General features: G+C 32.4%; 3 protein-coding genes across 4 annotated transcripts in view; 1 reads left to right on the forward strand and 2 right to left on the reverse strand.

The window, feature by feature from the left end:
• Nucleotides 1-6,061: 6,061 nt before the first annotated feature.
• LOC114327173 (uncharacterized protein MAL13P1.304) lies at nucleotides 6,062-106,711 on the reverse strand. Of its 2 annotated transcripts, none has more exons than XM_028275706.2 (7): nucleotides 106,504-106,711; nucleotides 56,897-57,073; nucleotides 30,234-30,484; nucleotides 19,518-20,154; nucleotides 15,745-17,948; nucleotides 12,992-13,712; nucleotides 6,062-6,663 (listed from the first exon to the last, which is right to left on the reverse strand). In XM_028275706.2, the coding sequence occupies exons 1-7, from the start codon at nucleotides 106,547-106,549 to the stop codon at nucleotides 6,161-6,163; spliced, it is 4,539 nt and encodes a 1,512-aa protein (XP_028131507.1). In that variant the 5' UTR covers nucleotides 106,550-106,711; the 3' UTR covers nucleotides 6,062-6,160. The 2 variants fall into 2 exon arrangements, with proteins under 2 accessions (XP_028131507.1, XP_028131508.1); XM_028275707.2 differs by lacking the exon at nucleotides 106,504-106,711 and adding an exon at nucleotides 67,018-67,176.
• Nucleotides 106,712-130,952: 24,241 nt separating this feature from the next.
• On the forward strand, nucleotides 130,953-131,295 carry LOC114327165 (hypertrehalosaemic prohormone-like). Its single transcript, XM_028275688.2, has one exon. It carries the CDS (start codon nucleotides 131,019-131,021, stop codon nucleotides 131,220-131,222), a length of 204 nt encoding a protein of 67 aa, XP_028131489.1. The 5' UTR covers nucleotides 130,953-131,018; the 3' UTR covers nucleotides 131,223-131,295.
• A 1,181-nt stretch (nucleotides 131,296-132,476) lies between these two features.
• The window catches only part of LOC114327175 (transcriptional adapter 1), an 11,629-nt gene continuing 1,955 nt past the window's right edge, over nucleotides 132,477-142,150 (reverse strand). The window contains exon 3 of the mRNA XM_028275708.2: nucleotides 132,477-132,944. Coding sequence (XP_028131509.1) covers nucleotides 132,549-132,944 — 396 coding nt within the window. The 3' untranslated portion in view covers nucleotides 132,477-132,548. The remainder of the gene's footprint in view (nucleotides 132,945-142,150) is intronic.

Here is a 142,150-nt window from a genome sequence, read left to right on the forward strand (position 1 = left end):
ATTATACTAGGTATAATGATAAATGAGGTGTCAAATTAAAGCTTATAATCCAAGGATAGTACTAAAGGTAAGAAATTAGACCTAGGTTGTCTGTCCGCCTGTCCGTCCGACCGCGAATATAACTCCTCCGTTACTATACCAGGTAGAATGACAAATGAGGTGTCAAATGAAAGCTTATAATACAAGGATCGTACTAAAGGTGAGAAATTTGACATAGGCTGTCTGTCCGTCCGACCGCGAATATAACTCCTTCGTCACTATACCAGGTAGAATGACAAATGAGGTGTCAAATGAAAGCTTATAATACAAGGATGGTACTAAAGGTGAGAAATTTGACATAGGCTGTCTGTCCGCCTGTCCGTCCAACCACGAATATAACTCATCCGTCAATATAGCAGGTAGAATGACAAATGAGGTGTCAAATGAAAGCTTATAATACAAGGATGGTACTAAAGATGAGAAGTTTGACATAGGCTGTCTGTCCGTCCGACCGCGAGTATAACTCATCCGTCACTATACCAGGTAGAATGACAAATGAGGTGTCAACTGAAAGTTTATAATCCAAGGATATTAGTAAAGGTGAGAAATTAGACCTAGGTTGTCTGTCCGTCTGTCTGTCTGTCCGCGAATATAACTCCTCCGTCACTATACCAGGTCGGACGGACAGGCGGACAGACAGCCTATATCAAACTTCTCATCTTTAGTACCATCCTTAGATTATAAGCTTTCATTTGACACCTCATTTGTCATTCTACCTGGTACAGTGACGAAGGAATCATATACGCGGTCGGACAGACAGCCTAGGTTAAATTTCTGACCTTTAGTACCATCCTTGGATAAGTTTCCATTTGACACCTCATTTGTCATTCTACCTGGTATAATGACGAAGGAGTTGAGTTTGCAAACAGACAGACAAGACGGACAGACGGACGTGGACAATTCAATGTTTTCACATTTTTTCAAAATTGGTGAAAACAACAACATATTAAACTTTACTTAATTGGTGTTTCAAAACTACTTACTTTTAACACATTAGGTACACAATATTACAAGGTTTCTAGCAAGTTAAACGTCACAATGATTTAAAATAATCAAGTAAAAACCTATATATACATAACATATTAGAACATACCTAAAATACACAAAAATTATACATTTCACACACAAATATAATATCACAAAAAATTGTAACGTGAAGGCCGCGTCCCACCATCAAATAATTTGATCAAACTGGTTTGAGCAAACTGAAAGTGACAGTTAGTGACGTCACATCCTGAGTGTTCATTGTGGATAATAATGAAAAATTTTAATTTTAAATAAAGTACAAACAAGTTAGACAACTCAATACAAAAAATTTGATCAAACTAGACTGATAGTGAGAGCACAGATTTTTAAAATTTCAAAAAACTGCAATTGTGACGTCACTTTGACGTACTTCCGGAGTTTGCTCAAACTGTTTGATCAAATTATTTGATGGTGAGACGCGGCCTTTATAGTATGAAAAAATAGAGCAACGGCAAATACGGCAACGGTGTTACATGTGACGGTCGGCCCGGGTCGGATTCAATGCCAATATCTACACAGACATATATTAGGGTGCTTTAAAATCCAAGATGTCCCAATGTTTTATATCGTAGAAGGCTGTATGACTATTTTTAAGTAAGATATGGTTTTTCAAAATTTTATACCTTTAATGATTTTTGATATATTTTACGATTATTTTTAAATTTCTCATTATAAATTTTTTATTGTGTATTTAGGTATATACATTGTGCAATAAAAAGAAAAGCTTATTTTCTTTACTTTAAAATAGTGTATTGCAATTACCTCTAGGTCTATTTTTAAACAAGATATGCTTTTTCAAAGTTTGACATATACACATGCAATAGATCCTACTAAGTTGGAACCATATGGAAAACTTTTTTTTTTAACTTTATGAAAAAAATTATTCTTTATAAAATGCTTTGCATAGTCTAAAACCTAAGATGTAATCATCAGATATAAAATTTTATCAATAGTGTACGAGGTATGATAAAAAATATGAATTTCGCTCAAGAGTAAAGTACCTTTATATTTCACAATATCGAAAAGTGTTATTAAGAAAAGTTATTTGGAATTAAAAATTATGTTAGAATATGCATTTATATTCTTCTAATTGAAAAAAATAAAAAAATTTAAAATTTTTCTCAAATTACGGATACCCTTGGATATCCTACGGATATCTTTTTTAAAAATAGTCCTAGAGGTGATTGCAATACACCATTTTAAAGTAAAGAAAATAAGCTTTTTTATTTCAGAATGTATATACCTAAATGTACAAGAAAAAAATTCATATTGAGAAATTTAAACACTAAATAAAAAAAAATATCAAAAATGATTAAAAGTATAAAATCTTTAAAAAGCATAACTTGTTTAAAAATGGTCGTACGGCGTTATATACATTAGTAGACCATTTTAAAGGTAATTGACTTCTCTTTCTACTAAATGTACCATTGCATATACCTAGAAAGGCACAGAAAAAAGTTACAGGACAATGTTTGCGAAATAATGGGGAAAATGGCTCAAAAATTCTGTGAGCGGCAAACTTTGAAAAATCCCATTTCGGAAAATATAAATCCTAGAGGTTTCTACCAAACGTCATTTTAAAGAGGAAGGATGGAAGTTATTTTTCGCTGAAGCAATGCCTATACCTATATCCCTGTGGAAAAAAATTATGGGGCAAAAAACAAAATTGTGCTCTTTCATGTTTTTTTCTTACTTTTCTTTTGAATGTATTTTTGTAAAAAAAATACTTTTGACTTTAAAATATGATATTTCGATAGTAAATTTATCCTGGAACAATTTTCCTGTAGAAGTGTTTGTACCAAAGGTAAATGGAACTCACCTTAATTCACACTGTGCCTAGGGACTAATTCACCCCTTTCTCAAAAACGCACCCATTTAAATGGTAGCACTTCGCGGTTTTTTCAAATATAGAGGTCCATTGACCATATGAGACAATAAAATCCCGTTAACGTTGTAGTTCCTTTTAGCTCTCTTATTTTGAACATAATCAATAGCCTATTTCTACATATTTCTATTTGTTTTCTATTCTGTCTGACGTCCTTCCACGTTTTCCATGCCTCCCTTGCTTTTGAATTGCTCCCATTTTTTGGCAAAGTTGGTTTTTTCTGCTCTTTATTTTTTTTGTTTTATTAGTTGGCCTTCTATACTCTGTTTTGTCTTCTTGATCTGCTGTGGCCAGCCACTTTTGGTAAGGTTTTTCTTTTATTTGGTTTTTTAACATTGCTGTCCACCAATATAGTTTTTTTGTTTTTATAATTAATCTGTTGATTTTCCCTTTCAATGGTTTTTTCTGCTGTTACTTGTATTAGGGTTTCATATCTTTCTTCATTTGATATTTCTTGTATATCTTTCGTTTTTGATGTTAGTCTTAATTTATAAAGAAAATAGATCGATTTGTGGTTTAGTTTATCTCTAGAGTAGGGGAGAGTTGGACAAAACCGGGTACCACTCCAAAAACCGTCTGTATCTTTTGCTATGTGAGAGTAGCAAATGTTTGCTGCAGATTGAGATATTCTCAAATGACTTAAGTTTGATATGCCAATGTCAATTTTTAAAAATATTCTTAGATTTTTAATTTTTTTTATTTTTATGAAAATATTGCAAAATACCCGGTTTGTCCAACTGGTATGATAAAACCGGGTAGTAACTTAATTACCATGTAAAAAGACTAATGGGCAGAAAATAAAATATTTATTAAAAGTATGTGAACAAAAATCGGAAATCTGTGAACAGAAGTCACAAATAAAAACTTCATCTACATCATCATAGGCACTACAGGCGTCATAAGCCCATTTGGTGCAAGACTCACATTTTATCCAGCCTTCCTTCGCATTATAATTTGAAAATAGTTAATTGTAATATAAACACGCATCGTCATTATTATCTTCTTCCTCCAAACTCTCCAAAATGTTGTTTTTGATGCAGCCTTTTTTACCACGTTTTTTCTTTTTTTTGTCCAGTTCATTTAGTTTTAATTTTTTTACGACTGGAGATTTTTTTTATTTTTCCTACTAGCTTTCTTACTAGCTTCTTCAACAGAAGAAGCCACATGTTGTAGTTAATTAAAAGCAAAAAACCCACTGCAGAAACTGGAAGTAACAACAGGTCTGATAAAATCGGGTACCCGGTTTTGTCGATTTTCGGACTACCCGGTTTTGTCAAACTCGTAAACAAGACATTAAGTGTTATTTAAATTTTTAAGTTATGAAATAATATTCAAAATTTTTGGCCAAATTAAAGGTAATATACTAGGTTACATGTATTAAATTTTGAAATGGCCATTAGTTATTCATTAGAGGAGAAAACAGCTAGAAACTTACCTTAAAAATCGAGTTTCCTGCATCAAAAAACAGGTGAGGTCTTACTGCTCCGGCACAGATTACTCAAATGAGGTAGAAATGAATACACACGACTGTTGGTGGTAAAGGGACACTAATTTTAACATTGTCTAATAGATAGCAGCAGACAGTTAAAAGAATTAAGGGGTACCCGGTTTTATCAACCTACCCGGTTTTGTCCAACTCTCCCCTACCTTTCTGATTTTATGTTTTCACCCTCATTATATTTTCGTTTTATTAGACTATGGTGATCGTTATTTCTTTCTTATGTATATTCTTGGTCTCACCAAATGGTGGTTAGATCTCACCAAATGATGGTCTTCTTTCATAAACAAAGGAACACACAAACAATTTAGTGCAGTCACTGAAGGTTTTCACCTCCGATTTCGTTGAACCTTCATCGATTTTCATGAAAATTGGTGAATAATTAGAGGATACCTCAAGGAACAAAGGTGACATGATGCCAACGTGCGCTTTTACCCTGGGGGTGGATGCCAACCCTTCTCGGGGGTAAAAATTATTTTATTAAAAATAATAACATATGTCGATAGAGGGACAAATTATAAGCAAAATTTGTTATATAAAGTTATTAAAATAAGTCAACAGTTTTTGAGTTATTAAAGACCAAAAATTTTATCTTTTTTGTAAAAAAATGCATGTTTTAAATCGGTTTTTCACGTATAAATCAAAAACTGTAAGCTTTTTCAAAAAAGTTATTATTACGGAAATTAAAGGTAATAAAAAATTGAATACATCCCTTAAATAAAGAGCTAAACTAATGTTAGTTCAAAGTGAGTTATTGGCAATTGAATGTGTATTTTTTTCGACGAGTACTCAAATCTAAGTATTCAAGCTTAAATAACGGGAAAACGATGCAATGTATAAAATATTCCTTCTAAACATTTGTCAAAGTACTTCGGAATACCTATCAAATGAGGTTCAGAACAAGGTAATAGCTTCAAAGTTAAGCAAGTTATAATGAAAATACAAGAACCGTTTCGATTTTTTTAGGAAAAAGTGAAAAATAAAACATACGCCATTTCCACAAAAATTAAAATTTATAGTAATCATCACAATAACTTCTTTATGTTAGCATAAGTAATGCTTTCGATAATTTTGACCGGTTTAGAATGCATATTTTTGAAAAAAAGGTACAATTTAAAAAAATCATACTTTTTAAAATTATTGTAATTCTCATATTCTTTTGATAATAACTCCAAAAATGCTCAATATACGTAAAAAATTATATTTAACCAAATTTTAGTTTTTTCTGTGCCAAATATTATACCGGTTTTACTATTTCTATAGGGTAAAAAATAACCGAAATAGAAACGTTTAAATCTTAAATTTTGCTGTGGGAACCATGCAACCGGGGCCATTTAACCTTCTATGTTTAAAAAAGTAAGGGGTCTAAAAGATTAGGTTTAACGTTCTTAAATAGCACTTGGAAATAACTTTCAAAAAGTACTTACCAATTTTTAAGCAAATCGATGGAGGTTCAACGAAATCGGAGGTAATAGCTCATATCCACCTTCAGTGACTCCACTAATTATGTTTCCAGCAAAAGCTGTTAGGAAGCAGCGATGAAAAGAAACTACACATTCCACATTTTTTATTATAACTTTATTTTCAGCACATAAAAAATAGTAAGTACCTAATATTTTTATTGCTTTAAAAATATAAAGCAAATTTATTTATCTATTAACCAATAAACCTTAAGTCTAAAATAAATAATGTTATATATTTACTTAACTATCCTAATAATATATATCAAATATCGATTTTAAGCTTTTTCGTCTTCTTCGTTTAACATGTTTGAAGAGATCGTACTGAATGTCGTCCTCAGCTTTCTCGCTCATGTCATACTTACTGGGGTTTCTGGTGAGGGTAGCCAAAGCTTCTACAAGAGCAGACCGATTGGGTGTTCCTTTGAAGCTATGGTTGTGTCCAAACACGTCATCATATAAGTTGTGCACCGAAAACTTATCGGACACCTTAGGAAGGTTCAAACTGCCAGTTCGATATCTGACTGTTGGACTTATATTTTCGAGATGGCTGCTGGTGCTTGGTAGTTTGACTTTTACGGTTTGAGATTGCTTCTCCAAGTTTTTAAAGTACTTGATGGTTTGCTTAAAGTGACCGATGCTTGATTTGTCGGACTCTTCGGTTTGCTTTGTAGTAGTACGGATATGAAAACTTTTTGCTTTTCGAATTTGAGTTGACTTGGGTAACTTCTTTTCTTGCGTAGGTAATTGTACAACTGAAACAGTGCCATTATTTTAATAATCAGATATACTAAAATTATAACTAATTTTACATAAACAAAAGCTAACATCTTTCTAATAATTGATATTTAGATTTTCAGATCCCACACTGCTCAAACATTTTCCCTTCCAGACCCTGAAAATCTAAATGAATACTTTGTTAATGCGAGTAAAAATATTACATCAACTATTTTGCCACAACAAGATCCCATTTCATATCTCCCTAATTCAAGAAAGGTCTCGAATTCATTCTTTATAAAACCAGTCGTTAAATCTGAACTAATCCAAACAATTAATAGTATCAAAAGCAAATCTTCCTGTAGTACTGATGGTCTATCGATCAAAATTTTTTCTAATCTTCCAGAAAATGTGTTAGAAGTCCTCATCTCACTAATTAATGATTCTTTTGAGAAAGGTAAATTTCCAGAGTGCCTGAAGACAGCCATCATTATTCCTCTTCATAAGGGTGGTGAAATATCTAATATCTGCAATTATAGACCTATTGCACTACTACCGGTACTCTCCAAAATTATTGAGAGACTCATAAAAGCCCGACTTATGTCCTTTCTAGTTGAAAACAACATTTGATCACAAAATCAGTTCGGCTTTTTAAATAATAAATGCACCACTGATGCCATGTTTTCTGTACTACATGAGGTTTATCAAGCAATGAACAATAATCTTTACACTGCCACCTTTTTTTGTGACTATGCCAAAGCTTTTGATTGTGTAAATCACAACATTTTGATAAAAAAATTAAATTTCTACGGAATTCGAGGCATTTCTTTAGATTGGTTCCAATCTTACTTGGAATATAGGAAACAACTGGTTAGAGCAAATGATAAAGACTCTAGTCTCAAAAACATTGTATGTGGGGTACCTCAAAGTTCAGTATTGGGTCCTCTACTTTTCCTTATCTTTATTAATGACATCACTAATTTAAAAATGGAAACATCTTTCTTTTTGCTGATGATACCAGTATCACTTGGAGCAACTCAAATATTGCAACTCTTCATGCTACTATAACTTCTGATCTACTTACAATAAAAACCTGGTCTGACTCAAATTTACTCTCGTTTAACGTAGATAAAACAGTAGCATTGTCTTATAAAGGAGCTCTTCAACCCTTACCTCTTAATAACAGCCAGATCAGTACCGTTGATTCTGTAAAATTTCTTGGCATTTTTTTAGACAGCAACCTTAAATGGTCCCTCCATATCGATTTGTTACGGAAGAAACTCTCTTCAGCCTGCTATGCTATAAGATCTGTTTCGAATGAACTCAATTTAGCATCTTCCAAAATAACATATTTTTCTTTGTTCGAGTCACATCTTCGTTATGCTCTTCCTTTTTGGGGTTCTGGTACAGCTGCCCAATTCGATGTTATTTTCAAATTACAAAAAAAGAGCTATAAGATATCTGTTTGGCCTCAGAAGAACAACACACTGCAGAAGTTACTTCAAAGATCACGGAATTTTAACCCTTCCATCTTTGTATATTTTAGAAACTGTTTGCTTAATTCGTAAACATCTACATGTCTTTCCACCAAGACCTAATCATCACTACTTCACGAGAAATTCTACGTTTGACGTCTATTTGCCGACCCCGTCCTCGGAGTTAGTAAAGAAATCGATATTATATTCCGCAAAAAAAAATGTACAACAATCTCCCCCTACAACTAAAATCTGCACCATCTTTTCCCAAATTCCGTAAACTGACAAAAGCCTACCTGTCTGAAAGACCATATTATTCAGTAGAAGATTATTTTAGTCAATAACTAAGAAATTACAGTACCCTTTGCACAAGTAGTATTTTTATTATTTTTTTATCTATATTTGGGTGTCATATGCAGCAGCTTAACTTTTTAACTTTTAAACCTTTTTTATTAATTATTAGGTAGACTATGGATTTGCAATTTATTTAAATTTTTGCAATTGATTATTTCTGTTTTAACCTCGATTTGTTTATTTATTTTATTTAACTTATTGACGATTTATGTAATTTTAGTAAATTGGATTGTTACTGTTTTGTTTTTTTTACTATTTATAAGCTTTGTCGATAAAATTGTAAAATTTTTCATGGCAATAAAGCATATTTCTATTCTATTCTTTCGGAATCCAGATTGGGAGATTGCAATTAAAGAAGAAGTAGGCAAACTAAAGATTATGTTACTAATCGCTATAACGTTATTGGAGGACAAACCACTTAAAGAAGATAATGAGTAGAAACAGGTAAAAAAGTTGACAATGAAAGAGGAAATATAAAACTAAAATTGTTAAAGACCTAGAAATCTTACCGAATAACGAGAAGAGAAAGTTTAACAGAAAGAGAAGAGACAATTTAACAGAAAGGCCAAAAAAGAAGGCATATTAGCTAACAAGAAGAATATCTTTAATGAAGAATCTAAGTCAGAATGAAGTCAATCACTAACTTTTCAGAAACTAATTAGTCCATGTGGTGAGACCGCTACCGTCTGGAAAGATTTCTGATTCGATTTCTTTGTGGATTCCTATTCAAAAATATCCCCTTTAAACAAATATGAAGGGTGCCGGGCGAAATTTTTGGGCAAAAATTGTTTAAATAATTTTTATAAACAAATACAGAAGATCACGTTTTTTTGCTCTAAAATATATATTTTTAGGCTTTTGGGGTCATTCTAAACAAGAAAGGTATCTTGTAATTTTTCTCAAAAATTGATAGTTTTCGAATTATAAGCGATTTAAAATCTGAAAAATGAGAAAATACGCATTTTCGAGGCTTAAAAACTCATATTTATTTAAATAGTATTTTTGAGGTGGCCATATACTTAAATTCAAGTTTAAACATTCCGCTTCAAGATTCTGAAGAGTGGTTGCGTCTAACCTTAATTTAAATCGTTGTTTTTTAATTGTTAAATATGCATGTCCATCCCATTTTTTTGCCGGTGCGGAGCGCTCTATTTAAAAAATCTCCTATTTTCCTCAGAAAAATATTTTTTCTAGATTCTTTGGGATATTCTAAATAAAAAAAGTTTCTTGACATTTTTCTTAAAAGTTAATAGTTTAAAGTTATAAGCGATTTAAAAACCGAAAATACGTTTTTTGTCATTATTCAGATTTTAAATCGTTTATAACTTTAAAACTGTTAACTTTTGAGAAAAATGTCAAGAAACTTATTTTATTTAGAATATCCCAAATAATCTAGAAAAAATATTTTTCGGGGGAAAATAGGAGATTTTTGAAATAGAGCACGCCGCACCGGCAAAAAAATCGGATAAACATGCATATTTAACAATTAAAAAACAACGGTATAAATTAAAGTTAGGCGCGATTACTCTTCGGAATCTTGAAGCTGAATGTTAAACCTTCAAATTAAGTATCTGGAAACCTCAAAAATACTAATTTAAATATGAGTTTTTAAGCCCTCGAAAATGCGTATTTTCGCATTTTCAGATTTTAAATCGCTTATAACTCGAAAACTATCAATTTTTGAGAAAAATTACAAGATACCTTTCTTGTTTAGAATGACCCAAAAAATCTAAAAATATATATTTTAGAGCAAGAAAATGTGATCTTTTGTATTTGTTTAAAAAAATTGTTTAAACAATTTCTGCCCAAAAATTTCGCCCGGCACCCTTCAGATTTGTTTAAAGGGGACATTTTTGAATAGGAATCCACAAAGAAACCGAATCAGAAATTTTTTCAGACGGGAGTGGTCTGACCACATGGACTAAATGCATGCAAGCAAAAATGATATAAGCCTATGCTTATGGCGGCGTCTATGAACTAACTTCTAAACCACATTCGTCAAATAATATATGAAAAGAAAAAATTTGTAAAAATAGTCTAACCCACGTTTTTATTAGGCATATGTGGGTTAGACGCTTGTTTCAAATGTTTGTAAGCGGATTTTTCATTGTTTTAAAAATATGCGGCAGGCGGCAGGTTGTTATTTATGCTCTTGTTGTAATATTTTAAAGCAAAAATCACAAAGTTGGTAATTGTTCTTACTTCAGGTACTATTATTTTTATTACTCAAGATACTTATAAACTTATTTTGACTTAAAATTGAAGAAATGGTTTCAGTTAGTCTATTGCAACAATCATAACAAATCACAACACAGATAGAAATATGGATGTTATTAATTGGCTAAAAACACCTGTAATAAATACCTATCACAAAGGAAAGTCCCACAGTTTTATGAAAAAACATGTGAGAGATGAACAATTTTCGGAGGTAAATATTGCAAAATGAGGTATAGGTCGAAAACATGTTTAAAGAATGTGGAGTTGCCTCTAGTTGTGGCTAAATGGCAAACCACTGCGTCTACTGAAAAAATAAAGGACCTTAAAGATTTGGGTAAGTTAATTCCCAATGATGCCATGACTTTTTATGAATTTTTGAACAACATCGACTATGAAGATTTTGAAGGAATTGGGTTAAGAGGAAACAGTAGCGATCAACAGGTAGCGAAAACGCGTTCCAAGATTGCGGCTGTAATTTTGAATATTTTTTCGAGATATTTGGCACACGTATTCGTAACATAATAAAGAATGGCGGTACAGAGCCCAATTTGAAAAATATTTTAATATGTGGAAATTACTCTGTAATTAAATACAATATTAAAAAAAGAGTCTGTACCGCCATTAAGAAGCACAAAAAATACACTTTCTTCAAATAAACTTTTTTATCCGATGCCTAAATTTTGTGTTATTTTGGAACTATTAAAAATTTTTATTTCATTAGTAGTTCCAAAATGACACAAAATCTAGGCATCAGATAAAAAAGTTTATTTGAAGAAAGTGTATTTTTTGTTCTTCTTAATGGCGGTACAGGCTCGTTTTTTAAATATTGTATTTAATTACAGAGTAATTTCCACATATTAATATATTTTTCAAATTGGGCTCTGTACCGCCATTCTTTATTATATTACGAATACGCGTGCCAAACATCTCTAAAAAATATTCTAAAATACAGCGGCAATCTTGGAACGCGTTTTTGCTACCTGTTGATCGCTACTGTATCACCTTAAATCCAGATTTCGAGTTTGATCAAGATCAAATTGACTAGGATCTTAATTAGTAACGTTTATTTACTATTAGTAATGAAGTCAAATTAGCAGTTTTTTCTTTCTAATTATGATTTTTAAGGGATAGTCGGTTATTCCAAAATGACAAACTTATATTTTTAAAATTTAGCAAAAACCGTCTAAGCCACATTAAGTTATTTTTGCAATAAAATGTTATTATTTATTATAATTTTGTACGTTTTTCAAGGTAGCCTGTAATTATTGAAATATAAAAATATTATTGAAATATGAAAATGTGACAATAAAGCCTTATCAATTATTTTTTTAAGTAGGTAAATACATTATGCTCATTTACTCTGAACTATAGATATGTGGCTTAAACTATTATTGCAGAACACCATCCATATGATCAAATTTCTTTTTCGCCCCAACCCACAACATTTATAATCAACCCATTATATTACAGTGGAAGTATGGTACGAAGTGAAATGACCAAAGAGTAAAATCCGTCTGGTCAGTGGCCACTACACAAAAAGGCGATTATTTGATAATTATAGAGGAATGGATCTTTGGAACTCAATTTTCTGTAAGATACTGTCTAATATTATTTACTTACATACATCTTGGTACATCCTTTACAGAAATTTTGATTGAATATCAAAGTGGATATAGACCTGGACGGTTAAAAATATACGTATATTTGCATTGAGACAGATCCTTAAAAAATGGTGAATTTTGAAAAAGGCAGCGTATGGTAGCGTCATGCGATATGTTAAATTGATAAAATTGGTAGACGATGTCAAAAAACACATGTTATAACAAAATGTATATCAAAATAAAAATCCAAAATAGCCTTGATCTACGAATTCTTCCTTGAACCAAGAGGAACCTATGTAAGTACCAAGTTTCAAGATTGTAGGATAATGCAAAATGGAGAGTGAGTTTGACCAACTTCAAGTAATAGTAGAAGGATGGATAGAAATAAAGAGAAGTAGGAAGAAATCAGATGATCCTTTAAGCTGTAACAATAGGGCTTCTCATCGATTGCCATTTGTTTCGAGCTTCTGTCATATTTTGCATAATTTGTGTATAATATTAATATACACGGATTATACGACATATGACAGAAGCTCGAAACAAATGACTGTGAATGAAAAGCCCTATAAACTAACGTTGGAATTTTATTCTTACACATTGGTTCCACGTTGGGCGCCAATGTGTAACAATAAGACTCCAACGTCCTTCAGGATAAACAGAAATTTGCCATATTGATCGACAACCTCAATCGAGAAGGCACTTAGGAGATAGATACTCACCACTATTATATCTCTTGATTTTTTCTGATATTGGTGAAAATGTAACAGTTTCTTTTACTTTCTCCTGAGAAACATCTTTTAAATCTGGTTTATATACCATTTTCTTCATTTGTTTAATTTTTTCTTTATTAGTCTTTTCGTGTACGTAAGCTTGTTTTAATAACATCTTCTTCCTTTCTTCTATCGATAAGACAGTACATTTATTTAAGGAGTCATCAACGGATTGGTATTTTTTGTTATGTTGGTGAGCAAGACTTTCAGTCATAGATAAAATATCATCGGCTGACTTTCCCAACATATTTCCACTAGAAGTAACGTTTTCTTTAAAAGTCTCTTTCACGCTAATACTTTCATCTGGTTTTTTCCATATCAGCTTGCTCCTTTCCAGCTCACTAAAAGTTTTTTTCATTTTATTTGGAGACAACGATTTATTACTGATAGAACTGGAGCTTCGCGAAGAAACATTTTCCCAAAAGAACTTTTTGTCTTTGACTGAGCTCATGGGAGACCATTCTGATTCTATGGATAGATTTGGCATGCTGACTGTACTGCATAAGGACCAATCTTCGTTGGGCGAGACGACGGAATCATTCAGGGCATTTAGGAAAGTGAGATCCTCAATTTTGAATTTTTTAATACTGGATCCTAAACTACTTTCGTTTTCCGAAAATGAGGAATTCTTCGAGTTGGACTCACTTCCCAAGGAAGACTGGGCAAAAATCTGAAAAATAAGAAAGTTTACATGTTTCTGGTTTTTTATGAAAAACGTATATAAATTGTATTATCATTATCAAGGAGCATTAAAAGTACACTTTTGTAGGCCGTTAAAGTCGTCTCTTGTATACTAATCGTACTGTAGCCAGTTGTCTTATTCTATGCACATCTTTATCGATTCCTTGATACTCATTCTAGGTATAAAAACGATTGTAAAAAAAGAGATAATAGTACATGCTACTCTTAAGCTTTCTTTTCGTCCTTCTTAGATAATAATACTGCTTATATATTGGGTAATACTCCACCTTGGTCAATGGTAACTCCTATTAGCAATTTGTTCAATTACTCGTCATTTCTTATAGCCAACTGTATATTTCTAAGAATTATACAGGTCTTCTTGTTAACTCTCGCTGCGTTTCCCGACGCCTTGATTGTGCCTAATATAACACGCAAAGCCTGGTTTAGTTGGGCATCAACACGTTTGGTGTGTGGGCTGTTGAGCCATACCGGTGCACAGTACCCCGTAACGGTATACACGAGTCCCCAGCTCTGTCGACCTAAGGCCGATGTCAGATTATGCGTTTTGACCGGATGCGTTTCTGCCGCATCCGGTCAAAACGCATAGTGTGACAGATCGGTCCGGTTGCGTTGAAAACGGATGTGTTTTGAGACATCGTTACGCGCTTACTAACTGCACCAGGCTAAACCCATAGTGTGACAGGTCGGTCCGGTTGCGTTGGAAACGGATGGGTCTCCACCGCATCCGGTCAAAACGTATAATCTGACATCGGCCTTAGTGTACTCGCTGAGGAACCCCATGTGGTACCACAAAACTTTTGTAGAATATTATTTCGTGTTCTAAGTTTTGCAGTCGTCTTTGTAAGATCAGTAAGATATTCTTTAAAGCTTAGCGTTCTATCGAGTGTCACACCTAGATATTTTGGGTATTTAGTTTGGTTAAGGATATGTTGTATCACTGCTGCTATCTCCCAGATGAGCTTTTTCTTGGGTTTTTCTTTCTCTCTTCATTCAGCTTCAGTACCAAGCCTGCAATGAAAACAGAAGTTCCGGAGACAAACGGTCCCTTTCAGATTTTGGATTTTTTTTTTGTATTTTGGCAATGTATATAGGAGCTTCAGCACCAATTCTTTCGGCATAATTTCATTTCTTCAATAAACGATGAATACGACCTACCGGAAACTGTAAACCAGCACAATTTAAAGGGGTACTTGTCGACAGGAAAAGATTGCACCGCCATATTTTTGATAGGAGATGACCTAAGCCTGCAGAGAAATCGGTTTAAAAATAAAAATCTCCAAAACAAAATACATGACAAACCTCGTGCCTAGTAACAATTTAAAAATTCAGAAGGACGAAATATAATAGTAGTTGTTGATAAATAGGTATATAGAATAACTTGAAGACGAAATTAGAATAGGTAAAGACAACCAAACAGGTGAAGTTTCAAGAAGAATAGCACATGGATGATCATCATATGGAGCTCTTAAAAACGTTTTTAAAGATAGCAACATACCGATTAATCTGAAAGTATTTGATCAGTGGTTCTGTCAGTAATGACGCCTGCGTCTGATGCAGAAACCCTGTCCGATTGTCAAAAAAAAAAACAATGCTTCAAAACTAAGAATAGTGCAAAGAAAAATGTAGCGTTCAATAATAGGAGTAACAATAAAAGACAAGACCACAAACGAGGACCTACGAAACAGAATCAGAGTTACAGAAGCTGTAGAGCTACAATATGCCGCAGAAAGAGCTTGTAGATTGAAATAGAGATGGGCTGGCCACGTGGTAAGGATAGAAGGTGGACACGCAAATTAATAGAGTGGAGACCAAGAACAGATAAAGTAAACAGAAGAAGATCACCTAAAAGATTGAAAGTTGATCTTCGAAAGACGAAAGATAACGAAAATTGGATCAGTGTGTTACACAAGACCATGCACTCTAAATACAAACATGTCCTGCAGTGGACTTAGAAAGGGCTGATGATGATGTTTAATAAGTTAGTAGGCTATGATCCTTACCTTTCTTCTTTCCGCCACAGTCTTCGGAAATCCTTCTACTTCAGGCACAATATGGTCGAGGCATATCGGGGAAGTATCTTTGGTAACAATTTTGAAATTATTGGGGACAGAGTTTGTTTCTAAATACATTTGAATTCGTTGCTTGATCGAATTATTATTCATTTCATATTTATCACAACTTTCGATACAGTCGTTCGGAGATTTATTTTTAATCGAATTATCACAGCTTTCTTTTTTATCTAGCTCTTCTCTGGTGTTAGTTTTTTGGGTAACCTTGTTAGATTCATTTAAGATGTTCTTGAAATATTTATCATCCAACCTGTACATACAGTTTTTAGTCGGCGGGTCTATAAACCTTTCAGGAATCTTAATTTTATTTACATTAACGTTTTCCATATAGCGAGGCTGACACACATAGCTAGTACAATTATTATGATCTAATTGCTTTTTATCAATTGCAGCCACTTGCTGCTTATTGACAAATATTGGCTTAGACTCGTTATTATTTGCTTTAAACTTTGCAAATTGTTTATTTAAAACATAATCATTTGCGTGGTTAGCTAACGGTGTTACATTATTAGATTTGTTTTTATCAGGTATTTCGATATCCGAATAAGTTTCTTTAATGGTAGACGAAGTTTTACCAAAAAACTTTTGAATTCTGCTAGCCAGCTCATTTTCCTGATTTTGTTGGTTTTCTTCGTGTGGTGTTACATTATTAGAAGATACTTCTATATCCGAATAAGTGTCTTTATCTGCGTTAGACGAATTTTTACCAAAAAATGTTTGAATTCTGCTAGCTAGTTCACTTTCCTGAATTTTTTCGTTTTCTTCGTGTGGTATTACATTATTAGAAGGTATTTCTGTATCCGAATAAGATTCTGTATCTATGTTAGACGAAGTTTTACCAAAAAACTTTTGAATCCTGCTAGCCAGCTCGTTTTCCTGATTTCTTCCTTTTTCTTCATACTCCTTAGGTTTTGACACTTTGTTTGCCCCGTACATAACAGTATTTTTTATTTTTGTTTCTTCAACTTGAGATTCAAAAATATTATTTGTAACATTCAACTTGTCAAATTTATTGCTCATTGATTTATTGGGTAACTTAGTTTCTCTACTTTTATCACTGTTACTTTTTTCTTTAGGAATATATTTATTTTCAAATGAATGTTTTAACTGCAATACTCTATTTTGTGCTTTAAAATGACTACTAGCAAATACTATATTACTTTGGTAGTTGCTTTTAGTTTTCTCATCATTTTCTTTGGTTTCATTATTTGTTAGAACGTCTTTATCTAAATTATTTGTTTCATCAACTATTAAATTAGGTTTGTCGTTTATTTGTTTGTCTATTATCTTCCCCTTTTCTTTAAAAATATGATTAGTGACCGGGGAAATATTATTATATGTGTTCTTAGTATATGCATTATTTTGTATCAGTGTGTCCTTAGTTTCATCTATCTTTTCATTATTTTTTGCTAGTAGTTCCTTATTTACATTATGCTTTAATTCAATTAAATCTTTAATATGATTGTTATTCCTTATATTCCCGTTTTGGTTAATAATGTTAGTATACGTGTTTTTAACTTTTACACCACTTTCAATGTTATTGTCTGTATCAGTTTTATTTTCGTTCATATCACGACGACCTGTATTTCTTTCTAGTGAATTGTTAAAGCATGTTTGATCTTCTTTTAAATATATTTCATTAAGGATGAACGTACTAAAACTATCCGCAATATTGTTATTTTCCTCGGTTAATTTACTTGGTGTTATCTCTACTGGGTCAACATTCTTTTGAGTGGAATTTTTAAGGTTGGGTTCCATATCTACAGGTAATATTACAGGCTCATTAACTAACACATCCGATTTATTTTCGTTAATGTTAGTAATTGGTGTTTCCGTTTCACATTTATTATAATTTCCTTTGCCACTACTTTCAAATATATTAGAACCGCCGCTAATAGGGTCACAGATTTCGGTGCCATTGAGAGAATCGGTGTCTTTTGTGGTGACTTCAAGTTTACGTTCACAGTTGTTGTTTTTGTCGTCTATTAAACCTTCGAAAATTGTTCCATGCTTTGTTATTTCATCTACGACTTCTTTGAAGTTAAATGAAGATTTGTGGATCAGTTGCTTTTCCTCGAAAATTTCTTCTTGAATTGCTTGACTTATCGTTGACGACATTTTTTCTTCAGATGAATCTACAACAAAAATACCCAATAAGTAATACCATAAGATTAGAATCTTACAAAAATTTCTTTATTGGAATCATATGAAAAACAGAAATTTACTTATGAATGAACTTACAATTATAAGTACTGAATTATGAATGTTTAAGAATACTTTATAATCATCTTACATATGGATAATGGAACATCATCAAGGCTGTTTAAAATTTGCCGAATTACCAAAAGAATGAAAATAATATATCAAGTCAACTATCCACAAAAAGGGCCATCACTGTGAAAATTACAGAGAATTGTGGTAATTAGCCGAATAAGTAGGCTGTATGAGAAACTTATTAAGAAGAAAATAGAATATGACTGTAGATTACGAAGCAGAGGAGCAAGCTGGCTTTAGAGCTGGGTCCACAGAAGACCACTTGTACTCTATTACGCTTGCGAAAAAACACCCGTCAATAAAGAAGTTCACCTGGTGTACATAGACTTACAGAAGCAAATGACGGTGTGACCCTCAGCAAACTATGGTCAACTCTATAGCAAACCAATATTAAACATGGTCAAAGCAGTCCAAAGGCTGTATATTGGAACGACTGCAACAATTAAAACTGGAATACTTATCCGAGGGATTTAAGGTAACGAAAGAACTGAAGCAGGGTTGCTGTAATTCGCCTATCCTTTTTAAAAGTTATCTGGAACAAGCACTCAAGCTGTGGAAAAGAAAATGTAAAGGCATGGGAATCCCTCTCAATGACAAGCTGTACACTTTATGTTTAGCTGATGACCAAATTCTGATTGCTTATGATCATGACGATTTGAGTTACATGATGCGGAAGCTAATAGAAGAATATAATAGATGGGGTCTCGCAGTAAAGATAACTGAATTCATGTGTATTGGAAGGAGAAAGTAGTCCATTACATTAGATGGGGTAGAAATTAAACATTGTGATGAATACAAGAATAAGTACAAGTACCTGGGCATAAAGATAACTCAAGATGGCACACTCGATCCTGCTATAAAAGACAGAAACATACAGGTTAGAAAAGCCATATCCATGATGAACGGCATTCTGTGGGATCAAAAAATATCTGAAGCGAACAAACACCTCACATACATTACCATACTTAAAAGTGTAATCAGAAATTGCAGTGAAGTTTGGCAAACGAAATAAAAAACATAAAAAATGTTACTAGGAACAGATATGGATTTCTAGAGAAGAGCAGCAGGCCAGACAAATAAAGAAGACATCGAATACCAAATGAGAGAATACGAGGAATGATGGGAGTCACCATACAATAATTGATGACATAAAAACAAAATAACTAGTATGGTACGGCCATGTACAGAAAATGCCACATGACGGGATTCCTAAACAGATTTTGACGTAGACACCACAAGGGAGAAAGTAAAAGAGGAAAGCCGAGAAGAAGCTGGAGGGAGGGGATTGAAAAAGAATTAGAGGAAAGAGAAATCCCTCCAGGTCTATGGTTAAACAGAGAAGAATGGCGGTTAGGAGTCGGAAGGCGTCGGAGAACGATGTAAACCGATAGTTGTAGTAGTACATATAATGTTAAAAGAGCGGTACTTACCTATAACTTTTCTGACAGTTCTTGAATGCCGCAACGACTTTAAAGTTACTTCACTTTCATTCTTTTCGTTGACAAAAATGTGGACATTAAAAGGACACCCTTTGATTAGTTCACCACCAGCAATCATGTTGATCTCGTACATTCCATAGTTCTTCGGAATATAGCAAACTTTAATCCTGTCGTTTTCTAAAGTAGCTTCGACGTCTATTTCTTCGCTAGGTACTTTCTTTTGGCTTCTTGAAAAGTTCCATTGGAAAGATTGGAGATTTTCGATAAGTTTAATAGAAGACCTACGCCGTGATTTAATTTTTCTTGTAAATTTGCGCTTTCTGTTGATCAGTTTTGGAGAAATAGCTTCTCCGAATGATCCGAAAGGACCTCTTATTTGGATTATGATGTTGCTTTCGTTGTCGTCGTCACAGTTCTCGTCTAAATATACGTAGAATTCGGCCATTTTGTACTGTTCTCCGGAAAAAACTCCCATTCCTCTTACTATGTATCGTTCGGTAATCTTTTTCTCTTTTTCGTTATTTTCTGCGATTTTATTCATTGATATTTGAATTTCGGATAGGTACTTGATAAACTTTCTTTCCAGTTGAGAACTAAGAGCCTTCTGTAAGTCTTCGTTTGAAAAAATCTGTAATTTTAAAAAAATATTTAATATGAAAAAAAAGTTACGAAATTAAATAAATATCATAATATACAGGGTGTCCCGAAAAGATTGGTCATAAATTATACCACACATTCTGGGGTCAAAAATAGTTTGAATGAACCTAACTTACCTTAATGTTGTTCTGAAGCTATTTTCTTGTGGCATTTTTACAATTTTAACTATTTATAATGGGAAATAAGCCACAATATTATTAAAACATGATTTTTATTAACGTTTCGACGCCCAAATCGGGTGCCGTTGTCAAAATACAAAATACTACTAACATAAACAAAAATGTTGTTGCTTAGTAAAAAAAATTCTTCTAATAATTTATTTAATTTGACTCATTTATATCGGCAATTCAGATACATAATATGATACATTTTAAAGTAGAAGACTTTAAAATGTATAAAAAATAAAAACAAAACGTTAATAAAAATCATTTTTTAATAATACTGTGGCTTATTTCCCATTATAAATAGTTAAAATTCTAACTTACCTTAGTACAAATGTGCCCATAAAAAAGTTACAGCCCTTTGAAGTTACAAAATGAAAATCGAATTTTTTCAATATATCGAAAACTATTAAAGATTTTTTAATGAAAATCGACATGTATCATTATTATGGCAGTAACATCTTAAAACAAAATTATAGTGAAGTTTGTCCACCCCATAAAAATTTTATGGGGGTTTTGTACCCTTAATTCCCCCCATACTTTTGCATACGTTCCAATTAATTATTGTGGTACCATTAGTTAAACACAACGTTTTTAAAACTTTTTTGCCTCTTAGTATTTTTTCGATAAGCCAGTTTTTATCGAGATGCGGCTTCTTTTTTAATATATTTACATAAAAAATTTATGGGGGTTTTGTTCCTTTAAACCCTCCAAATATTTGTGTACGTTCCAATTAAACTATTATTGTGGTACCATTAGTTAAACACAGTGTTTTTAGAACTTTTTTGCTTCTTAGTTTTTTTTGACAAGTCACCGTTTATCGAGATGTGGCTTCTTTTTCAAAATATACCTAAAAATCTAAATTATAAATACATTTTCAGATTATTAACAGGTCTCTATAATCGTACTTAACCATATACTAAATATGTGGTGGATTCGACAAATATTCAAAATATGTCGATAAACACTGACTTAACAAAAAAGTACTAAGAGGCAAAAAGTTTTAGAAACATTGTGTTTAACTAATGGTGCCACAATAATAATTTAATTGGAACGTACACAAAAGTTTGGGGGGTTTAAGGGAACAAAACCCCCATAAAATTTTTATGGGGTGCACAAATTTCACTTTAATTTTTTATCAAGAATGCCACATGTCCATTTTCAATAAAAAATCTCTAAGAGTTTTTGATATATGAAAAAAAATCGATTTTCATTTTGTAACTTCAAAGGGTTGTAACTTTTTTTGTGTGCACTATTGTATATAGGTAAGTGAGGTTCATTCCACATATTTTTGACCCCAGAATATGTGGTATAATTTATGACCAATCTTTTCGGGACACCCTGTATACATAATATATGGTAGTGGAGCCCAAGCGGGGATTTTTGCAGTTACTCGAGCGCGTCAAATTATGACATTGGGAGAAACCCTGTAAATGTACCCCTACCATAATATTGGATCTTAATACAGGGGAGTTCGTTAAGGGGGGTCCGAAAAAAAATCTATCCTTAGAAAAACTCGAAATCGTCAGATTATGATAATGTAAGTTAAGAATTATACATGCAGATCAGTGTATACTACATATTGTACATATGTATTTCAAAAATCTGACGGTTTGAGCGGGGCGTAAGGAAATGGGTGAGTCACAAAGTTTCACAAGAACAAAGCGAATATTTCGAGAAATAAACGTCAGATCAAAAACCTAAAAATTATGTGTTCAATATTTTTTAAAAATATATTGAATTATACCAAACACCACCCCCCACGGAGAGGGGGGGGTAAATTTAAAATTTTAAATTCCAACCCCGCGATATTTCGCGAAATAAACAGCAGATCGAAAAAATGCAAAATACACGTATTCAATATTTTTAGGTGTGGTGGGGGGTTACTTTAAAATATTAAATAGGAGCTCCCATTTTTATTGCAGATCTGGATTTCTTACGGTAAAAATAAGTAATTTTTGTCCGAGACATTTTTTCGAATTATGGATAGATGGCGCTATAATCGGAAAAAAACGATTGTTGGAAATGGAAAATTAAATTACTTAAATTACTTTCCTCCCCTACTAATAGGCTTGTTCAACTGAAACACATTTTTGGTAAGGTTAGCATTGGAAAAAATACTTAATTGTAATTACTTAATTGACATTCTGCAGTATTATGTTTATAAGTATCACAATGATCAGTTCCCATAATGCCTATTTGACTTCGATTTTAAGTATGGTAAAATCGGGTTTGTTGTTAATCATCTATATAATCAACGTGCGGCAAAAAAAATTTGGCCCATAAAGAATCCTTGATCATAGGTTTACAATAACTAGAGTTTATATCAACGCAAACTTGTATAATTAAAGTTTGAACCAAATCCATTAAGCAATAAGACGAAAACTTTCAAGGAAGCTCCCACGTGTTATCATTCTTATGCACAACAATCTCGTTCTCTCCAAAGTAGTGGAAGAAAATCTACAACTAAATAAATCAAGGATATTACAGCATCCACCCTATAGTTTGGATTTATCACCTTGTGATTTTTATCACAAGAATTTTTTAAGCAAGGTATACATCGGTTGGTGAAAGAATGGTATGTGTGCCTTAATTGTAGTGGTAATTATTTGTAGATATATTTTCCAGTAAGTTTTTTCTTGAGCAAAGATGTGTTTCAATTGAACAATCCTCATATAATATGAAATCAACACCTATAACATGAAATTTCGATTTTGAGTTTTGGTAAAAAATATGAGGCATTTGAAACATGCATAAAAACCGCTGAATTTAGACTTTCAGATTGCGAATAATCTCACGTCACGAAAAATGATTCCTTCCACGAATTGAATGGAAATTGAATTTGTAGCTGATGGTGTAATTTTGAAAAACGTACTTGTACTCAAATGTTTCATAATTGTTGCAAAAATTTAAAATCCAAATTTCAGGTTATAAATTTTGAAAATTAGGTTCTAAAAATGGAAATTCCATAACTAATTTCATGAGAATTGGAAAAAATGGCAAAATCGTGCAACGTTTATTTATTTAACTGCTTTACAGAAAGTGGCTTCATTTGCAGAAAAGTGTAAAAATTTCATACGAAAACTGCACTCTTCACTTTTAAAACGCATTTTGATTTTTGTCGATAGGACACTCTCATCAAAAGCTATCGAAATGACATTTACCCCAGGCTGTGGGTGAAAAAACGCGATATAATTCAGGAATTTTTGAAACCTATCAGGTGTTGTAAAGGACGATGCCAGGAATAACTTCTACTAAAATGTAACCAAAAATATTGTGCGCTTTTTTTTTAATTGCGATTTTCATTTGTTAAATTTGCAATTTTTATTAATTTTTAATTTTGTAGCTTAGGATATTGATTTTAGAGAAAAACTTTTTAATAGAAAGTTGTAGTAAATTAAAAAACCTACAAATTGAGGTACGATAAGTTTAATTTGGTTCATTGGTTATTGCAAAACAGCCTGCGAAAAGTCCAAAATGGCCGTTTTTTACAATTGCATTATTTATTGTACAAATAATTTTTTTTTTATTTTTTAAAGCTTTAAATGAAGATCTTTCGGTTCCAAACATAAAAAAATTTTTAAAGCCAGATTAACGAATTTGTTGCTTAGATATTATAAATTGTTTATCCCAGGAGGTCAAATGTCGAAGGCTATAACTTTTTGAAAAAAAATCGTAGAAAGTTAGTGAAACATCCAATCTCCTTTGAAAGAGTTATGTTTTCATATTCCGATGTAAATAAATGCGTAAAACAATTGTAAACCTCTAATTTTTGGATTTGAAAATAAGGGGGCAAATTTCGTTATAAACATTTCGAGCTAAGGCGGCCCTGTATATCCTATGAGTTTCTAACTTACAGATTATTGTTGCTAAAGACGAAAGGAAGATTTATAAAAAAATTAAAATTTTCTACAACCAACTGAAGCCGAGATAATTGTTTTTTTTTCTTAAATCATAGTGCCTTTATTTATAATAATTAAGAATTTATTTTATAGTCATTGACTAAGGAAAGACATGTTATCTTAAAATAAAAATTATTATAAAATAGAATTACATTTATATATTAAAAATTATTTTTTATATCGGTGCTTTTGCAAGCGGCCGAATTTTGCAAATCGCCCGGCTCGCTTCAAATCCGCGCGCTCGGAAAATTTTTACGTAACTTGTATTCAATTTTGACAGAAAACAATTTAATAATATTACCATTATGATATACAGTATATTTACCACTGTATTTGTTTTTCTTGATAAACTTTTATATGTGAAATCCAAAAAGAATAGTCACTACAAGAAGAAAAAGTTTTATATTGTATATTATAGTAAGAAGTAACATTATTATTATTATATTTATATTTCATATATATGTATCATTTTTGTAATATTATTTCTTCAGAAATAAAATTTCACATATAAAAGTTTATCAAGAAAAACAAATACAGTGGTAAATAGACTGTATATTATAATGGTAATATTATTAAATTGTTTTCTCTCCAAATTTAATACAAGCAACGTAAAAATTTTCCGACCGCGCGGATTTGAAGCGAGCCGGGCGATTTGCAAAAATTCGGCCGCTCGCAAATGCACCGATTTTAAAAATAATTTTTAATAATTAAATGTAATTATATTTATAATAATTTTTATTTTAAGATAATATAAGTCTTTCTTTAGTCAATGACTGTAAAATAATTTCTTAATTGTTATAAATAAAGGCACTACGACTTAAGAAAAAAAAAACAATTATCTCGGTTTCAGTTGGTTGTAGAAAATTTTTATTTTTTATAAATCTTCGATTTGTCTTCAGCAATAATAATCTGTAAGTTAGAAACTCATAGGATGAACAGGGCCGCTTCAGCTCTAAATGTTTATAACGAAATATGCCCCCTTATTTCCAAACCCAAAAATTATCTCGGCTTCAGTTGGTCGTAGAAATTTTTAATTTTTTTATAAATCTTTGTTTCATCTTTAGCAACAATAATCTGTAAGTTAAAAACTCATAGGATGTACAGGGCCGCTTCAGCTCTAAATGTTTATAACGAAATTTATCCCCTTATTTTCAAACCCAAAAATTAGAGGTTTAAAAATGTTTTACGCATTTATTTACATCAGAATATGAAACTATAACTCTTTAGAAGGAGATTAGATGTTTCACCAACTCTCTACGATTTTTTTTCAAAAAGTTATAGCTTTCGACATTTGACCTCTTGGGTTAAACAATTTATAATATCTAAGCAACAAATTCGTTAATCTGGCTTTACAATTTTTTTGTATGTTTGGAATTGAAAGATCTTTATTTTAAAGCTTTAAAAAATAAAAAAAATATTTGTACAATAAATAATGCAATTGTAAAAAACGGTCATTTTGGACCTTTCGCAGGCTGTTTTGCAATAACCAATTAACCAAATTAAACTTACCGTACCTCAATTTGTAGGTTTTTTAATTTACTACAACTTTCTATTAAAAAGTTTTTCTCTAAAATCAATATCCTAAGCTGCAAAATTAAAAATCAATAAAAATTGCAAATTTAACAAATGAAAATCGCAATTAAAAAAAAAGCGCACAATATTTTTGGTTACATTTTAGTAGAAGTTATTCCTGGCATCGTCCTTTACAACACCTGATAGGTTTCAAAAATTATATCACGTTTTTTCACCCACAGCCTGGGGTAATTCAACATCAGTGGTGGCTTCAAGGGTTGATTTTGAGATTTTTGGTAAATCGATATCTTCCGTTCTAACCACCTACGAGGGGGGTAGGAGTAGCAAACTTTTTGCATCATTTTTGGGATCCCAAAATAGACATGCTGACGACTTGCGACCACCGGCGCCCATACAAAAACTTTCAGGGGGGGGGGCAGACGTGAAAATGTTGCACATTATATTTTGTATACTTTAGATAACCATATATAGTTTAAAGCACCCGAAAAGCTAGGGGGAGCCACGCCCCCCCGGGCGCCCATGACTGCGACTGCACTATCGTACATTTTATTTATTATTAAATTGGGACCTTTACCTTTTGTCTGTTAGTTAAATATGACGTGGCTATGTATTTCGGTTTCATTTTATGGTCAAAAGTTACATTATTATAAAATATTTGGCAATATGAAAAAAATCAAACAAGATAGAACTTTTTGTAATTTCATTAAGAAATGTTTAACAAACAACATATCAGACAGTTCTACTCGAGAAGTGGGTGTTTCATTTTTTATTAAACAAATGAACTACGAAATTAGATGTTTTTTTAATAACTCCGAAAATATAAATTTTAGAAACAAAACTGATTTGACCATTGAAAAATTCAGAAAATTCTACAAAAAACCTTATATAAAGAATTTTCTAAAATTAAATCTGTATCTTCTATAATTTTTTAATTATAACGCTAAATTCACCCTTCTCACAAACATTGGCGCACTGTAAACTAGCGTATGGCAAAGTGAACGGTGTAGTTATTTTAATGTAATTCTTTAACTAATGGATCAAATCAAATTTTAGAAATTGAACATGAGAGAAGAATAATTAAGCTATCTTATGGTTATAATAAAAAGCTATCTTATGGTTATAATCATAAAAAAATTGAGCCTTACATGAATTTTGTTTAAAATGATTTAAAAATGTGTAAAAAACTAATACAATTTTTCTTATAAACTCTCAATTTTGCACAACAAAAAAATTTCATTCAAAAAAAATCTCAAAAATTTAATTCAAATGATATGACGTCTCAAAAAATGTAATTTTTGAAATCTTCGTAGTTTTATAGAACTACCACCACTTTAAGACGGTATTACTCAAGTTTGAACAGATCTATTACAGTTGTATAAGTGATTTTTAAAGCTCAGGATGTAATCTTTAAAATGCACTAAAATATTTTACTTTACGAATGAAATAAACTATTTCTTTTTATCTCACAATAAAACACTGAAAAACGTTTGTTTTTCTATACTTCCACAAAATTTATTACAACTATGTTATTACTACAGCTGTTTCGGCAAAGTGCCTTTCTCAAGTGATATATTTTACAATGTGTTTGCCTTTTTAAGTCTTTAACTGAAGAGGTTGAGGAGTGGGGAGCTGTTTGTCTCGAGTTGGTCATTCAGAATTATATCTGTATTTTTCAATTTATTAATTTCCATTGATTCTAAAAGTGATAGCTTAAGGCCTTTATTTTGAATATGTAGAATTTGAAACTCTTCATTGAAAGAATGATTATGATCTAGAAGGTGAAGTGCGTATCGAATCCATCAATTACTTCTTTTTAAGAAAATTAAGAAAGATAACAAAAATGTAATACAAAAACCGAAAATTACCAGCTAAAAAAATGTTTATACAAAGTGATCAAAACTTTTTTCTGTAAAACTTACCTAAAATACATTTAATAATAAGCTTCGACAACAATAAATGTTCAGCAAAAATTTTTTTAGCTCTTGTACAGTATGTCTGCGTAACTTGGAACCTATTGATAACTTTTTTTATCAGTTTTACGAAAAAAACTTATTCTTTATAAAATACTATGCATCGTATATAATCTAAGATGCAATCATCAAATATCAAATTTAATTAATGTTATACGAGGTATGTCAAAAAATATGAATTTCACTCAAGAGTAAAGTACCTTTACATTTCGCAATATCGAAAATTGTTATTAAGAAAAGTTGTTTGAAATTAAAAAATTTGTTTTAGTGTTCAATTACATCCTTCTAATTAAAATATTGTGAATATAATAAAGGTACTTACCTCGTATAAAATTAAAAAAGTTTGATATCTGATGGCTGTATCTTAGATTTTAGACCAAGGAGAGCATTTTATGAAGAATAACTTTTTTTTGTAAAAGTGATAATAAAATAGTTATCATAATTGTAATAAAATGATGATGAGTATCCGTAATTTGAGAAAAAATTGAATTTTTTTTTGAGTGGAATGATGTAATTGTGTATTTAGACATAGTTTCTAATTTTAAACAACTTTTAATAACAGCATTTTTTGATATTCTGGAATATAAAGGTACTTTACTCTTTAACAAAATTCATATTTTTGACATAACTCGTATACAATTGATAAAATTTGATATCTTATGGTTGAGTTTTAGATTTTTGACTATACAGATTATTTTATTAAGAGTAACTATTTTTCGTAAAATTGATAATAAAAAAGTTTTCCATGTGGTTCCTAGCTAGGCAGACACACTGTATGAGAGCTTCTGTATAAGAATTTTCAAATTGCAGTGCCATATTCGGATGTAGCATAATCAAAAACAAAATAGAAACATATTTGATCAAAGTAAAATGATGAATTTGACGAGATTTCTAAAATTATTTATACAAAACAATTGTTATTGTTTAAACAATTAATAAACAATTAGCGGCCAAATCTGCGAGTAGAACTTTTTACTTTAACATGTATATAAACTAACAAAAAAGAGTTTTAGAAAAATATAAGCTTGTTTGAATTTTTACGAAACAATGCATGTTTTCGTTCTAATTGCACTCCCCTACAAAGCTAGACGAAAAAATAAACAGCTTCCTGTCTAATAAAGTTAGAGATAATTTTTGATTAATTTTATCAAATCAACTTTGTTATTCGAAGGTATGCATCAAAACATTAAAAAATATATTGTTGAAAATGAGAAGCTGATTTCATGTACCTACCTAATTATACCGCAAAACACTTCAACAAGAGTAGAATATTAACAAAGAGAATTCATTTAATATGTTTATAAATTACAAATTCGAATTTTTTTTGTCTAAAGTAAATAACCTGGAAGGACTACATAACAACAAATAATTGACAATAATTATTACCACGTATGAACAAACTTTAAGACAGAAGAAAGCTAAAAAACATAAAAAAAGAAACAATAAAAAAATATAAATTAATTTGGTCAACGGCAAAACAATATGGTTCTGCACATAATTGTAGTAAAAATCCACAGGAAATAAAAAAGTTTACTTGAAATGTATGCCACTAAACACAAAAAGCATATGATAATTTAGTCCAGACTCTAGTTGCCAGAGATTTGATCTCAAAAACCATACCAACAAGCTGAATTTTGCTGAGAATGTCTAATTCTCCGTATTTTGGGGCGGGGGTGGGGAGGGGGAGAAACGAATAATGCTTTTTTACCAGGAATCTGTACGCCGAATAAAAAGAGGTCAAAGAAGAAATTCCATTCAATACCTTCTTTGTGGAAGCATTTCTGGTATGTGAGATCATTTCTAAGATCACTGAAATAGTAGAATTCATGAAAATTGATGACTGAATTGTAGATGACATCAGGATAAAATAACTACCTACTTATGTGGTACTGCCATGTACAGAGGATAACAGAAGATATACTGCCAAAACAGGTGTTAAATTGTGTACCTCCGGGAAGCAGAAAACGTAGAGAACCAAGAAGAAACTGGAGATAAGGCGTCGACAGGGAAAGTAGGGAAAGACAACTTAAATGAGGATCCTGGGAGGAATAGCGATAGATGGCGACTGTGTATCGAAAAACTTCGTAGAGCCTTGTAAATGGATTTATATACACATTAGTAAATTCTAATTTTAAATTTTAAACCTACGTATTACATTTTTAATAGAACTCGTTGCGACATAATGTTTCACTAAAAATAAATAAACAAGTAAACAACAGGTTCCAATAGTTTTTAACAATGAAATTATGTTTACGATTATATTAGATAAGATGATATTTTAGAGTTTAGTTACAGGAATATAGACAATAATTGAACATAAAATTCACTTACAAGTAATGGTAAGTACCAAACTTAAACCACTTTAAAAATAAATATTTTTAAAGTTAAATAATTTATTCAGGCTCAGATTTGATATCTCCTTGTTTATTTAAAACAAGCAAGTGGTTCTATGCTTATTCATTATAAAAAATTATAGTTACTTACCGGTATGACTCCAAAATACTTATACGCCATGGCTTGTGCATGCACTGGTGGTTTCTTCCAATGTCTATGAGGATTTGGACATGCTCCTGGGATAGATGCGTTAATCAAAGTACACAGCAAGGATCCGTCTCGCCATAAGTCTTCTATACCACCAGATAAAGTTTTTGTATAATGCGAAGACCAAGTCGGGGGAAGTCTGCCACTGGCCCATTTTAGAAGTGCTTCCTTTTTTATAAAGCGTGGACAAAGAACTGGAAAAAATATTAAAAATTTTCAATGTTGTGATCATAGATAATGCGCCAATCGCTAAAATGAAAATTCTATACGTTTTCATAATCTTTCCAGGTCCTTACAGATAACAAAAAATAATTTGGTTTATCATTTATTTTAAATGTAATATGTAGTTATTTACTAACACTTTTATCTTACTGTTGCACATCCCTAAAGCATAGGAATTTTGTAGATTTACTTAAAGTTTTTTTTACCGGAGCAAATGGCTTCAGATGTAACCGGTCAACAATCGGCAATTTTGTAGACTTAGCCTTTAATACGTGTTGGAGATACATGATACATCATCAAAAAAATGCACGCACCCAATATTCAAGGACACTGCTTAGCCTATATATAAAATTTCTTAAAATTCTTTTCTTTCCAAGTAAAGCACCGTTTATTCAGATTTTTATACTGGAGAAAACGGTAGTTGCTCTAAACAACATATTAAATAAATTACCCAAACCTCTTAAAGCTCGCCTGTATTCAGACGATTTAGCGGTGTATATTAAAGGAGCACAAAAGGACTTTATGGGCAAAATATTACAGACACTGAATCAGTTCTTTATCTTCACAACAGCGTCATTCCCTCCTTTGAAAACTTCTTGAAATTCCTCGGTATGTGGTTGGATTAAAAGCTTCTCTGGAAAAAAGCTTATACAACACTTTGGTGCTAACATGCAACAAAAGGCTCAATTTGCTTAAAACCCCATCAAATCCCTTCTGGGAGTCTGACTTCTCTACAATGAATAATCAGATCCAAAATCGATTACGGTTCAATTTTTTATGCTTCCGTAACCATAATTACCCTAAAACCGCTAGATTCAATTCACAATGCCACACATCCCGAAGCTTTTCACACGTCAACCATAGAAAGCTTATACAGGATGATTGATTAGTAGGGTAAAGCTCAATAGCTCCGCTATAGTAATAGATAGCAATAAAAGTTAATAACAAAAATTTTAGCCACCTTTGAGCTTCACATTACAAAATTAGTTAGAATGTTACGATATCACAGTGGCAGACCAAACTTATGTTTTTTTTAAAATGGAACACCCTATATTTTATTTTACATTCGAAATCCTGTTAACTTCTCCATCACAAAAATATAAAGGTTTGTTATGTTATACAGGGGATTTACAAAGTTATAACCAATTTTATATGAAAATCATAACAAGTTCAACTCCCTGTATAAATAAAAATAAGCAAAACAACAATGGTTTATTAATGCCATATTTTTTAACGTATTGTCAAAATTTTCAAGAATGGTCGATATTGCTAATTTTCTTTATATCAAATACAGGGTGAGTCAAAACGCAAGTACATTATTTTCTCAGTAATTTTAAATGGAACACCCTGTATTTTATATCACTATTGAAAAGTACCATTACCGTACTTTAATTTTTAGATAACATTCCCTATGTCTAAATTTATTAGTTTTCGAGATATTTTCATTTTTCAATGGACCAGTAGCGTGGCCACCCAAATCACCAGAATTTAATAAACTGGACTGATTTTTTTGGGGTTACGTTAATAATGAAGTTTATAAAATACCTCCAACAACAAGGGATGAGATGAAAAATAGAATACAAAGTGTATTTCGATGTGTTAATTTACAAATGCTCCGTAGAGTAAGTAGCTCATTCAATGATCGTTTTTAGGCGTACATAAATGTGTTAGGAAATTTTGAACACCTTATGTAATTCAATATTAAAAATATTTTATTAAAAGTAGCTTCTAATTTTTTCAAACATGTTTTTTGCAAAATGTATTACTGATAAATCATGTTTCGTTCTTTATTTGTTACATTGTTACATTTACATACAAACGTAGTGTTTAATTGTCTTCACAAAATATTGTATTTTGTGTTTGTGTGTTTTTTTGTAAAATTTATTACTAATTTTCTTTGTTTATTTGTTGCATTTACATAAAAAAAAAGTTTTTAATTGTTTCAAAAATGTTGCATGTAGTGGTTGTGTTTTTGTTTGTAAAATGTATTACTAATAAATTATTTTTATTTCTTTATTTGCTACAGTATTACATTGATTACCGGATTGATAATCGGTAATCTTCAATTGCCAATTCAGTCATGGCTGACTCAGTAAAGAAAATTAGCAATATCAATAATTCTTAAAAATTTTGACAATAAATAAAAAAATATGGCATTAATAAACCATTGCTGTTGTGCTTATTTTTATTTATACAGGGAGTTAAACTTGTTACGATTTTCATACAAAATTGGTTATAACTTTGTAAATACCCTGTATAACATTACAAACCTTTATATTTTTGTGATGGAGAAGTTAACAGGATTTCGAATATAAAATAAAATATATGGTGTTCCATTTAAAAAAACATAAGTTAGGTCTGCCACTGTGTTATCGAACACCCTGTAACATTCTAACTAATTTTGTAATATGAAGCTCAAAGGTGGCTAAAATTTTTGTTATTAACTTTTATTGCTATATATTACTATAGCGGAGCTATTGAGCTTTACCCTACTAATCAATCACCCTGTATTTCAAAAACTCTATGGTTAATAGATATCCTAAACTAAAGCACCTCTTTAATAAAATTCTCAAAAATACACCATCACCTTTGCTATCTACCTCGCCCTCAAACATGCAAACTCAAATATTTCAAAACCTCTGTTTCTTACCGACTCGCTCAGCTCTAATCTTGCAATGCAGTATCTGTATAGCAAACATCCTTTAGAAAAGCTAATAAAAACAACTACAAATTGCCCATGAGAACAATATGACTCATAAATTTATAAGGATCCCAACGCATATCGGAATTATCTGTAATGAAGAAGCAGACAGAAGTGCTCGTGATGCAGCAACAAGTGCAGAATCTGATTTAGTGTGAGAGAGTGTATTTAAAGATCTCAAAAACGTTTTTAAAGCAAAAAGTTATTCAAACGGATCTACCGCGCTTATACGTGTAAGACACACTAAGATCATACACTCATACCTACTTTCAGGCAGTGAACGCTCCTTGTGAGATCTATGTGATACACCTGTTACTACCCCAGTGCCGGATTTACCACTAGGCAGACTAGGCCGCGGCCTAGGGCCTCAAGCAAAAGGGGGCCGCAGCGTTTTGTAAAAAAAAAAACGTTTCTGTTAAAAAAATTGAATTTTTTATTCTCCAAAATTAATTAATAATTAACTCTACTGTAAATCGAGAATCGAGTACCTACATTACTTTTGTATATGAACAATACAATCTAATTAAAATAACCAACGTTCATATTAAAAATAAATATTAACGATTGCCAGCGTATAGGCCAGGGGTGGGCAAACTTTTTGTAGTAAGGGCCACAAAAAGTTTTTTTTCTATTACTGAGGGCCGCAAAAGTTACCTACAGTAAAATTTTCAAATGTTATACTTTTTTTTACTATTAATTCTAATTTTGTTTAAATGACGTTCGCAATTATTTAGGCATGCTATCTCCCCCCTCTCAAAATATCTATTTTTCTTTCACATTGCTATTAGTTACTTATAAATTTGAAAGGAAATTCCGTGCTTATATAGATGCAAATGTAAACGCCATACAGTGTGTCACATTTAAAATGAAGACACTCCTATATTTCGGCTATCAAAGTAAATACAGATTTTAAATGTTGATGGTTTTTTACATTTTTTAAGATAGTCAACTGAAATTTAAATTTTAAACGCGGCCCACAGCGAATCCACAAACATGGTGAATTTTCGATATTTTGCTTCGCGTCAGAGATGTCGGAAAAAGTTAATTGGAAAAGTTGTTCCAAATATTATTATAACCGCACATACCCAATTTCATGACCAAATTCGCACTTTTAGTTTTTTCAGTACCTATTTGTACTCCAGATCCTAACAGTTAAGGTAGGCTGGCCCGAGATGTATCTCGGGACAGCCAATTGTAGGTTTTAGGATCCTAACTACAAAAATGCTGACAAAACTAAAAGGAATTTTATCATGGAATTTGGTATGTGGGGTTATAATAATATTTGGAACAGCTTTTCCAAATAACTATTTTTCATATCTCTAACGCTAAGCAAAATATCGAATATTTACCCTGTTTGTGGATTCGCAGTAGGCCGCATTTAAAATTTAAATTTCAGTTGATTATCTTAAAAATTGTGAAACATCAATCTGTATGACTGCAAAATTTCAAATCTGTATTTATTTTGATAGCTGAAATATAGTGATGTCTTCATTTTAAATGCGACACACTGTATACATAAAAATAAACAACGATATAGCTTTGAAAAAATCTTAGCTCCCCTTCGTTGTTTTTGCGGTCATTCCAGTGACAAATTTTTTAATAATATTTCAAAACTTTGTATCGGAAACCCAAATAATTGACCGCGTAAGATTGAAAATTTGGGGAACAATCATTCTTTAAATGAAAATAATTCACTTTTTCCGAGGGCCACAAAAAATGTACAAAGGGCCACATGCGGCCCGCGGGCCGCACTTTGCCCACCCCTGGTATAGGCGACTACAGATTGCAGTGACCCGGAAAAAGAAGTTTGACAAAATAGATGATTTTGACAAAAATGCCATTGGTTTGACAAAAATGCCACTGGTTCATAATTTTTTTATAAGCAACGAAATTCCCACCGTTGATAAGGTTTTAAAGAAGGTGAACGATGACCCTGATTTGCCAAATTTTTCGAAAACCACGTTTTATAGAAGTTATAGGGAGCCGCTCGGGGTAACTTGGCCTAGGCACAGTATAAAGAGCGGCCTAGGGCCGCAAGTACCCTAAATCCGGTACTGCTGTTACCATCATCTATCTGTTAATTGACTGTCCCAAAGAACCAAAGAGAAGGTTTAATAAATAATCTACCAAATACTCTACCAGCTCCAGGGGCGGCCCGTCGGGGTAGGCAAGGTAGGCGCGGCCTACCCTCTTCAAATGTAGTACAATAATATAAATTATTAATATAAATTACTTATTTCAAAATTGTAATTTATAAATTTTGACACAATACCTACAATAAAATAGCAAAAATTATCCAAATTATTTGTAAAAATATCCAAAAAATTTTCTCCGTAGTTATAATTATTGTACGCTCCTTGTAGTATCAGTAGTACTGTATAAGATTCTATATTCTTCCTGGGTCAGGCACTTGAAAACGTAGCCTGAAATAGAACGACGCCAACACCGAATTGACGTGCGATCTCTCTCTGTTTACGCGAGCAGACCTGCTGCAGGTCTCGCGTATTCTACGATTTTGAAAGGGCGCATAGGCACAGAGTCTTATAGCCGGACCTCCAAAATTTTATCAGTTGCTTCTCTTGTGTCTTGTGAAACTGTTTTAAATAATTTTGTTTTTTGATTTTGGCTGTTATTAGTAGGTTAAGTATTGAATAAAACTAGGTAGGACAAATTAAATTGGTTTATGAAAACTGAATAATAAACAGGTAAATTTGAGATCGGTCTATTGAAGGGCATTTTAATTTTATATTAATTTAGTAATAATTCACTAACGACAAATAAATCTGTGAATAGTTATTTGTCAGTCGTCCATTATATTTTATATATATAGATAGAAGTGTTATTAGAATTTATAGATAATTAAAAATTTAAAGCGAGGTTAATTGTTAACTTATCAATTTATTCGAAGAGTAAATTATTATTTGATACAAAAATAAAATAAGTAATATTTGACGTTGTTGAAACGTAGGTGTGTTAGTTTTATTGGTGGAAAAACTTTAGTCATCGAATATGAATATTTTAAACGATGTAATATGCAGTTTGATCGAGACGCCTTATTCAAGGCGCCAAAATCAAGAAAGGTCAGAAATTATTTCAATGGGCCGGCCTTTACCAAATTTAACAATTTTATCCACAGATAAGACAAAAGACAATCGACCATTTTCGAGATCGTTTAAAACAATATGGTATGAAAATCATAAATGGCTAAGCGGAAGTTATTTTAAAAATTCACTTTTCTGTTGGCCTTGTCTGTTGCTCTCAAATTTGAAGCAAAATGTTTGGGTGAGTCAGGGATATTCAGATTTGAAAAATTTATCAGCTAGTGTAAAAAAACATGAATCTTCGAAAGAACATTTACAGTCCTGTCGCCAGGGGGGGTACAACGGCCTCGTTAATTCAGATGGACTTACCCAAATTTTTTTTATGTATTTTGACCCGTAGAACACGAATTTTTTGGGTAACAGTTGATCCGGATGTCGATAAGATTGTTATAGACCAAGAACTTGAGGAATCAAATAACAGCGATTTTTGGCAAAACAAAACAATATTTTGTATTTTTTGGGTCATTTTAAGCAAAAAATATTTCTACAAGTTTTTTTAGTAGGATGCACAGTTTTCGAGATAAACGCGGTTGAACTTTCAAAAAATCGAAAAACTGCAATTTTTAAACCCGAATAACTTTTGATTAAAAAATAAAATAGCAATTCTGCTTAGCGCCTTTGAAAGTTCAAGTCAAATTATGTCGGTTTTGATTATTTGCATTGCTAAAAATTTATTGTGTTATTGCTAAACAAAGCTACAAACAACTAGTGCGTGAGTGATGTTTCTATGATTTCTCATTTAAAATCGAACGAGTAGGTAGAATAGGTACTAGTGCAATCAAGACTATTTCTACGTTACATGCGTTAAAACGCATGTAAAAGCACGGGAAACCCTACGTGTTTATAGCTTTGTTAAACAATAAAAAAATAAATTTTTACCAATGCAAATAATCAAAACCGATATAATTTGACTTAAACTTTCAAATGCGGTAAGCAGACTTGCTATTTTATTTTTTAATCAAAAGTTATTCGGGTTCAAAAATTGCAATTTTTCGATTTTTTTAAAGTTCAACCGCGTTTATCTCGAAAACTGTGCATCCTACGAAAAAACTTGTAGAAATATTTTTTACTTAAAATGGCCCAAAAAATACAAAATATTGTTTTGTTTTGCCAAAAATCGCTGTTATTTGATTCCTCAAGTTCTTGGTCTATAACAATCTTATCGACATCCGGATCAACTGTTACCCAAAAAATTCGTGTTCTACGGGTCAAAATACATAAAAAAAACTTGAGTAAGTCCATCTGAATTAACGAGGCCGTTGTACCCCCCCTGGCGACAGGACTATTAAACAATTGCTTAGGTTTAAAACGGTTAGAAAAAAATAAACAAATTATTGACAGTGCTTTAGCTGGACAAATTTCTCTATCTAATAAGATATATAATGAAGAAGTTGAAAAAGATTGAAGAAGTTGAAGAAATTGATGTTACAATTCTGTTAGTAAAACAAGAACCTGCATTTCGCGGTCGTGATGAGAGCCATAATTCTTCAAACATGGGTAATTTTAAAGACATTTTTAATTTAGTAGTTAAACGCGATCAGGAAATCCAGGATCATGTTAAAAAATAGAAGGTGTGTTCACGGGTTTGTCAAAACTAATACAAAATGATTTAATAGATTGCCTTGCCGATTACGTAAAAAATGAAATTTCAACAGAAATTAATGAAAGTTAATTTTTTTCTATAATAGCGGGCGATACTACTGATATAACCGAAAAATCACAGTGTACTTTAACAATCCGCTTTGTTAAAAAAGTTGGTCAGGTAACAGAAAGATTTTTAGGGTTTTTTGATGTTAGCGAGAATAGATCTGCAGACGCTCTATATAGTTTAATGTCAAACGTGCTTGAGCCATATGATTACAAAAATTAAGTAAATTGCTCAATTTTACGATGGTGCAAGTGTAATGGCTGGCTCTTTAAACGGATTACAATCAAAAATTAAAGTAGATACTCCAAAAGCAATTTTTACACATTGTTGCGCTCATAGATTACATTTAGTATTGCAAGACGGCTCAAAATGTATTACAAATTGTAGGATATTTTTTGTCGCCTACCCGAAGTATATGTGTAGCCTACCCGCATACTGAAGTCGCGAGCCTCCACTGGACCAGCTCTATTAGGAGAAAAATGTCTAGTAAAAAACTTATTATAAATAGTTATTGTTATTACCTAAGATCAATCAATATTATTTGCAAATCTAAACTTATTGTTAAGGTTTGATGTGGCAACTTTGCTTTATTAAAAAAAGTTAATTTTGATTGATTTATCATTGATTGGTCTACAGAATTTCAATACCAAGATTATAAATAATATATAATACCGCATAATAAGTCAGATAATCAGATATCAGATTGTAGGAAAGAAATCAATGAAGGATACAACATTAATGCGGAAAGAAAACATCTTCGAGCCAATTATAAGAAGTGCATAGCTTTCTACAAACTTATTTAGTACTTACATAATATCTATTAATCATATTAATTAAAAGAATACGTGAAACAGAACATCCCAACAAAAAGAAATGCTTACGTTATAGTCCCGGAGGTGGCGTCAAATTTGTCGGGAGCATTTTGGCATGGCTGTTTTTTTATTTATATAGTCAGTTGTTCCAAATCTTATTAACAAATGAAGTGTGATCTGTCCCAAAATCGGTTGACCGATCATCATCAGTGTTTCCTAAAATGTGTATAACCTGATAAAATGATGTAAAGTATTTCAAATTTTGACTATGATTTTAAAAAGTTATAGTTTGTACTCACTTGAATCAAACATGCTAACCACAAAAGTAAAAATATTAGGGTAAAAACCCTTTAAAATTAATCGGTCATAAGAACATATAAAAATGATGTGACTTTACACATGGATGTATAAAATATCCAATGTTTCACGGTCGAGGTACCATTAAGCTAAATTTGACTTGTTCACATCATGGCTGTGTAGGAGCCAGTGATAGCGGAAATCCTGAATGGTGACATGACAGAAATGACAGTTCTACAGGAAGTTAAAATTTCCCTGATGGTTTTGTGATATTTATTGTAAAGTTTATTAAATTTACAATAATTTAAAAAAATTTAACAAACTTTACAATAAATATCACAAAACCATCAGGGAAATTTTAACTTCCTGTGGAACTGTCATTTTTGTCATGTCACCATTCAGGATTTCCGCTATCAAAGTCACTTGCTTCTACACAGCCATGATGTGAACAAGTCAAATTTAGCTCAATGGTACCTCGAGCGTGAAACATTGGATATTTTATACGTCTATGTGTAAAGTCACATCATTTTTATATGTTCCTATGACGGATTAATTTTAAAGGGATTTTACCCTAATATTTTTACTTTGGTGGTTAGCATGTTTGATTCAAGTGAGTACAACCTATAACTTTTTAAAATCATAGTCAAAATTTTAAATACTTCGCATCATTTTATCAGGTTATACACATTTTAGGAAACACTGATGATGATCGGTCAACCGATTGAAAACTAGTTCTGTTTGTTTTATGATGTAGCCCTACATAGGGATTTTAACAAATATACCTTTTATAATGGATTTCATGGTTTTTTGTAATAAATGGTATACAGCCAACTACAGGAAATTTTTTCCTCGTGGATTTTTTTTTATTATAAAAACAATTATTTTTCAAATCAAAATGTCAATTTTAAAAACAAAAAGGATTTCCGACGACGGGAATCGAACCCGACCTGCACGCTTGGGTGAAAGCCAGGTAATCAGTAGACCATAATATGGATGTAAGGTACGGAGATAAATATTTGACATATAAGTTGTAGGGTTTTTTCCATCTACTTTCATATTATTTTTTCTTGCCTAAAAGTCGGAGTCGCGCCAGCTGACAGACATTTTCGTTATCAAACAAGTACTACCTACCAAAATAAATTCATAGAATCCGTGCCAAAAGCACCGTAAACATTTGACACTACCTCCCAGACTATTAAGGTAGATTTGTAAAAAGTAGAACAATTAATTTTACTAGAAAACTGCTGCTACTGGAAATTCATCATTATTGCAAAATAATTAAATGAAAGAGTGCATATCAAGGTCAGATGCTATTTTTACGTTTTTAATTTTGTTAAAAAAGTGATTAATGCAAAACATGGGAGAATGTTTTTACTTGCGGCAGGTAGGTATATTGAGTTTTCGTGTTCTCCTTATAATTATTATTCATCAAGATTTTTTTTTTATACGTATAAACAGTGTTTTTAGATATTACAAACAGTTTTGGATGACAATACTCCAGGGAAATAAGGCAAAAATATACCATGTTCGGGACACTTGAGCAGCCAGGTTGCAAATGGGTTTTTTGGGTACTATATACCTAATATATTATACATACAAAAATGCCCGTCACAGTTCGGACGAGAAATTTAGTTATTAACAAATAAGTGTCAAAAATGGCAGTTTTTTTGTTTAAATCGCTACGGGTAAAAATAGGGTAACTAAATATCTTATTTATATCCTTATTCTCGTAGTAGCTGAGCCAAGGTTTAAAATGGCAGTTTTTTAATTTCGGTTCGATCATTTGTTGCTTCAGAAATTGCAAAATAAAACTAAAATTTCGAAAATAAAAAAATTGCTATAACTTTTGTGAAAATGACCTTAAGACTTTCATATTGCACGAAAAGTTGAGACAAACAGTTTATATAATGCACAAAAATTTTTAAGACGATTCGTTAATTAGTTTAAATTTTATTCAATTTGTTTATCTAAATGAGCTTTTTTTTCGCAATATTATTGTTCAGAAAATAGTAATGTAATAGCAATTCTGTGAAAACCACATGAAAGAAGAAAAGTCATGATTTCAAAGTATTTAAAAAAAATATTAAAAAGTCATTTTTATCATTCCGAAAACATTTTACTAAAGTAGGGTCATTTTTAGTTCATAAACAATTTGAATAACTTTGTTAATATTGACTGTAGATTAAAACTACTTTGGGATTTGAAAAGCTGGTATTTTTATACGAATTCTCAAAAAACACTTTTTGCCTAGGTTAATTACAGTCAAAGTTAGCCACTTTTTTTTATTTAATTGACAGCTACGTTGTTTATAACAATTAGGCAACCCAACTAGCGCCATTTCGAAGATGAAGGTATATAGTTTATGTGTAAGAGTTTGAGTAAACTTTAAACTTCAACAGAGTTGTTAATAAAGCTTTAAAAATAACGTTCTAACGAAATCGATTTGTGGTCGGTGGAAATGAATTATTAAAATCCGTGCACTCAAAAAATGAAACTGATTCTTCAAACATATGCTGCGATTAATATCTCCAGAGCTTGTTGATGGATTTTGATCATAATTTTTTTAAATTGTATGTACTCGTATTCGTGTAGAGTACGTTATGTACGTAAATCCCCACCTAACATTTCAAAATGTTAGAGGGAGTTCCCCTTATCACTCAGGGATATGAAAAATAGATTACAACCGATTCTAAGACCTACCGAATATACATATATAATTTCATAATTTCATAAAAATCGGTCAAGCGGTCTCGGAGAAGTATGACAACTAACACTGTGACAGGAGAATTTTATAGATGTAAATATATAGATGGGTATTAACAAATAGGGGTTGGCGGTGAAAAAGTGTAAATTAAGGGTTGTATGTATTTTTTATTCCTACATCATATAAAATTAAGATAGACAATTTTGTCCAAAAAAATAAAAAAAATGTCAGGGGGGCAACCCCCCTTATAACTTATGGGTATTAAAAATAGATTAAAACCTATTCTCAGTTCCATAGGATACACTTGTAAAATTTCATAAAAATCGGCCAAGCCGTTTTGGAGTAGTATGGTAACTAACACTGTTACAGGAGAATTTTATGTATATTGAAGTAACTGTGAATTAAATAATAAAAGAGGCTAACTTTGACCGTAATAAACATAGGCGAAAAGTTTTTTTTGAAAATTTGGGTAAAAATACCAGTTTTTGAAATTCCAAGGTAAATTTACTCTACAGTCAATATTAACAAAGCTATTCAAATTGTTTTCAAGCCAAAAATGACTCTACTTTAGTAAAATGTTTTCGTAGTGACAAAAATTACTTTTTAATGATTTTCTTCAATAATTTGAAAACAAGACTATTGTTCTTTCATGTGGTTTTCACAGAATTTCTATATAATTATTATTTTCTGAACAATAACATTACAAAAAAAAAGCTCTTTGGGATAAACAAATTGAATAAAATTTAAACTAATTGACGAATCGTCTTATAATTTTTTGTACAGTATATGGACTCTTTGACTCAACTTTTTGTGAAATATAAAAGTCTTAAGGTCACTTTCGCGAAAGTTATAGCAAATTTTTTATTTTCGAAATTTTAGTTTTATTTTGCAATTTTCGAAGCAACAAATGATCGGATCAAAATTAAAAAACTGCCGTTTTAAACATTGGCTCATATACTAAAAGAAGAATACTATAAATAAGATATTTAATTATCCTATTTTTACCTGTAGCGATTTAAATGAAAAAACTGCCATTTTTGACCCTTATTTGTTAATAACTAAAATTCTCGTCCGAACTGTGACGGGCATTTTTGTATGTATAATGTATTAGGTATATAGTACCCAAAAAACCCATTTGCAACCTGGCTGCTCAAGTGTCCCGACAAAAACCTTATTTCCCTGGAGTACAAGTTATTCTTCTTAAAATGCCCTTTCCTCCATGGAGGTTGGATATTACAATTATTGCAAATTCTTCTCTGTCTTCATCTGTTCTTATCTACTGTTCAAAATTTAGCCCTGTTCATTGTCGGATGTCGGATGTTTCTTAGCCACGATAGTCTTTTCCTTCCTAGTCATCTCTTTCCCTCGATCTTTCCTTTCACTATTAGTTGAGCATATTGGTACTTATTACTTCTCAGTATGTAGCCTAGGTATGATGGTTTTCATTCAGCGTGTCGAAAAGTTCTCGTTTTTAATTTTATATTCTTATTAATATCCAGATTTAGCCATACGGCTCACACTCCGTCTAAGGGGAAAATTGACTCATCCCAGATACCTACGGTATCAAAAGGGTTGAGCTCTGGTGGGACTCTTTCCCTGTTATCGAGCCCTAGGTGACTTGGTATGCAGATGTATCTCCCAAAAGTTTTCGTACACTTCTGGCCGTCGCGTCGCGAGTAGTACAGCTTTCTGCATGGTCTTATAAAGATGGCTTGATACTTTCGAGAAGGGTTTCGGAATGACTCCAGTAGTAGACATAATTATCGGTATTGTCTGGGTACTTTGCATTCTCCAATGTCTCCGTATTTGAATTTCCAGATCTCTGTACTTGGCGGTCTCTTCAGTAAATTTACTACGTAGATTATTGTTGTTAGGTATGGCCACATCAATTAGTGTTGTTTGTCTTGTTAATTTATTAACTAGTACGAGATCTGGTCTATTATGTGCCACTGTTTGGTCTGTGAGCACAGTGCGGTCCCAGTATAGCTTGTAGTTGCCATCTTCAAGCATACTCTCAGGGACGTATTGATAATATGGGAGATGGTCCGTTTGGAGAAGTCCCAGTTTGATAGCTATCTCTTGATGAATGATCTTTCCAACTGAGTCATGCCGTTCCTTGTATTCAGTTGCAGCAAATGCCTGGCAGCCCCCTGTAATATGTTGGATGGTTTCTTGGGCTTGACATCCATATCGGCATCTGTCGTTTTGAACCTGAGGGTCTTTGACGATATATTTCAGGTAATTTCTGGTTGGTATAACCTGATCCTGAATGGCCAGTAATGAACCCTCCGTTTCAGGGAACATATTTCCTGATGTCAACCAATAGTTCGACGCTGTATTGTCGACATAGTCTTGGCTGACCTCATTGGGATGTCGCCCGTGCAGAGGTTTACCCATCCAGGTGCGCATTTTTTTACCTTTGGTGAGGTGGTTTATGCGCATTTCTGGTTCCCTCAGTTTGATCGGTGTTGTGTCATCTACTGCGCAAATAGCGCGGTGTAGAGTAGATGTCTCAGCCTGCATCTGAAAATAAGTTCTTAAATTACTTTTAGGGTGGTGTTTTTGTGCTTTCGTGAGGTGTGTTCGTACTTTTCGCTGAAGATTTTCTATATCCGTTTTTGTCCACTTAACAATACCAAATGAATAGCTAAGCGCGGAACAAGCGTAGGTGTTTAGTGCCTTAAACAAATTTTTACTGTTAAGCTGTGAACGAAGCAGCTGTTTTACCCTTCGTATAAACTCAGTAGTTATCTCAGTTTTCATTTGCTTATGGTCAATTTTCCGCGCCTGCTTTACTCCAAGATATTTGTACATATCGTTTTCGCCCATGGCCTCGATGTTCTGGCCATTTTGCATATCGAATCCACCGGGCTGTACCTTTCCTCTGACTATATTCAAAACACGGCACTTGTCTAGGCCGAACTGTATACTAATATCATTAGAGAATGTTTCTACAGTTTTTAGCATCTGTTCTAGGTGTTCTCGAGTGGAAACCATTAATTTCAAATCATCCATATACAACAGATGATTGAGCTTCGCTACCACAGTATTATTGTTTTTAATGCTAAAACCTGAGTCAGTGGAGTTTAATAGCTGGGAAATGGGGTTCAAAGTTAAACCGAACCACAATGGACTCAACGAGTCTCCTTGAAACAGGCCCCGGTTGATTGCGATATTTTACGTTTCGATATTGTTTTCACCAGGTATTTGGAAGTGAATTTTAGTCTTCCAATCTGTCATTAGATACCTTAAAAGGTCACTATGCTATCATCGACTTTGTATATTCTCAATATATCTATAAGACATTCATGCGGTACTTAATCAAAGGCCTTTTTGTAGTCAATAAAGGCAGTAAAGAGGTTCCTTTTTTTGGTGAATGCCTGGTTAGAAATGACTCGAGTCGATGATAAGTTATTCTTTGCAACCCATGGAACCCTTAGTGCATCCTTTCTGTTCAGGCTCTATGATATTGTTTAGAGCACAGTGTTGGTAGATACGCCAGGTTATACATGATGTGACCAACCTATACAAAGTTGGAAGACAAGTAATTGGGCGGTGGTACTTGGCTGGATCTTGGGTGTACTTTTGATCCTTTGGTATTAAATAAGTGGTTACCTGAGTTAGAAATGATGGTATTGTTGATAAGCACTCATGAATACTCCAAAACTTTTTAAGCCAGAAGTTCTGAACTCCATCTGGTCCAGGAGATTTCCACTTTTGAAGCTCTTTGATGATATTTGAGACCTCTTCAGTCGTGAATGGTTCGTAGTTAGAAGTAACGTAGTGGTGACAGTTGTGCGTCGTATCTTCTATCCAGCCAGCATTGTTGTTAAAAGCAGCTGGTGTGGAAAGTTGATTTCCCCAAAACTCATGAATTTCTTCTTGGTTTTATTAATATTTTATATTATTATTGTTATCAAAACATTAATATTCTATGCAACACTTCTTCGTTGAGGTATCCGATGTCCATGAAATTTTGAGGATTCTCTGGTAGATCCACAATCCACATTTCAAAGGCCTCCAATTTATTTACGGTTAATGCTTTACGGGTCCACGTCTCAACTGCATAGAGAAGAGTCGACCAGACGGTGGCATTTTGATAAACGCAGTCGAATTTCGAGGATCACACAGCACGTAAACGTCTTTTGACGTTTTCGAAGAATTTTCTGGTCTGTTCTATTCTTAATCTTATTTCTAGATCAGGATTTAGGCGGCTATCGATCCAACATCCCAGGCACTTAACTCTATCGACCTGTTCTAAAATGTGCTCGTTTATTGTGCAAGGTTGAGAGACATTTTGTTTTTTTTTTCGGTTTGACAGCACTTTGGTTTTCTTAATGTTTATTTTCATACCAAATTGCTCACAGACCGAGTTGGTCCGGTTGAGTTGATTTATACAAAGGACCCCTCACAAACCTTATGGAAAATAGGTCCCAGTGGATTTCGTTCATACTTTGGGAAAATACTCTTTAAAGCATCCTGATATAAAGTTCTCATGGGCACAACTCAATCGTATGAAGGATTTTCAAGATATAGAGGTCCAAACTCGGAAAATTATAAGATTTACGGGGTAATCCAATTCCGTGAGATACTGGTTATTTGGCAACATGTAGAAGTTTGGATCAAGGAAAAGAACTATTAGTCTAGGATTTTTTCCTGGCTATCCAATGGCAACCTTTACTTTGACCTTGACCTTCAACGGACGTCATCTTCTAGAGTTTCGAGGGTTTTAGGCATTAAATTGATATAAACAGATTACTCATGGGTTTTTGGGATCGCAAAACACGAATATGCCATCAGAATTGCCCTCCGGATGACGTAGTGGCCAGGGCCACTGCAAGGGACGTCATCTTCTAGAGTTTCGATGGTTTTCGGCATTTAATTGATGCAAATGAATTACTGGAGGGTTTTTTGAGGTTGCTAAACACGAATATGCCACCAGAACCGACTCTCGGAGCACCTGGTTTCCAAGGTCAATGAAAGGGGCTCCTGGAGTTTCGAAAGTCTTTGGTACTACATTGATGCAAACGGATTAATTATAGGTTTCTGGGGTTACTGAACACGAATACGTGATCACATTGTGCCTACGGCACAATGTGATTCGTGGGTCGGATCTGATAGTGTATGCATGTTCAGCAACCTCAAAAACCTAAGAGTAATCCATTTGATTCCTCCGAAACTCCAGAAGACATCCTGTCTTAGGCACCAGGTGCTCCTGTGTCTGTGCTGATCACGTATTCGTGTTCAGCAACCCCAGAAACCTATAATTAATTCGTTTGCATCAATGTAGTACCAAAGACCCTCGAAACTCCAGGAGCCCCTTTCATTGACCTTGGAAACCAGGTGCTCCGGGAGTCGGTTCTGGTGGCATATTCGTGTTTAGCAACCTCAAAAAACCCTCCAGTAATTCATTTGCATCAATTAAATGCCGAAAACCATTAAAACTCTAGAAGATGACGTCCCTTGCAGTGGCCCTGGCCACTACGTCATCCGGAGGGCAATTCTGATGGCATATTCGTGTTTTCCGATCCCAAAAACCCATGAGTAATCTGTTTATATCAATTTAATGCCTAAAACCCTCGAAACTCTAGAAGATGACGTCCGTTGAAGGTCAAGGTCAAAGTAAAGGTTGCCATTGGATAGCCAGGAAAAAATCCTAGACTAATGGTTCTTTTCCTTGATCCAAACTTTTACATGTTTCCAAATAACCAGTAACTCACGGAATTGGATTACCCCGTAAATCTTATAATTTTCCGAGTTTGGACCTCTATATCTTGAAAATCCTTCATACGATTGAGTTGTGCCCATGAGAACTTTATATCAGGATGCTTCAAAGAGTATTTTCCCAAAGTATGAACGAAATCCACTGGGACCTATTTTCCATAAGGTTTGTGCGGGGTCCTTTGTATAAATCAACTCAACCGGACCAACTCGGTCTGTGAGCAATTTGGTATGAAAATAAACATTAAGAAAAGCAAAGTGCTGTCAAACCGAAAAAAAAAAAAACAAAATGTCTCTCAACCTTGCACAATAAACGAGCACATTTTAGAACAGGTCGATAGATTTAAGTGCCTGGGATGTTGGAGCGATAGCCGCCTAAATCCTGATCTAGAAATAAGATTAAGAATAGAACAGACCAGAAAATTCTTCGAAAACGTCAAAAGACGTTTACGTGCTGTGTGATCCTCGAAATTCGACTGCGTTTATCAAAATGCCACCGTCTGGTCGACTCTTCTCTATGCAGTTGAGACGTGGACCCGTAAAGCATTAACCGTAAATAAATTGGAGGCCTTTGAAATGTGGATTGTGGATCTACCAGAGAATCCTCAAAATTTCATGGACATCGGATACCTCAACGAAGAAGTGTTGCATAGAATATTAATGTTTTGATAACAATAATAATATAAAATATTAATAAAACCAAGAAGAAATTCATGAGTTTTGGGGAAATCTACTTTCCACACCAGCTGCTTTTAACAACAATGCTGGCTGGATAGAAGATACGACGCACAACTGTCACCACTACGTTACTTCTAACTACGAACCATTCACGACTGAAGAGGTCTCAAATATCATCAAAGAGCTTCAAAAGTGGAAATCTCCTGGACCAGATGGAGTTCAGAACTTCTGGCTTAAAAAGTTTTGGAGTATTCATGAGTGCTTATCAACAATACCATCATTTCTAACTCAGGTAACCACTTATTTAATACCAAAGGATCAAAATTACACCCAAGATCCAGCCAAGTACCACCGCCCAATTACTTGTCTTCCAATTTTGTATAGGTTGGTCACATCATGTATAACCTGGCGTATCTACCAACACTGTGCTCTAAACAATATCATAGAGCCTGAACAGAAAGGATGCACTAAGGGTTCCATGGGTTGCAAAGAATAACTTATCATCGACTCGAGTCGTTTCTAACCAGGCATTCACCAAAAAAAGGAACCTCTTTACTGCCTTTATTGACTACAAAAAGGCCTTTGATTAAGTACCGCATGAATGTCTTATAGATATATTGAGAATATACAAAGTCGATGATAGCATACTGACCTTTTAAGGTATCTAATGACAGATTGGAAGACTAAAATTCACTTCCAAATACCTGGTGAAAACAATATCGAAACGTAAAATATCGCAATCAACCGGGGCCTGTTTCAAGGAGACTCGTTGAGTCCATTGTGGTTCGGTTTAGCTTTGAACCCCCTTTCCCAACTATTAAACTCCACTGACTCAGGTTTTAGCATTAAAAACAATAATACTGTGGTAGCGAAGCTCAATCATCTGTTGTATATGGATGATTTGAAATTAATGGTTTCCACTCGAGAACACCTAGAACAGATGCTAAAAACTGTAGAAACATTCTCTAATGATATTAGTATACAGTTCGGCCTAGACAAGTGCCGTGTTTTGAATATAGTCAGAGGAAAGGTACAGCCCGGTGGATTCGATATGCAAAATGGCCAGAACATCGAGGCCATGGGCGAAAACGATATGTACAAATATCTTGGAGTAAAGCAGGCGCGGAAAATTGACCATAAGCAAATGAAAACTGAGATAACTACTGAGTTTATACGAAGGGTAAAACAGCTGCTTCGTTCACAGCTTAACAGTAAAAATTTGTTTAAGGCACTAAACACCTACGCTTGTTCCGCGCTTAGCTATTCATTTGGTATTGTTAAGTGGACAAAAACGGATCTAGAAAATCTTCAGCGAAAAGTACGAACACACCTCACGAAAGCACAAAAACACCACCCTAAAAGTGCAGTAGAACGAACGACATTACCGCGGTATTTAGGAGGAAGAGGATTTATGGATATAGGTAAGCAATTAGACAAACAAATTGCTAATTTAAGAACTTATTTTCAGATGCAGGCTGAGACATCTACTCTGCACCGCGCTATTTGCGCAGTAGATGACACAACACCGATCAAACTGAGGGAACCAGAAATGCGCATAAACCACCTCATTAAAGGTGAAAAAATGCGCACCTGGATGGGTAAACCTCTACACGGGCGACATCCCAATGAGGTCAGCCAAGACTATGTCGACAATACAGCATCGAACTATTGGTTGACATCAGGAAAGATGTTCCCTGAAACGGAGGGTTCATTACTGGCCATTCAGGATCAGGTTATACCAACCAGAAATTACCTGAAATATATCGTCAAAGACCCTCAGGTTCAAAACGACAGATGCCGATATGGATGTCAAGCCCAAGAAACCATCCAACATATTACAGGGGGCTGCCAGGCATTTGCTGCAACTGAATACAAGGAACGGCATGACTCAGTTGGAAAGATCATTCATCAAGAGATAGCTATCAAACTGGGACTTCTCCAAACGGACCATCTCCCATATTATCAATACGTCCCTGAGAGTACGCTTGAAGATGGCAACTACAAGCTATACTGGGACCGCACTGTGCTCACAGACCAAACAGTGGCACATAATAGACCAGATCTCGTACTAGTTAATAAATTAACAAGACAAACAACACTAATTGATGTGGTCATACCTAACAACAATAATCTACGTAGTAAATTTACTGAAGAGACCGCCAAGTACAGAGATCTGGAAATTCAAATACGGAGACATTGGAGAATGCAAAGTACCCAGACAATACCGATTATTATGTCTACTACTGGAGTCATTCCGAAACCCTTCTCGAAAGTATCAAGCCATCTTTATAAGACCATGCAGAAAGCTGTACTACTCGCGACGCGACGGCCAGAAGTGTACGAAAACTTTTGGGAGATACATCTGCATACCAAGTCACCTAGGGCTCGATAACATGGAAAGGGTCCCACCAGAGCTCAACCCTTTTGATACCGTAGGTATCTGGGATGAGTCAATTTTCCCCATAGACGGAGTGTGAGCCGTATGGCTAAATCTGGATATTAATAATAATATAAAATTAAAAACGAGAACTTTTCAACACGGTGAATGAAAAACATCATACCTAGGCAGTGACGTGCTGGAACTTTTCAACCGGCCCGGTGATTTTATAGAAAAACGGCCTCCAATCCTCATTTTACCTTCTATTATCAGGATTTTTTACTTGTTATTTATAAAAGAAATATAAATTATTTTTAAATCAAACATAAAACTTTAAATTCCATGAAACAGTATTGTGCAAATGAAAGGAATAAATTCATTACATATTTCGTAAACCGACGACTTTAGGGAAAAACCCCGAAACATGTCGATTTTATTTTAATTATGATATTTTGGCATATACATTATAATATCATACTAGTGACGTTATCCATCTGGGCGTGATGACGTAATCGATGATTTTTTAATGGGAATAGGGGTCGTGTGCGAGTGCATTTGAAAGACCATTCAATTCTCTATTCAGTAATATAAACATTTACATAATTATTTTTACAATGTGTCCAAAATTTTTTAATATCATCCTTCATATGATAATACTAGATTAACAATATTATCCTTCATATTTTCTGTAACTGAACATATTCATCATTAATTCGATCTTCTATGATTTCAGTATTTTACAAAATCCTATTTGATTCCTCCGAAACTCCAGAAGACATCCTGTCTTAGGCACCAGGTGCTTCTGTGTCTGTGCTGATCACGTATTCGTGTTCAGCAACCCCAAAAACTCATAACTAATCCGTTTGCATTAATGTAGTACCAAAGACCCTCGAAACTCCAGGAGCCCCTTTCATTGACCTTGGAAATCAGGTGCTCCGGGAGTCGGTTTTGGTGGCATATTCGTGTATAGCGACCTCGAAAAACCCTCCAGTAATTCATTTGCATCAATTAAATGCCGAAAACCATCGAAACTCTAGAAGATGACGTCCCTTGCAGAGGCCCTGGCCACCACGTCATCCGGAGGACAATTCTGATGGCATATTCGTGTTTAGCGATCCCAAAAACCCATGAGTAATCTGTTTATATCAATTGAATGCCGAAAACCCTCGAAACTCTAGAAGATGACGTCCGTTGAAGGTCAAGGTCAAAGCAAAGGTCGCCATTGGATAGCCAGGAAAAATCATAGACTACTAGTACTTTTCTTTGATCCAAACTTCTACATGCTGCCAAATAACCAGTAACTCACGGAATTGGAATACCCCGTAAATCTTATTATTTTCAGAGTTTGGGCCTCTATATCTTGAAAATCCGTCATACGATTGAGTTGTGCCCATGAGAACTTTTTATCAGGATGCTTCAAAGAGTATTTTCCCAACGTATGAACGAAATCCACTGGGACCTATTTTCCATAAGGTTTGTGCTGGGTCCTTTGAGAGTGACTTTGCTTTCATGCATCCCGTTACTATCCTTACTACTAGCCTTGTTTGGTGAGGGGCAAACTTGTTCCAAACGGGGCACACATATGCAGCAGTTGAAAAATATAGTGCCTGTGTGCTTAAGACGTTAAGACATGGAACACATTTACTTCTCGTTAGTTTCCTAAGTATGCTGTTCCTACTTAGTTGTTACTTTCCCCCTCAGTTTTACTGTTGTCCTTGTACTGTACTGTGTAGTGTGTTCTAATGTGTTATCATTCCTTCTAATTTGGAGTTTTCGTTTAACTTCAGTTGCGTGAAAGTGGAAGGAACACACTTGGATTTTAGAAGGATTGGGACTCAGGAAATCCTGCAGGTAGTGTGCAGTCACTGTTTTTATGGCATCTTTTTCCTTAAGCCATTATTGCGAGATCCTCAGCATAGAAGAAGTGCTTGGTTCGACACTACCTACATGGTGGTTATTAAGAGTGTCGTACAATTTGTGGAGTAATATCTTGTGCCTTACTGTATTATAGGCTGCTGTCAGATCTACGAAAGCACCCCTATTATAAGTTTTTCTTCGAAGTCCTCTTAAATGTGTTCTGTTAGTGCGAAAACTTCACCGGTGCAAGATTTGTCGGGTCTGAATCCTCGTTGATGAGGGATGAGGTGCTTGTCGACATTTTTGTGTATTATGGTCAGGATTAGTCTTTCGTATAATTTGAACAAGTAACACCAAAGGGAAATAGGTCTGAGCTACTGGAATTTTCTGGGTCCTTTCCTGGTTTTAACAAGGCTACTATTTTAGATATTTTTTACATGACTTGTGGGACGATACAAGATTCAAGCGTATACTTAGTTGTGTTCTATTTGAGGAACCTTGCACTAAATACTACCTCCTGCGCGCAACTGACATTATCATTCAGACCGCTCTTTTCTGGATGGATATAATTATTAGAACTGAACACATAAAGTAAGGCAAAAGAACTCAAAGGTCGTTTTTATAGTAATAACGATGAATTTGTGAATAATATAAAATTCCTTGAATTGTTTATACAGAGCAATTATATTGAGTTTTCATGTTTTACTTTTAACAAACAAAAATAATTATCTGTTGCTTCATTATAATTACTAATAATTAAAATTTTGCTTCTACCGAACCTCATTAAGAAATAATAATTAGTGTGGGAATTGTTGTAGATAATGGCTTTATTGCAAAAAATGGGCGTTATTGTAATTCTCCGTAGTGTGTCAAATAATTTTCTGCTGCATCAAAAATCATACTGCAACGATTGTTGTGTTTTATAGAAATTGTACGATATGTTTTGTTTTTGGTTGACATCACAGATATAACAATTTCGTCATATCAGTCATGGTATCGCAGACAATTTGAAATAATTAAAAAACTGATAACTTTTTAAAAGTACCAAGGTAACTTTACTTAAATCTAATCATATTTTTACGTGTAGTCTTATTTTAGAAATAATGATGGGAATACAACATTATCATTATTGAAGGAAATGGAAACGAAATATAGCAAGGACGTTCATTCTTTGGGTCCTAGCAAATGGAGTTTGTTCTGGTTAGACCATTTTGTCGCTTAGACATGGAGTCTAGCTCCTTATCGCTGTATGTGCAGACGAACCACATTTATATAGCGTGAAGTAAGCACTGCAGTTGGTCTAGGAACTCTCCAGGAATTGACCCCAGAGAATTAGGTATGAAAAATGGTCAAAGCATGGAGGCCATAAACAAATTAACCAATTTAATTTCTGAGTTCGTAGGAAGAGAAATACACATACATAGCTCATACCTAAAACGTAAAAATTTGTTTAAGACCTTCTCTCCTGCTAAGACAAGGTCTTCCTCTTTTCCTTCTACCATGAGGTTGCCATCCCAGCAAACAGGTTTGAGCCCAGTTACGTGATGATTACGTTAAATTTACGGCAAATTTCAACGAATACGTAACTCGGTGATTTATGACGGGAAAAAAACGTATTTCAGTGCCAAATAATTCGCATATATATTAGTGCTTCCTTTATATACATGTTTGACATTAGAATAATATAAAATCATAATGACGAATATAGTACATGTTTTTTATAATAGGTGTGAATGTTGGTTACATCGCAAAGGTACGTTTATTTCACGTAATAATCACGAAACAGAAATAACTTCCTTTGGTTAAATTTTGAGAAATATTTTGGAAAACAAAATTTTACAACGGTGTTGGTTAAATACGTATCGCTTGAATTTTACTCACTGTATTTTATGGACGTCGAAAAATTAGATTTATTTCACGTAAAAGTAATGTAAATAATACCAATATTTAAACAAAAAGTGTATGATTTCGCTTTTAAAATCATTTAGAGTAACTATTTCAATCCAACCTTGATTTGAAGCTATTTTTGCTATTTTTTTCTTTAAAAATATCACAGGAGCTAAAATGATGTTGAGTCTACTTTTCAAATCGCGCGCGATGATGACGTACTACCAAGCCTTTCTCCTCCTTTAAATAATATCACGTGATCACGGTACGTGACTAACATAATAGTTGATTCGAAAACTAAATTAATCGATTTATCGAACGTTTCGATAGGATTATTTTTTTATATTATTCTATTATTGAAATAGATTTTTAGTAAGACCAATTAGTTAATAGTAGAAGAAATTTAAAAACAAAAAGAAAATACGTAATACTAATTTAAAGTAAGTAGAATAGTTTAACTGTAATTTAAAAATAATCGACTTTTATAATCGATGATCATAACCTCTAATATCAACTTCTCACATTTCTCACACTCACAACAAAAAGTGAAACGTGAAGAGCTTTATTTCTCCCGTTTTATTTTAGGCGGGTTTATTTATAATAATGTCTTTCGTATTAACGTTTACCTCACTGCTCGAGGGTTGAAGTGCCGATGATGCAATTAGAAAAAACAATAAAGTGTCGAAGTGTCCTCCTCGAAATAAAAAGTGACCTGTGTTGTGTTTTGTGTTGGCAAATTTTTTAATGTGTCTTTAGGTCAGTACCATTTTTGGTTCATTATCTTGTATAATAATTATACAAGACAAATGTTTTAAAGTCTCTAAATTCTACTAAATAAATACATGGTTAATACTTTATATGCTTGTTTTATTTATATCATAATATGAGGATAATAATTATGTCATTCATAAGTTAATTAAGGTCGAATTATTTACGTGAACCGAGGACGTATCTTTCACGTGAATACTAATATATACACTCCCTAAAAGATGCGTTAATCAACACGTATTTGCAACGTGAATTTCCCGAAACATTTTATTGCTATTTAAGGTAAATAACACGTCTATTGAAGAAGAGTTATTCACGTAATTTAAAGACGTATTTTCAGTGTGACATTCCAACCGAATTTTCACGTGAAATTCACGTAAACAATTTACGTATATTGGTGACAAATGTAGCCAAAATTCACGTAATTAACACGTCGGTCTGTTTGCTGGGATATTATGAGATTTGTTTTGGAAGTCGACCTTCGGGTATTCTTTAGATATTTAATTTCATCAGTCCTTGAGCCCTTGTCAGGGCGTGGTGACACACTAAATATTGGTAGCTTGCTGCATCTATTGGCTGCGATGCTGTGTTAGATGGACGGCATCTTGTATTGTTTTTGCCACTAAAGTCTTCATTTCGTCTTCTCATCGTGTTGGAGATTTTCCTCTTTGTCTTCGCCCTTCTACCTTCCCTTCTACTATCAATAGTTCCATGGTCTCTGTTTTTCTAGCTGTGTGGCCGAATTCATTTAGGTATGCTCGGTTTACTTTTTAGGCATATGAAGCCATTCCAGAATTGAGAGGTTGGTCCTGTATTCTGTCCAGGACATACTTAGAATTTTTTTGTACACTCACGAAGGCTTCAGTGTTACTTCCATCAATTTTTTGAGAGTCCATATTTCAGCAACATAATATGCAGAAATGGGAAAAATAAAGGCATCCACCAATCCAAGCATTCCTTGTTATTGTTCGGTCTCTCCATATTTCAATTAATTTAGCTTTTGCGGTTCGAGCCATGGCTGGTCTACGCTTGATTTCTGTGGAGTAATCGCCATTGTTGGTTCAGGTAACAGGGAGCTCCAGTATACAAAATCTGTCTACTAATTTCGAAATTCTCCACTTGGTGTATGTGTGATAGATTATTATTTGCCCTGTTTACAACCATTAGTTTTGTTTTTACGGTAGTGATCTGAAGTCCGAATTGTTTGCTTGTCTGGCTTAGTCGTTCGGTGGTGGTAATCATTTCGACTTTATTCGCTTCTAGTATAAGTGTGTCATCTGCGTATCTCAAGTTACTGATTTTTCTGTCTTTAATAGTAATTCCTCCATTCTATTCGTCTAATAGTTTCCTTATTATATATTCAGAATATATGTTGTATAATAATGGTGATTGTATAAACCTCTGTCGAGGTCAGTGTACTTTAAGGTTGGCTGAGTTTTTAGTTTTTATCATACAGATTTCTTATTAGGTTAATTAGGTGAATAGTTTCTCCCATTATACTCCAGAGGGGATCCCATTTTACTAAATCAAAAGCCTTTGTATAATGTACGTAAGAAAGTAGCATGGATATATTGAGTTCCCTCGCTTTTTCTCTTGTCTGTCTTGTGTTCTTTATCTGCTCCCGCGTTCCTTTTCCTGGTACGAATCCTGGAATTGTCCTTTGGCTATCTCAGGAAGAAAGTTCTTTAGACGTTGATTGATAATATGTAGCAGAAATATCGATAAGGGCACCAATGCATAGATCAATTTAAATACATTTTTATCAATATTCTAAATTAATTTTTCAAAGAAGCTGTGGTAATAAACGTAATTGAACTGAAATTATAAACTGACCTGTTAAACATCTTTTATCTATTTGATTTATAAGCTTTTCGAATATTTGCTTTCTTCCAAAAGCGACCAAAATCAGTCCGGCCACTGGTAGAAGTACATGAAAACCCACTGAAAATCTGCTACTTTTGTATTCGATTTGTTTGGCTTCAGGGACAACTTCCGAAGATAACGCATTATCTGAAACAATAAAAAATATATTTAGAAATTTCTGTTTGTGTCTTTGTGTTCTGTCTTTGTGTTTGTATAAGATTTAGTTCCATTTCCGAAATATTATACTACTGACTAAAGAATAAAGAACCAAATGATTTTTACGGTTTGAAAAAGGAAATATGACGCTTTATAAGAGGTAAGAGAACGGAGGTAAAGGAACTAATAGAACCAAAACACATGGAAAATGATACATGGAGTAATTATCTAAAAAGCTTTATGCAGAGGAAGACCAAATAACGCTAGAACCGGAAATTTACCATGACTGAAGAAGTATATAAATACTCAGGAAGTTTGAAAACACCTGAAAACCTGAAGAACCGAAAGCTACAGGTAAATATGGAATATCAAATGAATTACTGAAAGATTGTCGAGCAGCAATGACAATAATTAACAAAATTATACAACACAATAAAATACCGGAAGAATAACTAGCGAACGAATATTCAAAAAAGGAGATAAATAACAGCCAGAAAACTACACAGGTATAAAATTGCTAAATACTATTCTAAAACTTAGAACTAAAATTTTCTAAAAACTAATGAATCATAGATGCCATCTGTGCTCTAACAGCTAACATCTACAAAGCTCTTGATAATGCAAAACCATCTCTTTGTATATTTGTAGATTTAGCAAAGGCATTTTATACAGTTTCAAATAAAATACTGCTAAATAAACTTCAAAAATATGGTATAAGAGGACTTGCATATAACATCCTAGAAAGTTATCTGCTAAATAGACAACAACATGTTTCTATAGATGGAGAAATCAGTAAAGGAAGAATTATATCTTACGGAGTACCACAGGGAACAGTCTTGGGAACAATTCTCTTCAATATTTATATCAATGATCTATTCAGACTGAATGTAACAGGTAAGATAATAAGTTTTGCAGATGACAGCTATTTTCTATGATGCAAATACATGGAATAATTTAAAACAAAAAGCTGAAACAGATTTTGCTACAATTCAGAAATGGTTTCAGTTTAATAAGCTTACCTTAAATATAGAAAAAACAAAATATATACCATTTACATCATATGTTAATAACCTCCCAAATCTTGGCTCATTAAAAATTGATGCAAAAAATGAAATTCCACATACATACGAGATTAAATATCTAGGTATAATAACACAGGCATGCAAAAAATATTTTTTTAAAGTTGTTTGAAATTTGATAACTGACTTTGATGTACTTTTCAGCGCTGATTTCAAAAATGTAAACCATTTTGGTCTATCACGTCAGATTTTCTCACAAATTAGGGGGTATATTTGGGTATAATAACAAAATGTAAGCAATTTGTCACCTCTTTCCAACGTTATAAAATTTATTTTATTTATTAGCCATGTTCTAATCTACATTGCCGGTACACTTACATTTATTTTTTAAGCTCAAAAGTCCTTATAATAACGCTAACGCTTTCTGTCGAAGCTTCTTTTACTGCTTTTCCGGCTGTGGACTCGTTGAGGATTATCTCTTTTCATCACCCAGCAGTAGTCTGCTATCATGCTGACGTTTCATCTTCCTTGGTATCTTCTTTCCATTTCTTTGATGTCTCGGTGAAATCTTTCGCCCTGCTTTTCACTGACATCACCAATGTTTGCCGGGAAGTACTCAAGATGTGAGTGGAGAAAGTAAAGCTTATAATGCTCATGTTACAGCCAAACTTCTTAAAGTTGTCGATCATGTCTGCGACGATTGTCTTGTAGTTTGGATCTCTTTTGTTACCGAGGAAATCGGTAACACCTAATTTAAAAGATGTCCAAGTCGCCTTTTCATTTTGTTCACAAAGTTGGGATCTCTCAATAGTTTTCTAATGTCCAGTCCGACAAAGATTTCTTCCTTTAGTTTTGCCGTGGATAAACCAGGATACTGTCCACAAAGATATCTGAAACACTCCCCTTCTTTATTCAATGCCTTGAAAAATTGTTTAATCAGCCCTAACTTAATGTGAAGTGGTGGAAGTATGACCTTTTTGGGATCCACAAAGCTTTTCCTCTCAACATTTTTAACTCCTACTTGTAGCTTTCTCTCAGGGCCCAATATTTTTATGTAGTGTTGCTTTCTGTCTCTAATGTCCCATTCATAGAGAAAGCAAGGGAACTTTGTATAGCCACTTTGTTGGCCAAGCAGCATTGAAATAACTTTTAACTCACCACATAGTGTACATTTGTGGTCTGAGTAGCAGAGTTTGCTTAACACCAGGTCATCTTCTTGGGAGAAAAAAGATACAAATTCCCTTTCCGTGCATCGATACCAAGAGAAAGATGTATCCGGAACAAGCATATGTTTATTTTTTATTCTAGATCCTAAAACTTCTGCCGATTCTTTAGAAAGGCCTAGATCTCTTACTAAATTCTTCAGCTCAAATTGTAAGAATGGAATGGGGATCGGTTGTGCCAGGATCGTAGTATTGTACAAAATACTGCTGCTTTCTCATAATTACTCTTTATTTTTGTGAAATAACTGTATTTGATAGAATGTTTTCACTATTTTTCCCGAAATCAGCGTTGAAAACAGTATGAAAATCACTTTCTCCTAATAACTCTTTATTATCATTTTGTGAAATAACTGTACGTGATGGAATTTTTTCACTATTTTTCCCGGCATCAGTGTTAAAAACATAATGAAAAATCACTTATTAAATTTTAAACAATTTTTTGGTCGCAGACCTGTGTAATTGATAAACATTTACGATGGAACACCCAAGCAAATAATATAGTAAATAAATTAAGAGGACTCTTATCAAGACTTAAATTTTTAAAACAATTTTTAGGAATAACTCATTTGCGAATTCTTTATTATGCACTTATACAATCTCAACTTACATATGGCCTTTTAGGATGGGGTGGAATACGCAATAATTACTTACATTCTATAAATATTATTCAGAAATGGCTAATTAGAATTATATACGGGAAACATTTAAGATATTCTAGTGAGCTGTTATATAACGAAAGTAAATTTTTAAATGTGCGTAAATTATTCTGTTATAAAGCCCTTATACATATATGTACATGAAAAAAAGATAATATTAAATTTTAACAGTCATGCCCACCAAACTAGATATATAAAACATAATACAATTCTACCAAAATGTAATAAATCCATCCTTCAAAGATATGTTGGTTACATAGGGCCCAAATTGTACAATTTGCTACCGGATAATTTAAAACAATTTAAAAATTATAAAAAAACATGGACGGGGTCGAGTTCGTTCCCAATGGTAAGAATTTTACCTGAACTAAAAAAGGTAGAGTCCGAATTGGCTCCCATAGACAAAATTTATTTTACCTAAACATGTCGAAAATATCACCCAGCGTTGTCACTTCTTTCAAATTTTCTCTTTTTGTTAGAAACAGGTACCTTCCTAGAAATATCTATGGGAAAGGAGGAAGACCTAACCCTTCGGTCCTAACTTAACTTTCGGGTATTAGAGTGTAGAGCGCAAACCGGCCGATTTCAGGTAAGAGCGCAAAACGGTCGAGCGCATACCGGCCGACACCGATAATTTGTGTTAAAATTGCCACATATGCCAATGTTGAACTAAAACAAACTCTAAAAGTATTTGTCTAAAAGTATAATTTTCCTATAAAAAGTCTATATCACTATGTAAATTTCCTAAGCAGTATAAATATTACACGATTTGGCAACAATGTCTAATGTTTCCGCGATTATATGAGAGCCTACCCGCATTCATGCGGGAGCCAATTCGTACCCTTCCAAAATATACCTGAACGAAGCGGAGCGAACTCGACTTCACCCAAAAACATAGGTATAAATATGAAATTAAACAATGGATTGGGAACAAATCAACAAAATTCTGCGAAGAACTTATTAATGGACAATAATTGTAATAAATAAACTTAAATAAGAAATAAAAAATTGTATCGAAAATAAAAATTGTATCTAAATAGATTTTTATTATCAACTGCGACATTTCTTGAATTATTGATGGCCACATTTATATCACAAATTATATTAAAATTATTATATTTTTATTTTTTCTTGATTAATGTTAGAGTTTTTAGTATTTTTATAAATTTTCATATAACTGCATACATTTATACATTTGTTAAATATTTTTTGTGTTTGTTTATATTTGTAAATTAGTATATTATATTTTTAAGTCTCACGCACAAGGGGTGCTACTTTTGTATGTATATTAGTAATATATATACAGGGTAGCTCAACTTCAGTGAGTTATTTATGTTTATTTAGGTAGTACTCATTATACTTTTTATTTTTTTTTGTAAATATTTATTGTTATTCCTAAATAAACATTATTATTATTATATTATAGGATAAATTTAGCAAATAAACAACAGGGTTTTCGTACTGGAAGATCGTGTATAGATGCAAGATGCAATATTCGTTATAAATTAAATTACTGAGAAATCACCAGAGTATAATAGGCTATCGTTCTATGTCTGATTGACTGGAAGAAAGATTTTGATAGAGTAAGATCCAAATATGTAATCCATCTTCTCTATAATAAAGAAGAAGAAAAGTTCCCCTAGATATTATAAAAAAATATTGAAAACATCTACCAAAACAACAAACTGGAAGTCAGAATAGACGGACAAATTACAGATCCTATAGACATAGGCAGTGCAATAAGACAAGGAGCTCATTGAGCCCTATGGTCTTCAATTTAATCATGCATGATATCATCAAAGTACCAACAGTAAGATGATACATAGTGAGAAACAAAGAAGTAAAAATTCTCTGTTATGTAGACGACGCAACATTGATAGCCCAGGATGACGATATTTTGCAAGGACTAGTCCACATATTTAACATAAGAGCAAAAGAATTTAATATGAGAATCTCAATGACGTATCTACTGAACAAGTAATGGACATAAACTACCTTGGAATTACACTCTCCAGCTATAGAGACCTCGATAAAGAAGTGAGATCAAGTACAAAAAGCCAATAGACTAGCAGGATGTCTCAACACTATAGGTATGGCGAAACCGACATATTAACACTGAGATGAAGTCAAGAATTTATAAAGCCAGTGTAACACTAATAATTACATATGTATCAGAAACAAGATCCTGCACAGCTACAACGCAAAGACTATTGCAAACGACAGGGATAAGAGTCCTGAGAAGAATTACATAAGGAAATACGCTAAGAGATCAAAGAGGAACGAAGACGTTAGGAAAAAAATGCACAGTACAGTGTATAAACGAATGAACACTAAATAGAAAAAAGAATAGAATAACTTCTTCTTCTTCTTTGAGTGCCTCTCCTATCGGAGATTGGATATCATTAGGGCGATTCTAATTTTATTTACTGCTGTTTTGAACAATTCGTTAGTGGTACAGCCAAACCACTCTCTCAAATTTCTCATCCAGGACATTCTTCTACGGCCTGAATTTCTTCGTCCTTGGATTTTTCCTTGCATTATATTTTGTAAGAATGTGTGCTTTTGTCCTCTCATCAAGTGGCCTAACTATTCAAGTTTTCTCTTTTTTGTATTCAGTAGAACTTCTGGCTCGTTATTTATTCTGCGTATTACTTCTTCATTTGTAATTTTATCCACCCAACTTATTCTTAGTATACGGCGGTAGCACCACATCTCAAAGCTTTTAAGATTTTTAATGTTCCTCTGTTTAAGAGTCCATGACTCAACACCGTAGAGCAAAGTACTGAATACATAGCATTTTAACATTCTAGTCTGTCATTTAACATAGAATAACTACATGAGCAAAATGGGGAAGACCCGTGATTAAACTAGCAAGTGATAAATCAGCATTCGGCAAAATAAGTATCAAAAGATAGAGTGACAAACGACAACCTTCTATAGAGGTACAATTTCGCCAATGAATAATTTGAATTACTTATAAATAGGAAGAAGATGAATATGGTTTTCAGAGATATATTTTCATTTCTTAAGTTTTGAATCGATACCAAATCTTTGATGTACCAGATGACGCAACGTTTGGTAAAACAGCAACTCAGATGGAGTGGAGACATAATATGAGTGCAGATAACACACGAAAACGAAAGGAACACCTGACGAAAGAAAAAGTAGAGACCGATCGCGAATTAGGTGGTTGGATAGATTTGAGACAGGCTTGGGGCTATTAAAAATCAGAAGGTAACAGTTCGTCAGAAACCGAACAGTATGGCGAAGAATCTTGGAATAGACCAGGATCCACCGAGGATCCTATAGAGCCAAAGATGATTATTATGTATATACATACATATTCGACCAACTATGTAAGAAATTGCACCTGCTTTATTATTGCTATGTTCTGCAGGCAGGACTATCTACTACCACCTTACTAGTTCAGGACTTTGACACGTGTCTGTTCTCAATAAATAGACACCTCTCTGATTTTTTGTTCTATTTAAAGAGTTCTAAATAAAAAAGCTGATTAAATAAGTGAATGCTCGACAAAGATTAAATAATGTGGCTTCAGAATTACAACTGAGAATAATACAAACGTAGGGTTTCCTAACCTCAATATGAAAATGTTGCGACAACAAAATTTTATAGTGTATTAAGGTTATAAAACGCGATTGTATTTACTGATATCGCTAAAATAATGGTTTTATATTATCTAGTAAATTATGGAAAATCACCGTCTCAAGGCTAGTGGTTCAGATATAAGGAATATACTAAGTATGTTAATTAATTGTTGATTTATTACCTATTTTTAAAATGTACTTGTTTATTTCTAGTACAAATAAAGCATATATAGGTAAAATCAATGAAATTTACATATAGACAAATGGCAGTTGAAACTTTATCCACAATACCTCTTATTCTTTCTTGTGTAGAAATCTCCCATTGCTTTACCTCCATTTTGGGTAGATTATTCGTTACTGCATGATTTGTGTTAGGTGACCAACTGATCTGCCATCGAGCTTTTTCCAGGTTGCATTTTTAGTAGTCTTTTATCATTAGATCTCAGTGCATATCGGTCCATCTTATACGATTTGCCTTAATGTATCGTATTATAATATGATTTCGTTTTCATAGGGACCTTGGAGTTCCTGATTATGTCTTTATCTCCACTCCTCTGTTATCTCCTCTATACAAGACGCAAAGATCGTCCAGAGGATTTTCCGTTATAAGACTATTAATTTTTGCTATTATTGACCATAGTCTACAAGAGAGGTGATAAGACCAAACCCTGTGAATAACCTCTGGCCAACTGTGCTGACACTATATCCACAGATCCTCAGCATACAGTCAATACATCTGTAAGTTGTTTCATCCTATTCTTTCATCCTACATCGAGAAATGTACCCAGCATCAACTCTTGATTTTCCAGATCGTACTTATGAGATATTACATAGTAACATTTGGGTAGAAAAACATGCTCGATACGCATAATTCCATATAGGACTTTCAACCAATACACCATCCCAAATGTAGATACTTATCGAGCAGTTTTCTTTCATCTTTTTCTTTCATCCTACATCGAGAAATGTACCCAGCATCAACTGTTTTCCAGATCGTACTTATGAGATACTACATAGTAACATTTGGGTAGAAAAACATGCTCGATACGCATAATTCCATATAGGACTTTCAACCAATACACCATCCCTAATGTAGATACTAATCGAGCAGTTTTCTACTCTTGTTCGGTTTTGCCAGGTTTGAGTATACAGCTACCCTTATGAATCTCCATGTTTTTGGTATGTACCCCAGTCCTAAGCAGCTCTATATGGCTCAAATGAGTTTATTAACCATTTGAGTTTGTCTTGGTCTATCACTTCTTTTGCCACTCGCCAGTTTTCTCAGGAAGGTGCACCCTAAAAAGTTTTTTCAGGGTCTCTTCATCATTCATCTGATTTCTTTTTTGGAGTGAGAGTATACTTATTTGGAGGTCCTTGAAGAGAACTTTAAAAAAGTCTTGAAATTTCTGCAGTCTGATCTATTTCATCGCAATGCCCTCTCACCGTATTTCTTGTTACCCTTCTCAATTTCTTATTATTAAAGCTAGAGCTTCGCGATAACCACCTCGTTCACCCGATTTTTTTTCAAAGTTAAATTTTGTTCTCACTCCCGTACCGTTGATTTGCAAGGTAATTATTTCCTTAGTGCACTTTTCACTTGAAATTTCTAAATACTTATATTTGGACAGTTTTTTTTCGAATGCCGACATCATAACCTATTGAAATTATTAGGCAGTCATGTCTGGGTCCACTGCATGTCTTCTCGTCTCTTTAGTCCTGCCTCAAGGATATTTGGCGCCTGCCTAAGTATGCTTTACAGCCAGTTTTACGGAGATTGCAATAAGTTTTATGATAGGCTTAATGTCTGTTATTTCCAAAGAGATGTGGACACATTCATATTTTACCAATGCTAGCCATAAGAGTTGTGACCGCTGTTATATCAATTACCTCCTTTAATTATTGTAAAGTTGGGATATGACTAGATTCTTATATTTAGTATGACTAGTTCACACTTTATATCATACTGTAGTGTTGATTTTATTAGTGTTTGTGCTACTCTAGGTCAGATAGTAAGCATTCGCATCATAGTCGATGATCAGTTGTAGTCCATTTGCCTTGCAATCTCTCACTACCTCTTTTAGTTGTCTTGATGGTGTTGATTCGGTATCATTATATGAAAGATATGCGTGTCCGAGAGTTACTTCCCTTATACTTTCTTCCTCTGTGATCTTCACCTTTACAGTTGTTAAATCCCTGGAAATTCATTAGTGCCTGTATTTTTACTGACTGACGATAAGTCCAGAACTTCTTGACTGACGAACTTACCCATCAGTATATAAACCACATCACATCACTCTTCAGAAAGGTAGACACTGTTTAAATATTGCTGATAATTGCCAACTTCCAAAAGGATAGAACATATCGCGAGGAAACGATAATTTAAAAAAATGGATTTATAAAAGGCACTAAAATAACTGTAAATTTGTTTATTTATTTAATAACAGTTACTAGTAACCTAGTAAGGAATTATAAAAATAAATAATCTTATCGGTAGCAGTGTAGATTATCCGCGAAAACTATCTAAGTATATACCTAAACAGATTAAAGATATAAAACAACTTATAAAGTACTTAATACTGAGGATCAAAACACTACCTACCTAATCACAAATTTACTAAAAAACTAAACGTTGGCACTACGAATAGGTACCTATATAGTTACGAACTGTCCCGTCAGGGAACTATTAACTATTCTCTGGACTATTAACTCCTTCAAACTAAAAACAAATTACTGTTTCTTGACCCTAGTAAATATTTGACAAGACTAAAAATACACTAATTACTAGAACATTCATACAGCAACGCTAAAAAAACATTGACATAAATTTGCAGAGAAACAAAAAACTTGTTATGTCGGTTTATTTAAAATTAATTACCTAAACAACATTAAAAAAATAAAATTTTTGTTTTCTGTAAACATTATAATAATGATGTTATAGTATAGTCTATGTAGTGAAGCCGCTCCCGCATAAAAAAATTGATTCGGTTTCTGTGCGGATTCCTGTTCAAAAATGTCCTCTTTGAATACATCAGAAGGATGCCAGGCGAAATTTTTGGGCCGAAATTGTTTAGACACTTTTTTTAACAAATTCAGAAGATCACCTTTTTTACCCTGAAAAAAAATACGAATTTTCGAAGCTTGACAACTCACAATGTAATTTATTACTTTTAAAGTTGTTAAGTGCCTAAATTGAAGTTAAGATTTTCAATTTCAAGATTCTGATGAGTAATCGCAGCTGCCAAAAAATTTCGTACGGTACCCTTCTGATTTGTTTAAAGGGGACATTTTTTTTTTAAAGGAATTCGCATAGAAACCGAATCAGAAATTTTCTCATACAGGGGCCGACCTCACAACATGGACTATAAAAAAAGTTAAAATTGTGAAGTTAATTTGTTTTCTGTAAACATCGTAATTAACTCTTTTTATTACCTTTCGACTCCTCCTTTTTGCTCATGTTCAAATGCTGTCTACATATTTTTCCAATAAAACGATATTGTCACCTACACTGCACATGTAAACTAACACAATGGATGGCGTGATAGAAAAATTACACGGAAAATACTATCTCGAGATAATCTAACACCGTTTATATCTCATGAGTGTTGTACTTCAATTTTAGAAATGATTTGTAAACTGCTACAGTATCGCAGAAAAATTTCTTATAGATAAGTGAACACTTCTACTTTCATTCAATTATGATACAAATAAAAAAATAGACTACAATTAATCTTCTAATCATACGGATGAATGAATTGAAGAAGTTTGTAACAAATAGTGATGGCACATGAATCATTATTGGGATTTAATTCGACTCATTGGGATTTTTATAAATAAATCTACTAATAAGTTTCTTAGGGCAAAAAGGCGCAATTTTAAAAAGTGATTAAATATTTTCAAAGATTGGCATTAGTTCATAGAGATAAGACAAAAGATTACCCTGTTGGGGACTTTGACCCTGCCAGGCATCCGACAAGTTTTTTGAGTTTTATGGACCTCGATAACCAAAACCTCGTTTCATGCAGTGGGTTTGGTGGACTTATTAAAACATTAATGAACAATTTAAGGCCAAAATGCATCATTTTAAGAACTTTCGTGTACCAGTTAAAGGGGTACTTATCTTAGGTATAATACTTTTTAAATGCATTCATTTTTTTTTTCGAATCCTGAGAAAACAAATAATAAACGCAGAATGAAAGATTAGGTTATTATTGAGGGCCGAAAGTACCTGAAAACTTCTATGTTTATTTTAATAAGTTACAGGGACGAAAAAAAAGAGAAAATTTAGTGCGATTTTTAATTTCAAATATCTCATTCAAAACAAACTTTTTGTTTGCTCTCGGTAATAATGTAATCTTTCATTTTGCGTTTAAATTTTTCAGAAACGCTTATTAGATTTCCCAGGATTCGAAAAAAATTAATGCATTTAAAAAGCATTAAAGCCAAAATTTTGCGCCTTTAAACGTAAAGCATTTTGAACGCATTTCGAAATACTTAATTATTTCATAAACAAGTTAAAAGCTTTAAAATGGTGAATTATAAATGTTGATATACTAATTTGATGCTTAGAAAAACCTAAGAATTCTTCAGAATAGTAAAAAACCTAAAACTATTCTTAATTTTCAACAAATGTTAATATCAATTGTAAAAATGAACTTTCAACCTTGATATTGGTTTGAAATGGGTCTGATAGTGATAAAAACGTGGTTAAAATTTCAGAGCAATTCATCAATTAGTTTAAAAGTTATTCAATTTGTTTATCCCAAACACCTTTTTTGCAATGACATAAATCAGAAAAAAATGAACTTACAATGATTCTACGGATAGCTTGAACAAGAAAGGGTTATTCTATCAAAATAATTTAAAAAAGTTAGAAAAAACCGTTTTCAACATAGGAAAACGTGATTGCAAACATTGCAATTTTTTGCTACTAAATAATTTGAATAACTTATTTGCTATTGCGAGGAAAAAAATTATTATATCGTCGGTATTCTGCGAAAACCAGGTAAATGTCGAAATACCGAAATCGAGAAAAAACGTTTTTAAAGTTTAGTGCTTTATTTTGAATCAAGCGGACCAATTGTGTTTGATATTCGATATGCTAGTGAAAGATGCATACATATATCAGAAATAATAATCTATCATTATTTTGAGCAAGTTAAGAGACCTAGCTGATTAAACCTAAATTTAAGATCGAGGTGCGATCACTTACCTGGTTTTACCTGTAAATCAAAATAAATCACACTGTATTAAAGACACTTATCACCTTTTTACTGAATATGGTAGATATACAGCAGTAGAAATATATTGTTGTCTGGCAAATATATATGTGCGCTTAGTTGGTTTTACATGTAACAGAACTTTGAAATTATGGAAATAAGTAGCGATATATTGATTTATTTGAAAATGAAAAGTTGGTTAGGTGTAACTTATTTGTTTATTACACAAATTATCTGCTGAATGGTAAGTCGTATCATTTATTGGGTTTTACCTGTATCTAGAGCGTAAAAAGCTGAGAATTTTTGGTATACTTAACTCAATGTTTTAAAATTTGTCATTTATCTGGTTTTCGCAGTATACCGACGATAGGTACAATTAAAAAAAACATAAAAATAAAAATTCCATTTTGATTCAGTGGCAATGCGAAGGCAAAACCGTCTTATTTTTCACTTAAAACAGGGAGCGCAAACCAGCACTCTAAATCAACGATTTTCGACTCTAATTGGAGTCATCATCAGAGAGGCGTAGGTTTTTTGCTCTCTGCCCGAAGTGATAAAACTCAGAGAGCTTGTCCCCGCATTGCAACTTACGTTTAGGGAGTAGGTGACTAGCGTCATCTGGCAACTGAAAGGCAAAGTTTTCAACCTAATAGAAACATTAATAATATTGAAAAATATTTAAAATATTACTAAAAGATTTTTAATTGAAAACTAATTGGTCCATTTCCCTGGTAACACCTCCATGGCTTCTAAAAATTGCAAGCCAGATGGATGCTGAAACGAAGAACGTCAAGGACAATGCAATGCGGGGACAAGCTCTCGGAGTTTTATCACTTCGGGCAGAGAGCAGAAAACCTACGCCTCTCTGATGATGACTCCAATTAGAGTCGAAAATCGTCGATTTAGAGTGCTGGTTTGCGCTCCCTGTTCTAAGTGAAAAATAAGACGGTTTTGCCTTCGCATTGCAACTGAATAAAAATGGAATTTTCATTTTTATTTTTATATTGTTCTTTACTCCTTTGAGTAACTAGGTCCATTTTTCGTTGGAATTTACCAGCTGAACAGACGGGGTCGTGAATTGTACGGAAGTTCCACATTTTGAAGCTGTATATACGACTGTATTCAAATGCATTCATTTTCAAGCTCTGTATACCGCTAGAGGGTGTAATTGAATATCAAAAATTAAAAAATCGAAATTTTACAAAATTTGCCTAATGAAAAGGCACTAGAAATCCGATTATCGTATTCTTCATAAAATTCTGCGCATATTTTATTTCGCAAGTTTAAGTCTACCTGTGCAAATAAGAGGTGGGGGTGAGTGGGAACCTTGTTATGAAAAAATCGCTGTAAGTCCGGTTCTGCTTAATAGATTTTTGCAAACTTGGTCTTGTTGAAAACAGCTCTTTTTCATCAATGTAATAGTTATAATTTGGAAACAGCCTATTACGTAATATGCCGGCTAGGAGGCGCTATTTATTTTCTTTTTAGAAATCTAGTTTTCTTTGAAAAATATTAAATACAAGTATGTATTTTTTCCTGTATTACAAAATTAGACCAAAGTAGCAACAGAATACCGAAAAACGCATGTCTATACCTTTTTTCTATCTCGAGATATCTTAAGAAACGTGTAAATTTTAAACATAACTGTTGCTGTCATATAAGTGGAAATATATAGAAGCAAGTAGTGTGCTATGGAAAGAACAAAGAAACATTTTCCAGATGTCACCGTATATAATAAATCAAAACAAAATATGAAAAACTCTACTACTGGGGTGACGTCTTTGGGGATATTTCATTGCATATATTATTCTAGCCGCAACAGTTGCATTTCTTATGCATTCAAAGAATGTGGCTATCATGTCAAATGCTTCTTAGTTTGTAAGAATCATCTTGAATTTCACTCTGTATAAATTTTATATAAAATTTAATAGAAACAAACCGCAACAAACCATCAATGAACAAATTTTTATGTTTTACTGATTTGACACATAATTTGACACATGATGACTTCTTGAAGTTAATACTTCTAATAGTTCTATTTTTTTCCATAGCACACTACTTGTTTCCACTTTGACTTCCTTAACTTAGTTTACCGGTGACAATAACAGTTATGGATTTATCTTAGTTGGGAATAGGATAATTAATATTAAAATACAATGAAATAAAAATTAAAAATTTGTGTAGAAAATCTGACGTGTAGATTTAACGTGCCTTAGTTTGTTTATTTCTACTGCATCTTGATTGTAAATTTAGTATAGTATCTTTGATAAGAGTCATACGAGTCAGACGTCTGTTTCGAGTATGAGTCAGAATGCTTCCTTTAAGTTAAATCTATAAACATGGACTTTATCTAGTTTTATTTTTAATTTTTAACACATTTAAAACATAATTCAAAGGTTATCACACCTGTTTAAGTAGGTGTTTTCAATTGCAAACATGTTTTCTATGATGATGGTGTGATAAGTTAGAAAACCTTTTGATATAATGGTAATCCGTGTGGAAAATTTCATTTATTTTTTAATCTATTAATTTTGTATCAACCATAATGCTTTATCAGCTGTTCTGGATCTCTCTGTGACTGATCATAAAGCAACATTTGTAAGTTTTTCTTTTGAAAAAAATAAAATTGAATACAAAACTAAATTTAGGAAAATAATTAATTATGATGATTTAAAAAAAGATCTTAGTTTTCAAAATTGGGATTACTTTTCTAATACTAATAACCCTAATGATTTCTTAAATAATTTTACAGATACACTCATTTCTTTAATCAATAAAAATACAAAAGAAATAAAGAAAAAAAGATGTGAATTAAGAGGAATATCTGGATGACTGATGGTTTAATAAAATCAGTTAATAAAAAAAATGAACTATACAGAAAATTTATGAACAAGCCAGATGACCTAAGATTAAAAAAAGAATATACAATTTACAAAAATAAATTAAATAAACTGATTATTGAGGCAAAAAAGAATTACTTTCATTCAGAAATCACAAAATATAAAAACAGTTCTAAAGGTCTGTGGAACACTATTAAAAAATTAGATAATAATCAAACAAAAAATGAAATTAATTCCATTTTAAATCAAAATAATGAGGTAATCACTGATAGTCAAAATATTTGCAATATTTTTAATGATTATTTTTCTAATGTAGGGTCTGAGCTTGCTAAAAATATTAAAATACCATCTTCACCTAATCCTCCAAAAACTACATGTAATAGTACGTTTTTTCTAAAACCCGTAACAAAATCAGAAGTTCAGTGTATTATTCATTCTTTAAAACCAAAAAAATCTCCTGGGATAGATAACATTTCTGCTGATCTGTTAGAGATAATTTCCCATTATGTTGTTGATCCAATAACTAATTTAATAAATATAATATTTGAACAAGGTAGGTACATGTCCTGACAATTTTAAAAAAGCTGTAATTATACCTATATTTAAAAAGGGTGATAAAAAATTAATACAAAATTATCGTCCAATATCACTTATTACCAGCCTTGCAAAAATCTTTGAAAAGGCATTAGCCGAACGAGTTAATCAATATCTTAAAAAGTTTAACCTGCTTTCTACAAACCAATTTGGTTTTAAAAAAGGATATTCCACTTCAGATGCTATAACATCTGCTACTGATTATTTATATAAGATGCTGGACAGTGGTTCTCCTACTTTAGCAGTATTTTTAGATTTAGCGAAAGCATTTGATACTGTTAGTCATCAACAGTTATTAAGTGCTTTGAGCGATCTTGGAATAAGAGGAATACCATATTTACTATTTCAAAGTTATTTAAAAAATAGATTACAAATTGTCAAAATTAATAACAAACTTAGTACTGAAAGAACCATTGAGTATGGTGTGCCTCAAGGTACTGTTTTAGGCCCTTTATTGTTTTCAATATATATAAATGATCTAGCGGCAATGAAAATAAATGGAAAGATTATTTGTTTTGCTGACGACACAGTTATACTTTACACTAGTAATTCTTGGAATGAACTTAAAACTTTGGCAGAAACAGAAACTGTAAAGGTTCTAGATTGGCTAAGTAGGAAACTACTGACAGTTAATACAGATAAAACTTACTTTATACCATTTTCAATATATAAAAATAATTTACCCGAATTCATGGAATTAAATCTAAACTATAATAAGGCGTACATTAAAATAAATAGGAAAGAATACATAAAATATTTAGGCGTTTATATATAGATTGTCACTTGAAATGGGATATACATATTGATATGGTATGTAAAACTCTAAGAATGATACTATACAGATTTAGATATCTCAGCAACATTCTTGATTTATCTTTCTTAAAGATGGTATACTATTCCTTAATAGAATCACGTCTTAGATATGCCATTATAGCATGGGGTGGAACATATTCCTCACATTTGATTAAACTCGAAATACTTCAAAGGAGATTTTTAAAAATAATGTTAAAAAAAACTCGCTTATATTCATCAGAACTTCTTTATCAGCAAGCTGGTGTTTTTAAAATTAGACAATTATATTTATTAAACATAATTTTGCATACATACAAAAATAAACAAATATTGAAATCAATAGATCATAATTACGACACTAGAAAAAAGCTTCATGACTATGTAAAAATTATTAGTAATTTTAAATCAATTGGTAAACATAATTTCACATACTATATTCCTAAAATATTTAATTATTTACCCGAAATTTATAAAATATATTTGAGAAAAATAAACTCATTCAACATGATTAAATCCATTTTTAAAAAATTTATTAAGAACACTGGAACTGAATTTTTGAATGCGATCTTTAATTAAATTTATAATATAACTACTAATATATAATATATTTGTTATGCATTATGAGTTGTTATCAGTTATGTATTGTTAATTTTTAATATTTGTTATGCGTTTTTGTATTGTTAATGTTTAATATTTGAATAATGTAATCCCTGAGCACAACCTCTGGTTCTTCAGGGAATTTCTTCTTTTGGTTTATTTACTATTTATTTATATGTGAAAATATTTAACTTAAAATTAATTTGTAATTATGTTAGTATTGAATTATTCTATTATAATATTGTTATATATGAGAGCATAATGAGAAGTAAATAAACATTATTATTATTATTATTATTAATATCTATATTTTTTAAATCTATACCATTTTACAGGTTTACGTAACTGCAAGTTTATTGAAACTATGGTATATAGCTGATCATTGGAATCCTTCCCTATTACGTATACCTAAGTTTAAAAAGATAATTATTGACGATACCAACACTTACTTTTCAGATCATTTAGAATCATATATTATTCGGACGACATAAAGAAGGTAAAAATAAAAGAATTTTCTGGAGAAACATATTCTTTATTTCAAAGGTGGTTATTTATCAGAGCACCAGAATACCTGGTATAGATAGTGAATTTGACGCGATAAAACCTTTCGATAAGATGCTGGTTGCAAGGGATACAAACGTGTGAAAGATATGAATTTATTGACTCTAAAACACTAAATTAAACAGTAAAATATAGGATAAGTCCGTTAAACTTTGAACTGTCTAAGTGCTGTTTCACATTATAAGAATTTAAACGTGCGAGTTTTAGAACGCACGACGACATTCCAATGGTGGCTCATGTAATCATATGGAGCCTTTCTCACTAGAAGGTGCGGTGGTTGGAACGTTCGGTAAAGCCGCCGTGTTTATGTCGTCCCTCGCTTACAACACACGGCAGCCGTGCCGTCTTTACGCACCCAGTAGCATAGGGAACTTAATGCATCCTTTCATATGATACTGTCGTTCAGTCGCACAAAGGTAGCTTCCTCGATTGTTTGGTATATGATTTTCATTTACACTCTATGGCTGTTTAAAGTAGGTGCATATATTTTATATTATGATGTCTCAGATTAATAGTGAAATATTAATAAAATTAATTGAAGCGAGACCTGTTCATTGGGATAAAACTGGCATAAAAAAGTTTATAAAGATAGAAACTTGACGAGAAGTGCTTGGAATGGTGTATACCGTGCACTTGACAGTGCACGAATTAATTTGAATTAATTAATTTGACGAATTAGGTGATAAAGAAAAAAACCGGTTCCTCTTATTTCTCTTTCTTCGACGATAAAGTAAACACAACGCTATAATTTGATTTCGCTCCATATAAAATATACCTTTTATTCTACGAAATTATATTTAGTTTTATAGGGTAAACAACTCGGTAAAAACTGGAATAGGGCGGCGGTCACGTCTTATGTGAAATTATCTTAAAACAACATTTAAAACAACAGAAAACTGCTTTGGACTCAACATATTAACTACACAATTAGCCGCTGCGAAAAAGGTATTAATTTACTTAAAATGCTTTGTAAGAGATCGTGGGGTGCAGATCAAACTACTGGATTGACTTTTTATCGAGCCTATATTAGATCTATTATAGATTACGGGTGTTTGGTGTATGGATCAGCGAGCATAAGTAATTTACGTAAACTTGATAGAATCCAATTGAAAGCTTTGAAAAATGTGTTAGGGTTGATGAAAAGCACTCCAAATGAAGCTACACTAGTTCTAGCATCTGAAAATCCACTCCCATTACGTAGAGAATATTTGGCAAGCAAATATTTCCTAATCCAACATTATCGCTGCACGTATAATGCAAAAATAATTAGTCAATTAAATACAGCTGATTTAACATCTACACATTTTGCAAAAAAGAATTCTCCACTACTAGTGACAGCATTTGTAACTTGCCATGAACTTAATTTAACAAACTCTCCTTGCTACCTTATTTGGGAATCATTGGATATACCACACTTAACAAGCGTTCTATCTACAAATATTATTATCCCTAAATACCAAACTAAATTTTGTCATAATACTCTCAAGGAAATCTTAAGTAATTATTCAGATTACACCACGATCTATACAGATGGGTCAAAATCAGTAAACTGTACAACAAGTGCTAACTTTGTACCAAAAATAAATTTAAAAAAAGTATTTACTCTAAATAATCAATCCAACATCTTTTCCGCCGAAGCATGTGCTATATATAGCTCTTGAATGGTGTTGTGAGAGACAATGGAAGAAAATTGTTGTGTGCAGTGATTCACTATCAGTATTAAATGCATTACAAAACTTTGGAGTCACAATTAACAGCAATATATTTATATTAAAAATATTGCAACAATTACTAAAATTATCAGCTTCAACATATAGTGTTAAATTTGTGTGGGTTAAGGGACATTCAGACATATTAGGTAATAGTATTGCGAATTTAATAGCTAAAAATCCACTAAAGTACCCTCAAATATTGATTGAAGAACTTAACACATGTGATCTTTTTGCATACGTTAAACAGCATATTAAATGTAAATGGGATAGACGTTGGATTCAGTTCGGTGAAAGTACAGGCACTAATTTGTTTAAATTACAACCAACAGTAGCTGTTAACCAATTTTACAAAGTTGTTGCACTAAGTAGAAACACAATGTCGACCATCCTAAGATTAAAAGTAGATCATGGATGTTTCCCGAAGCATCTACATAAAATCGGAGTTCTCCCAACAGGCAGATGTGACTGTGGAACTAGCATAGCTAATCTAAATCATATATTTTTTAACTGTCCCTTAAATCTCAATGCAAGTATGTGGCTGCTACAAGAATTGCTGAAAGCAGGTTTAAGTACTCCCCTAGACTTAAATGTGCTATTAAGTGTGGATAACATTAAAATTTTTAAACTAATTATGACATTTCTTCAAAAAATTAAATTAAAAGTGTGAATGTAAAACTAATCGTTTGAATGAATAGGTATTTCTTTTGTATTATGTAATGTATGAATGAGATATTTACTGTAATTAATTATATTATTTTGTAACCTATGTATGTTTTTAGTTCTTACCGTAGTGAAAAAGAAAAAAAAATTAATATAGTTGTATTTATTAACATAGTACGTAGGCATTGTTATTTGTAAGCTTTATTTTTTTTATTTTTTATTTTTAAGTGTATACTGGACAATTTTATACTTATGAACGAATAATAATTGTATATGTAGTTACGTGGCTAAAGGTTCTGAACCAAGGCCAGAATAAAATTTAAAGAAAACATTTAAAACGAGAGGAATATTTAAAAATGAATGGATGACAGAGGGTCTTTTAAATTCTGTACATGAAAAACATAGATTGTAATGTTGTTATGAAGCTGTTTCCTTGTGGAATTTTTAAAATAAACTAGTCTAAATGGGAAATAAGCCACAATTTAACTAAAAAAAATAATTTTATTAACGTTTCGACGTCCAAATCGGATGTCGAAACGTTAATAAAATAATTTTTTAGTTCAATTGTGGCTTATTTCCCATTTAGAATAGTTTATTACATAGATTGTATGAGCTAATTATATGAGCTAATCCAAGATCCCACAAATAGCTTAGTAGAATAACGATTATAAAAACAAATTAAGGCTTAAAAAAAACATAAGAAACAATAACTGAGAAAATACAAATTGCAAATGAATTAAATACGCATTACAGTACATTAGGACAAAAGTATGGACAAAAATACCCATTTGTAATGATAGATCGTAACGATACATATCCGACATCGTATCATGTACCTACCTCAGCCACAAATTGTAAATAAAAATAATATACCAAATAGCACAGCAAAATATCTTCGTGCGACTCAATTCTTATTGTGTGAAAAGGACAAGTGCGACAAAACTACGGCACGACAAATCCCTCGCACGTTCAAAAATCTTATAATGTGAAAGAAGCGTTTTGATAAACACGACACGCTAAAAGGGGTTGTTTCACCCATAATATTTTATGACTTTGGCCGTGGTGACTCGACGCGTATGCTTTTGCGAACCTTTCTGGGCGACTGCCTTTATCGTATGAGAATATGTGGATATATCGGTTTAAAAATACCACGTTGCCACGTCATAAGAAAAGGCAAAAATAAATTAGAAGAGGGCATAAACAGGTAGGTACTGTTGTTTTTACGTATTTAATTATAATACTCAAAAGATATAGCTAATTTTGCTTTGTTTTTTTGTTAAATAATAGTAAAAAGTCAAAAAACAGTGTTTTTGCCTATAAAACACAAAAATTATTATACACTGTAGAGAAAAATGGTTTAAATAATTGACCGATATAATTGCAAAAAAAACCTTTATTTTTGCAATAATTTATAAAGATTAACAACTTTGTTTTTGGCATAATGACAGGTAACACAACTACTCAAGATTATGGCTGCTAATGATTCTTTGAGGCTTCATTTTTAGGTATGTTAAAGAAGATTTGATTAAATTTGTAATTAGAAAATAGTTTGAAAATGTCTTAATAGACATAATCAGACATAATAGACATGTCTTAATAGTCTAATTAGTCTAAATAGTCTTTTTAGCTTATAAACATTTATCATAAATTTGATATATTTTACGTCTTACGCTCTTAAGTAGGCTCAATGAAAAGTCGGTAAAAAAAAACACTTTTTTCAAATAAAAAACAGAACCTTCTGACTGTGAAATGATACTCGTAAAATACCGCCACGGAAAAGTGGAGGGGAGAATTGTGTGCTGCAATGTCTCGGTTTGTTTTTTGTTATTGGTCGTAGAAGGTTCCGCTTTTTTTTGGAAAGTGTGTTTGTCCACTAGCTATTCATTGAGCCTACTTACAAGCGTGTGACGTAAAAAATATCAAAGTTTTAATACATCTTAAAAATGAAGCCCAAAAGAATCGATTGCGATTTACAAAATACCTCTAGAGTAACTGAGCTAGTAGTTATATTACATATTTTTTTGAGAAAAAAAAACACAGGTATTAACATTTATAAATTATTACAAAAATAAGGGTAGATATTTTACAATTATCTCGGTCAATTATTGCTTACGTAGGTACAGTGGAACCTCGTTGACTCGGATTAATCGGGACCGCGGCCGATCCGGGTTATCGAAAATCCGGGTTAGCCGGAGAAAATGGTAAAAATTAATAAAATACGGTATACTTACAGATAAACTCCGTTATAATTGAAATAACATGAAATATATATGCACAGTACACATCTAAATTACGTATAGTTGTATAGAGTATTGTTCATTTCTCTTATTCAGCTTGAGTGCTGATTCTTGAATAATTGGTCCAGACACAGGTAAACCACGTTCTCATTCCGCACAAAACCACACATACAAAGCGTCGTCGAGAATCTCACCTTTAGGCTTTATTAGCTTTGCACCGATTGTCCAAACTGTCTTTTGTTATCATTTTGAAAAAAAAAATTCTTCGATTTTAGTTTTATTTTTCTTCCAATCCGATACTGTAGATGTACCGACACCATAATATGATGCTGCAATTGTTTTTAAAGATTCGCCTTTATCAATTCTACCTAATGCTTTTAGTTTCTTTTCCATTGTCACTACAACATTTTTACGTTTTGTTGCCATTATGTAGACAAAAAACACGCAAACACAAAATCTGAATAGATTTACGAACAATTACAAAACGAAAGCGAACAATACGACTGTTCTACACACAATACGGTCTCAATCACAACGATGTTATGTTATTTAACCCTGGAATATCACACCTACTTTTTTTTTAAATAAACCGCACACATGGGTATCAGATACCCAATGATTTTTTGTGAAGAAATAAAAAAAAAGTAAATATTTTATGATTTCCAGAGACGCTCTAATCACTATTGAATACATAAGAATAATTAAATCAATAATTTTATTTTCTCTCTCTTAATTGTAGTAACACAAAAGAAAAAAAATATTAAAAATACCTAAAAATAATTAAAAAACATTTTCTAAAAAACGGGAAACATAATTTAAAATATTTTAATTTAATTTAACAACAAAATGGTCTTTCTAACTAGAATATAACACCGTTTGATTATAGAACTAATATTCATTCTTAGCCAGGTATTTCAGTTTCACTCATTTTAGTAACTACATTCATAAGACAGTGTGGCTCTATGCTCCATGCATTATGCTTTATAGCAAGCCGAGCATGCACGCTTTGCTTTTCCATTTTTGCCTTTGCAGAAATAACACCTAGTTTGCTTTACTAAATTTGTGGGATGTTGTGTTGTTAGGTCATTAACTTGAACGCACACTTGATCGCAAACCTCACACATGGGTGCTACATGCCCTAGCCTGTATTCAATAAATTCTCGTGATTGGAAATATTGCTCAAATGAGACCACAACTACACACCCGTCCTTGGTAGACTACAGACTGAATTAACATAAAGCAGCATTACCATTGAAATGCAGCTGCGCAAGCTACATGCAGTTAAGTGTCGCGATGGGTATCTCACACCCAAGTGTGAGCTTCCAGGGTTAATAACAGTGAAGAGTGAAGACTAAGACCATTCTTTAAAAAAGAATTTTTTAATAGTCTTTTAGTCTTTTTTAAACAATGCTAAGACAGTTTGAAATAAATAAAGGATACTACAGGTGCCTGTTGTTTCCGATAACACGACAATGAACGTCGTGTGTCATGAGTCATTTTTAGTATCGTATATGTAGTTCAAATTACACAAATACCCATTATCTCTCAAATATTATATTACATCGTGACCCGTCAAAATGGCCCGGTCAAAACAGCCCCGTCAAGAAAGCCCCGTCAAAATAGCCCCGTTACAAAATAGCCTCGACAAAATAGCCCGTAAACAAAATAGCCCCGACAAAATAGATCACACACAAAATAGCCCCGGTCAAGACAGCCCCGGCTAAAACAGCCCCAGCTAAAACAGCCCCAACGACGACACCCCCAATAAAAATTTTACCTTTTAACGGAGTACCTACCATTTATTTTAAATCATTTTCTAATTGGAAAATAAGCCACAATTTAACTTAAAATAGTATATTAAGTATGGAGAACGGTAAGGGTTTTATACCGATCGAAGACAATTGTTTGGAGGAGGAGCGGAGCGACGACTTCAATTATTGTCTGAGATCGGTTACCCTTAACGTTCGACATGCTTATAACGTTTTTTGCACGATTGATACCATTATAAATTATAAAATTAAACATTTTCGTCATATTGACTAGTTTCATTCATTTTATCAAGATAGATACTTTGGTTGTTAGGTAGTAACTAGGGTGCATAACAACAATGGAGAATTGAGTTTTTATTTAGTTGTCAATAATTTTAAGTAAAATTTTGATTATTATAAATTAAAATATGACCGAAAGTGAATTTGAAGAAATTGAACGGGCTTGGGAAGAAGCTTGCCCAAACAAGTGGGATTTCATTAAATAATTTAACAAATTGTACCATATGTTTCAATATTAATAAATAATTCGTTAGTTTTCTTTATTCTTTCAAAAAATAAATTAAAATTAAGTGATTTTTTTACTCGACGGTAAGTGAATTACTTACCGTCGAGTTGGAGTACTTACCGTCGAGTTGGATTACTTACCGTCGAGTTGCTAGTAAATGTCACCTACTGACGTAAAATCTGTCACGGTAAACAGTCAAAAATGATCAATCGTGCAAAAAATTATTTTATTTACGTTTCGATTTCCACTTCGGACGTCCTTGTTAAAATACAAAATAATAATAAATTAAACAAAAATGTCTAACAATTTAATTTAATCTGACTTATTCATATCGGCAATTCAGACATAGAGTATGGTGCAAATGAAAGGAATAAATTCGTTATTTCGTTAACTCGCTACGTTAAGAAAAAATCCTGAAACAGGTCGATTTTTGTTTTTAAAATTACGATTAAATAGGGGTCGTGTGCTAGCTCATTTGAAAGGTTATTTAATTCAATATTCAGTAATATAAACATCTACATAATTATTTATACAAGGTGTCCAAAAACTTTTTTTAATTTAAATTATTTGACAAAAAAAAGAAGAATGTAATGTTGTTCTGAAGCTATTTCCTTGTGGCATTTTTATAATCAACTATTTTTATGGGAATAAGCCACAATTTTACCAAAAAAATTATTTTATTAACTAAATGATGAAAGGGTTGCCAATGCGAGTGGTATTTTATTAACGTTTCGAAGCCCAAATCGGGTTTCGTTGTCAAAATATTTTTGATAGTAGTATTTTGTATTTTGACAACGAAACCCGATTTGGGCTTCGAAACGTTTTTAAAATCATTTTTTTGGTAAAATTGTGGCTTATTCCTATAAAAAGAAGAATGTATATTTAATTCAAAATACATTTTACTGCTGTCAGAAATCAGACAAAAATGGTTATATCACAAATAAACATTGATTTGCGCTTAAATTAAATGTTCAAACTTCCAAGAGGCAGATGGCTGGCGGGAGCTGGCTTGAACATTAAATTTAATCGAAGAGTAGAACACATTTAATCGAAACAGAAGACAGGGTTCGAGTTCTCTGAAAAGACCATTTTTATTGAATGTGGTTAAGATAAACATCTGAATAGAGGATAATTACCAAATCCGAAAAAATGTATTTTTTTTTGGGGATTATTTCATGATGAATTCTGAAGGGGGCTTTTTTGTCGGGACTATATTGTCGGGGCTATTTTGTGGGCGGGCTATTATTCCGCGGTTATTTTGTCTGCAGGCTATTTTGTCGGAGCTATTTTGTGTGCGGGATATTATGTCGGGGCTATTTTGTCGGAGCTTTTTTGACGGGGATATTTTGACGGGGTATTCATATTACATACATTTTTATTGTTGAAATTTTTGTCTGATAAAAATCGGTCCGGATTAGCCGTATTTCCGGGTTATCGGGGGCCTACTTATCAGGGTTCCACTGTATTTTAATTTGGAAACTCTCAAATGTAAAGAACTTTTTATGATCTAAGTACAATATTTATTTATTTAAACCAATTTTCTGTAAAATGTATAAGAAACGTTGTATAGACAAAAATAGTTTTTCTTTTTAAGATTGTTAAAAAAACAAAGCAAAATCAGCTATACCTACGTCTTCACAGATTTCTCATCAGCTACCCCTCATATACATTTTAGAACGTTCAAATGTCTGTACAAGATTTTTTCAGCTTTTTTCTTCCTTGACTGGGGCATAATTGCTAGCACAAAACCTATGATTTGAAGCTTCACCTAAATTGGGTTACTGATGGTCACTGATACATTACGTTATTGTTGCCAAAAACCACTTCGAGTGACTGAAGGCCAATGGTCAAAATTATTAGATTAAAAAAATGTTTCAGACCTAGAGGCGAAGAAAACATATAATTAGAAGATTTTACGATGCTGTAATTTGACCTTTCGACATTCTATTCAATTAAAAATGTAATATGTATAAAAGAAAGCGAAAACATTAGGTACAATAAGTATATTTAAAATCTCTTTTCCATAACATTTTTCGTGTTGCACATGTTGTTTTATTTTAAATTTTACATAATACTGTTAATCGTTGGGAATAAATTAATATAAATCCTCGACAAAGGTTATAAATATTTTTTGTGTTTATAAATAATCTATATAATTTTGTTTTTTTAATCGATTTAATATGTTTCATCAAATAATTATTTTGTGCATTTAATGATGTTTACAGTGGCTCGTATCGATAAACACATGTGTTTTTAATGAAAATTGGTAATTTGTAAACACATTAGAACTAGTTTATAATGATTAGTCCAGAAAGCCATTGCGCATCCGCTAGGAAAAATATTCCGATACGGATTTTTTGCACAATCTTACTCAAAAAGGACCCCTTTTAACAAATTTGCATGTTACCAGGACCAAAAGTGGGTCAAAAATTTTTTAAACGTTTTTTTTCCTAAAAGTATTTTTTTGCATGGAACAAAGTTTTTTTAGGTTTTTTTGGATCATTCCAAACAGAAAAGGTCTTTAGTGACTTTTCTCTAAAGTTGATAGTTTTTGACATGTAAGCGATTAAAAATTGAAAAATTGCGAAATCGGCCATCTTTAACCCTCAAAAACTATGTGAAAAACTGAAAATTTGAATGTTGCCAAGGTAGGTATTCTTTAAACATCGATTGATGAAATCCCGAAGAGTTTTTTTGCAATATAATATCCAAAACTCCTTTGTTTTTTAATTGCTAATCAAGCGTGCGCGACACTATTTTCCACCGTTGCATGTGTATACAGTATGGTGCAAATGAAAGGAATAAATTTCGTTATTTCGTAAACCGGAGACTTTAAGAAAAATCCCGAAACAGGTCGATTTTTGTAATTTATTTAATTCAAAATACATTTTACTGCTTTCACAAATCAGAAAACAAAGTTGATTTCACAAATGAACATTGCTTTTCGCTTAAATTAAATGTTCTAACTTCCAAGAGGCAGGCAGCTGGCGGAAGCTGGCTTGAACATTGAATTTAATCGAAAAGCAATGTTTATTTGTGAAATAAACAATTTTTAGTTTTCGGTAATCGTAAAATGTATTTTGGATTAAATAAATTACATACATTCTTCTTTTTTTCAAATAATTTAATTAAAAACTTTTTTTGGACACCCTGTACAAATAATTATGTAAATGTTTATATTACTGAATAGATAATTGAAGAAAATTTCAAATGAGCTAGCACACGACCCCTATTCTTATTAAAAAAAATCATCGATTACGTCATCACGCCCAGATGGATGACGTCACTAGTATACCATATATGCCACAATATGATAACTTAAAAATAAAAATCGACCTGTTTCGGGATTTTTCCTTAAAAACGCCGGTTTACGAAATAACGAATTTACTCCTCTCATTTTAGTTAAAACACGAATTTACTAGGAAAAACTAATTTTAACTATGGGCTTTAGACAATTCTAGTTTTAACTAGTGAAAACTAGAACTATCAAATTCAGTTAAATCTAGTTGAGACTAAACATATTTCAGTCAAAACTAGTTTTTACTAAACTTTTCAGTAATTTCTAGATTAAACTAAAACTCGTTAAATAATTTGCTGCTCTGGTTGTTTGTAAATAATTTCTCTAAAACGTAAAATACTGGACAAGATCGTTAACGTAAAAAATGCAAGTCCTTTGACCACGTTGTTGTTTTTATCTTGCATCCAGACTGCTAACATTTTCTCAATGTCTTGATTAGCTCGCTTTACTGAACCTTGATTCTGGTTGTGCCTTGGTTTTCCATGAACTAATTTTGCCTTAGGCCAGTATGACATTACCGCATTTATAACTGCATTACCGGACTCTCGGCCATTATCGGAAAGTAAAATGCATGAATGTAAAAAGTCAAGAATATATCCGTTAATTATTGATAAGCAACTTCGTCCGCCCTCTTAACTTTGTAATGGTATCAACAAAGTAAATTTTGTTAAATGATCTTGATAAACCATAATAAACTTGTAGCCGTGATCCTCTTGTGATTGCAAGTCGATCAAATCTACCTAACAGCGACTATTCATTTCTGAATGCAATATAGGTTTCGACACAAGACCCCTCTTTGCTTTACTCTTCTTCCGTTGGCAGGTCTTACAACTTGATATAAAACTTACTCTTTGATATAAAATTATTGAACATACCAATTGTTATATTTGCGTATTTTCTGGCGGTTTCAGTCTTCAACCTGTCCCAAATTCCATGACCAATAGCAACGTGGGCTGATTCAATTATGTCAAAAATGTCTTCAGCAGGTAGGTACATAATATTTGATGGGTTCAATTCTAGAAGCTAACTTTTTTATTTCGCCAACTTCAACAATTCTAAATCGTTTTAGTGTTTTCTGGGCAGACAGTTCCGCATCTTGTACTTCGAGCATTAATTTATTATACATACTTTGGTCACAACGTTGTAGTGACTTTCTTTTTTCTCGGTCTGTTCCTTTTGTAAGATCTTTTCCAAAAAACGTTCTTTCCAAATTCTTATATCTCTGCTCTCAACCTGATCTTCGACATTAGCACTCATAGTGAATAATACACAGTATTGCAATAATGGTAATATAACCAATAAAAACGATGCATAAAAATCAAAAGTTGCACACACTAGTTTGTTACCGTTTGTAGCCCTACCGCGAAAACGCCAAATAAAAAACGCCAAATAAATCGTAATTTGTCTCTTCTCGCAACGATTTTAACTGGTATTCGCTAGTAATTCCAGTAAAAACTAGTTTAAACTAGTATAAACTACTCTAAATGAAATTTGTTCGGGATTTCTAGTTTTAACTGAATTTAGCAGTCAAATCTAGTTTTGACTAGTTAAAACTCCAAGCATACAGTAGCGCGTCATCAATATAACTTCGGGAGATAGTATCATACCTTTTTGAAGTTATACTACTTTAGGCGCGATTGAGAGTAAAATTTCATAATACTGCGCGCATGCGCACACAGACAGTATGGCGTTTAGTTACTGAATCTTTCAAGTTATGTATAAATATATCAGTGCAAGAAAAGGTGTGAAAAGAATATATTAGTGTTTTCAGTAAATATATTTTTTATAATTTTTGTGTCTTTGGATTTGTCTTCCTCAGGAGTAAGATGAGTATTATTAGATTTTATTGTATATTTATTATACTTGTCTGTTTGTTACCGTGAAGTGTCACTAGGTACGTCCGAACCGATACAGACACAGTCCTCGTAGCGTATTTGGTATAGCATTCGGTCAGAGATCGAGAGGTCTTGAGTTCGAGTCCGGAGCAATCCTATACATTTTTTTTATTTTTTTGAAAGCGGTAAGCACAAAATTAGTTTGGTGTTTAAAAAAATTTAAACAAACTGTTTAAAGTATATTTATTTTTAAGAAATCATATAATAGAAGTATAACTTCTTATGTGCGTACAAAGTACACACACATTCTTTTTTCTTAAGGTCTGCGAAACTTTGGCAACAGTGATAATCTTTAACGTTATCTAAGATCATTTTGACAATTATACTCATAGTTGCGCTAAATGGAAGGAATAGAAAACAATTTTGTTATTAGTAAATAAATATTTATAAAAATAAACCAAAATGGGTGAAAATTTTATGTTAACATAGGTATTTGCACAAAATAATAATAAATAATCATTTCGTTGTGAAGGAAACAAGAGCCGTCTTACTTTATTTAGTTCATAGAGCGCCAAAGGCACTCTACCCTAATATAATCGAATACTCGCATTAGAATTCGAAATATTTTTATGTAAAATATACTTACCTTCCTACATATAACTAAAACTCACAATTAACAAAAATCTCTTTCCTCAAATAGGCCAACAACCTCATTCTATTACACAAAAATATAATAAAGTAACTATAAATAAACACTACTTTCCTATGAAACAACAATATATATATATATATATATATATATATATATATATAATCTTCTTGAACTCCTAAGTGGAGCATAGAGCTTCAGTGAAAACGCGCCATCGGGTTCTATTTTGCGCTAGGGCCTTCATCTCATTCCAAGACTTTCCTTGACTTCTTATCTCGTCCATGATGGATCTTCTCCAAGTTTGTGCTGGGCGACCTCTTTTTCTTTTTCCTTGGGGATCACTGTAGGGCAGTTTTTGCAATACTGGAACTATCTTTTCGGAGTGTGTGACCTATCCACCTCCACTTTCTGGATTTTATTTCATTTTCTACCCTATTTTGTTGGGTCAGGTGTAGCAGATCTTCGTTTCTGATGGTGTTTGGCCAGAAAATACGCACAATTCTTCGTAGACATTTGTTAACAAAGACCTGCAATTTGTCTGTAAGGGATTTTGTCACTTTCCAGGTTTCACATCCATAGAGTAGAACAGATATAACATTTGACTGGAACAATAACGAATTCTTAAAATAATACACTACTGCACTGAACAGATATCGATAAAGATAACAGAACAGATAAGAGAAAATCTGACGCAGGTTTGTCAAAATGACTGACAATTTCTCTATGTTGCCTAATTAGTTATTAGGTATATGTTCGATTTCTTGTTACAAAAAAAAATTTGGTAGGTCCAAAATGACACTAAATCTAGGCATGGAATAAAAAAGTTTATTTGAAGAAAGTGTATTTTTTTGTTCTTCTTAATAGCGGTACAGGCTCGTTTTTTAATATTGTATTTAATTACAGAGTAATTTCCACATACTAATATATTTCTCAAATTGGGCTCTGTACCGCCATTCTTTATTATATTACGAATAAGTGTGCCAAATATCTCGACAAAATATTCAAAATTACAGCCGCAATCTTGGACCGCATTTGTTGCTACCTGTTGATCGCTACTGTAGCCTCTTAACCGAAAAATATTATTAAAATAAAATCTCATATGTTTTGTAAACAAAATTTAATATGTTTTCAATATTTGCTTAGTATATTAAAAATTCTGTGGATTCTAATTTATTTCCAATTTGTTTACAGATTTACAACTTTGATTGAAAGCAAATGTTATGTGGTATGATTGAAATATTGTAAACATCATTATATGCAAAACGCAATCACTAAATGAATAATATTAAAGTCAATTAAACTTTCGAAAAAAGCAAAATAATATGCATCATTAAGAAAGGCCAAAGACATAATTATAATCTTTGTCGAAAAATCCATACTTTTATTTAGCAATTAATTTATTTGAAAATATTACGTAAATTTTAAACAAATTATATAGGTAAAATAATAACCAGGTAAAAAAATTTATGCAAGCCATTATTCCAGAATTATATAGAACATTATTTTATATCGCCATTATTTATTACAAAAGGCACTATATCTTGGGCCCACTCTTAAAAAAATCATGATTACCTCCCTCTTGAGACTTCATTTATTCAGTTATTCATGTCGAGTCGGAAAACTTTTCTCTTTCGGAAAATTTTTGGGAGGGGGGCGTTTTGTATATGATGTATAGGTTTCCAAACTTTGGTGCGTCAGACAAATGGAGTACCCTTAAAAATTTGTCAGAGAATATTACCAGTTAATTGTAAATATTTTTATAAACAATCCTGAAAAATTCAGCTGTGCGGGTATAAATTTTATGACTCCATAAATTTACTGTGTTTTTTGGGAAGGGGGGAATGGGGTACTAAAATATTTATTATCTGATTTTTCTCATTTTAAGTGATTCCATTTCTGATATTTATCTAGTGTATTGGTTTTTAGCCTTTGCTTTTTAGAGTTTTTAACACTTTCGGGCTCTTGTTTTCTCTATACTTAATATTTTTGATCTTTTCGGTATTGTTATACTTGATGTCTTGCTCTTCTTTTTCTTGTTGCCTTATTAAGTTATAGTTGCTCTTACGGTGATTTATTTTGAAAAATTTAAATAGAGAAAATGAATATAAAATCTACAAAACGGCTTTAGTATGTAGCCAAGGGGCACAAGGATACATTTAAAAAGTACTTTATAGACGAAAAAGAGACTTTGCGTTTGTGGACAAATTGTCAATGAAAATACTGTTGTATTAGTCCAAGCAATGAAGCTTAAAATAGGACAAAACCTCGCAATTTTTACAGAATGCGATTTGCTGAAAATTTGAGAGTAAGTAGTGGATAGTCCAAGGATCAAAATCTATATAATGCCGAAAGGCGCTTTTACCATGGGGGTGGTTGCTACCCCATCTGGGGGTGGACATTTTTTATTATATTTTGACCGCAAAAGTTGGTAAAAACCTTCATTCTAAACAAAAAACGTTTTATACATTTTTTTGATAAAATTAATAGTTTTCGATTTATTCGCTATCGAAAGTGTTAGTTTTATATGAAAAAAATCAATGTTTTTAATAAGTTTTCTGCTATTAACTTCAAAAGTTTTCGTTTTATCAAAACAACTTTACTTAACAAAAATGTACCTTTTGAAAAAATAAACAAAACCGTTTTTTTATTTTCTTTAGCACCAATAGTAATCGAGCTATACTTTATTAAGTATATATTAGCTCTTCTTCGTCAAATGCTAAATATTGTAGTTTCAAAGTCAAAAGACGGGAAAACTATGCATTTTTCGAGGATAATTTGTTTAAACTAATTTAAAGTATTTAAAAATATCTACCTCCAGAAATAAAAAAAAAGTCTCTAGCTCAAAAATTAAGTGACTTTTAATGAAAAGAATGCCAGTCCATATTTTTTTTTCAGCGAGAAAGTGATCGGAAGCAACCTCCTAATCACCAACCTAATTAAAATTAGTCATTAACCTCATTTGGTCTTCTTTATTTAACTGGAGTTAAAAGCGAATAACGAATTTTTGTAGTTTGGTAAAAAATGCCATTTTCTTCAGAATAGAAAGATTAGCATCAGAAATATGAAAAAATGTTTAAATATGAAATTGTAGGTTATTTAATTCCCAAGAATTTGGTTTTAAAAATTTTTTCTACGGCAAAAATTGAGTGAATTGTAAATTAGTACCTATATCAAAAAACATTGATTTTTTCGATATAAAACTAACACTTTCGATATCGAATAAATCGAAAACTGTTAATTTTAGCAAAAATATGTATAGAACATTTTTTGCTTAGAATGAACGTTTTTATCAACTTTTGTAGTCAAAATATAATAACAAATTTCCACCCCACGATGGGGTGGCAACCACCCCCATGCTAAAAGCGCCTTTCGGCATCATATAGATTTTGATCCTTGGACTATCCACTACTTATTCTTAAATTTTCAAGCAAATCGATCCATTCGGTAAAAATTGCGAGGTGAAAAGCTTCGGTTCCTGGACTATTAAATGGGAAAAAATATATTCGGCACATTATCAAAGAACTGAATAATATAAAACTGACAATATTTGTAACGAATTGGATATATTTTGAATAATATAGATTTATTAGGTAATCTGTATTATTAATTATTATTATTAATAATAATAATTATATTACTATAATAATTATATTACTATTAATAATAATAATTATATTATTATTAATTAATAATTATTATTATTAATAATAATAAATAATTATATTATAATAATTCTATAAATAATTCTTCAGCGAAAAGTAAGAACACACCTCACAAAGGCACAAAAGCACCATCCTAAAAGTGCAGTAAAAAGAACAACATTACCACAGAATCTAGGAGGAACAGGACTTATGGATAAAGGTGAGCAATTAGATAAACAAATTGCTAATTTAAGAAATTATTTTCAGCTGCAAGCTGAGACATCTACTCTATATCGCGCTATTTGCGCAGTAGATGACACAACACCGATCAAATTGAGGGAACTAGAAATGGGCATTAACCCCTCACTAAAGACGAAAAAATGCGCACCTGGATGGGTAAACCTCTGCACGGGCGACATCTCAATGAGGTCAGCCAAGACTATGTCGACAATACAGCGTCGAACTATTGGTTGACATCAGGAACTATGTTCCCTGAAACGGAAGGTTCATTACTGGCCAGTCAGGATCAGGTTATACCAACCAAAAATTACCTGAAATATATCATCAAAGACCCTCAGGTTCAAAACGACAGATGCCCATATGGATATCAAGACCAAGAAACCATCCAACATCTTACAGGGGGCTGCCAGGCATTTGCTGCAACTGAATACAAGGAACGGCATGACGCAGTGGGAAAAATCCTTCATCAAGAGATAGCTATTAATAATAATAATAATATTATTAATTATCCAGATTTAGCCATACGGCTCACACTAACTCTAAGGGGAAAATTGACTCATCCCAGATACCTACGGTATCAAAAGAATTGAGCTCTGGTGGGACTCTTTCCGTGTTATCAAGCCCTAGGTGACTTGGTATGCGGTATGCAGGTGTATCTCCCAAAAATTTTCGTACACATCTGGCCGTTGCGAGTAGTACAGCTTTCTGCATGGTCTTGTAAAGATGTTCATTTAGACCCATTATTATTATCCAGATTTAGCCATACGGCTCACACTTCCTCTAAGGGGAAAATAGACTCATCCCAGATACCTACGGTATCAAAAGGATTGAGCTCTGGTAAACATTATCCAGATTTAGCCATACGGCTCACACTCCCTCTAGGGGGAAAATTGACTCATCCCAGATACCTACGGTATCAAAAGGATTGAGCTCTGGTGGGACTCTTTCCGTGTTATCGAGCCCTAGGTGACTTGGAATGCAGGTGTATCTCCCAAAAATTTTCGTACACTTCTGGCCGTCGCGAGTAGTACAGCTTTCTGCATGGTCTTATAAAGATGTTCATTCAGATGCTCATTCATTATTAATTATTATTATTAATAATAATTATTATTAATCTGTATTATTAATCTATGTTATTGTATTAGGTAATCTGTGCATATTTACAAACTTTGGATAATTAGATCCCAAAATTTTTAATTATCTTTTTTGTGCGAATCTTATTATTCTGTTAAATTATTATTTTAAATTAATATTAAAAAACTTGTCTTTTACTGGCTGTTTTATTAACTATACATGTTTTATAAAAACTTTCCCACATTAACGTTATGTTGTTCTGAAGCTATTATTTATATAATTTCCCATTCTAAATAGTTAAAATTAACGTTATATAATTTAATAAACATGAAAATTACAATAATTCTGTAAGGAAGCGAGTATTTTTTGTTGTAGGTACCTACAAAAATTGTAAATTTCAATAGTCACTAATGCCCGGTTGCACCAACAGATCTTAAGCTTAAGTCGAGAATATCATAATAATTAATATAATATAATTATAATATATGACAATAAGAATACCATAATATAATAATAGATATAATTGATAATAAGGTAAGAATCTAAAATTATGGTGCAACGTAAGTGATACTCAAGGAGACCCTATCTATAAGTAGAGCTTAGCTGAGCTGGAGCTTAAGATCTGTTGGTGCAACCAGGCATTAATAAGGCTACAATGAAGCCAGAACAAAGAGAAGAATAAAACATGTAACCAGAAATGAAAAAAAAATCAATACTTTTATAGGAGGGAGACAAAATGCAGAAGTATTTAAGTTCAATTTTGTAGGGGTCACTATCCTTGTCCCCAGACCGCCATCTTAGAAAAAGGGATGCAAAAGGTTTTCACCCTATGTCTCATAAACTAGCAATCATACAAAAATTGGATAAAATATCATTTGTAGCAATTTAAATTGTCTACAACTTTATTCCTACGACATTTTATCGTAAAATGGAAAATAAAAATTTATAAATAATAATAACTTAAAAAATTTTGAAAAAATTTTCTTTTGGGCGCTAGAATTTTTTATCTGGATATTTTACATTAAATTAGGTTCAGCGCAATTTTATAGAGGGTTTTTCAACAAATAATTTTTACTATAAATTTGTTTAATTTCATTAATATATCTGGGTTTACAGCGCATAAAAACGAAGCATTATATAGGCTTTGACAACACTAAAAATACTAATAATATCATTGGTTTTTACAATAATTTCTAATCAGAGTACATTTACGAGAATCGTAATAGTAGGGCAGTCAATGATGGTATTTGGCTCCGAATTCCATCCTACTACATTGATTTACTTGATATGTTCACAGTAAGTAGGGAATAGCTCAAGAAACAAAGTTTACCCTATGCCGATTTGCGCTTTTATCTCGGGGGTGGTTCCCACCCCTTCTCGGGGCTGAAAATTTTTTTGGTTAAAATAGCTACAGCAAAAGCTAGAGAACCTAATTCTAAGCAAAAACTGTTCTATAATTATTTTTTTAAAACTCAATACTTTTTGAGTTTTCCAATTTCCAATTTCCCATTTTTGAGAATTTCCATTGAAAAATGACACCTTTTCGGACGGATTTTTGCAAAAACCTAAAAACTAAACATCTAGCAAAAAAACTATATAAAATATTTTTGTAGCTTATAAAAGAACAAATAGATTCGTTCCGTCATAAATCTTCTAGTTATGATACAAAAAGGGATGTGGTAGGTGAGAAGAGTTTGTTTTTTTTGTGCATGCTCAAATCGGTGTATTCAACTTGAAATAACAGAGAAACGGTCGATTTTAGGTGTATAATGATACTAATAACTTTTGTAGTGCTTGAAAAAGCCTTTCAAATGAGCAATATTAAATGTCGATTATATTCAAACTAAGCGAGATATGCTGCAAAAAATTTAGTGTTATTTCTATGTTCAAAAAGTTGAACTGGTTTAAAATGAATGGTTCTTAAAAAAAAATAAGATCAAATTATAGAGCGCATTTTTAAATTTTCTTAAAAATCTTCTTTTTCTCCATGTCACTCGAAAATAAAAAGAGATACTAAAAAAAGACACGACACAAAAATGTAGGGTTTTTTTAGACAAAAATTTTGTTTTTATTTTTCATTACTATATTTCTTATCATTTTCAAGATACATGGAGAAAAGAAGATTTTTAAGAAAATTTTAAAATGCGCTCTATAATTTGATCGTTTTTTTTTCAAAAACCATTCATTTTAAACCTGTCCAACTTTTTGAACATAGAAATAACACTGTAATAAAAGGACTTGTAGAAGTAAATCGATGCATTTATATTCTGGTGGATGGGGATTAAAATTACTTCTCATTTTTTCTTAAAATACATTAGTTATCAATTTTGTTTGCAGCATATCTCGCTTAGTTTAAATGTAATGGACCTTTGATATTGCTCATTTTAAAGGCTTTTTCAAGCACTAAAAAAGGTATTGGTAGCATTATACACCTAAAATCGACCGTTTCTGTGTTATTTCAAGTTGAATACACCAATTTGAGCATGTACCAAAAAACAAACTCTTTTCACCTACCATATCTCTTTTTGTATTATAACTAGAAGATTTATGAAGTCAAGTGTCTCTTTGTTTTTTTTTATAACCTACAGAAATGTTATATATAGTTTTTTTAATTAGATGCATAGTTTTTAAGGTATTCGCAAAAAACCGTTCGAAAAGGTGTTATGTTTCAATTAGGGATGGGAAAAACCTACCGGTTTAAACCTAAAACCGGTTTTTTTACTTCGCAGTAACCGGTTTTACCGGTTGTTTTTTTTTGTCCCAGTTATAACCGGTTTTTTCTTTTTAAAGTAAAAACCGGTTATTTGGTTTTTACGGTGATTAGGATTAGGTTAGGTATTATTTCGGATCCCAATCCTAATTATTATTCTCAAGTAATTATTCCAAACAAAACCATAATTCAAATTTTATTTTATTTTATAAAATACAGAAGCAAACTGAAAGTGCAATCTCACATCAGCCAGAAACAATTATTAAGTTTTATTATAATATTTTCTTGAAAAGGTATTTGTAATCATAATATTTCAATAATATTTACATAAGAAGTGATCTGGTTGAATTAGATGCAAACATCATCTATTTTTCACACTTAACTCTTGACATTGAAAGTGGGTGAATGACTTTTTCTGATTACCAAAAATAATGCTCTGACTATGAATATCGAATTACTGATTCCGAATACGAATCTCCAAGAATTTCGCTACGTTTTCAAAACGATACACTCATACAGGAAGTATTAAATGAGTTAAAATGTACCTATTCTACAAATATACAAACGTGTTAAAAGTAATACATGTTCTTTCGATAGTACTAACTTTGATCATATTGATATCGAGTCGAATGGAGTATCGCAAACTAAAGTGTATTGTAAATGTAACTTTGTAACCATTGGATTAAAAAAAACGAAAATTTTTCCAAAAACCGGTTTTTTGGGCCGGTTATAACCGCCGGGTTAAACCGTAAGTAAAAAAAAACGGTATAACCGAAAACCGGTGTTTTGTCAAAAACCGCCATCCCTAGTTTCAATGAAAATGGCCAATTTGCAACCACGAATAACTCAAAAAGTATCGAGTTTTCAAAAAAAAAATTATAAAACAGTTTTTGCTTAGAATTAGTTTCTCTAGCGAATTCCATAGTGATTTCAACCAAAAATTTTCCACCCCTGAGAAGGGGTGGGAACCACCCCCAAGAGAGAAGGACACATCGGCATAGGATAGACTTTGAATTAGGAGATAAGTAGAGGCTATACCCAAAATTTCATTAAAATCCATGCAGTACGATAGAATTCGGAGGTAATAACCTATTCTTGCTCCCATTGACTGGCGTATAGGTAAAAATTGTGCACCATAGAATAAAAGAATAATATTTGATGGTTACTCCGATAATCCCGATATCGCAGAAAAAAAGTCGTAGGAACGCTTGTATCGCAGGCAAAAGCACCAATGGATCGAGATAAAGTTTAATAAGAACACCGTACCGACATATCTCAAGATAAATTTCTTGGTAATGAAAAGAATTAAACAGACTTAATAGACCTGCTCAAAACTGCTCTATCAGAGATGGATTTTAGTGTCGACCAGGCTAAATCAGAGTCAGATACAATTATCCTCCGTTCTGCGCTTGCTGCATCTCACTCCTCTGAGGCTGTGGTTATCTAAGCAGAAGACATTGTCTTGTCTTGCTCATAACATTAGGAAGAAAGCAGTCCAATTTTGTTAAACCTTCAAAAGTGTGTAAGTCGGATCAATTATACTTTCTTCAAGTTTTATATATGGCGATGTCATTGCAGAGAATTTACTGTCTCTTCATGCTTTTTCTGAATGCAACACAACATCAGCAGCCTACAAGATCGGCAAAATTAACTTCTTCAAAATTGTATATAAACATCTTGAGATAGCTAGCGGAATGTCATTATTGCTCAGTGCGAAAGTCGAGCCACCTTTGCTCATTGTCGTTGGCAAACACTTTTTCGTTTATTTATATCGCAGAAATAAAGATTATTCTCTGGACAGCATGAGATACAATCCGAGTTTATCACTAGGTTCAGTCATGGCTCGGTAACCACTGTAATCCTGAAGATTAGGGCTGGAAAAAACATGAAAAAATTTAAATACCCATTGAAATTTCCAAAATTTCAGCACCCCCGAACTTCTGAAATTAATTTTCTGCAGATGCAAGAAAAAATGTGGAAGTGCCTATGTGTGGTTGCAGAAAAGCAGGCCTTAAGTGCTCTGCATTATGCCTCAATTTTTCGGATGAGACCAGGAGACCTGCAGTAGCATCATGAAAATATCAAAATTAATCGAAAAAAGTTAATTCGAAGATGAACTACCCACAATGACAACAATTCTAATATGTTATTCAGCACACATTCACCTCCGATACTGAGTTACATCCTAATCCACAGTCTGAAGCATGAAAAAAAAATGAAAAAACAGTAGCTTGAATACAACTTTTTAAATGTATAATTATGTTCAATATTCTAGAAATTCGAAAGGCCTAATAGGGATACCACGAAAAAAGAACACCCCTCCAGAGCCTACCACAGGTGGTGGCGAAAAGGGTAGATAATAAATTAATAATAACAAGAATGAAATAGCACAAGAGCGAAAAAAGAAAAAAAAAATAGATTATATGCGCTCTACAGGAAACCAAAAAGAAAGGAAAAGGCCAGTCAAAGTTAGGCGAATATATATATACTAATCTACAGTGGAGTACCAAAAGAAAACAGGACCAAAGAGGGTGTAGCCTTACTAATACGAATACCACAAGAATGGAGATCAAGCATCCACCTCTCTTCAAAAAGGGAGATAAAATCGGACCCGAGAATTACAGAGGAATTAATTTACTAAACACAGCACTAAATATAATAAAAATTATAACATTAGCAGAAGAGCAACAAGGTTTTAGGTAGGCAAGGTCATACACCGATGCTATATTTATAATGAGGTAAGTTCAAGAGAAATCGTTAGAATGCAACAAACCGGCATACTTATGTTTCGTTGATCTTAAGAAGGCATTTGACAGGTTCAAATTAAAGGATGTTATCAATTTATTGTACGCAAGAGAGGTACCTCTAGGAATAATTAAAATGATTGAAAATATCTACCAGAACAACCAGGGCCGTGCGGTACTATGATGCGGAGAGGCAGTCGCATCAGGCGGCATCACAAGGGGGGCGGCATAAACAGTTAAATAAAAAAAAGATTGTGTAGAAATGTTGTCAGAAACAGATTGTGTAGAAAAATTAAAAGTTACACACAATATGGCTAATACCAAATGAAAATTTAATGAAATTGCAGAAAATTTTGATATAAGTTCCGAATTTCCAGCTGAAAATGAAATTCTAGCCAGGAGAAAAAATCGTTTATTTGACTACAAAAAATCTATGGACAAGCTATGAAAGACAAGACAAGAAATCTATGGACCGATGAAACTAAAAATTTAAAGTAAATTTGTTCATCTATATTTTAGTTAGACAATGCCGTTAATTCTTTGATTGATCGATTTTCGCTTCTAGAAACTCATAATAAAAATTTTAAATTTTTATATGATATTTTTAAATTGAGGGAAATAGATGATAAAAATATGAATGTATGAATCTTTATTCAATACGTTCAATAGAAAAAGAAAAAAATCTGATGATATAATGATCTATTAGAAGAATTGCGTGATATATTTCAAATGATAGCGTACTCCATGAAACTTTGTGCCAAAATGACCTAATTTCTTTATACCTAAATGTAGTTGTAAACTAAGAATTTTATTAACACTTCCTGTCTTGGTAGCTAGTGGTGAAAGAAGTTTTTCAAAATTAAAAACTATTTACGAAGCTCCATAAGACGAACAAAACTAAAAAATTTAGCACTTATTTCAATAGAGTTCTGAGTAGCTGCTACATCTATCTATCCCCACTACACTACACCAATCTGATTGACGAGTTTGCTAAAATTAAAGTCAGAAGGGTAAAGTTATATTTTTTGTAAATGTTACTTAAGAGCATAGGCGCAAAATTTGCTTGCAATGCTTTTTAAAAGCATTCACTTTTTTTCGAATGCTGAAAAAACTAATAAATATTTTTGAAAAATTGAAACGCAGATTGAAAGATTATATTATTACCGAGGGCCGAAAGTCCCTTAGAATAAACAAAAGGTTTCTTTTGAATAAGATATTTGAAATTAAAAATTATACTCAATTTTCTCTTTTTTTTTTCACCCTGTAACTGATTCAAATAAACACTATAGAGATTTTCAGGGACTGTCGGCCTTCGGTAATAATGTAATCTTTTATTTTGCATTTAAATTTTTACATTTTGGCTTGCAATGCATTTAAAATGCATTGCAAGCAAATTTTAAGTGTCAATAATATTTAAGGGGCGGCATTTCGAAGACTTGCATCATATTGAATAGATGTACCGCACGGCTATGAGAACAACACAATAAAAGTAAAAGTAGATGAAGAACTAACTGACCAAATTGAAGCTGGCAATGGGATAAGACAGGTAGACTCCCTGCCTCTATTGTTCAACCTGATCATGGATGAAATAATAAAAAAATAAGATCAAAAAAAGGATACCAAGAGGAGAAAAACAACTTAAAATAAATAATCTGCTATGCAGACGACGCAATACTAATCTCTCAAAGTGAAGATGATTTACAACGTATGCTGCACGAATTTAATATAACCGCTAGAAAATTTAACATGTTAATTTCCCCAAAAAAAGACTAAATGCATGGTTATAACAGCAGATCTAATAAGGTGTAAATTAGAGCTGGAGGGTCAGATAATAGAATAAATCATGGAGTTTAAATATCTAGGCATCACACTAACTAGCTACGGAAAGCTCGAAACAGAAGTGGAAGATGAGGTGAATAAAGCATGTTCTGTGTGCTTTATTCACCTCATCTTCCACTTCTGTTTCGAGCTTTCCGTAGCTAGTTGCCTGAATGAAACAATATGGAGAAATACAAATATCAGAAAAGAAGTGAAAGGCAGAATTTACAAAACAGTCATCAGAACAATAATGACATGCACGGCAGAAACACGACCTGATACAGAAAGGACAAAAATAATGCTAGAAACAGCAGAGATGAAAACACTTCGAAAAATCGATGGTAAGACACTATGGGATAGAGCTAGAAGTGCAGATATATGACGGAGATGCAAGGTGGACAACATTAATAACTGGGTGAAAAACATAAGAGTAGAATGGAACGACGAATAGGAAGATGATCAGTGATAGAAGACCACGAAAACGATGGAATGACAACTTACTGAACGCACATACAAGAAGAAGAAGAAGGAATTTTAGAAAAATGATAAATTATATGAATAAAAAAATTAATAATGGAAAACTAAGTCTAATGGTTCGTTTTTATCATATTCTTAGGAGTAGGTATTCAAGAACCCGGTCAACTTCGGACCACTGTGAAACCTAGATAAATTCATGAAATTAAACCAATTTGTAGTGAAAATTATTCTGAAGCTATTTTCTTGTGGCATTTTTATAATCAAGTATACTCAAATGGGAAATAAGCCACAATTTTACCTAAAAATGATTTTATTAACGTTTCGACGCCCAAGTCGGGTGTCGTTGTCGACTTGGGCGTCGAAACGTTAATAAAATCATTTTTAGGTAAAATTGTGGCTTATTTCCCATTTGAATATACTTGATTATGAAAATTATTCGTTGTAAAACCCTCTGAAAATATTGCTCTGATGTCATTTTATTCTAAAATGGCCAGAAAAAAGTTATAAGGCCCAAAAAAAATTTGTTCAAAAATCAGATATTTTTGTTCATAACTCTTTTATTACCAGAGAACGGCAGTTCTCGTCAGTGGCGCACAATATCCCTACATGCGACACTATATATACACGACATTTTTGATTTTCTAAATCTGACTGAATTGAAAATTAGGCCAAATCCCATCTTATAGTTTAGGAAAAGACTCGCCCATCCATATGTCAACTCTCCATTTTGGTCCAAAGGTGTAAATTTTACGGCCCTTCCCATTTTTGGTATGTTTTTCGTTCTCGTCCCCAAAACTCCCAAAAATTTCCAAAATTTAAGTTCAACCTTTGCGGCTTCTGATAGTACTGACCATTACCTTTCCAACGCATGTCTAACTTTTAAAATCGGTTATACCATTCAAAAGTTACCGAGCTCAGAAATATGACTCAATTTTTATTTAAAAAGGGGAAAATGTTTGTGGACATGTATGTAAGTATGTGGAAAAGTTACACCGATCTGAATTTTTATCTGTGTTTCAAGAGGGGGTCAGGGCCGATTTAGAACCGGTGTAGTTTGTGACTTTTGACCACACATAATCCAGCTATAGGGTTAGGTATACCCTATTCCACGAACATACGCCTGTTTTGGGTTACTTCGACAACGAATATTTTACTGTGCAAAATAAGAAGAACGAAAGTAAATTGCAAATTACATTGTTGTTTAATGGAATAATTATTAGCGCCATTTACTTTCGTATTCTTATGTTGCACAGTAAAATATTCGTTGTCGAAGTAATCCAAAACAGGCGTATGTTCGTGGTAGGGATGGCGGTATTTGACAAAACACCGGTTTCGGTTATACCGGTTTTTTTTGCTTACGGTTTAACCTGGCGGTTATAACCGGCCAAAAAAACCGGTTTTTGGAAAAACCCGTTTTAAAAACCGGTTCTCGGTTTTTTTAATCCAATAGGTTACAAAGTTACATTTACAATACACTTTAGTTTGCGATACTCCATTCGACTCAATATCAATATGATCAAAATTAGTACTATCGAAAGAACATGTATTACTTTTAACACGTTTGTATATTTGTAGAATAGGTACATTTTAACTCATTTAATAGTTCCTGTATGAGTCTATCGTTTTGAAAACGTAGCGAAATTCTTGGAGATTCGTATTCGTAATCAGTAATTCGATATTCATGGTCAGAGCAATATTTTTGGTAATCAGAAAAAGTCATTCACCCACTTTCAATGTCAAGAGTTAAGTGTAAAAAATAGATGATGTTTGCGTCTAATTCAACCAGATCACTTCTTATGTAAATATTATGATTACAAATACCTTTCCAAGGAAATATTATCATAAAACTTAATAATTGTTTCTGGCTGATGTGAGATTGTACTTTCAGTTTGCTTTTGTATTTTATAAAATAAAATAAAATTTGAATTATGGTTTTGTTTGGAATAATTACTTGAGAATAATAATTATGGTTGGGATCCAAAATAATACCTAACCTAATCCTAATCACCGTAAAAACCTAATAACCGGTTTTTACTTTAAAAAGTAAAAACCGGTTATAACCGGGACAAAAAAACAACCGGTAAAACCGGTTATTGCGAAGTAAAAAACCGGTTTTAGGTTTAAACCGGTTGGTTTTTCCCATCCCTAGTTCGTGGAATGGCCCATAGATACAAAATGGTATATTTTTGGGCGTATATATCTTAGGTTCAAGAAGAGACAGGAAAACCGCAAATACACCAAATCAATAGCGTTGAGTTAGTATTTCAAATGGTGCATAAGCAGTCAAGATCATACCTAAACACGGCTCAGTATAGCTGAAAAACTAAAAAATTAAACTTTGAAAATTTTGGTTTTTCGACCATTACTCAAAATTTCAACATACGAATTGCGCCAATAACTGAGCGTTTGTAGAAGCACTCTAGACACGTCTAACGGTGTATACCTCATATCTGGGAAAATTCGAATTTTTAAGTTATAGGCTTCATATATATGATCAAATCTATTTCTTATGGGAAAAACGGTTTTTCATGCTCAATAATTCCTGTAATACCTTCAGTTATCATACTTGGCCTTGAATGCATCAGATACTACTTGTCAATACGTTTCAAACTCATGTTTAATGATCAAAATCGGATAAGCTGTTCAGAAGTTATCGAGATTCAAAAGTATACTCCATTTAACCATTATCGCCGAAATGGTTTATGTAGTTGTAGTGGTTACGACGCAAAGTTTTATATGGCAATCTGAGTTTACTTTCCAGCCATAATTATTAGGATGGCTGGGATATGAACTCGGATTGTCTGATCACAAGTCTGGTGTCGTAACTACTAGATAATTTGGAAGAGAATGCGACAAAGGAGACCATTTATAACGCTTAACGTGTAATCGAGAAACATTACATTCAACTGCATACAATTAATTTATAAAAAACTTTGAAAAACTCCTGATACAAGAATAAAAAACCGCTAAACGTCGTAAAAATGAGTGGCGCATAGAATATTCCAGCTACAAAAGAGCTGATATGAATATTACGTGGCGCAAAAATGTATTTTCATTTTGATGGAAAATAAAATTGTAGCTTTATTTTGAAAGATTTTTTCCATAATATTTGCTAAATTTGAAGTAAAACGCGCCACAAAAGAGCCTCAAAATCCAAACAGTATCAAAGTTACTCTTTTGTGGCGCCTTTTACTTTTTAGCAAATAATATGGAAAAAATCTTTCAAAAGAAAACTAGAATTTTATTTTCCATCAAAATGAAAATTCATTTTCGCGCCACGTAATATTCATATCAGCTCTTTTGGTAGCTGGAATATTGTATGCGCCACTCATTTTTACGGCGTTTAGCGGTTCTTTATTCTTGTTTTCCATTTTACGATAAAAATTAATAGAAATGTAGTAGAAAATTTAATTGTCTATAAATAATACCTATTTGATAAAATTTTTTTGGGGGTTGCTAGTTTACATTATATCTCACGAAAACACTTAGCACCCCGTTTTCCACAAACTTGAACTAAGTTTATACTTACCCCTCTCCCCACAATATATCAAAAAATAAAATTGTGCAATCTGAAAAATGCACACTAATACCTAAACAATATAACCTTTCAATGGACTATAAAGGTTTTTGATTGGGTGATTGTAATATGCAATGATACAATCAAAATCAAAGGTACGTATTATGTTCTAAGAAAATTTCTAGCCGGTACATTCTAGTAATGCAAAATAAAAGAAATGCATATACCAGTAAGACATCTTACTTTTATGATTAATTATTTATATGGGAAATAAGCCACAATTAAAATGAAAAAAATAATTTTATTAACGTTTCGACGCCCAAATCGGGTGCCGTTGTCAAAATACAAAATATTACTAAAATAAACTAAAGTGTTGTTGCTAAGCAAAAAAATTCTTCTAATAATTTATTTAATCTCACTCATTTATATTGGAATTTCACAGGTCAAATTTATTTTTTATCGAACAAGACATCGTAAGTATTGAAGATTTACTTTTCGGAATGATATCAAATTCTGATTTTGATCGAATTATTTTTATTTTTAGTTTACACATAATTTATGAAAATTCATATCAGAAACAAAGAAATATACATTTAAATAAATTTAATAATCTTTTAGAACAAAATAGTTTACATACTTTTGATAACCTAAATAGAAATAATGACATATTAGCGACAGTTGTCAATCTATCAAATAGACATTTAAATGCAACGGAAAATTTGGTATTGTCAAAAGGTTTAAACTATGCTGTTACTCATCCATCTATTCCAAAATTAGACATAATCAGCTCAGTGGAGAAAATATCCCAGTGTCTACCAACTCATGAAAAAGAACAATATAGGGTACTATGTAAACTTGAATTGGAAAAGTCTAATCAAATTGAACAGAACATCAGCAAAGAGGAAATGAAAGCTTTAAAAACTTTAAGAAATGATGACTCCATAACAATCCTACCAGCGGATAAAGGCAATGCAACTGTAATAATGAATAAAATACAATATGAGGACAAAATTACAGATCTAATTACAAATGGACCTTATAGCAAATTAACGAAGGATCCAACGAAGACACTGGAAAACAAAATATATAGAACTTTATTCAAATTTAAAAATGATCTAACATACTATCAAAGAAAATTAATGACACCTCACTACAGTAAGACACCACATTTTTATGGAGTGCCGAAAATTCATAAAGCGAACATACCACTTAGACCCATTTGTAGTACCATCAATTCTCCTTGTAGTGAACTATCAAAATTCTTATTAAACATTCTAAAACCATTTGCTAATAATGATGACACTTTTATAAAAAATACAAAACATTTTTTAAACAAATTGTCAACTATTGAATTTAATCCAAATAATATTTTAGTAAGTTTTGACATAAACAGTTTATTTACAAATGTACCATTAGATAAAACTTTAAACATAATCAAAACGAAATTAGAGAATGATAATACATTGGCAACTAGGACAAGACTAAATGTATCAGCTATAATGGAGTTATTGACATTATGTACCCATAATACCTATTTTCAACTAAACAATGAATTCTATAAACAAAATTTTGGTCTAGCAATGGGCTCTTCTTTATCTCCATTATTGGCTAATATATTTATGGAGGATTTCGAAACTAATATTATTTCTAAACAAAATTTAAAACCCACAGTATGGTGGAGATATGTAGATGATGTGTTTTCAATATGGCCTCATAGATCAGAATTGTTGGATACGTTCCTGAATATTATAAACGATCAAGAAGAGACAATAAAATTTACAATGGAAAAGGAATACAGTAACAGCCTACCTTTCCTCGATGTTTTGATCTCAAAGAAGGATATTGGATATGAGACTCAAGTGTATAGAAAACCAACACACACCAACAGATATCTCAATTACAAGTCAAATCACAACATCAACGTTAAAAAGGGAATCATTAAATCCTTATATGATAGAGCCAAAATTACTTGTTCTAACGAAAATTCCTTTTTAGCAGAAAAACAATTGTTAACATCTGTTTTATTAAAAAATGATTATCCTTTATCGTTTATAAATAAGGAATTGTCAAGACTGGATCGAATGGAACAGAACAACTTAGAACGGGATCCTACAACATTCACCAGAAATAATACGAGGAAAATATCAATACCATATATAAAAGGACTATCCGAGAAACTTAAAACAATAGGAAATAAATTCAACATTTCAACAACATTCAAAACAACAAACACATTGAGATCTATTCTATCTAAAACTAAACCTAACAATGATCAAGAAAGAACAAAGAATTGCATTTATAAAATACCTTGTGAATGCGAACAATTTTATTTAGGTGAGACATCAAGACCATTAGACATTAGAATAAGTGAACATCAATCTTATATTAAAAATAGAGAATTTGAGAGATCTCAAATATGTCAACACGCATGGGATAATGAACATAGAGTTCAGTGGAGAGATTCAAGTATAGTCCTGAAAGAATCAGATAGTAAAAAGAGAAAAATCAAAGAAGCGGCTCTAATTATGCTAAATGAAACCAATTGTGTCGCAAATTCCTCGGTAGAATGCAGTAGGATGTGGTTACCCATACTGAAAGAGGAAGTCAATAGAAAGAAAATACCAAGATTAGTAAGTCAATAATATCGAGCTAGTACATATTTTATATTTTAGTATTACTTATATATCTAATATTATTAATATTATTTATAATTTAAACATGTTACAAGTCAGAATTTGGTATTATTTTTTGAGAGTAAATTAATGTAAGACCAAATACTTACGATGTCGGGATAGTATCACAGGGTTTTTCCTGGTTTTCCCTTGTGATTTACTATGAAGTCTCTAACGCGAGAATTTTACTGTCGTTGCATTTGGTTGTCTTTTTAAAGACATATCACATGCTATAATTTTTTATGACGGATATTCTTGAGTTGGGGTTAATTTCATGTAATCGAATGAACTATCTTTCAGTAAGTCGTCCCAGGAACGCAACTCATAAATATTGGCAATATCATTTTAAAGTCTTCTACTTTAAAATGTATAATATATGTCTGAATTGCCAATATAAATGAGTGAGATTAAATAAATTATTAGAAGAATTTTTTTGCTTAGCAACAACACTTTAGTTTATTTTAGTAATATTTTGTATTTTGACAACGGCACCCGATTTGGGCGTCGAAACGTTAATAAAATTATTTTTTTCATTTTAATTGTGGCTTATTTCCCATATAAATAATTAATCATAAAAATGCCACAAGGAAATAGCTTCAGAACAACATCTTACTTTTACATTAAGAATAATGTCTTATTTTAAATTTCCTATAATGTAGTAAATTAAAATAAAATAAAATAGCTACCTATACCTAATCGTGTAAAGTAAAAAGTGTTTCGCGATCGAGCAACCTTTGAACAGTGGCATTATACTTACGGAATATTGATACCATCCAAATTACAGCAACAATAATCACTAACATAACTTTTCACTTAATATTTTCCAAACGCGCACTACAACTACATAATGAGTGTAAACTCCCAAATCGTTCGCTCTGGTAAAAAGCAAGACCGCACTGGTGGATAACACGGCGAGTTTCTGTATATAGTTGCGACTTTAGCTGTGTTATCACAGTTCTAATTGTTTTACTAGCGGTGATGCAGTTCTTATGAGGATGTTCTCAACGTTATGCTACAATAAGCATTTCCTTCAACACTTTTGCGGCTTTTTGCGCACCGATACACAGCGCAATGCTAATTATTCAAAGCACAAAAGCTTTATTTACTGTCATACAAAAGTAAGACAAGGTATATTCACATATTTGTAACTTTTAATTGAAAACGTTACAAAAAATGATTAAAATTAGACAAGATATCTATATAGTTTCAATTGCATGTAGACCGGAGAAATAAGATTTTTCTCATGTATCTGAATTTTGTTTAGTTATTAAAGGCCTACATAAAAACCCTAAAAAATGCCATTTTTTGGATATTTTTCATACCATTAAAAGCTTCAAATGTGGCACTTTTCTTTTTGCAATAGCATTAGTTAGAAAATAATGAAAATTCGGTAATTCTAAGCATACCAAATGAAAGATTAACAGTTAAACTATCCATATGTAGCAAAAAGAGTGGAAAAAAAATTTAACGCACAATCTTTCCGCAAAATTACGGTTGCTTTTGATATACAACAGTGAGAATAACTTTTAAACTCTTGCTCCTAGGTAAAATCTGTTTTCATATTCGAAAAGTTGAAAATGATTAGATACACAAATTTGAAAGAAATAGAAAGTTATTCTGAAACGACGAGATAAAAAGTTGGAACTTTGTTTATTAGCTTATACGTTTTTGTCATCTCTTCTTTAATCGGTTTTTCCTTTTCTGTACTTGGGTTTTCCTTATTTTTTATTTCTTATCATGTTTTAGTAACGACCATGTAATGGTCGCTAGATATTTAGGTTCCTCTATGTAGGAAGAATTGTTCGTATTTTCTGGCCAAACACCATCAGAAACGAATATCTGCTACACCTGACCCAACAAAAGAGGGTAGAAAATGAAATAAAATACAGAAAGTGGGGGTGGATAGGTCACACACTCCGAAAAGATAGTTCCAGTATTGCAAAAAATGCCCTAGAGTGGAATCCCCAAGGAAAGAGAAAAAGAGGTCGCCCAGCACAAACTTGGAGAAGATCCATCATGGACGAGATAAGAAGTCAAGGAAAGTCTTGGAATGAGGTGAAGGCCCTAGCGCAAAATAGAACCCGATGGCGCGTTTTCACTGAAGCTCTATGCTCCACTTAGGAGTTCAAGAACATTCTATATATTATATATATGTAGGTAGCTACTCTTGTATTCATTACTTTTCTTCTACTATTCTTTTCAATTAGTCAATAATGGATTTCTCATTTCGACTTTTGACTTCTCTTGTATACCTACATACAAGAATAAAAAACCTTTAAACGCCGTAAAAATGAGTGGCGCATACAATATTCCAGCTACAAAAGGTCTGATAAGAATATTACGTGGCGCGAAAATGTATTTTCATTTTGATGCAAAACAAAATTCTAGTTTTATTTTAAAAGATTTTTCCATAATATTTGCTAAATTTGAAGTAAACGCGCCACAAAAGAGTTTCAAAATTCAAACTGTATCAAAGTTACTCTTTTGTGGCGCGTTTACTTCAAATTTAGCAAATATTATGGAAAAATCTTTTAAAATAAAACTAAAATTTTATTTTGCATCAAAATGAAAATACATTTTCGCGCCACGTAATATTCATATCATACCTTTTGTAGCTGGAATATTGTATGCGCCACTCATTTTTATGGCGTTTAGCGGTTTTTTATTCTTGTATCAGGAGTTTTTCAAAGTTTTTTTATAAATTAAATGTATGAAGTTTAATGCAATTTTTCTCGATTACACGTTAAGCTTTATAAATGGTCGCCTTTGTCGCATTATCTCCCAAATGATCTAGTGTCTATCCATTGCCCGTTGCCATATCAAATTTAGCGTCATAGCCACTAGAACTACATAAACCATTTCGGGAATAATCGTTAATTTTATTATACTTTTGTAGCTTAATAACTTCTAAACGGCTTAACCGATTTTGATCACTAAACATGAGTTTGAAAGGTATTGACAAGTAGTATCTGATGCATCTAAGGTCAAGTACTATAACTGAAGCTAGTACAGGAATTATTAAGCTTGAAAAACCATTTTTCCCATAGGAAATAGATTTGATCATACTTATGAAGCCTATAACTTAAAACTCGAATTTTCCCGGATATGAGGTATACACCGTCAGAATCGTCTGGAGTCCTTCTACAAACGCTCAGTTATTGGCGCAATTCGTAGGTTGAAATTTGGAGTAATTGTCGAAAAACCAAAATTTTCAAAGTTTAGTTTTTCAGTTTTTCGGCGATACTGAGCCGTGTGTATATGTGATCCTAACGGCTTAGACACCATTTAAAAGCTTAACTCAACATTATTGATTTGGTGTATTTGCTGTTCTTGTGTCTCTTCTTGAACCAAAGATATATACCCCCAAATATATGCTGTTTTGTACCTACCAAGTCCCATAGCTGGCTTATGGGTGGTCAAAAGTCACAAACTACACCAGTTCTGAATAGGCCCTGACCCCTCTTCAAACACAGAAAAAAATTCAGATCGGTTTAACTTTTCCAGCCATATACGTACACACATACATATTACAAACATTTTCCCTTTTTTAAATAGAAATTAAGTCATATTTCTGAGCTCGGTAACTTTTGAATGGTATAACCGATTTCCAAATTAGACATGCGTTGGAAAGGTAATGATCAGTACTATTAGAAGCCGCAAAGGTCGGACTTAAATTTTCGAATTTTTTTGGGAGTTTTGGGGACGAGAACGAAAAACAGGCCCTAAATAGGAAGGGCCGTAAAATCCACACCCTTGGACCAAAATGGATGGTTGATATATGAATGGGTGAGTCTTTTCCTGAACTTTAAGAGATCGTTGAAAAATAATTAAAAAATCGTCGAGAATTACTCTAAAATATATCAAATGTTTTGCTTTTATAACAGCTTTTTTAAGCTTTTTCTCACTCTTTCATCGATTTTAATTATTTTGATAACTTTCAACGCTTTCTCGATTATATCAACATTATTAATCTTTTGAATGCTTTTTCCAAGCATCTCTTTTAGTATTGTTTACGTTTTAGTTGAATGGAATATTTCTATTTTTTTCCTTTAATTTCAGTGTCTTATTGCTTATGAATCATTGTATTATCAAGTGACATCATCGACTAACTATAAATCTTAAAACAACAGTGTTTAATCTACAAAAATATTATTATTCCTGATAATATACAACCTTGTTTAGCACTATTACACTGTTTATTTGTTTTTTTTTCATTCCGAAAATAAAATATGTTCCAATGGTTTTCCATAAAACCTCGCTATTTCCTTGGGTTTTATGTTTTTCTTATTTTAATTAAATATATTCGTAATTATGCTGTAACACAGTTATATTTTACTGATTTGAAATTGTAAAAAAATGTGGAAAAATTAGTATTGTCATCAATTTCTTTTTCAGATGCATCGGTATCTTTTTATTAGATATTCGATATTTTTATCAGAATGTGTATGTCCTCCTTTAGGATCTCGTATTCCGTTTTATCAAAGGTACTACTATATAATAAGAGGCTTTCATTTAACGAATAAACTTGTAGCTTTTCCGAAAACTTTATTACTTAAAAATGTATCGTGAATATTACACCAAGAAGATGGAAATAATGTATCATTAGATAAGTTGTAGCTACTATCTAACAAGTTTTTTAGGTTCTATATGGACAGAATAAAAAAAAATTATGCAAAATTATTCAAATTTATTTTCTTATATTTTTATTTATTAACAATAGTCCAGGGCTCATCTGTTTTGAGATGGACGTTGAGAGGTGACTCAATTTTTTTTGCAGAAATTGCTTAAAAATAACTCAATAATAATATTTGAGTTATCCTCCCACTCAAAATGGTCCGGAACATTGTTTAAATAATCAAAATGTCAAAATATGAAGGAAAAATTCGATTTTTTTATTGGTTTTTTGAATATAACTTTAAAAGTGTTCATTTCTAAGAAAAGTTGTACTGACATAAAAGTTGCGTAATTAAATTTACTATAATATAGAATTGGTTACAAATTTAAAAAATAGTCACCCTTGTTGCAAAATAGCAATACTTGCGAAAAAAACCATACAAAAACAAGTATTCGCATTTTACGTTTTTCAACCATTTATGCTATACTTAGGACCTTCATATTTTACCCAGAAAAACTTTATGATATAGTAAAACAACACTGGAAATTTCATTAGGATCGGTTTAATAGATTTTGCAAAATAAATTTTGCAATCCAGCTTTCGCAAAAAAAATTAATTTTTTAAAAATGTTGCAGGCCTAAAAATAAAGCAGATAGTAAGTTGAATTTTTTTGCTTATAGAAGTGTACTGTACCTTTCATTTGCAATTTGCAAAATTAAAATCGAATAATTACCACGGCGTCAGGAAATTTTTTAAATAAACATTAATTTTTGGTTCTGCGTGCAGGACAGCGGTGTTCGATTCACACAAGTTGATTTCCATCAAAATTTCTTCTATTCTTTATTTAATATATTATTTTCTTACTCTTTATTTTGTTGTATTTTAATATTTTAATTCCACAAAAATCAAACTAATTTTATTATTGTTTGTGAAATATTGTTTAAACAATTGCATATGCTTAAAAATAATAAACTTTTATTCTCTAAGTTAAAATATATGAACAAAGCAAATTTTTGCTAAAAAAAGTGTTATTTTAAAGGATAGAGTATGTGTTTTTATTTTCCAATAAACAAATTTATTTATTTATATCGAAATTTAATAAAAATTAAAATGTATCAATCATTATCAAAGGTCATTGAAATGCCCAATCAGAGCAAACTATCCGCTGTCCTGCGCGTAGCACCAATAATTAATGTTTATTTAAAAAAATTCCTGACGCCGTGGCAGTTAATCGATTTTAATTTTACAAATTGTAAATAAAAGGTACAGTTCACTTCTATACGCAAAAAAAATTTCAACTTGCTATCTGCTTTATTTTCAGTTCTGTAACAATTAAAATAACGAATTTTTTTTTGCGAAAGCTGGATTGCAAAATTTATTTTGCAAAATCTATTGAACCGATCTTAATGAAATTTACAGCACTCATTTACTGTATCATATAGTTTTTCTGGGTGAAATATGAAGGTCCTAAGTGTAGTATAAATGGTTGAAAAACCGTAAAATGCGAATACTTGTTTTTAAATAGTTTTTTCGCAATTATTGCTATTTTGCAACAAGGGTGACTTTTTTTTAATATTTAACCAATCCTATATTGTAGGAAATTTAATTATACGACTTTTATGTCAGTACAACTTTTCTCGAAAATGAATACTTTTAAAGTTATAATCAAAAAACGAAGAAAAAAATCGAATTTTTCCTTAATTTTTTGACATTTTGATTATTTAAACAATGTTCCGGACCTTTTTGAGACGGAGGATAACTCAAATATTATTATTTAAGTTATTTTCAAGCAATTTCTGCAAAAAAATTTGAGTCACCTCTCAACGTCCAAATGTACTAATATTTTTACAGATCCGCCCTGGTCTACAATTTATGTGAAAAATATTAGATTTTTGGAATTCTCGTTCATAACTGTAAACCATTAGATTTCATCTTTTTTTCAGTTATTTGATGAAATCTAATGGTTTAGTTCCATATTGTTTGTTCCATATCGTGGTTTTCTAGTTTTGCTACGCTCTCTCTTTCTCTCCCATGGCATCTCTTTTCTTGGCTGCTCTACTCTAGCTATATACCCTTAATATCACTTTAGCATCAGTTCTCACTTCGTCTATCCACATCTTCCTTGGTCTTCCTACTTTTCGACGTCCCACCATAGTTCCGCTAAGCGTTCTACTAGGTTTTCTGCTATTATCCTTTCTTGTAAGTTTACTTACCCGGTGCAATTTTTGTCTTTTCTGAAACTTTTTAGTTTATAATTTTAACCAACACATCAATAAAACATAATTCATGAAGAAGTTTTCTGGAAAAGTTTAAGTCAAAATAATAGGAAAAAAGTTATGTGACTTTATAGACGAGTGGCACACCCCAAAAACGCTTATTTCTTGAGATACTGACCACGGTGTGGCGAATGGCTAATTTTGATCATACTTTATGTACTTGGTGGTGCTGAAAACGAAAATTAGGTTAATTTTAAATTTTACGACGGGGAACATTGTCAAAATCGCAATTTTATCCTAAAAATAAAAAAAATTGAAATCTCGCTTTTTACGTTTAACTCGCTACAACTGTGTTCCATTATAATATCTTTTTCTGAAATTTTTTAGTATATATTTCTTACCTTTTTGAAGACAACGAGACTTGTTTCAATATTTCTGTCTTATTATAATAAAAGTTATGAAGTGTTTAAAGTAGCAGGTGCAGATTCCTGAATTGCAAAGTTTAATCGCAAAAGTTGAGTGACAAAATTTGAAATTTAGCTTTTTAATAAAGTTTATGTTAAAATATAGAGTACAAATAACAAAAGTTTTTATAGAAAAAAAATGATGCTTCTTTTAATTTTAAGAAAAACGTGATTTCATTTTTTTTATTTTTATGGTAAAATTGCGATTTTGACAATGTTTCCCCACCTAAAATTCAAAGTAAACCTCATTTTCGTCTTCAGCACCATCAAAAATATAAACTATGATCTAAATTAGCCATTCACCACACCGTGGTCGGTATCTTGAAAAATAAGCGTTTTTTGGTGGACTCGTCTATAAAGTCACATAACTTTTTTCCTATTGTATATTTTGAAGAAATTGTAAAATTTCCAGAAAACTTCACAATTACCTATGCTTTAATGCTGTATTGATTAAAATTATAAACTAAAAAGTTTGTCACTCAACTTTTTTAAGTAAACATGAAACTAACGAAATCTGACGACAAATTGTTTAAAAATTAACAGCTTCTCTTTTAATTTGTTTAAACGTCTCGGACAAATCTCATTGTTATCTAAATTCTTCAAGAATGACACAGTAAAATTTTCAAAAGTAAATATTTACAGCGACCAAAGATACCTACAGCGAGGTAAATATGAAAAATTATCAAAATTGATTTTTGGCATTTTTGTATAAAATTTGATTTTTGAACACGTTCCACCAATTATAGATAAAAATAAACTTCATATTCGGATTCAGAGACCTCGAAAATATAAAGAATGACCAAAATTTGCCATTCACCTATCATGGTCGCTTTTTCGATTCCTAAGCCTCAAATTAAGGGTATGCCGCTCGCCTAAAGTGCCAGAGACTAACGAGTCTCGTCTGATTTAATAATAAGAAGAAGAAGAACTTCTTCTTCTGGTTCCTATCCGTTTTGGATGTTGGAAATCATATTGGCAATTATAACCTCGCTCGCTGCGGCTCGAAACAGTTCCTTTGAGGTTTTTTTTCTTCTCAAATTCCGCAGCCATGAAATTCTCATTCTACCGGGTCCTCGCTTACCTTTGACTTTACCTTGCAATATGGACTGTAACAGGGAGTAACGGTGCTGATTTCTCATGACGTGTCCCAGATACTGCAAGTTTATGCGTTTGATGGTAAACACAATCTCCGGTTCCTTCTTTATTCTTCCTAGAAATTCCTTGCTCGTGATCCTTGCTGTCCACGATATTCTCAGCATTATTCTATAAAGCAACATCTCAAATGCTTCTAGTTTTTTTAACAGTGGTGTCTGTAAGCGTCCAGGCCTCCGCTCCGTACAATAATACAGAGAAAACATAACATATCAAATGTCTCATTTGTGTATTTAGGGATATGTTGTGGATTTTGTTAAAGACCGTTCTTGCCTTTCCTATGCGGTACTTTATTTCCTCTGCATTACTCCACTGCTCGTTTATAATAGTTCCCAGGTAGCAATATTGTTTTACGCGCTCTATCTGCGTTCCATTAATGTATACTGCCGTGCTAAGCCCAAAGGTAGTAACTGATTTTTTATCGAAAATTAGATTTTTGTATTTTTAGGTAGAATAAGGTATTTAGTATATATTTACAAAGTATTTGGAGTTGTAGAAGCATTATATTTTAAATAAAATTGCAATTTTGTTAGCGGTATCTACACTTTTCAGTTAAAATACAAAGCCATTTGGCGGTAAATGTTAAATACTATGGTGTTTTGACGGCATCTGCTACAGTTGCCGTCCATATACCTTAGCATATTGCACTTACCGCTAATCTACTTTAAAGAATGCTACGCTTACATTTAGAAACCGCCAAATCACCTTAGTATTACCGTTGATTGAAATATTGATATGGGCCTCAATCAACGGTATTACGAAGTAAACTCGACCTAACTTTACCAGGTTAAATTATTGTGTTAGTTAAAACAGTTGTGTTAGTAAAAGAGATAATTAGCGAGGATGATGAGAACTTTTTGAGATTATTATATCTATTGAAATGTATTTTCATTTTTGTTTATAGTGTTTCAAGAATTAACCAATTATATTGTCCTAAATAATATAACTCTGCGCCAAGTGGATGATTTATATCTTGAATTAGGCAGTAAGAGATTTTCATATTTAAAAATATTCCTTTTTTTTAATTAGGTTTTAAAAACTTAATAATATATCCACACGCTCTCCACAAGCATTTTTAGAAAAAGAGACTTAAAATATTTTGTTTTTTTAGAAAATCAAGTAGAGTCGAGTAAGAGTTGTGAAACACGAGGTGAAACCACTGAAGACAATATTATAGAAAGAGGACAATTTATTGTAAAGTGATTACAAGAGGTGAAAAAAAATTATGTTCAGCCTGTACAGGCGCAAGATTTGTCTCATACTTAAAGTTTTCTGTAATTAACCCTTTGTTGGTCGTACATGGGATTAGCAGTCCCATTGATTGCATTTTTTTGTTTAAATACAAGCTATTATCATTGTTTAACTAGACAATATCTAGTAGTCTAGCTATACAATGCTATTATAAATAGGTAAAAGACAATGTGATCATATTTTAATCATAACATATAACTAGTTTGTACAATACAACTAATAAAATTTTAAAATTTGCCCTAATTACATTAAGTAATGGTATTTTAATACCCAATATGATATTGTGAAATACCCAATAATATAACAATGCATAATAATATTAGGGTAGGTGTCGGCTATCATAAAAATCTTTAAGCTCTATAATAACATGTCGTAAAATAGCGAACCTTTGTCGCTAAGAATATAATTGCTGAGAATAGAAAGTGAAAAGTATGGTTTACAATCACATTCACAGTTGAAGAATTCTTTAAAACGCTTAACATCAGCAGCTGTTTAAACATCGATAACAATCTGAAGGGATTCTGTTTTTTCCTAGTATAAGTACAGTTTCGCCGAAATTATTAGACGCATTATAAAAGATTTTATAAAAAATGTTAATTATGAGGTAATACCATTGTAATACTAAATAGGTTTTTTGGTATGTACCAGACACAAGGTATGTTGTTCGGTTGTCTATTTAATTGTCTATATTGAATCACAAAATAAATGGAACATTATTATTAATGAACCAATATGTATTTATTGACTCTTGAAAGAAAACAGATATAACGACGACTAGTTATTTAATTATTGATAAACAATTACTTATCTAAAATTTTAGTTGAAAATTAAAGATTTTGTTGGAAAATACCCACATTTTCCGGGGAAACTTTTCGTCGAAGTAAATTGGGAAAAACACGTCTCTATGCAGAATTACGGTGAATTTTTATTAGGGTGTTTTTGAAAAATTGAAAGAAAAACACGATTTTCGGGCGCCATTTTGTTTATAAAAAAAGTAGCACACTATCTGTGGACTTTGCATACCTATTTTATTAATATATACAATCATAAGATTCGATTCCAGCAATAAAATTGCTGGTAAATAACTTTTTCCACCTACCTCTACCGAAAGTATACCTTTCCGGACCTGATTGTAGGGTGCAAAGTTGTACTTTTCCTCCCTAGGGAGGAAAAGTAAAAGTGACGTCATGGTATTTCAGATATAACGACAACTAAATATTGTCAATTTGTTGTTGTCATATCGTGGCTCAACAAAATAATAACATTTAATAGTACTTTAATTCTTTCAATTTAATAAACTTTAATACACAGAAAAGCTTTTTATTTCATATCAATCACAACTGTAAACCACATACCGCTAATAGGCTTAGTATTATAGTAAGTTTTGATAAACCGTTTTAGCGGTATCTACCTCTTTTTATATAAAACTTTGTTTTAAAATATAATTAATGGTTCCCTTAATAAACTGGGGCATATATCCATGGATTAAATCTATTAGCTAGTCCATAAATCCCTAACGGGCCAAAATTGTAGCATTCAATTTTGAAATCGATTTTGCCACCATTTTTTCAAATGTTAGTTACCGCCTTTGGGCCTAGCACGACAGTATAGATCAGCTCCGTTTATATTCTCTTTGCTGATAATCATTTGTTTCGTTTTTTGGGTATTAATGTTTAGTCCGTACTGTTGACTGTACTCGTTGATTCTGTCCATTAGCCTATGAAGTCCCTCTAAACTATCTGCTATCACCGTGGTGTATTCGGAATATCTAATATTGTTTACTCTTTCTCCATTTAGAATGATGCCTTCATCTACTCCGTATTTTAGGGATGGGAAAAACATATCGGTTATAACCTAAAACCGGTTTTTTAGTTCGCAATAACCGGTTGTAGCGGCTGTTTTTTCTCCGGGTTATAACCGGTTTTTTCTTTTTACAGTAATAACCGGTGAAAAACCGGAAAAGTTACTTCTGATAAAAATAAGGAATTAGAAGAAAAAATATTGTTTATTTAAATTCATCCATAATTTTTGATTTGTTTAATATTTATACATATTCGTTAATGACCCTCGCAGTCACTGAAATATGTTTAAGAAATGTGATAAGCTGAATTGGCTATTTTGATGAACTTGAGAATAAGCATGTCTTGCTTGTATACCTACACAAGCGAGAATAAACTTATATTTATAAATCCAGGAGAAAAAAACCAAAAAGGATTTTTTTTTCGGAACTAAAATACACATACAAATTGAAGACAATAATACATCCAGTTCAGAATTTTAAGATTGATTTTATAAGTTTTACGATCTTTGATGTTACATTTTTGTTTTTATAATTCATATGTATATACCTCTACACGTTATAGTATAATTTGCTTCATAATTTATTACGTTTATAGTCTTATACCTAATTTCACCACCATTTGTATTTTGCAATTATTTGATATTATTTGGAGCCGAAATTTTCATTGCGTTAGTTTATTATAAAGTGTGTACCAAAAAGGTAGGTAAGAAATTAAAAAAAAATGTAGAATCGAGATAGCCCGCACGACATTTTTAAAAATGAGGTCATTCTTCTGTAATGATACCTTGCAACTTCAACTTCGAAAGCGCATGATTAAATGCTACATTTGGTCAGTCCTCTTGTATGGTGTCGAAGCATGGACATTAAAAATATCCACCATTAACCGTTTGGAGGCCTTTGAAATGTGGCTGCACAGACGTATTCTAAAAATACCATGGACGGCTATGCTGACAAATGTGGCAGTCCTTAAGAGAGCAAATGCTACCCGCGAGCTGCTTGATAACATCAAATATAGAAAGATGGCCTATTTTGGACACGTAGTAAGGGGAGACCGGTATAATATTCTTCAACTTATTATGATGGGTAAAATCGAAGGACGCAGAGGAATTGGTAGAAAGCAGGCCTCTTGGTTGAAGAATATCCGGGAGTGGACAGGAATAAAGAAAGCAGAACACCTATTTAGAATAGCTCGAGACAGAGACAGTTTCGCCATGTTAATCGCCAACGTCAAGGGGACTTGATAGGGCACGTTAAGAAGAAGAAGAAATTAAATCACATATTCTGGGACCAAAAATAGATCAATTGAACCTAACTTGCCTTAGTACAAAAGTGCACATAAAAAAAGTTGCTGCCCTTAGAAATTCCAAAATGAAAATATATTTTTTGCAATATATCGAAAACTGTTAGAAATTTTATATTAAAAATGAGCATGTGGAGTATCACAAACTAAAGTGCAATACAAATTTAACGTTTTAACCTATTGGGTATTGAATATGGATTCAAAAAGCCGAAAAACGGTTTTTGCAATAACCGGTTTTTTGACCGGTTATAACCGCCAAGTTAAACCGTAAGTAAAAAAAAAACGGTATAACCGAAAACCGGTGTTTTGACAAAAACCGCCATCCCTACTCCGTATAGAGCCTCGTTAAAAATTCTCTCTGAGTACATATTAAATATCAACCGCGATAGGATACATCCCTGTCTAACTCCACGTAGTATTTGTATGTGATCTGTTTCTTCTCCTTAAATTTTCATATATGCGGTCTGATTCCAGTAGAGTTCTGAAATTATTCTGAGGTCTTTGCCATCCAAGTCTGCTTCTTTTAAAATGTTAATCATGTTATGGTGTTGAACTCTGCCAAATGCCTTTTCATAGTCGATCAAGCACGAGTATACGTCGTAGTTAACGTCCCTGCATCTTTGAATCAGGACCTGTACTCCGAGAAGTGCCTCTCTGGTACCCACTGCATTGATGAATCCGAACTGTATGTCCGATATTTGTTCCTCACACTTCTTATAAATTCTTCCATGGATGACTCTAAGAAACAGTTTCAACATATGGCTCATTAGACTGATTGTTCGATATTCTTCACACTTTTTAGCCCCCTGTTTGTTCTAAGAAGAACTTACTGATTGTATATTTATGAAATTTCTTTTATCGCTTATAGTTTCTTCTTTCTTCTGTAGCGAATAAGAAATTTCGTCATTAAAATGTTAACACCAAAGTTTTTGTTTAAATTTGATTATTAGAAATTAATGCGGCGCTTATTTTTTACACCCTAAATACTTCTGAATACTTTTGCTTATATAAATACGCCTAGGAAGAAAGCGTTACGGAAATATGTTATTTGAAAGTAACTGTGTTGGTACGTTTAACAAATTCACTATAATTAATTGTTATTAATGATGTTCGCGAAAACGTATTACCTACTGAATTAATAGCTTACACGTCATATTGAGTATATTGACGTAAATATTTTTGAATCGTATTTATACTCCTTTTAACGAATTAAGTTAGTAAAAACGAGATATTCAGTTTATTAACACTTTACCTTCCGACTAAGAATTTATAATTTCATAGACTGCTTATTCCGTTTCTTTTCAATAAATGGTATTATTTTCGCCTCTTGGTTTCTGTGATTTCTCCCTTTATTGGTCTTTGATCTTCTTTGTTGTGCTTGTTTTCAAGCATTGGCTCATCACCATCATTCAATCTCCGCTTGTCCACTGCTGGACATAGATCTCCCTCATAATTGTACATGTTTCGATCTTGTGCCTCTTGCATCCTATTTCTATGAAAAAGTTTTAGATCATCAGACTAACGTGTTGATGAACGACCTCTGCTTCAGTAGATGGCCCAGTGCACTTAACATTTTATTACACAAAAAGGGCGATCCAACAGACCTCGAGAATTACTGGCCCATAAGCCTATTAGACCCCCTCTACAAGTTATGCACAAGAATAATAACAAATAGACTGGAGACAAAGGGGTTCAAATGGGGTAGTGAAGCGCAATACATGACTCTGTTTCCAGTTAGCATCTCTAGCCTCTCCTACTCAATTCCTATCCTCACCTCCACGAAGTGCAGCTTGGGCTGCACGGGTGAACCCCGGAGAACCTGAGCAACCTTACCGGAGATTGGGTAACCAACCCCAGTGGAAAGTAGGGTCAGGGCTAACGAGGAAGGGAGAAATGGTCCTCCGAAAAGGGGGTTGGGCGATAGGCCAGTAACCTATTCTTGTAAAAAAGTACTACTACGAAACCTTCAGATAGGCCTCGGAATGGACGGATATCAAGACGACGACTTTGGCAACGGAATATGGAATTTATGCTGGGAACATGGAATGTCAGAACGCTAAATAGACCAGGAGCACAGAGGATCCTTCTGCACGAACTGAAAAGATATAAAATAGGAATCACTGCAGTACAAGAAACTAAATGGTTGAGAAAAGGTATCCGGGACACTAAAACACACCCACTATACTGTATAGCGGTAAAGATGAAGGAAACAAAGAATTTGGAGTAGCCTTTATCGTAGATAATAAAATGAAGCACCTGATAACAGATTTTCAAGCCAGCAATGAAAGAATCTGCAAGCTTAGGATAAAAACGCATTTCTTTAACATAACGCTTATAAATGTACACTGTCCCACAAATGAACAGGAAGAGGACACTAAGGTAGCCTTTTATCAAGATCTAGAACGAATCTATGACTCAATACCAAGAAACGACATTAAAATGGTGATAGGCGACACAAACGCCAAGATCGGAAAAGAAGAAGAGTACATAGGGGTAATAGGAAAACATAGTTTGCATAGAGGCACAAATGAGAATGGTCAGTTTCTAATAAATTTCGCAGCTAGAAAGAATATGATTATCAGTTCGACATGCTTCCCACATCGGGACATACATAAGGGCACTTGGATATCACCTGACGGAAACACAATAAATCAAATAGACCATATACTGACTGAAAAAAGAATGGCGACGAGTATATTAGATGTAAAAAGCAGACGTGGCGCAAGCTGTGACTCAGACCATCTACTAGTGCAGACACGGTTTAGACGCAAAATCAGTCGACAGGTAAAGGAAAAATATCCAAAACAAGAAAAACTAAACTTAGATAACCTAAAAGTCTCTGAGGTACAAGAAAGATTTGAGAGAACAGTGGATGAAAAATTACTAGAAGAAAACAGAGCAGACTCCACAATAGAAAATCAATGGAACACCATAAGCAGTATCATACTGAACACAGCGAAAGAAGTCCTAGGAACAAAGACACAACGGAGAGAAGAAACATGGTTCGATGAAGAATGCAAACAAACTATACAGGAAAGAAATGAAGCACATAAGAAATACATACTCAGACGTACTAGAGAGAGAAAAACAGAATTTGAGAACAAAAGACGAAGAGCAGATAAACTGTGCAGGCAGAAAAAGAGAAAGTACGAAAACCAACGGATACTAAACATAGAGAGAAAGTTCAAGGAAAACGAAACACGTAGTGCATACCAAATTATCAAACATTTAAGACAGGGATACAAACCGAAGACTAGCCTCTGCAAAAATAAGAAGGGTGAAATTATTAGCGATATGGACGAAATTAAGATAACCTGAATGACATATTTTAAGGAAATATTAAACAAAGGGGCACAACCACCATTACAACAACAGAGGCAGCAGCAGGCACGGCAGGAGGTACGACAACAAGAGCTGGGGGAAGATGGAAAAGAAAATGAATTAACTAGACCCCCAACGCTAGAGGAGGTCCAAATGGCAATCCACATACAAAAAAGCCATAAAGCACCGGGAATAGATAAAATACCGGCAGAACTACTCAAGCAAGGAGGAAGGAATTTGACACAACAGATGTACCAGCTAATACGAGAGATATGGATAGAAGAAGAAATCCCCCAACAATGGAAGAAAAGTATAATCTGCCCTATTAATAAAAATGGAGACAAACTGTTGTGTCAGAATTATAGAAGCATCTCTTTACTTTGTTCGGGATACAAAATATTCACAAACATCCTTAATTGAAGACTTCAACCTCTCACGGAAAAAATCATCGGAGAATATCAAGCAGGGTTTAGGCAAAATAGATCTACCATTGACCAACTATTTACAGTTAAACAAATACTAGCCAAAGCATGGGAATATGACATGGACGTTTACAATCTCTTTGTAGATTATAAACAAGCCTATGATTATGATTCAATAGATAGAACAATTCTACCTAATATATTGGAAGAATTTGGCATACCATCAAAATTAATACGACTAGTGCAAATGACAATGACAGAAACAGAAGCACAGGTATGTATGCAAGGACAGATCACTGATGCGTTTACGATAACGCAAGGACTGAAACAAGGCGACGGACTGGCTCCAACGCTTTTTAATCTTGTTCTTGAATTTGTAATTAGACGGTTGATGGTGAGCGGAAATAACATACTTACAAACAAATCTACCCAATTAGCAGCATACGCAGATGATATAAACATAATGAGCAGAACAATGAATGCAGCGGAAGAAACCTACGTTGAGTTGAAACAAAGTGCAGAAGCAGTAGGGCTAGCAATAAATACAAATAAAACAAAACTACTCATACAAACCAGATCAAATAGACCGGCGCAACAACACTTTATTGACGATATAGAACATGTGAATAGATTCACGTACCTAGGAATGAATCTGGTCGCAAGCAATGAAGAAGAACCGGAAATAAATAGAAGGCTTGTGCTGGCAAATAAAGCCTATTTCGCGATGGGCCACATATTCAAATCGCGAGACTTACACCGGAAAACAAAACTGCGGGTCTATAAAACAATAATCAGGCCCATAGTAAGTTATGGCTGTGAAACATGGGTGGTGACACAGAAATCTGCCAATGCATTAGATGTGTTTGAAAGAAAAATATTACGTAGGATACTGGGCCCAATAAGTGAAAATAACAACTGGAGAATTAGGTATAATAGAGAAATATACGAGCAATATAGCGAACCAACTCTAGCACAATACACTAAACTGCAGAGATTACGGTGGGCAGAGCACGTGGTCCGCATGCATGAGGATAGAATCCCCAGAAAATTGCTAAATGCAAGAATGAAGGGAAAAAGACCTGTTGGAAGATCTAAAAAGAGATGGGAAGACGAAGTCGATGAGGATGCCAGGAACTTCCTGGGAACGCGTTCATGGAAAAGAACAGCGGTAAATCGAAATGATTGGAGAAGCTTGTTGAAGGAGGTCAAGGCTCGATTTGGGCTGTAGTGCCATTGGATGGATTGAAACTGGAGACAAAATTGGATTTTTACCAACCTAGAGAGCAGGCGGGTTTTAGGAAAAACTTTGGCACTAACCACCACCTATACTGCATAAAAGGAATTTTAGAAAAATCTATCAAATACAACCGACCATTAGTACTGGTTTTCGTAGACTTTCGCAAAGCATTTGATACGATAGAAATTAACAGCATAATGAGAGCATTGGAGGAAAGTCGTATAGATTTATCGATACTCCAAACTGATAGCGAACATATACAATAATGCAGCCATGACCGTCCGGCTACACACAGATACCAAATCTATAAAAATCAAAACTGGGTATCAGACAGGGAGACACGTTATCTCCCAAACTCTCTACGGCAGTACTTAAACATGCTTTCAAACAATTGGAGTGGGGCGCCAAAGGAATAAATGTCGACGGTGAAAGGCTCTCCCACCTACGATTCGCAGACGACATAGTTCTTATAACAGACAACTTAAAGGAGATTAGAACTATGCTTACTAAGTTAGATGTCGCCTGTAAAAAAGTTGGTTTAAACATAAATTTTAGAAAGACACAATACATGACAAACCTGGCACTAAACGAAAATCCAAAAGTCGACGTCAACGAAATAGCATTGGTCCATAAATATAAATACTTAGGGCATGAAATCCAAATTGCCAAGGACAAATTGCTGAATTGCAGAGAAGGATCACCTTAGCATGGGCCGCATATGGAGCTCTATCAGACATCTTCAAGAGCAACTTGCCAAATTATTTGAAAAGGAAGACGTTCAACTAATGTGTGCTTCCAGTCATGACTTACGGCGCCGAAACATTATCGTTAACCCAGGTCACAGCAACGAAACAGAGTGGCCCAAAGAAGAATTGAACGGTCACTACTTGGACTGACTCTCAGATACAGGGTCAGAAACGAAGAAATCAGAAGGACAGGCGTCACAGATGTCATAGAGCGAGTAGCATGGCTGAAGTGGAATTGGGCGGGCCATGTAGCCAGAATAAAGGACGGGAGGTGGACCTAAAAAATTACAGTGTGGAGACCAAGAGAAGACAGAGGAAGTACCAGTGTGGAGACCAAGAGAAGACCAAAACACACAGATTAAAGGTTTTTCTTTTAAGAGGATGGGTACGTATTTTCGGCTACAATGCTATTCAATTGAGGATTCATTTTTTGAATCCTGAGAAAAGTAAGAAGTATTTTTGAAAAATTTAAACGCAGAATGAAAGAATAAGTTATTAGTGAGGGCCGAAAGTCCCTGAGAACTTCTATGATGTTTATTTTAATAAGTTACAGAAGTGAAAAACTCAGAGAATTTAGTGTCATTTTTAATTTCAAATATCTTATTCAAAATAAACTTTTTATTTATTGTAAGGGACTTTCGGCCCTCGGTAATAATTTAGTATTTCATTCTGCGTTTAAATTTTTTAAAAGTATATAATAGTTTTTTCAGGATTCGAAAAAAAATTTACACCATATCCGTGGTAATATTTTCCAAGTCTATCTTTGTCTTACAACGCACTCAGTAGAATAGAATATTGTCAGAATATTGTCAGTCAGACATTGACAATCAGTGACAATTTTAAATATTTGACATGGCATCGGGAATATTTTGAGTTGTTGATTAAATAATATTGATATATAGTGTATTTGATAAATAATTGATTTAAGACGTGAACTTAATTAAAAGTTATTTATTGTGTATTATTTGTAGAAGATCCAAGCCGAGAATACATCAGGATAATATATTCTGTGATACAAGTATTTTGTTGTTGAAAATGTTCAAAATTGTAAGCGTTCCCTAGTAACAATATCTTATGGTTCTTTTCATGAGGATTTTTCAGTGCGTCACAAATGATAGAAAAAAAGGTAAGTCCGTGATAATATATGTACATTTATAACATTTATTCTAACATGAATTTTAGTTAAATCTGACAGTTGTCAAATTTTATTTGCAATAGGGCTTTTCATTCACAGTCATTTGTTTCGAGCTTCTGTCATGTGTCACATAATATTAATATATCTACGTCATACGTTATTGATATAACCAATGATACAAACCTAAGACGTATGACGTAGATATATTAATATTATGTGACACATGACAGGAGCTCGAAACAAATGACAATCGATGAAAAGCCCTATTGGTCATAAAAACAAATCAATTGTCTTTATTGCATTTATAAAATGGTATTTTCTTTGATTTGTATAGTCTTATAAATTGTACAGATTGTGATGATGCATAAGGATGCTGAAATAGTTGCTATATGGAGATGGTAGTCCAACTCTGAATCGAATATAAACAAAACCTGCCTTGCACCCTTTTTAATCTTTTTCATTTTACTCAGTTTTTGAGTATTTAGAAACTGTCTTTCGGTCCTTTTCCTAGACGAAGAGAAGGTAAATGCGTGGCCTAAGTGTCCTCTATTTGCTTTCTCCTATTTTCGTCGTCTCTACGTGATTATATATTGTAAAATCCGGAGATATGGGATGCAGCCAGAAAGCAGTTTATTAACGAAAAGTCTTAGATGTAAAATATTGTTTATTATATTTTTATTTCAATTATTCTAATTGTTTAAAAAGTAGTAAACTTTGTATCTGGGGCTTTTCGTTGTTTTCCTCGTAATACGAGAGATGTCGCTGATTTGCGTCTCAAAAGGTGGGTTCATTGCATCGCGATGTTTTGCCTTAAAAGAGGCAGAATGTTTATATTCCCTTCAGAGTTGTGATTGCATAATCTTCACTGATGATGCATAAGGATGCTGAAATAGTTGCTATATGGAGATGGTAGTCCAACTCTGAATCGAATATAAACAAAACCTGCCTTGAACCCTTTTTAATCTTGTACAGATTTTATTCGTAGATATATTATATAATTAGTAAATAATTTTTCTTCTATTATAGCGCCATCTATCGACAACTAGAATAATCACCGAACTAGAATAATTACCAAAGTAATCACCGACGTGCCTTTTTTCTGTCATATACAATTTAATGCGTTAGAAAGAAATCGAAAAACTGTGACGCACTGAAAAATGGTCATGAGAAAAAGCATATTAAAAAATCACTTTAACACTTTTCCTATTTTCTTAATTGAGTATTAGTTTTTGTTGTACATATAAATTATCACAATCTCTGAATACATAGTTAGTGAAAAAATTATCACATTTATTAACTGAATTAATAATTTGCAATTTTCTAGTAGAATGACATTCTAGTAATGATGATATGACCAGTGTGAATTTTACTACACGTAATTTGCCGTGTAAAGACAGAAAAAGTAGGGATAGCCGTAAAATATTTGCGAATTATGTACCCATGGCCTTAAGACATATTGGTATGTCGGACGATTTTAAAATGTGGTTCAACTTGCCGAAGGCTGCTCAAGTCAGTCTTGTACGACAGAGAAGCTCAACCGTTTGGTTATCTTTTACTATGCTCAATCTCATGAGCTAGGTATTTATAAGCCATTACCAGGTAATGGTATGGTCTATGGATCTTGTTCATACGCATATCTCTTCGCTGTCTATAAGATTTGTCATCATCTGGGTTTTAGATATATTTATTTTCAATCCCCTTTTTGCGAGGAAAGGTAGAGCTGATTTAGTTCTTTGGCCTCATCTGATATAAGCGCTGGCTATCGTCGGCGCCGTATTAACTAGCTGATGAAATGTTTCTCGGTCGGCAGCTATATGAAACAATTCCTCAACGTCCGACCTGTTCATTGTCTAATGTTGACATTTTGAGTGTGTGACTCATTATACTGTGACGATAATATAATTATATCGTCTAAAAAACGCCAATGAATTAAGTAAAACGTGTTTTTGTACCGTCTCGGACGATATAAAAGTCGGAACGAGAAGCCTAGTTGATTATTATTCTTGGAGCGTTGATAGAAGAATAATAAACTACAACGATGTGTAAGAGGTGAGGTATCCCGACCATTTTCCGCCGTCGTTTTGGTGTGTTGAACGGATCCGACGGTTTTTCCTTTTACCTATCCTTATACGAGCGGTGATCGTATTTCCCAACATGTCTTTTCCTCTGGCGAGCTGAGCGAGATTTCCTCTCCTTATACGTTCATTTCATATTAACTGTGATATTAATAAAAGTAATTCCTAATCCACGCGATCGTCAATATTATTCATTCATGTACAAAATATCGTCATATCGACCCGAACCGAAAGCTTATAAAGATTATAAATATATTTTATTAACGAAAATAACGAGTATAATTAAGGTTAATTATCTTATCTTTTGTATGTTTTGATTCCAAATAAAAATACCTATTTTAAAAAGTGAACTTTTGTCTTCGGCTGATTTTGTTACCTGGAGCAACAAACGCAACGACCACGTTACAATACTGATACTCGATAGTCGCTACTCAGTCTGACATTCGTTGTTTGGAAATGGTTACAAATATTGATTCTAACCAGTTGTCTGGAAATTTACCGCTACTGTATATCTTGTTAAAGAGGGAGGAGATTATTTCATCTTCTTTTGTGTTCATTTTTAGATAATTCTCTTAATATTACTTAAAATTCTAGCGCGAGTCTTGTCTAAAAATTCTGTTCTTGCCTGTTAATTCTTTCAGTTTTTTATGCAAATGGAAGCTGTCGTGTCTTTGCTCCACTTTCTCAGTTTCTAAACAGACTATTGGTATTTTGCCTCCGACATGTCGGGACAGTCCATTAGATCTAAGAGGTCTTGTGTCATCCAGTCATTTTAACAGTTCGTTGTTGTAGAAAATTTTCTCGAGCTGCAGTGATTGTTGTTTTCATTTGTTCCCAGTAATCGTCTATATCTATTGTTGGTATCTTCTAGTCTAATTCGTGGAACTTGTTGTTAATTTCTTTTGGCCTTTGATAGTCTCATTCATTTTATGTAGGTACCTATTCAACTTGTATATTTAACTGACTTCCTTTTACCTCGGTTATTAAATTTTCTTCTTTTTGCATAAGATATTGGAAAGTCTTAACAATTACTTTTTGAAGTTATACTTCTTTAGGCGCGTTGGGAGTAAATTTATATGTGCGCGAAACCATGGTACCCGGCGCAGCTTAAACGTTATACATCCTCTGATTGGGTAATTACAATGACCTGTCGACAATTGTTCAATATGTCGGTTATTTTATTAATACGTCAATGGTTATGGGTAAACAAATTGTATGTAGTATATTATCCCAGATAGCACAAGTACGTTTTATGGACATCCAATGGACGTACATCTGTGTACATTGGAACGTCCAATGGACGTCCCGCTAAGGTACAATGGACATCCGATGGACGTCCAACGAATGTCCAGAGTTCACAAAATTGGACGTCCATAGAACGTCCGCTACAAACGTACATTGTACGTTGTATTGAAGCTTTCAGTGTACACCTTATGTACATTCAATGTACGTCTTATGGACATTTGTAGGGCACTTTTCAGAAAGAAATCTGGTAGGTATCTATAATTTTGTGAATACATAGCAAAAAGCCTTTATAGGAAATAGTTCCTTATAATACTAAACTTATACTTAAAAATATTACACAAAAGACCTTTTTATTTCTCTTTACTATAACTTCATTATAATATATACTTTATTATAGGAACTAGGAACTTCATTAATGCACGACTGCACTTGCACGATAAACAGAAAATACAAATATATCACAGGATGTATTTTCATAAAAACGAGATTCAGATAATGACGCCCTAGGAAGCATGCACATTAAAAGAGGTTTAATCTCTGTTCTGTTTCTGTTCCAAACTATTTTTAGAGTCAGTACCGTTGTTGTATATTACAAGCGCGTTTGCCATTCTGTGAATTATCATAAATAAACCATCCTTCAGTATTCCACAACAATTAACAGCGATAATCCCCTAAAAGTACCTGTATAATACTACCTTTCACGACCGATAGCGCGAAGAGCGACAACGTTGTCAAGAAGATTCTCATTTAGTTTGTATTGGGACTTAATATAATAGTCGCGTTTTGTGTAAAATATCCATGGACCACAAATGGATGTCCAATGTACGTTGAAATCCAACGTCCAATGGACGTCCCGTAATGTACGTACATAGTACGTCCAGTTTTGGTCCATGGACGTTTGGACTTTAAATGTACGTTATATGGACGTACATCGGACGTTGTGTGCTATATGGGATAGTGTTTATTGTTGTGAGGACAGACACAAAAAGCAAGTTCATAATTGTAGTGACTTTTTAAAGTTTTTAAAAGCAACAGGTACGTAATTTTAAATGTTTCAGTATTGTAATAAAAGATTAGGACCTACATACCTATTTGGAAAATGTAGGTACCTATAGTAGGTAATGCTTTGATTTAAATAATTTGATTACCAATACAATTTCTACCAATCTTCATATCTAATAAATTGCTTTATTAGTCTATATTTTGTTGTATTTTAATATTTTAATTCCGCAAGAGTCAAACTTATTTAATTAAACTAAGAGAATAAGCAACTGTCAACAAAGTTTAAAATGTTTAGTTGCTATATCTTCCCACATCATTCAAATGTCTCGCTAGCTAAGTTCTGCGTGCGGTGAGTTCAAAATCTAACAACCTTATAGACACAGGTTCAATTCCCAATGCAAATTTTTATTTTTCTAATTGTTTTTTATACATTTTATGATTGTAAGTATATTTATTATATTTTTTTTCAGAAAATACGTATTTAGTTAAAATTTTTGTCAACAATTATTGTTCAGAAATCATTTCTTTGTTTCATTTCTCAATGTGTTTGCGTGTGTTTTATTCTTTTATTTTTTTAATTTTTGGTATTGTTTTAATAAAAATTTTTGGAAAGTAGTGAGTATTAAAATTAGTTTAATATTTAAATAAAATATAAATAAACTGTTTAAAGTACAGTAGAACCCCGATTATCCGGGCTGCGGATTATCCGTGCTATGATTTTGTATTACTTAAATTGCATTTTTGAGGTTTTATCAAAATAGCGTCACTGTAAATCACTCGACGGAAACTCTATACGCGGAGAGGGAGACTCATAATGAAATATTTATTCGTTCTGTTGTCTTTTTATGGTAGGTATATATGTATGGATATACGTACATATATGTATTATAATAAGAAATAAATGTTCGGATTATCCGTGCCAACGTTCGGTCCCGAGGAGCACGGATAATCGGGGTTCTACTGTATATTGATTTCGTTGAAATCATATAATAGAAGTATAACTTTTTACGTGCGTACAAAATACACACACATTATTTTTTTAATAGCCCCAGTATACGTTTAGTGCAATATAAAAATAATTTTTTCATGGAAAAGGTTAAACGCGCACAGAATGACGATGTTACTCAGAACTTCATAAACAAAAACTTTTCAGGCTTCTCTAATTATTTCTGTTGATAAATGTGGGTGAACGAATTATGTATAAAACTACCAAAATCTTCAACGACAGCACACTCATCAAACAGTATCATCTTAGAAATATCTCATAGCTTTGCAACGTTTACAACAACAATGGAAGCAAAAAACTTCATCTTCATTTTTGTGTTTACATTTTTCTTGGGCTTGTGTATGGCGCAAGTTAATTTTACTCCCAACTGGGGTAAGAGATCTGGAACCGATGACAACAACTGCGATGTGAACATGGAATTGGTGAAAGCTATCTACAACCTCTTGAACAGTGAAGCGAAAAGACTGATGAAATGCGACAGAATTTAGACGACAGTTTCTTAGGCTATAAACGTTGAACACCTTGTAAGTTTTTAAAGAAATAAATTGATGTTTAATTAAATTTAATGCTGTTTTTATTTTTTACATACATATTTGTATATTGTATGTTACATGAGTTGTTTTTTGTTCACCAGAACTTTTGTTCCCTGACTCTCAAGTCCCCTGCCACACAGTCCTTCCATTTTCTCCTCTGTTTCTTCTACCTCTCTTAACAGCTCTATTCTTCGCCCCATATGTCAGTTTTCATTCCTACGTCTAACTTGACCAAACCATTGCAATCTTTGTTTTTGAAACTTTTTGGACACTGTAGTCATCCCAGCTCTTTCCTCTGCCCCTCCTAGTCTTACCCAGCATCAGTGGCGGCGCCTGGTGTAAAGTATTGGGGGTGCACACATAATATTAAGATATAATTGAAGCCCTATTTCCCTTGAAGCCCTATTTCCTTAGGTAAAATTTTTTGAGTGTCGGCAAATTGTAAAAATCAAAGAACCTTTTTAAAAAATTACAATAAATAAATAATTTAATATTTCCCGAGATATTCTATTTGTTTATAAGCCAAAAAATTGTTTCTAATTTTAAACTATTCCTGAAGCCGCTTAAATAGTCCAATTTCAATTCTGTAAAGTACATTAGAGAGGTACAGTGTCTTTTTATACAAAAATCATAGTTATTCTTATGTATCATAATTATTGTGGTTGTTATAGCGACCGTAAATGTTTAATTAACAATTCAATTGTTGCTAAACTGTTCATTCAATTTCCATCGGCTTCTGGAATTATAATCTATACGAAGAGAGCTTTTATATTACCAATTTATTTAATTATTGATAAACAATTACTTATCTAAAATTTTAGTTGAAAATTAAAGATTTTGTTGGAAAAACCCGCATTTTCCGGGGAAAATTTTCATCGAAGTAAATCGGGAAAAACAGGTCTCTATGCAGAATTTAATTACGGTGAATTTTTATTTGGGTGTTTTTGGTGTAAAGTTAAAATCTTTAGAGTTATAGAGCAAAAATTGAAAGAAAACACGATTTTCGAGCGCCATTTTGTTTATAAAAAAAGTAGCACGTATCTGCGGACTTTGCATACCTATATTATTAATATATACAATCATAAGATTCGATTCCAGCAATAAACTTGCTGGTAAATAACTTTTCCCAAAAATGGCCTATTCTCCGATTATAATCTGTCCAGGCTTTAATACAACGGCTAAGGTGTTCAGAGGTGAAAATACACACACTTTTTACTTCTACTTAACTATATTTTTATATACAAAATAAGAATAAATAAAATATACAAAGTTTAAAACACTTCAATCACTGCTTTCCTCAAATGTCTGTAAACTAAGTTTAAATGTGTTAATACTACTAATTGAATGCAACCCCAATATATTTGGATTGTTTCTAATCGTGTCATACAAAAGTTTCACAGTTAAACTATTATCTAAACAAGGTTTCTTGGCACACGAGTATGCAAACGCCGTTTTCTGTTCAGCACTTTCTAATGATAATTTGCATTTCGGTTTAAACATGGCTTCATCTTCAACTACTTCTACTTTACATTCCAGAGTATCATCGATTATGTTGTTGGAGTTTCTGATGAACGGATCTGGAATTGGGAAGTTGAAACCAAATTGAAGTTTGTTATCTCTGATTTTGTATCCTTTCTTTCGAGAAATCATGGCTGTTATTATATTCTTTACGAATACCTAAAAATATCGAAACCATTAACACTAGGAACAATAGAAGAGGTAAATAAATTGGTCAATACAAAAAGATACTGTTATAAAACACATAGGTACCTAGAGTTAAAATCCAAATTTCAGTCATTTATGTATTTCAAATATAGACCAGGGCGCATCTGTAAAAATATTAGTACATTTGGACGTTGAGAGGTGACTCAAATTTTTTTGCAGAAATTGCTTGAAAATAGTTATCCTCCCTCTCAAAAAGGTCCGGAACATTGTTTAAATAATCAAAATGTCATCAAAAGATGAAGGAAAAAATCGATTTTTCTCTTCGTTTTTTGATTATAATTTTATAAGTACATACTCATTTCCGAGAAAAGTTGTACTGACATTAAAGTTGCGTAATTAAATTTTCTACAATTTAGAATTGGTTAATAATTTAAAAAATAGTCACCTTTGTTGCAAAATAGCAATAATTGCGAAAAAACCATACAAAAACAAGTATTCGCATTTTACGTTTTTCAACCATTTATGCTACACTTAGGACCTTCATATTTCACCCAGAAAAAATTTATGATATAGTAAAACAATACTGTAAATTTCATTAAGATCCGTTCAATAGATTTTGCAATCCAGCTTTCGCAAAAAATTCATTTTTTTAAAATGTTACAGGACTGAAAATAAAGCAGGTAGCAAGTTGAAATTTTTTTTCTTTATAGAAGTGTACTGTACCTTCAATTTTCAATTTGCAAAATTAAAATCTATTAACTACCACGGCGTCAGGAATTTTTTTAAATAAACATTAATTATTGGTGCTACGCGAAGGACAGCGGATAGTTTGCTCTGATTGGGCCTTCCAATGACCTTTAATAATGATTGATACATTTTAATTTTTATTACATTTCGATATAAATAAATAAATTTGTTTATTGCAAAATAAAACCACATACTCTATCTTGTAAAATAACACTTTTTTTAACAAAAACTTTCTTTGTTCATATATTTTAACTTAGAGAATAAAAGTTTATTATTTTTAAACATATGCAATTGTTTAAACAAAATATAGAGTAAGAAAATAATATATTAGATAAAGATTGGAAGAAATTTTGGTGGGAATCAACTGTGTGAATCGAACACCGCTGCCCTGCGCTTAGCACCAAAAACTAATGTTTATTTAAAACATTTCCTGACGCCGTGGTAATTAATCGATTTTAATTGTGCAAATTGCAAATGAAAGGTACAGTACACTTCTATAAGCAAAAAAAAATTCAACTTGCTATCTGATTTATTTTCAATCCTGCAACATTTAAAAAAAATTAATTTTTTTTGCGAAAGCTGGATTGCAAAATTTATTTTGCAAAATCTATTAAACTGATCTTAATGAAATTTACAGTGTTGTTTTACTATATCATAAAGTTCTGGGTAAAATATGAAGATCCTAAGTGTAGCATAAATGGTTGAAAAACGTAAAATGCGAATATTTGTTTTTGTATGGTTTTTTTCGCAATTATTGCTATTTTGCAACAAGGGTGACTATTTTTTAAATTTTTAACCAATTCTATATTGTAGAAAATTTAATTACGCGACTTTTATGTCAGTACAACTTTTCTCATAAATGAACAGTTTTAAAGTTATAATTAAAAAACCAATAAAAAAATCGAATTTTTCCTTCATATTTTGACATTTTGATTATTTAAACAATGTTCCGGACCATTTTGAGTGGGAGGATAACTTAAATATTATTACTTGTTATTTTCATACAATTTCTGCAAAAAAATTGAGTAACCTCTCAACGTTCATCTCAGAACATATGCGCCCTGGACTAATATAGGATTTAATGTACGTATTTCAAATCCCATTCTGTATAAGATTTTAATTTGCGTGTTAAAAAGATCTTTGAAGAAAAACATTTTTTTTGTCTCTTCGAACGAGAATAAACAACAGTTATAGTAGGGGAGGAAAGTATGCTAAATGTGCAGTCACTCGAGCGCTTTGGGGACCTATTGGGTTGTGAAGAGTAGGTTCTAAAACCAAAAAAAAAGTTAAGTAAAGTTTTCCATTTTAGTGGGGACTTTCCATTTTTAATTTAATTTTCCATTTCCAACAATCGTTTTTTCCCAATATAGCGCCCTATCCATACCATAATTCAAAAAAATGTTTCAAATAAAAGTTAATTATTTTTACGTAAGGAATCCGAATCTGCAATAAAAAATGGGGTCTCCTATTTAAAATTTTAAAGTAACCCCCCACCCCACATCCGTGGGGGGTCGTGTTTGGTGCCATTCGATAGATTTTTTAAACATATTGAATAAGTGTATTATTCAGTTTTTCGATCTGATGTTCATTTCGAGAAATACCGCGGGATTCGTATTTAAAATTTTAAATTTAACCCCCACCTCTCTACGTGGGCAGTCGTGTTTGGTATAATTCGATAGATTTTTGACAAATATTGAGCACTTATTTTTTAGTTTTTAGATCTATCGTTTATTTCGCGAAATATTCGCTTTTTTCTTGTGAAACTTTGTTAAACCCATTTCCTTACGCCCCACCTAAATCGTCAGATTTTTGAAATGCACACCGTTTTGCATGTACTTAACTTACCTTATCTTAATCTGACGATTTCGAGTTTTTCTAAGGATAGATTTTTTTTTCGCCCCCTCCCCTTTACGAACTCCCCTGTGTTAAGAGCCAATATATGGTAGAGGTACATCTACAGGTTATCAGGGTTCTCCCCATATGATAATCTGACGCGCTCGAGTAATTGCAAAAATCCCCGCTTGGGCTCCCCTACCATTAAATGTTTATTTTACTCATCCCAAAATGCCTTGGGTAAATTGGTTTATCTGTAAGAATTGCGTCTCAAAATTGCGTCATGTGTGAGAAATATGATTATTCTCGGTTGAGATATTGAAGAGGTCAGGGTTCTGGTGTTTCGCTAGGGGCTAGGATTGTTCCAGTAATATCAGTTTTCGTTTAGCCGATCTGTGAACCAAGTAAAGAATTCTGTCTTCGTTTGCACGCCAGAAATGGGAGTGAAACTATAAGGTTTTGTGATTTTATATTTGAGAAACCTAATGTGGTTTTTTGTCCAGGATATGGAAGCAAGATTGGCAAAACTTCGTCTACAGAAAAGTTGGCGAACAGTATGCCAGTTGTAACCTCATACAAAGCATTAGTTTTGGTGGTGGCAGCATAGTGCTATGGAGCAGTCTTGCTTGTAAATGATATACCTACCGAACTTGTGGAGGTTATTGGGCGAATGACAGTTGGGAGAATGTTCACTTTACACAATAAATTATTTAACTCTTCACAAAAATTATTTAGAAATTTAGAAAAAATGTAGACAATGATATTCTCCAGGATTGGATAATATACCGAATTATACAGGGTGATTAATAACTATGTGGTAAAAAAAACATACAATTTTTTAAATAGGACACCCGGTATGTTTTCTTATTTACAATCCTCTCATCAACCCTGTTCTTAGAATATAGATAAAATATAAAATAAGAAATAAATAAATAAGTATTCATTATACATAATTAGGTAAATAATATGTTCTAGTTTTCAAATACTTCCAGGACCTGCACTATTATTATTATAAACAGTATTCTAAGCCAATAAGTTTTTAGTAAAATATTTGATAAAACAGTATGTTTTGAAAAAATGACTGATTTCATATTAAATTTTTTATTGGTGTATACGGCTTGTTTTTAATTTCAAAAAAGATTTTTTCTGTACAAACCTAGTAGCATCTAGCTAGAATATATTACAGCAATATCCTGAACAGAGGAAGCCAAACGTAAGAGCTTTTGAAAAATTAAGAAATTGTTTTGTTTTCACTGGATTAGTTGGATATGAAAAAAATGAGAGAACTAATACTGTTATAATTTCCTTAACACATTCGTGGATTCGTGGACACATCTTCATATTTATACAGACAGTTATGTTTCTTTGAACGTGGCTGCATATGCAGTAGTGTCCATGAATGTTTTAATATCACATTAATTGATACATTCATTGCATATTGTTATGGTTTATAATTTGGATTACTTATTTATTGAATACCTCAACACCGTAAGGTACAAGAGGACTGTTTAAGTAAGTAAGTACATATTTATTGAATAAAAACAATTTTGTTATTTAATAAGAGGTAAAAACATCAGTGGTTGGCTGTATACTATAGTTTAAAAAACTTAAAATGAACTAACGACAACATTAGACAGCAAATGGAAATAGAAAGAACAATAATAGATGACATCGAAAGACAACAGCTAGTATGGTACGGACATGTAAGACAAATAGAGGAAAGAAGAATCCCAAAAAAAGTGTTAGAATGGACCCCACACAAAAACGAAAACGCAACTATATGGATAAAGGGCTTCTCCACAGCGATATCAGAAAGAAACTTAATAGAGGAAGACTGCCACAATAGGAAGGAGTGAGGATTAGGAACCCAAAAGTGTAGAATACAACTTGTAAAGTACAATGTCATATATTTATTATAAAATTTAAATTATCCAAACGGATTAAAATATTTCAGAATGTTTTCGGTCTTATCAGACCATCATCCTAATTATTATCCCAATAACCCTTAGATTACATAGTAATATGTGCATACATATTTTCACTTCGGAAAAAATCAAACAAGATAAAACTTTTTGTAATTTCATGTCATGTTTAATAAACAACATATCAAAAAGTTCTACTCGCAAAGTCGGTGCTTCATTTTTTATTAAACAAATGAACTGCGAAATTAGATGTTTTTTTAAATAACTCCGAAAATATAAACTTTAGAAAAAACTGACTTGACCATTGAAAAATTCAGAAAATTGTACAAAAAAAGCTTATATAAAGATTTTCCTAAAATTAAATCTGTAGCTTCTATATTTTTTTATTTATAACGCTAAAGTCACCCTTGTCACAAACATTGGCGCACTGTAAACTAATGTATGGCGAAGTGCACGGTTGAGTTATTTTAATGTAATTCTTTAACTAAACGATCAAATGAAATTTTACAAATTGAACATGAAAGAAGAATAGTTCAGCTATCTTATGGTTGAAAGAAAAAAAATTTATGGGGATAAGTATGGTGTGGGCTGAAAGTGAGGCTTACATGTATTTTGTTTAAAAATTATTTAAAAATGTATAACTAATACAATTTTTACTTATAATACTCACAATTTTGCATAACTTACCTTTCAGACATCTTACTAAACGATGTTTTATTAAAAAAAATCTCCAAAATTTTATTTAAATGATGTGACGTCTCAAAAAATGTAATTTTTGAAAACTTTATAGTTTTACAGAATTAACACCACTTTAAGACGGTATTGCCCAAGTTTGAACAAATCTATTACAGCTTTATGGGTGTTTTTTTAAAGCTTAGGATGTTGTCTTTAAAATGCAGTAAATTCTTTTACTTTAGAGATGAAATAAACTATTTCTTTTTGAGAAAATTAAGAAGGAGAAGGATAACAAAACTATAATACAAAACCGAAAATTACCAGCTAAAAAAATGTTTATACAAAGTGATCAAAACTTTTTTCTGTAAAACTTACCTAAAATACATTTAATAATAAGCTTCAACAATAATAAATGTTCAACAAAAAAATTTTTTTTTTGCTCTTATACAGTATGTCTGCGTAACTTGGAACTTATGATAACTTTTTTATTATCAGTCTTACGAAAAAAAAAGTTATTCCTTATAAAATACTGTCCATCGTATATAATCTAAGATGCAATCATCAAAATATAAAATTGTATTAATTTTATACGAGATATGTCAAAAAATATGAATTTCACTCAAGAGTAAAGTGCCTTTATAACACACAATATCGAAATTTATTATTAAGAAAAGTTATTTGGAATTAAAAAATATGTTTCAGTGTTCAATTACATCCTTCTAATTAAAATATTGTGAATAATAAAGGCACTTAACTCTTAAGGTGATACACTATAGCGATCAACAGGTAGCAAAAACGCGTTCCAAGATTGCGGCTGTAATTTTGAATATTTTTTCGAGATATTTGGCACACGTATTCGTAATATAATAAAGAATGGCGGTACAGAGCCCAATTTGAAAAATATATTAATATGTGGAAATTACTCTGTAATTAAATACAATATTAAAAAAACGAGCCTGGACCGCCATTAAGAAGAACAAAAAAATACACTTTCTTCAAATAAACTTTTTTATCCGATGCCTAGATTTTGTGTCATTTTGGAACTACTAAAATTTTTTATTTCATTAGTAGTTCCAAAATGACACAAAATCTAGGCATCGGATAAAAAGTTTATTTAAAGAAAGTGTATTTTTTTTTTCTTCTTAATGGCGGTACAGGCTCGTTTTTTTAATATTGTATTTAATTACAGAGTAATTTCCACATATTAATATATTTCTCAAATTGGGCTCTGTACCGCCATTCTTAATTATACCGGGTGTCCACTTATATTTTCCCCCATTTTAACTGCCTATAACTTCTAAACGGCTCAAGATAGAAATATGCGGTTTTCGGTGAAATGTTTTATTTTAGTAAAAGTTTTGTCTGAATGGATTAAATTTTTTATATCGCTTTCAAATACGAAAAAAAAATGGCGGTTTTTTGAAAAAAACGTTGTTGACTTTTTTTTAATGGAACACCCAGTATATTTTTTTGTAAATTGAAAGAAAGGTCATTCACCTATCCAGCGATGTTAAGTTTTTCAAAATCGGTTGTCAAATGACTGAGTAATTAATTTTTAAAATGAGAGGTGCAACTCTCTAACTAAGCAAATTGATATTATGTTATGTGATTTCCACATTGCATCTCTCCTTTTAAAAATTAATTGCTCAGTCATTTGACAACCCATTTTGAAAATGTTTATATCGCTAGATAGGTAATGATCGTTTTTTCAAGTTTTTAGGTAAATGGCCATTTTTCATATCGCTTGTAAATAAAAAATGGCGGATTTTTGAAAAAAAACGTTGCTGACTTTTTTTATTAAAACACCCAGTATATTTTTCTGTAACTTAAAAAAAATGGTCATTTACCTATCCAGCCATATATTTTTTTTTAAAATCGGTTGTCAAATAACAGCAATTAATTTTTAAAATGAGAGATGCAATGTGGAAACACATAACATAATATAAATTTGCTTAGCTATGTTATTTAGGTATGTGATATCCACGTTGCACCTCTCATTTTAAAAAATAATTACTCAGTGATTTGGCAACCCATTTTAAAAAACTTTATATTGCTGGATAGGTGAATGATCGTTCTTTCAATTTACAAAAAAATATACTGGGTGTTCCATTAAAAAAAAGTCAACAAAGTTTTTTTCAAAAATCCGCCATTTTTATTTTCGTAATTGAAAGCGATATAAAGAACTTAATCGATCCATACAAAACTTTTACTAAAATAAAACATTTCAGCGAAAACCGCATGTTTCTATCTTGAGCCGTTTAGAAGTTATAGGTAGTTAAAATGGGGGAAAATATAAGTAGACACCCGGTATTACGAATACGTGTGCCAAATATCTCGAAAAAATGTTCAAAATTACAGCCGCAATCTTGAAACGCGTTTTCGCTACCTGTTGATCGCTACTGTTTCCTCTTAAGAAAAAATCATACTTTTTACATACCTCGTATAAAACTGAAAAAGTTTGATATCTGATCAAGGTATCTTAGATTTTAGACCAGGTAGAGCATTTTATGAAGAATAACTTTTTTTCATGAAATTGATAATAAAATAGTTACAATAATTGTAATAAAATGATGATGGGTATCTGTAATTTGAGAAAAAATTTAAATTTCTTTTTTTCGATTAGAATGATGTAATTGTATATTAAAACATAGTTTTTTTTTTAATTTCAAACAACTTTTCATAATAGCATTTTTTGATATTCTGGAATATAAAGGTACTTTACTCTTGAGTGAAATTCATATTTTTGACATAACTCATATAAAATTGATAAAATTTTATATCTGATGGTTGAGTTTTAGATTTTTGACTATCCAAAGTATTTTATGAAGAATAACTTTTTTTCGTAAAATTGACAATAAAAAAGTTTTCCATGTGGTTCTTAGCTATGCAAACATACTGTATAAGAGCTTCTGTATAAGAATTTTCAAATTGAAATGCCATATTCGGATTCAGAATAACCAAAAACAAAATAGAAACATATTTGATCAAAGTAAAATGATGAATTCAACGGTATTTTTAAAAATATTTATACAAAACAATTAGGCAATCCAAACCACGTGATTTTTAATGACAGGACGTATGGCAGGCAATTCAGCGTTGCCAGAGTTGTTAAAATTGTACCAATTTGATACAATTAACAACCAAACTTTTGATACTAAAGTCTCCTAAAGTAAAAACCTAAAATTTTGTGACATAAGAAATTTGCTTCAAATAATATTAAACGACGTTTTTTTAAGTTTTTGTACAAAATGTGTTGGTTTAGTACTTTGTGTCACTATTCCAGTCATTCCGGTGCATTTACAAAAATTTCTCTGGCAACACTGCACACAAGCGATTTTATTGGATACTTTATTTAAATTAAAATTTCAAATTTAAGATACAATGTGGTATTACTAAGTACCTAAAATAATAAAATATATATTACCCCGATGATTTTTCCTAAAATCTATTTTAGGGATGCTCAATATTATTTCTTATTAAACTTATAAAACATAAAATTTGTTAACCTAGCTTTCTTCAATCTTCCAAATTACTTAGTTAAAACTTTTTAACTACTTATTAAAGTTTATTGACGTAAGCAATATTTGTTACTATGTCACAGAAGTATTTAGCAATACTTACATGGACATAAAATACGAAAATTACTTTAAAATACTAAAATAACACTATACTATCATATGCCTTCAATGTATTGCATGCCAATCGCCAGACATATTGGAATAGTTTGACAGATCGTTGGATTCCCTAATTGTTTTTAAACAATTATTAAACAATTAGCGGCCACATCTGCGAGTAGAACTTTTTACTTTAACATGTATATAAACTAACAAAAAAAGTTCTAGAAAAATATAAGCTTGTTTGAATTATTCCGAAACAATGCATGTTTTCATTCTAATTGCACTCCCCTAATATTGAAATTCTGATTTTAAAATTGACATTAGGTACATGAGGCTGATGTTAAAAGATTTCACTTTAAGTGATCATAGTTATCACTACTTGAAATAAGGATGTTAGTGTCCTGAGGAAGAGCGGCAGGGTATC

Source organism: Diabrotica virgifera, chromosome 5 (assembly GCF_917563875.1).
Source record: "Diabrotica virgifera virgifera chromosome 5, PGI_DIABVI_V3a".
Taxonomy (NCBI): Eukaryota; Metazoa; Arthropoda; class Insecta; order Coleoptera; family Chrysomelidae; genus Diabrotica; species Diabrotica virgifera.

Bases quoted from the DNA above. Each gene is read 5' to 3' on its own strand.
- LOC114327173 (XM_028275706.2), bottom strand. From the start codon at position 106,549: ATGTTAGTGATTATTGTTGCTGTAATTTGGATGGTATCAATATTCC. The intron at 30,485-56,896 runs GTCAGTTTATAA...TATTTTTTCCAG, and splicing joins AGATAAAAGATGTTTAACAG to TTCTTTGTCCACGCTTTATA. The intron at 13,713-15,744 runs GTAAGGATCATA...CTTATTTTTCAG, and splicing joins CTGTGGCGGAAAGAAGAAAG to ATTTTTGCCCAGTCTTCCTT.
- LOC114327165 (XM_028275688.2), top strand. From the start codon at position 131,019: ATGGAAGCAAAAAACTTCATCTTCATTTTTGTGTTTACATTTTTCTTG.